Here is a 144,179-nt window from a genome sequence, read left to right on the forward strand (position 1 = left end):
AGCGAAAGCCTCATGTTAACCAATCTAATGGTCCAACGAGATCCATCCCAATTCTTTTGAACAGGGTCTCGATTAATGGTAGAGGGCGCAAAGGCACTTTTGGAATGGCCGCTGGATTTACTAATTGGCATTCGCGGCACGCCGTACACCACCTACGGACGTCACCGCGAATCCCTGGCCAATAGAACTGGGCCATTATTCGGGCTAGTGTTTTATCCTGCCCCAAGTGTCCAGCCATGGAATTAAAGTGAGCCACCTGGAATACCAATTCCCAGTGGCTCTTTGGGATCAAAAGTTGTGAGACCATCTCCTTAGTCTGAGTGTCCTGCGTCACTCGGTATAATCTATCCTTCATAATGGAGAAATAGGGGAAGGATGGGGTGGCGTTTGGCTGGAGCATTTGACCATCGATTACTCTCACTTGGTCAAAAGCATGCCGCAGAGTCTCGTCTCGCAATTGCTCTAACGGGAAATCCGCGAGGGATTCCCTGAGAGAGGGAGGAGGAGCCTGCTGCTCCTCACTCTGACGCGGTGATGACATAGATGGCTCTGTGACAGCTGCTCCCGCCAATGCCACACCGGGACCTCCCCCTGCTGAACTACGGCAGGACCCACTCTTCATTAAATGAGCCATTAACTCCCAAAATCCCGGCCAATCAGTCCCCAAAATTATCGAGTGGGTAAGGCGAGGATTAACCGCCACCTTTACACTAAATTTTTCCCCTCGAACTAGAATGCGGATCAACACTAAAGGGTAGTTTTGAACATCCCCGTGCACACACAACACCTTCACCACTTGTTCTCCCCCCAATGCCTCGTCTTGCACCAGGCTTTGGTGGATTGAGGTCTGATTACAGCCGGAGTCCACCAAAGCCTGATACGTATCCCCTTGGACACTCACCGGTATGCGATACGCTCCAGCCTGATCGAGGGCGGTTCCTGGCACGTCGGGGATCCGGACCACCGCGCCCACCTCCATTGCCGAGCACTGATGCTGGAGGTGCCCTGGCTCCCCGCAGCACCAGCAAACCGGCCCGGGCTTTTTCTCTGCACTGGCGCTCACTCACCTGAGGGAGGGGAGAGACAGACATGGAAGTGGGAAACGGGTGGGCACCGCGGGTGCGGCGGGCCGGCTGTGGGGGAGCTGGCCCCCACCTCCACGGTGGGGAAACGGGGCGAGGACGAGACACAGAAGGAGAGGGGGAGAGAGATAGAGAGGAGAGAGGAGAAGAGGAGATCTGTGATCCTGCTGTGGGAACAGCCGCCAAATGATCCTCCACCAACTCGATGGCCTGATCCAGCGACGCCAGGCAATGGCACTGGACCCACTCCACGGTCCCTTTGGGAAGTTGTGCGATGAACTGCTCCAGCGCCACCAGATCGACGATTCCCTCGGCATCACGGTTGTCAGCCCTCAGCCACTGCCGGCAGGCGTCCCGGAGTTGCTGGCCAAACGCGAATGGGCGGCCGACCTCCTCTAGGCGTAGAGCACGGAAGTGCTGGCGTTGTTGTTCTGGGGTGCACCCCACACGCTGGAGGATGGCCCAGCACAGGTCCACGTAGACCAGCCGGCTGTCGGCAGGGAGCTGTAGCGTGGCCAGCTGTGCCTTGCCTGTTAGCAGGAGAAGGATGCGCGCCGCGCGCTGTTCCACCGGCCAGCCCCAGGCCTCTGCTGCTTGCTCGAAGAGCGCGAGGAAGGCCTCAGGGTCATCGTGCGGGCCCATCTTCATTAGGGTGAGGTGGGGAGGGCCCGCGGCGGTGGAGGTGGTGGACCCCACTGACGTGAGGAGATGCCGGAACGCCTGATGATCTTCCTGTTGCGCCAACACCAGGGCCTCGAACCTTTGTGCTTGTTCCTTTCAGAGGGCGACCAGCGCCTGGTGCTGGCTCTGTTGGGCCGTGGCGAGGGCGTGGATCAGGTCCGCGAAGGGGGAGGACTCCATGGGGCTGTTCTCTTCTGTGCTCCTTCCTGGGTTTCGGCACCACTGTATGACTTTGAGCGGGTGGGTAGAGCACAGAAGTACGGCAGGACAGAACTGAATTGCAAAAACTCTTTATTGTGACACTTTTCAGCCGACACAATCTCCCAGCCACACAGACACGCACACACATATCACTCGTCTGGTTGGGGAGAGATCCCCCTTCCTCTGCTCTCTTTCTCCTTATATAGGGCGCGGTCACTGGGGAAGACACACAAATACAGGTTAATTGACATCAGGTGCAGTGATTCTGCCACTTACCTTCCCTGACTCCACCCTCCGGTCACAGACCGATGCTTGACCATGCCCCCGCTGCCACAGTAATATTGGATAATTTTCCTCAATAATTAAATGATCAAGTATAATATTTTTGTCTCATTTTTTAACTGGGTTCTCTTTATCTACTTTTAGGACTTGTGTGAAAATCTGATGACGTTTTAGGTCATATTTATGCAGAAATATAGAAAATTCTAAAGGGTTCACAAACTTCAAACACCACTGTAGGCAATGTAGTGAAAATTGCCTATGCATTGCACAGTTATGGTTTTGACTCATCTTGAAATAAAATCCTGAGTCCTCTATGTCTGAGACCAAGAAAAAATGCGGTCAATTCTGAGACAAGACCAAGACCTTTAAAAAATGGTCTTGAGACTGGTCTCGAGACCAAGAACAGTCTCAAATACTACAACACTAATAGACAGTACATCGCTAATAACAGTTAGCTGGCTAACTTATTCCTAACAAAAGATGAATATGGAGATATCCATGTTTTTGGTTTTTTGGTGTTGTTGTTTTTTTACTTTGGGTGTTGAATGTACCGATGTCGAAAATGATGACCTGTGAATTATCACTTATGAGGTAAGTCCAACATAGCAAAATACTTCGGAAGCACTAGACAGTTATACAGTAGAAGTGGAGGACATGAGTAAAGATGGGGCAGAGGAGGCCTGAGCTGGCTTGGTGGTTATGGATGGTGTCATAGAAACTGGACGGGGGGTGACACATGTGGACACTGTTCCATGTGGAACAAACAGGACATTGCTATGTACCACAGAGTTACTAAGTACTGATATTTAATATGCATAGATTTTGATAATCTGCTTTAACCTAATGCTTTTCAGTTTCTTTTTTAACCAAATGCTGTTATGTTAATTTAATATAGTGGAGTGGTTTTATAGAGACCTTCAGAGAACTGATAGAGAAATAATTTTTATATGCAATGTCTTACTAGAAACATTCAACATGGAAAACAGAAAATCAACACTGGCTAACTAAATATTGTAATTACATTGCTTAATGACAACTCTTGAACCACCAAAACTACTTAGACTCACAGGATTATAATAACCTAAAGTCAATATCACATAAGAAAGAGCTTTAAAAAACTAACAGAAATATATAAAAATAAAGGGAAAATAAACAGATTATAAGTACAGCTCTTAAAGGGGTTCCTCATCATCGCTTTCTTGATCAACCTCTTTTTTGTCCTCAGGGGGAGGTTTCAGAGATGAGAGCGATATAATGGGATGAGAGGAAGGAGTTTGAGGTGGGCTGCCATTGAGACTTTCTTCCTTGCTAATACTACTTCCTGTCTGAGGACTACTTCTTCCACTGCTGCTGCTTTCTGTAGTGGAGCTGCTGGTATTTACCACTATCTCCCGCGTTACTCCTTCAATCCACACTTCTGCCTCCTGCTGTTGGACAGGGGCCATGGGAACTGCGGGGACCACTGGGGATGAAAGCTGGTAGGAGTCGGGGGCAGAGGAAGACACTGGGGAAGCTGGGGCCGAGGAGGCCTGGGTTGGCTTGGAGTACTTACGAATGGTGTCACGGAAACTGGCCAGAGGGGGACGTAAACGGACACCACTCCGTGTTGAGCCCTCAATAGCTTTCTGAAGCTGACACAAGATGAAAAAAAATTTGAATATATGGATATGTGTACTGAATAGTATACATAGCTTAATGAGTGAACATATGCATACTTGAAGTATACACATTTATCTGTTTACCTCTTTTAGTGCTACAACTCCCACTAACTTGCCTATGCTTGTTACATAGGCATGACTAAGGCCCAGTAGGGAGAACAATGTATGAGTCTGTGTGAAAAAATAAAGTTAGTTGTCACCATACACCATCTTTACATACAGTCAGGAACTCAAGAAGTATCTGATGTAGAGTATGTTACTCAAATATTATCACGACTGCATTGGTTACCAGTTCATTTTTATCATTCAAGATACTTTTATTTGTTTTTAAACCTTTTAATAGGCAGGGACAAAGTGATATTTTAGACATGGTTTGGTTACATTCATCTCTCAGATCAGTCAATAATTTTATCGAAATGTCTTGCCACAAAAACAATTAGCAATAGACTAATTATCTGACAGGCCTTGAGTATGACATACTGTATTTATGAGGCAAACATCAGCCTAGTTTAAGCTCTTGTAGCTACAGAATTTAGGCAAGTCAAAATTAGTCAGGCATTTGACAGGAAATAATTATTTGGATTAATAACAGCCATACCAAGGTCATTTACTGGTTGATTGGCATGAACATATGCATAAAGATTAGTTTTGAAATTAAGATATTTTATTGATCCCAATTTCTATTGAAATAAATTTTTAATCCTATTTCTGAAGAGCTCTATTAAAATTTTGAATATATAGAAGTACAAGTCAAAAGTTTGTACACCCCTACTCATTCATAGTTTTTCTGTATTTTGACTATTTTCTCCATTGTAGAACAATACTAAAGACATCAAAACTATGATATAACATAAACAACATATTATGTTAAATATGTGGTAAACAAAAAAGTGTTAAAAACAAAATACGTTTGATAGTTTAGATTCTCCAGCATTTACCTTGATGACGCTTTGCATACTATTGTGCTCACTATAAGCTCAGCATTTAAGTCTAGGCTGAAAACGTATCTGTTTAGTCAAGCCTTTTGTTAATGGTGTTTATGAGGTAAAGGTGTAGATCTGGAGGGTCCTCAGACATCGAGTGTTTTGGTAAACTGGGATGTATGGATGCTGTCGGTCCCCACTCGCTTGCTCACTTGAGTTTGTTGATGGTGTAGTGGCTGGCTGCTTTATGTCCCGGAGCTCCCTCATGCCTGTGTTACCTTCTGGCTCTCTCCTTTTAGTTATGCTATCATAGTTAGTTTTGCCGGAGTCCCTGCTTGTACTCAGTGCAAAATGTATACTGTACCTACTTATTCAGGTGACACTGGGCATACCTAACAACCTGTGTTTTCTCTCTCTTCTCTCCCCCCCCCAATCTGTCCCTCTGAGTTACATGTCAATCCTGGGATCGAGGTGCTGACCTCTTCACCTCCTTGGACCTGCCTGATCCATCCTGATGCCCTATGTCTGGTTGGAGTCTCATCACATCGCTTCTGTGGAGGACGGCCCCATATGGACAGTTGAAAGTCACACTTGGAAGACACTCTGGATACTTACAGTAATGCTTTTATGGCTGAGGACTACAGTTGGCTTGCTAACTTTGGGACTGCGGTTGTCATGAGCAGTTTTGCACTCAAGTTTCCAGTAATGAAGTGTTATAACATCAACGAAACTGACTTCATGTTAAAACTGTTAATGTTGTCTGTTGTTGTCCAGGTGAGGATTGGTTCCCTTTTGGGTCTGGTTCCTCTCGAGGTTTCTTCCTTGTGTCGTCTGAGGGAGTTTTTCCTTGCCACCGTTGCCACAGGCTTGCTCATTGGGGATAGATTAGGGATAAAATTGGCTCATGTCTTGGGTCATTCAGATTCTGTAAAGCTGCTTTGGGACAATGTCTATTGTTAAAAGTGCTATACAAACAAACTTGACTTGACTATTGGCATTATCTTAACCAGCTTCATGAGGTCGTCACCTGGAATGCTTTTCAATTAACAGGTCTGCCTCATCAAAAGTTAATTAGTGGAATTTCTTGCCTTCTCAATGCATTTGAGATCAAACAGTAAATTGTAAATAATAAAGATACAGTAAGTAGCCATATTCCACAACTGTAGTAATCCATATTATATCAGGAACCGCTTAACTAAGTAAAGAGAAACAACGTCCATCATTGCTTTAAGACACGAAGTGACTTTTAATTAATAAAGACAAAACACTGAATCTGAAGGTGTGTCCAAACTTTTGACTGGTACTGTAAACTATGACAGAACTGACAGAGCTTAGAAGTAAAACTCCAACATGTGAAGAATCCAGGATGCTGGAAGATAAACTCACCTTGTGTAGTGATGTTCTCTCCACCAGCTGAAAAGGAGATGGGTCTATCTTCACCCGTTCAAATTCGAGTGGCTTATCTATCTCTGAATCCGCCCATGCTTTAACCTGTTTCAACAAATACCAGATAAGATCAAACACTGCAATAAAAGCAGGACATATTTTTCTGCCATGACAACTTTTTTTTTACACAAAGATATTTTCTCCAATATGTAACTAAAAGTTGTAACTAAAGTTTTTTTTTTATTGTGTCATGTCCAAGTACAAATAAATTTACAAATGGCTAGATTGGAAATCAAATTTTAAGTAGAATCACAACCTCTTCAGCTGTCATTGTATCAGTGAGGGGTGGAGGATCTGGCTCCTGGGGAAAAATAAAAATAAATATGCATGCACATGTATCATGATATGTGGTGGAAATAGTGGTGGAAAACTAGAAAAAAAAAAAAACTTTAATGTTTTAATTTTCTGCCTAAAGTATGGTATGCACCTTTGACTGCTCCTCTACTGGTCTTTCTGAAGAGGAGGAGAAAAGGTTGTGTAAAGTTCTCCTGAAAGACTGGAGGGGACCTTTAGCTGGAGTAAAAATGAATGAGACAAAGGGAGAACATATCTTACTGCAATGACTTACAACCCCGATTCCAAAAAAGTTGGGACAAAGTACAAATTGTAAATAAAAACGGAATGCAATGATGTGGAAGTTTCAAAATTCCATATTTTATTCAGAATAGAACATAGATGACATATCAAAAGTTTAAACTGAGAAAATGTATCATTTAAAGAGAAAAATTAGGTGATTTTAAATTTCATGACAACAACACATCTCAAAAAAGTTGGGACAAGGCCCAACTGTGAGACATCCCCTTTTCTCTTTACAATAGTCTGTAAACGTCTGGGGACTGAGGAGACAAGTTGCTCAAGTTTAGGGATAGGAATGTTAATCCATTCTTGTCTAATGTAGGATTCTAGTTGCTCAACTGTCTTAGGTCTTTTTTGTCGTATCTTCTGTTTTATGATGCGCCAAATGTTTTCTATGGGCGAAATATCTGGACTGCAGGCTGGCCAGTTCAGTACCCGGACCCTTCTTCTATGCAGCCATGATGCTGTAATTGATGCAGTATGTGGTTTGGCATTGTCATGTTGGAAAATGCAAGGTCTTCCCTGAAAGAGACGTCGTCTGGATGGGAGCATATGTTGCTCTAGAACCTGGATATACCTTTCAGCATTGATGGTGTCTTTCCAGATGTGTAAGCTGCCCATGCCACACGCACTAATGCAACTCCATACCATCAGAGATGCAGGCTTCTGAACTGAGCGCTGATAACAACTTGGGTCGTCCTTCTCCTCTTTAGTCCAAATGACACAGCGTCCCTGATTTCCATAAAGAACTTCAAATTTTGATTTGTCTGACCACAGAACATTTTTCCACTTTGCCACAGTCCATTTTAAATGAGCCTTGGCCCAGAGAAGACATCTGCGCTTCTGGATCATGTTTACATATGGCTTCTTCTTTGAACTATAGAGTTTTAGCTGGCAGCGGTGGATGGCACGGTGAATTGTGTTCACAGATAATGTTCTCTGGAAATATTCCTGAGCCCATTTTGTGATTTCCAATACAGAAGCATGCCTGTATGTGATGCAGTGCTGTCTAAGGGCCCGAAGATCACGGGCACCCAGTATGGTTTTCCGGCCTTGACCCTTACGCACAGAGATTCTTCCAGATTCTCTGAATCTTTTGATGATATTATGCACTGTAGATGATATGTTCAAACTCTTTGCAATTTTACGCTGTCGAACTCCTTTCTGATATTGCTCCACTATTTGTCGGCGCAGAATTAGGGGGATTGGTGATCCTCTTCCTATCTTTACTTCTGAGAGCCGCTGCCACTCCAAGATGCTCTTTTTATACCCAGTCATGTTAATGACCTATTGCCAATTGACCTAATGAGTTGCAATTTGGTCCTCCAGCTGTTCCTTTTTTGTACCTTTAACTTTTCCAGCCTCTTATTGGCCCTGTCCCAACTTTTTTGAGATGTGTTGCTGTCATGAAATTTCAAATGAGCCAATATTTGGCATGAAATTTCAAAATGTCTCACTTTCGACATTTGATATGTTGTCTATGTTCTATTGTGAATCCAATATCAGTTTCTGAGATTTGTAAATTATTGCATTCCATTTTTATTTACAGTTTGTACTTTATCCCAACTTTTTTGGAATCGGGGTTGTACAACAATAACTGTCATTTATAGAAATTGATTCTAATGTTACTTCTATCTGATGTTAACATTGTCACAATGTGATTTTTAATAAACAAAAAAGCAATATTACATCAGTATTTCTTGTTTTCATAATTTCCCCTTCTACAATATCAGCTCACCAGGAGGGGTATGATTTGTGGTGGGTTCTGGCTGTTTGGGTGAAGGTAAAGGGCCATTCCTTTCTTCCAGCACTGGTATGCTCTGAGATGTTGAAAGAGAAAGTGGTTTAAACCAAAAATGCCCAGCTCACAGTGACCATTTCCCCTTCTAAAAATATCAATTTATCCATTTCTTTTCTTTAAAACTCTAATTTTGTGATTTCTTCTTTTTATTCTCATTCTTATTTTGATTTTACAAACTCAGTTTTCATGATTTTACATATGATTATTTACTGTTATTCTTGTTGCCAACACTCTTGCTGTTTCTTCAAGACTTTTTTGTCATGTCAAAGCTGTTATCAGTGTTAGACTCCAACTTCCAGAGCTACAAACATGGCCAGAGAGGACTACACTTCCCAGCACAAGTAGATTTTGTCACATTCACACTCACCATCTTACTGATTACACACACCTGTACTCAATTACAACCACAGCCACACTCATAGTATATAAGCACACTCCACACAAATCCACTTTGCGAAGTATATGATCTGTGATTTTTCCAGTCGTTAACAGTTAATGGTTCCAGTGACTGTTTTTCTGGTTTTTATGTTGTTTCTGGTTTCATCGTCTTGCTCTTGCCTATCCTAGTTTATGGTTTTTTTTGCTAATCACCTGGGGCCTCATGTACAAAGACCTGCGTGGATTTCCCACTAAATATGTGCACACGTCAAAATCGGGAAATTTGCGTACGACCAAAAAAATCCGGATGTATCAATCAGTGCGTACGAAGGTTTCCATGCACTCTCCTGTTGTACATCCCAATCAACGTGGAATTCGGCGCACATGCACGAGCCCCGTTCCCCGCCCCGTCTCCTCCCTCAATTATTCCACACTGAATATGTTAATTAGTATAAATAGACCTGCAGTAAGGCCCGCGTTAGGTAAAAGACATGGCAACTTTTACTAATGCGTTAATGTTAATTAAATGTTAGAAATCTCGCGTTAATCAAATTAACATTTAACATTTATTATTAACATTTAACATTAACATTTATTCGCGTTAATCCCTGCCTTTAGCACAGTGTAATAGAATTCACATACATCACTTAATTGTTCTGTCACCTCCAATTAAAGTGATGTTCAAAGTGTATGCTATGAGACATGCAACGGTCACTGATTGTATGCCACTGAATGTGAATGTAGCCTATACCAAGATAACGGTATGATTCGCATCGTCCGCAGTGCCTGCGCCACACTGAGTGTCTATTTGAGTTACATGGGTTTTGAAAACAAAAAAACACCTTTAGTGCTCTAATGTGTACATTTTTTCGGGGACACCCTGTATTTGAGGAAATGTCTTCCTCTCTTAGTAGGCCCAATATTCCTAGCCACATGTAACCAGAAATAAAACGTGCACATATTTTCCACAATAGGATTTTAATGACAAATGTATTCTAGCAGGGTGCCAGGGAACAACAGGAGGCCCCCAGTCCATCCCACCCGAGCAGGAAGAGGACCCCCAGCCGAGCAGATCCAGCGTCACTGTCACCTGCCCCCCTTCTCCACCGCCTGCCCCTGTCGCCGGGTCCATAGGCCGGGTGCTGACGCGCGCGATCCTTGAGTCGCAGGGGGAAATTTTAAAGGGGATAGAGGCGATTAACGACAACTTCGAGGGAATCCGCGAGGAATTGAAGGAACTGAATAACACATTAAAAGAATATCTTAAAAAATGAATGGTGTCCTGTGTCCCGTCTGTCCTTACCTTTTCACATTGTGGCTATTAAGCGCTGCCGGGTTTGTATGCCATGTTGCTGTGGCACCTCGTTGTGAGGCCCAGGGTCTGGGTCCTCCGGCAGGTCTCACTCCATTATTGGCACGCCGTGCCGCTGCACCACATTGTGTAACACGCCACACACCGCGGTTGTGTCTGATTTGTACGCACTTGGAAATCGTTTCATATATTGATCTTGATAATTATGTGATAAGGCTACCCCATGCAACATCAACTAATAATATTTCAGTCTGACACCTTGCGGCAAATGCGCGAGGAAGATCTATGAAGCTAGCTGCAATGCATGGTCCTGCATGTGCATTCTTTAATTTAATTAATTAACCAATAGTCAATGGGAATAATATCGAAATGATATTGCTGGGGTTTCTCATTTCCCGTAATTACAATATGGAAGGGATGGTTGATGGATCTGTTGGCATTTACCCAACAGTCTCGCATTATGTGTCTCGACAATGTCGTATGACTGACATACATTTCAATTCACGCATCCTGATGTTCTGATGCATTTTTGGATGCCTCTTATCGCCATGTCATGACTCTTGACCGAGTAGGCCTAAATGTAGTTGCGTTGCTCTGCCTCTAAGTGTCGCCAAGTACCAAGATGCACCAGAAATGTGCATACGCCAGCCATAAGGTTTGCGTAGAGTACCGCACTTTTCCATGCCAAGTCAATCTTTGTACATACGAATGTTTGCGCAGAAAGTGATGTACGTAGCTTTTTTGTGCGTACGCAAGCTTTGTACATGAGGCCCCTGACCTTTGCCTGCATTGCAATTCTGATTTTGGATTATGTTTTAGTATTGACTGCCAAGTGTAATAATGTCTCGTATATCTGCACTTACATCCAAACCTGCATACCTGACAGAATACTTCGTCAACTCATGGATGTAGCAGGTACTGAGTGGTACCAAGTGCTCACGGCACAAGGCCATATCATCTGGGACCAACAACAGCAGATTGAGGTACTCACCTCCCAGATGGCCCAGTTCCAAGCATCCACACTATTCCCACTAGCAGCAACCCCTCCATCTGCCACCTCACTCATTGCCCATCTAGTGAAGTACTGTATGCTGGTGACCCAGCAGGCTGCAAAGAATTCATTCTGCAAAGTTTGCTCTACTTTGCTCATCAAGAGTGCACCAAGATAGCATATTTCATCAGTTTGCTGACTGACAAAGCTCTAACCTGGGCCATTGCTGTATGGTACCAAGGAGGTGAGCATGTTAACTCATATGAAGCTTCCTACAGCTTGTCCAAATAGTGTTTGACCATTCACCTGAAAGGCAAGGAGATTGGAGGGCAAGCCATATTAAAGCAAGAGACTCAGAGTGCTGCTGAATTCTGTCTCCACTTCTGCACGCTGGCAGCAGGCAGCAGCTGTAATGAAATAGCACTAAAAGCCACGTATTGTCAGGGGCTCAATACTGAACTGCCCGTGGAGCTAGCCTGCTATGATGACAAGGTTTCCCTCAGTATACTCATCAGTGTCCTGCTTTGGAATAGAGGAAATGTGAGAACACACATCCTTCCAGAAATGGTAACCACAGAACCCATGCAGTTGGGGAAGATCAAGTTAAATGGTGTGAACCGCCAACAGTGATGCCAAGAGATACTTTGTTTCTACTGTGGCAGTCCCCAACACCAAGTGGCACAGTGTCTAGCACAAGCCTGAGCTAAGACACCACAGTGCATATCTAAGCAAGCATGCTCCACACCTTGCTCCAACACAATGAATCCCTTCTGTTTCATCTCTCACCCAAATTTTGTACTGCCTTTACAGTATACACACTCAGGGAATGTCTTTTGCATTACAGTGCTAATTGACTCTGGAGAGACTTGAAGCTTCATAGACAACTCGTCTCGTCTCATCTTCTTCCGCTTTATCCGGGACCGGGACGCGGAGGCAGCAGTCTAAGCAGGGAAGCCCAAACTTCCCTTTCCCCAGACACCTCGGCCAGCTCCTCGGGAAGAACACCGAGGCGTTCCCAGGCCAGCCGAGAGACATAGTCCCTCCAGCGTGTCCTGGGTCTTCCCCGGGGCCTCCTCCCGGGGGGACATGCCTGGAACACCTCCCCAGGGAGGCATCCAGGAGGCATCCGAAAAAGATGCCCGAGCCACCTCAGCTGATTCCTCTCGATGTGGAGGAGCAGCGGCTCTACTCCGAGCTCCTCCCTAATGACTGTGCTTCTCACCCTATCTCTAAGGGAGCGCCCAGCCACCCTGCGAAGGAAACTCATTTCGGCCGCTTGTATCCGCGATCTTGTCCTTTCAGTCATTACCCAAAGCTCATGACCATAGGTGAGAGTCGGAACGTAGATCGACCGGTAAACTGAGAGCTTCACCTTTTGGCTCAGCTCCTTCTTCACCACGACGGACCGGTAAAGCGACCGCATCACTGCGGAGGCTGCACCGATCCACCTGTCGATCTCACGCTCCATCCTTCCCTCACTCGTGAACAAGATCCCGAGATACTTAAACTCCTCCACTTGAGGCAGAACTTCTCCACCAACCTGTAGAGGGCAAGCCACCCTTTTCCAGTCGAGAACCATGGCCTCGGACTTGGAGGTGCTGATTCTCATCCCAGCCGCTTCACACTCGACTGCAAACCGCCCCAGTGCATGCTGAAGGTCCTAGTTTGAAGAAGCCAACAGGACAACATCATCCGCAAAAAGCAGAGATGAAATCCTGTGGTTCCCAAACAGGATTCCTTCTGGCCCCTGGCTGCGCCTAGAAATTCTGTCCATAAAAATTATGAACAGAACCGGTGACAAAGGGCAGCCCTGCCGGAGTCCAACATGCACTGGGAACAGGTCTGACTTACTGTCGGCAATGCGAACCAGACTCCTGCTCCGTTCGTAGAGGGACCGGACAGCCCTTAGCAAAGAGCCCCGAACCCCATACTCCCGAAGCACCCCCCACAGAATACTACGGGGGACACGGTCGAATGCCTTCTCCAGATCCACAAAGCACATGTGGACTGGTTGGGCAAACTCCCATGAACCCTCGAGCACCCTATGAAGGGTATAGAGCTGGTCCAGTGTTCCGCGACCAGGACAAAAACTGCATTGTTCCTCCTGGATCCGAGGTTCGACTATTGGTCGAATTCTCCTCTCCAGTACCCTGGAGTAAACCTTCCCTGGGAGGCTGAGAAGTGTGATTCCCCTATAATTGGAGCACACTCTCCGGTCCCCTTTCTTATAAAGAGGGACCACCACCCCAGTCTGCCACTCCAGAGGCACTGTCCCTGACCGCCATGCGATGTTGCAGAGGCGTGTCAACCAAGACAGCCCCACAACATCCAGAGACTTGAGATACTCAGGGCGGATCTCATCCACCCCCGGTGCCTTGCCACCGAGGAGCTTGCAAACCACCTCAGTGACTTCGGCTTGGGTAATGGACGAGTCCACCTCTGAGTCATCAGCCTCAGTCTCCTCAGTGGAAGACATGACGGTGGGATTGAGGAGATCCTCAAAGTATTCCTTCCACCGCCCGACAATGTCCCCAGTCGAGGTCAACAGCTCCCCACCCGCACTGTAAACAGTGTTGGCAGAGTACTGCTTCCCCCTCCTGAGGCGCTGGATGGTTTGCCAGAATTTCTTCGAGGCCGACCAATAGTCCTCCTCCATGGCCTCCCTGAACTCCTCCCAGTTCCGAGTTTTTGCCTCCGCAACTGCCCGAGCTGCAGCACGCCTGGCCTGCCGATACCCGTCAGCTGCCTCGGGAGTCCTGGAGGTTAACATGGCCCGATAGGACTCCTTCTTCAGCTTGACGGCATCCCTTACTTCTGGTGTCCACCACCGGGTTCGGGGATTGCCGCCACGACAGGCACCGGAGACCTTGCGGCCACAGCTCCGAACAGCTGCATCCACAATGGAGGTAGAGAACATGGTCCACTCAGACTCCATGTCCCCCGCCTCCCTCGGAAGCTGGGAAAAGCTCTCCCGGAGGTGGGAGTTAAAGACCTCCCCAACAGAGTGCTCGGCCAGACGTTCCCAGCAGACCCTCACCATACGTTTGGGCCTGCCAGGTCTGTCCAGCTTCCTCCTCCGCCAGCGGATCCAACTCACCACCAGGTGGTGATCAGTTGACAGCTCAGCCCCTCTCTTCACCCGAGTGTCCAAGACATAGGGCCGGAGATCAGATGAAACGACTACAAAGTCTATCATTGACCTCCGACCTAAGGTGTCCTGGTGCCACGTGCACTTATGGACACCCCTATGCTCGAACATGGTGTTCGTTATGGACAAACCGTGACTAGCACAGAAGTCCAATCACAAAACACCACTCGGGTTCAGATCGGGGAGGCCGTTTCTCCCAACCACGCCCCTCCAGGTGTCACTGTCATCTCCCACGTGAGCATTGAAGTCCCCCAGTAACACAATGGAGTCCCCAGTCTCAGCACTCCTCAGTACCTCTCCCAGGGACTCCAAGAAGGCCGGATACTCTATACTGCTATTTGGGCCGTAGGCACAAACAACAGCAAGAGCCCTCTCCCCAATCCGAAGGCGCAGAGAGGCGACCCTCTCGTTCACTGGGGTAAACTCCAACACATGGCGGCTGAGCTGGGGAGCTATAAGCAAGCCCACACCAGCCCGCCGCCGCTCACCACGGGCGACTCCAGAGAAGTGGAGAGTCCAGCCCCTCTCAAGGAGCTGGGTTCCAGAGTCCAAGCTGTGCGTGGAGGTGAGCCCGACTATCTCTAGCCGGTACCTCTCAACCTCCCGCACAAGCTCAGGCTCTTTCCCCCCCAGCGAAGTGACATTCCATGTCCCAACAGCCAGCCGCTGTGTCCGGGGATCAGGTCGTCGAGGCCCCTGCCTTCGACTGCCACCCAATCCACATTGCACCAGTCCCCTACTGCTACCTCTGTGGGTGGTGAACCCACAGGAGGTCGGGCCCACGTCACCTCTTCGGGCTGAGCCCAGCCGGGCCCCATGGGCAAAGGCCCGGCCACCAAGCGCTCGCATACGAGCCCCAACCCCGGGCCTGGCTCCAGGGTGGGGCCCCGGCTGCGTCATCCCGGGCGACATCACGGTCCTCGGATTTTTCTCCATAGGGGTTTTGGTGAACTGCTCTTAGTCTGGCCTGTCACCTAGGACCTGTCTGCCTTGGGAAACCCTGACAGGGGCATAATGCCCCCGACAACATAGCTCCTAGGATCATTCAAGCACACAAACCCCTCCACCACAATAAGGTGGCAGTTCTAGGAGGGGTTCAAGCTCAACCTTTTCTGCCAGGGAGTTCATAGACAACTCCCTGGCAGAAAAGGTTGAGCTTGCCCTTGCAACTCCTGCAACATTCATTAAAGGTATAAACTCTGGAGGGCAGACCCATCGGAGGAGGGGCCATCACCCACTGAACCAATCCCATTACCCTCAAGGTTAGTACCATGCACTGAGAGAGCATTTCCCTTCTCATCATTGTAGCCACCAAGTTTCCAGTGCTACTCCATTTCCCTTGGATGCAAGACCCACAATCCTCAGATTTCCTGGAAAGAAAGAGAAATCATGTGCTGGTCAAAGCACTGCCATGCCCATTGTCTTCAACATCCTTTCAATCACAATAGAAAGTCCAGAAACCCAAGTTCATGTATAAATTCCACCCATGCACCAAGAGTTCAGGGGGATGTTCAGCAAAGCCAAAGCCAGTGGACTCATGCCCCTTCACAACTGAATTTACCCCATCTCCTCAAGAAACCCAAGCTATGGAAGACTGTATCAAGGAAACCCTCATATGGGGTACATATACCAATCCATTTCTCCAGCCTCTGCAGGGTTCTTCATTGTGAAGAAAAAGGGGTGGTCTTTGGCCATGCATAAACTACAGAGGATTAAACAAAAAAAGGATTGTTAACTCCTACCTCTGGTACTAGCAGCTCTGGAACAATTGTGTAAGTATATTGCCATATGAGTGATTTTCAGTGCGAGCAATTTTGCAATATCATATAAACCAGGTCTTGCAGGATCTCATCTCATCTCATTATCTCTAGCCGCTTTATCCTTCTACAGGGTCGCAGGCAAGCTGGAGCCTATCCCAGCTGACTACGGGCGAAAGGCGGGGTACACCCTGGACAAGTCGCCAGGTCATCACAGGGCTGACACATAGACACAGACAACCATTCACACTCACATTCACACCTACGGTCAATTTAGAGTCACCAGTTAACCTAACCTGCATGTCTTTGGACTGTGGGGGAAACCGGAGCACCCGGAGGAAACCCACGCGGACACGGGGAGAACATGCAAACTCCACACAGAAAGGCCCTCGCCGGCCCCGGGGCTCGAACCCAGGACCTTCTTGCTGTGAGGCGACAGCGCTAACCACTACACCACCGTGCCGCCCGGTCTTGCAGGATATGCTTGGGAAATTTAACATTGCATACAACCTTGATTCCAAAAATGTTGGAACACTGTGTAAAATGTCAATACAGTACTAGTCAAAAGTTTGGACACACCTTCTCATTCATAGATTTTTCTACTTTGACTATTGTCTACAAAGTAGAACTACACTAAAGACATCAAAACTATGAAATAACATATCACATATACAGTATGGAAGTATACAAAAATAGTGTGGAAAAAAACAAAATATGTTTCATATCTTAAATTCTTCAAAGTAGCGACCAAGATTCAAGATTAACTTTATTGTCTCACAAAGTGTAAAAGATGAAAATAAAAAATAAATAAAAATAAAAAATTGTTTTTGCTTAAAATATAAAGAGATGACTCATTCTCTTTATATTTTAAGCAAAAACAATTTATTTATTTTTTTTATTTTCATCTTTTACATTTTGGCAGCATGGTGGTGTAGTTGTTAGCGCTGTCGCCTCACAGCAAGAAGGTCCAGGTTCAAGCCCTGTGGCCGGCGAGGGCCTTTCTGTGCAGAGTTTGCATGTTCTCCCCGTGTCCGCGTGGGTTTCCTCCGGGTGCTCCGGTTTCCCCCACAGTCCAAAGACATGCAGGTTAGGTTAACTGGTGACTCTAAATTGACCGTAGGTGTGAGTGTGAATGGTTGTCTGTGTCTATGTGTCAACCCTGTGATGACCTGGCGACTTGTCCATGGTGTACCCCGCCTTTCGCCTGTAGTCAGCTGGGATAGGCTCCAGCTTGCCTGCGACCGTAGAACAGGATAAAGCGGCTAGAGATAATGAGATGAGATATATAAAATATACACATTCACTGCATATGAGCAATTGCATGCTCTTATTGGCTACTCTACTACTAGGATATCAGCTCATATACCATGAGTAGAGATATATCACTTTATCAAGTATCTAAAAGAAACATAAATAGCTAAATAAAAGAATATCGTATTTTCCCCCCAATAGCTCCTGTTCCACACTCCAGCCCAGTTGGTGGCAGTAATGCACCTTTAAGTTGGTTTGCCAACCGCCAAAAAAAGAAGAAAAGAAAATGGCAGAGTGTGTTACTGAACCAACCAAGGATGAAATAAAAACTCTACTCAAAAACAAAGCCCCCCAAAAAAGCAACAAAGTGTCAAATATAAGTATTTGATGAGAAGTTGAGAAGCATACATTTTGTGAAGTATGTCAGTCTGATTTCTCGATCAATTTTCTTCAAATATGGCACTCAGAATGTTGGAGAATGCACCATTTTCACTTTTTTTCCCAAAATTTTCCAGGGGCGCATGCCCCCAAATCCCCCTAGAAGGACGTGACTGCACAGTACACTCTGATCTTCCACTTTTCATTCTCTAGGGATTGGCAAGTATTTTGTTGTTGTGATATACTTCCACTCTTTAGCTATTTACAAATTACTCATAACCAAACAATTTCAGCAAAAATAAATATTCAATACCAGACAATTTTTTTCCACTTACCAATTTAATGTCTAAATTATTTCAGGCTCATCAGAGTAATGAAGTTAAAACATCTAGTGTTTACCCTCTTTTTACCTGACACGTAGGAACTACCCTGTACTTCAGAGATTTGTACCACACACTAACCTAGCTTTTAGGGGACTGTAAAATAAAGTTTTACCAAAATAAGAACAAACCGCATTCTGAATCACAATTCCAAACAGATGGCTACAAAATATACTAATTTCTGAGCAAAATCTAGAATACATTTCTCCCCTGTTCATACACCTTTTCACCACCGCTGTCTTCTCCTTCTTCATCCACAAAGGCAATGGATTCCCAGCTGGCATATAACCCTTGGCCTTGCAAACCCTCTCCCTGTGTCAGGATCCGTCGCTCTGCTGATAGCCACCAATCACAGAGGGCAAGAAGCTCAGACCGCTCAATGCTTCCCAAGAGGATCATTGATTCTTAGGTTGAAAAACAGGTGATGAAATGTTAATTAGATCATTTTAACTTACTTTTTCCAAGTAATTCGAGCCTAAGGTTGATCAATGCATATTAAATAGAGAAAATGAGGAAAAAGCATACAAATCTTAATATCCAAGTTTAAAATGTGTAAAAAAAAATTATATATATATATATATATATATATATATATATATATATATATATGATCATATAAGCCATTCTATGTTTCTATAAGATCTCACCTTTTGAATCCACCAGAGGGAAATTTTTGAGGGAAGTGGAGTCAAGTAGATGTAGCACTTCTCGGTACGTGGACTGTGAGCACAGATATTTCACTTTTCTCACCATGATATCTTCAACAAAGATGTTATATTGACTGTGACAAGAGAAATTGGACAATATCACTGATTAAAAAAATTGGCAAATACAGTCAACTCCACAACTATTAGCACCCATCATGAAAATGAGCAAAAATAAATAAATTAAATGCCACAAGTAGTTAATGATATATTGAGCTTAAACAACAGACACAGTTTTATCTGAGCATGATACTTTTTCAAGATGTTAGGTGTGCTGCTGCAATATCCAAACAAAATAGCTCCTCTTAATCATTTTAGGAACAGAGGATGTACAGTGCAGCACAGTTACATTTTTGTAATAATATATGGTTATATTTCACTAATAAATTTCATATCAATTTTAAATATAGAAAGAACTTCCTGCAACTACAGTATAATTTATGTTTACTCAAACTCACCAACATAGAAACTTGGGTACAAGTGTGCATTTTTATTTTTCATAGTTTTGCATTTCTCAAAAAACAGTTTATGATCAAGACTGTATGCCTTGCACAATAAAAGCACAATAAAAAATAAAAAACAAAATAATTAAAAAAATAAGAAAGTAAATAAGTGCAGAGATCAAAATACATTAAAGAGAAGATTTAAAGAGAAGATATACAGAAGGTCAGTGATGAATATAGATAGCATTAACTCAGGAACATACTGCAGTCACAGAAATTTTCTGTGACAAATGTGAACTATGAACAGATGTGAGAAGAAGAATTATCCCGTGCATAATGCTAGCAGCTCAGTCTCATTGGGATTTAGTTTCTGGAATTTAACTGCCATCCATGAAAAGATCCCTGCCAGACATGCTGAAATCCAAGGAGACGTGAGTACCTAAGTGAGGAAAGAAGATGAGGATTTGACTGGCAGCATAGCAATGGTATGAAAACCCATGTGAGTATATGATCTCACTAAGAGAGTGGGTACAGAGGGAGAACAGAAGAGGACCCAGAAATGAGCCTTGTGGGAAACCAGCTGAGCAGATCAACTACACTCCACTTCCCCTCCATGTCACTTGATATGAGCATCCCTCCAGGTAAGAAGCAAACCCCTGCCATGCTTTGCTACAAATTCCAACAATTATGAGGATGGACATGTGAGTCTTGCAATTGATCATGTTGAAAGGTCAAGGAGGATGAGGACTGATGAGAGTTTGGCTGGGCAGTAGCTGCTGATGTCAGAGGTATCGAGAATGGACTTCTTCAAGATGGGAATAACCATTGCTGTTTTAAAGTACATGACCAGATATTTTGGAGTTGTTTATAATGGAAGTCATGAAGGGGAGAAGGTCTTGTGAGATGGTGGGTTTGCTGGACAAGATGATCTGCAGGATCTGTTCTGTAGAATGAGGAGAAAAATGTAACAAGGAAAGTCAAGTCAAGTTTATTTGTATAGCGCTTTTAATAATAAACATTGGCACAAAGCAGCTCTACAGCATTTGAATGACTTAAAACATGAGCTATTTTTATCCCTAATCTATCCCCAATGAGCAAGCCTGTGGCAAGGAAAATCTCCCTCAGATGACATGAGGAAGAAACCTCGAGAGGAACCAGACTCAAAAGGGAACCCATCCTCATTTGGGCAACAACAGACAATATGACTATAACATTAACAGTTTTAACATGAAGTCAGTTTCGTTGAAGTTATAAACTCTTCATTGATGGAAACTTGAGTGCAAAACTGCTCATGACAACTGCAGTCCTAAAGTTAAGTCAGCTGTAGTTCTCAGCCATAAAAGCATGACTGTAAGTGTCTAGAGCATCTTCCAAGTGTGACTTTCAACTGTCCATATGGGGCCATCCTCCACAGGAGTGATGCGATGAGACTCCAACCAGACACAGGGCACCAGGATGGATGAGGCAGGTCCAAGGAGCAGAAGAGGTCAGCATCTTGATCCCAGGACCAACATGTAACTCAGAGGGAAGGGGGGAGAAAACACAGGTTGTTAGGTATGCCCAATGTCACCTGAATAAATAGGAACAGTATACATATAGCACTGAGTACAAGCAGGGACTCCGGCAAAACTAACTATGACAGCATAACTAAAAGGGGAGAGCCAGAAGGTAACAGGCATGAGTGAGCCCTGGGACATAAAGCAGCCAGCCACTACACCATCAACAAACTCGAGTGAGCAAGCGAATGGGGGACTGACAGCGTCCATACATCCCAGTTTACCAAAACACTCTATGTCTGAGGATCCTCCAGATCTACTCCTTTACCTCATAAACATCATTAACAAAAGGCTTGACTAAATAGATATGTTTTCAGCCTAGACTTAAACACTGAGACTGTGTCTGATTCCCAAACATTACTTGGAAGGCTGTTCCATAACTGTGGGCTTTGTAAGAAAAGGCTCTGCCCCCTGATGTAGCCTTCACTATACGAGGTACCAGCAGATAGCCTGCACCTTTTGATCTAAGTAGGCGTGGGGGGTCATAGAGGACCAGAAGTTCACTCAGGTACTGTGGTGAGAGACCATTCAGTGCTTTGAAGGTCAATAGTAGTATTTTATAATCAATACAAAATTTGATTGGGAGCCAATGCAGTGTGAATAAGACAAGGGTGATGTGGTCATATTTTCTAGTTCTACTAAGGACTCTTGCTGCTGCATTTTGAACTAACTGGAGCTTGTCTATGCACTTATTGGAACATCCAGACAATAATGCATTACAATAATCCAACCTGGAGGTAACAAAAGCATGAACTAGTTTTTCCGCATCATGTAGTGACATTAAATTTCTTATCTTAGCTTTCTTTCATCTCAGAAATATTGCTATCCAGGTAATATTATCAATGTGAGTTTCAAATGAAAGACTGGAGTCAATAATCACTCCAATGTCTTTTACTGCTGCACATGAAGAAACAGAAAGGCCATCCAGAGTTACTGTGTAATCAGAAAACTTACTTCTAGCTGCATGTGGTCTGAGTACAAGTACTTCAGTCTTGTCAGAGTTAAGTAGAAGGAAGTTAATAAGCATCTAGTGTCTAATGTCCTTTACACATTCCTCAATTCTATAAAGCTGGTGTCTCTCATCAGGTTTTGCAGAAACATACAACTGTGTGTCATCAGCATAACAGTGGAAACTAATACAATGTTTATGAATAATATCACCCAGAGGTAACATATATAAAGAAAAAAGCAGTGGACCCAAGACAGAACCTTGTGGAACACCAAACTTTACCTCAGTATGTCTAGAAAAATCACCATTTACATCAACATACTGACAGTGATCAGTTAAATAAGACCTGAGCCAGGAGAGGGCTGTTCCCTGAACTCCCACAATACTTTCTAGTCTATCCAGAAGAATAGAATGATCAATGGTATCAAATGCTGTGCTAAGGTCAAGCAACACAAGCAGCGAGACACAGCCCTGATCAGACGCCAACAGTAGGTCGTTTACTACTTTAACCAGAGCTGTCTCTGTGCTATGATGAGGTCTAAATCCTGACTGATACATTTCATGGATGTTATTCCTATGTAAATATGAGCATAACTGCTATGCCACAGCTTTTTCAAGGATCTTGGAGATAAAGGGGAGGTTTGATATTGGCTAATAATTGGACAGCTGACAGGGATCAAGGTCAGGTTTTTTTAATCAGGGGTTTGATAACTGCTAGTTTAAAGGATTTGGGTACATAGCCAATCGTAAGAGAAGAATTTATTATTTTTAGAAGCGGTTCAATTACTTCAGGTATTATCTGTTTGAATAGACGTGTAGGTAAGGGATCTAGTACACAAGTTGAGGGTTTTGATGTGGAGATTAGTGAAAGTAATTCAATTTCTCTAAGGGGAGCAAAACATTCTAACTGCTGATCTGATACAGTTATATTGTTAACTACAGGGTCACTTATATTGTCTGACCTTAAATTAGTATGTGGCAGCGGGGGCATGGTCAAGCTCTGGTCTGTGACAGGAGGGCGGAGTCAGGGAAGGTAAGTGGCAGAATCACTACACCTGATGTCAATTAACCTGTGTTTGTGTGTCTTCCCAGTGACTGCGCCCTACTTAAGGAGGGAGAGCGAGAACAGAGGAGCTCATCCCCGAACCAGACGCCAGTTGTGTGTGTGTGTCTGTGCTAGTTGTTCACTGAAAAGTGTGGCAATAAAAGCCCCAGTTTACGAACCTGATCTCTGTCCTGCCGTCCTCTGTGCTCCGCCTTTCGTTAGAACCATTACATAGTAGTTTAAAGTTTTGTCGGATATTCTCAATTTTGTCGTTAAAAAAATTCATGAAGTCGTTGCTCCTACATACCACAGGTGTGCATGTGTCTATAGTGGACTTATTCCTGGTTAATTTTGCTACAGTATTAAATAGGAATCTAGGATTATTTTTATAATCTTCTATTAGGGAGGAGAGATATGTTGATCTTGCAGCTCTAAGAGCTTTTCTATACTTCAGGATGCTCTCCTTCCACACTAATTTGAATGCTACCAATTTTGTTTGCCACCATTTATGTTCCAATTTTTGAGTGGTCTGTTTTAAAGTGTGAGTGTCATCATTATACCAGGGTGCTAATTTTTTGTCTCTGACCATTTTCCTTTGAAGAGGAGCTACATTATCTAAAGTATAGCAGAATGTTGACTCTAAGCATTCAGTTGCCTGATCAAGTTCTGCAGGGGCTGACAGTGACCCTATCAAAGTTGATAACTCTGGGAGATCATTTATAAAGCTCTGTGCAGTAGTTGACGTGAATGTACATTTAATACAGTAGTGTGGTGAGGTGCATATATTATTACTCAGACATATTTTGAATGAGATGAGATAATGATCTGAGATAACTTCAGACTGTGGAAGTATGACTATATTTTCTGTTAGGACTTGGACTGTTTTGGCTTCTAGAGGCCGCTGTTATTTCCTTTTCGTGTCATATTTATTTTGGCCTCTAGAGGCCGCCACTGTTCCTGTGTTTTGTGGTTTTTTTTGTTAATTGCCTGTTAGTCCTAATTATCTTCACCTGTGTCCTTAATTAGTTTGTGTATTTATACCCCTGAGTTCAGTCCTCTTGTCACGGAGTCTTGGTGCTGTTATGTTTATCTCCAGTTTCCTTTGTACTGTGTTTTGTGGATCTTCTGAGCTTTTGCATTTTTGCCTTTTTCTTTTTGAATTATACTCTTTGTTTTTTGTTTTTTTTGTTTTGCCTTGGATTGTATATAGTGTACATAGTATAAATAAACCTTTTGTTACTTTTTCTACTTCCGCCTCACGCCTCTGCATTTGAGTCATTCCCCTGGTGGCCTAGTGGGGGTTTGCTGGATCATCACACCAACGAACCAGGTTCGAATCCCAGCAAAACCCTAACAGAAAGACTCCGTCATGACCGACTCAGCAGAGGCTGCTTCAACTGTCTACCCGGCCAACCTTCAGGGAATTATGGCAGCTTTGACACGCTTCGGAGCGACCATGGACGCTCATGGACGTACGCTCACCAGCCAACGTGAGGCCCTTGCTCGCCACGAGGAACTGCTTCAGCAAATTGGGAAAACCCTGGCACAGCTGACATCTCTGCCTGCATCTCCTGCTCCTGATCCAGTTCCTGCTCCTGATCCAGCTCCCACTCCTGCCCCAGTGCCTCCTGCCATGCTGCCTTCTTCACCTCGCGAACCCAGCCTTCCTGCACCACAGAAGTATGACGGCAAGCACAGTGAGTGCCGAGAGTTCCTTACCCAGTGTCAACTCACCTTTGAGCTTCAGCCTACCACCTACACTACGGATCGCCGCAAGATTGCCTTTGTGATCACCTTATTAGCTGGTAAGGCGCGAGCCTGGGCTACTGCTATCTGGCAAAGACAGGGACCTGAGTGCTTTGATTTCCAGCTGTTTTCTGAAGAGATGCTTCGGGTCTTCGATCAGGCAGACATCAGTACCGACGCAGCCCAAAAGCTCATGTCCATCCGGCAAGGAGGAAGCGTCGCAGATTACACCATCTCGTTCCGAACACTCGCAGCAGTAAGTGGATGGAACGAGACTGCCCTGGTGTCAGCCTTCCACCATGGTCTGTCTGACCCCATCAAGGACGGTCTGGCCTCTATTGGATGCCCAAGTGACCTCGAAACCCTCATCTCACATGCTATTCGTCTGGACAACAGGATGAGAGAATGCCACCAAGCCTTGAGCCCCCCCAGCCTCCCTACCTCTACCTGGAGACCGTCTACCTCCTTCAGTGACTGTCCAGAACCCATGCAAGTGGGTCGTACTCGCCTCTCCGCATCTGAGAGGGAGCGCAGAAGGAGGGACAAGTGCTGCATCTACTGTGGCAAGCCTGGTCACTTCCGAGCATCATGTCCTGAACTCTTGGGAAAAGGACCGCCCCGTCCAGCCGAGGGAGGGTTGTGACGGGGCCTACCCTCTCTCCCGGACTCCCTGGCCAAGGAATCTACATCCCGGTCTCCATCTCCTGGGGTGAGTCTGTCCACTCTTGTCAAGCTTTGATAGACTCAGGGGCGGCTGGGAACTTTATGGATATTCACTTCGCCCAAAGCATCAATATACCTACTGCACCTCTTGAAGTCCCTCTGTCTGTGTCTGCCCTCGATGGCCAAGCGTTAGGTGATGGAAGAGTCACTCAAGTTACTTCTCCAGTCTTCCTCCAGTCTCAAGGTCACAAGGAAGAAATATCCCTGCACCTGATTCCTTCACCTGAGTTCCCAGTTATTCTAGGCCTTCCTTGGCTTACTTGCCACAACCCTCACATAGACTGGGTAACTAGCCAGGTTGTGGAATGGGGCCCTGCATGCCATGCCTCTTGTCTGCTCTCTAGCTCTCCTGTGTCTCCTGCCGAGCCCCCTGATCTCACCGAGTTATCTCAAGTTCCCACAGAGTACTGGGATCTCAAGGAGGTATTCAGCAAGAGCAGGGCCGCCGTTCTTCCTCCGCACCGGGCCTACGACTGTGCCATCGACTTGCTCCCTGGGACTACCCCTCCTCGTGGCAGACTGTTTTCCCTCTCTCAGCCAGAACGCAAGGCTATGGAGGAATACCTCAAAGACGCCCTGGTCTCTGGGTTCATTCGACCCTCCACCTCACCTGCTGGTGCCGGCTTCTTCTTTGTCGGCAAGAAGGATGGGGGGCTTCGACCATGTATTGACTACAGGGGCCTGAACAAGATCACTGTGCGCAACCGATATCCCCTTCCGCTGATGTCCACTGCTTTCGACCTGCTCCAAGGCGCCACCGTCTTCACCAAGTTGGACCTACGGAACGCATACCACCTCATCCGTATCCGACAGGGAGACGAGTGGAAGACTGCCTTTAACACCCCGTCTGGGCACTACGAATACCAGGTGATGCCCTTCGGACTCACCAACGCACCAGCTGTTTTTCAGGCCCTAATCAACGACGTCTTAAGGGACATGATTAACCTGTACGTCTTTGTCTACCTCGATGACATCCTTATCTTTTCCAAGACCATGCAGGAGCACCGCCACCATGTCCGCCAGGTTCTCCAGAGGCTGCTACAGAACAATCTGTTCGCCAAGGCCCAGAAATGCGAATTTCATGTTCCCGAGGTCTCCTTTCTGGGATTTATTGTACGGACAGGCCAACTCCAAATGGACCCTGCCAAGACCCTGGCCGTCCGGGACTGGCCTACTCCCAAGTCCGTTAAGGAGGTTCAGCGGTTCTTAGGATTCGCTAACTTCTACCGCAAGTTCATCAGGAACTTCAGTTCTGTGGCAGCACCCATGTCAGACCTCACCAAAGGGACAGGTGGATCTTATGGCTGGTCTCCTCAGGCAGAAAAGGCGTTCAAAGACCTCAAGGCCCGCTTCTGCACGGCACCCATTCTGGTCCTCCCGGACACCTCCCAACCATTCATCGTGGAGGTGGACGCCTCGGACAGTGGTGTCGGCGCGGTACTCTCTCAACATTCGGAAGGAAAGCTGCACCCCTGCGCTTACTTCTCCCACCGCCTGAGTCCTGCAGAGTCCCGGTACGATGTGGGGGATCGAGAACTGCTAGCGGTCAAACTGGCCCTTGAGGAGTGGAGGCACTGGCTGGAGGGAGCGCAACATCCATTCCTGGTTTGGACTGACCACAAGAACCTGGAGTACCTCCAGCAAGCCAAGAGACTGAACCCTCGACAGGCTAGGTGGGCCCTGTTTTTCAGTCGGTTTGACTTCACCCTCTCGTACCGTCCCGGCTCCAAAAACACCAAACCTGACGCACTGTCCAGGCTGTTCTCTGCCACTAACAGGGAGAATGAAGTCGGGCCTATTATCCCGGTGTCCCGGATTGTGGCCCCTGTCCGCTGGGGTATTGAGGAGGCTGTTCGACGAGCCCAATGCCAGGACCCCGGTCCTGGGACGGGGCCACCGGGCCTCTTGTACGTCCCACATCAAGCCCGGGCCAAGGTTCTCCAGTGGGGTCACTCTTCCCCTCTCACCGCCCACCCGGGAGCTCGGAGGACCCTGGACTTCCTGAAAAGACGCTTCTGGTGGCCTAACATGGAGCAGGAAGTAAGGTCATTTGTCCTGTCCTGTGAGGTTTGCACCAGAACCAAGAACCCACGACAGCGTCCCCAGGGTCTCCTGCATCCTCTGACCATTCCCCGGCATCCCTGGTCCCACGTGGCAGTCGACTTCATCACGGGTCTCCCTGAGTCACAAGGTAACATGGTCATTTTGGTCATTGTTGACAGATTCTCCAAGGCCTGCCGCTTCATACCTCTGTGCAAACTCCCCTCTGCTCTTGAAACAGCGAAACTTATATTTAATCATGTCTTCCGAGTCTTTGGTCTTCCACAGGACATCATCTCAGACCGAGGGCCCCAGTTCTCCTCCCGAGTGTGGCACGGGTTCTGCAAGGTCATCGGAGCCACTGCCAGCCTCTCCTCTGGGTTTCACCCACAGTCCAATGGTCAGACGGAGAGGCTCAACCAGGACCTGGAAACCACCCTGCGAGGCCTGGCTATGGATAACCCGACATCATGGAGCACCTGGCTGCCATGGGCAGAGTACGCCCACAACACCCTGCAGTCATCGGCCACCAAGCTGTCGCCATTCCAGTGCCAATTCGGGTTCCAGCCACCTCTGTTCCCAGACCAGGAGGAGGACGCGGGGGTGCCCTCGGTCAACCAATATGTGAGACGGTGTTGCAAGACCTGGAGCAAGGTCAGGAAGACCCTCATACAGACCTCCAGAACCAACCAGACTCAGGCCAACCACCATAGAAGACCTGCACACACTTTCCGCCCTGGGCAGCGGGTTTGGCTGTCCACTAAGGACCTTCCGCTGCGGGTGGAGAACCGCAAGCTGGCTCCTCGCTACATTGGCCCCTTCAAGGTGGTGCGCAGGGTGAACCCTGTCTCCTACCGGCTCCAGTTGCCCCGGACTCTGAGGATCAACCCCACTTTCCATGTTTCCCTGTTGCGGCCTGTACTGACGTCTACGTATGCCCCTGCCCCTAGGAACCCCCCACCCCCCCCGCATCTTCCAGGGGCAGACTGTGTTCACTGTGCATCGCCTGCTTGACTCCCGCCGGGTCCGCGGCGGGTTGCAATATCTGGTGGACTGGGAGGGCTATGGTCCTGAGGAGCGCTGCTGGGTTCCTGCTCGGGATATCCTGGATAAAGAACTGTGTCGGGACTTCCATTCGGCCCATCCGGATCGCCCTGGGAACGTCAGGAGACGCTCCTAGAGGGGGGGGTCCTGTTAGGACTTGGACTGTTTTGGCCTCTAGAGGCCGCTGTTATTTCCTTTTCGTGTCATATTTATTTTGGCCTCTAGAGGCCGCCACTGTTCCTGTGTTTTGTGTTTTTTTTGTTAATTGCCTGTTAGTCCTAATTATCTTCACCTGTGTCCTTAATTAGTTTGTGTATTTATACCCCTGAGTTCAGTCCTCTTGTCACGGAGTCTTGGTGCTGTTATGTTTATCTCCAGTTTCCTTTGTACTGTGTTTTGTGGATCTTCTGAGCTTTTGCATTTTTGCCTTTTTCTTTTTGAATTATACTCTTTGTTTTTGTTTTTTTTTTGTTTTGCCTTGGATTGTATATAGTGTACATAGTATAAATAAACCTTTTGTTACTTTTTCTACTTCCGCCTCACACCTCTGCATTTGAGTCATTCCCCTGGTGGCCTAGTGGGGGTTTGCTGGATCATCACACCACCGAACCAGGTTCGAATCCCAGCAAAACCCTAACAATTTTCTATGTTTAACCCGAATGTTAGTATTAGATAGAGGGTGTGACCACCATTATGGGTCGGTCCTATGACATTCTATATTAACCCCTACTGAATCTAAAATGGACACAAATGCTGTTTTCAAAGGGTCTTCTGGGTTATTGAAGTGAATGCTGCAGGAAATGAGAGCAGCACCTTCCTGAGTGGGACGGATACTGTCCCACCCTAACAGGCCAGCAGTGCCCTCAAAATTAGCCCATTTATCTATAAAGCCCACACTGTTTTCAGAGCACCACCTGGACAACCAGCAGTTCAATGACCATAACCTGCTGTAAGCTACATCGCCACGCCACATTGGGATGGGGCCAGAGCATACTACAGCATCGGACATCGCCTTCACTAATTAATCTCATCTCATCTCATTATCTCTAGCCACTTTATCCTTCTACAGGGTCGCAGGCAAGCTGGAGCCTATCCCAGCTGACTACGGGTGAAAGGCGGGGTACACCCTGGGCAAGTCGCCAGGTCATCACAGGGCTGACACATTGACACAGACAACCATTCACACTCACATTCACACCTACGGTCAATTTAGAGTCACCAGTTAACCTAACCTGCATGTCTTTGGACTGTGGGGGAAACCGGAGCACCCGGAGGAAACCCACGCGGACACGGGGAGAACATGCAAACTCCGCACAGAAAGGCCCTCGCCGGCCACGGGGCTCGAACCCAGACCTTCTTGCTGTGAGGCGACAGTGCTAACCACTACACCACCGTGCCGCCTACTAATTAATCTAATTCACAAAGTTAATCTTATTAACCTCAGACTAACACAGGCGTATATCATTCGCTCCTGCATGGATAACTATCTTTGAGAACCTGTGCTTGCCTAGGACCCTAAGATTACCTGCTATGTCCGGCACCCTGTCTCCCAGTATACACCTGACTAAAGCTGCTGGTGCCCCTAAAGGCTGAGCTAATTTCACATGCCGTGTGATAGAGTCCCCTATAACCAGAGCTCTTTCAGGTTTCTCAGTGCGTGCCTCACTAAGGAGAGCAAACCTGTTCGACACGTGAAGCGGAGAGGAGTGGTGCTCCTGTGGGCGAGCCTCAGTAGTAGCTTTGGTTCTACGCTTATGCCACCGAGCCGTCACCCATTCACCCCGCTGTAAGGGCTCTAATGCCAGAGTAGGGCATCCAAACTTTCCCCTACAGAAACTACACTGTTCTCATTCTCACTGGCCTTTTCTAAAGCCTGGATATGCACTTCTAACACTGTAATCTTCTCCGTCAGAGAGATAACTAATCTGCACTTTTCACAAATAAAGCTATCGCTAGCGACGGAGGAAGAATGACTAAACATCCTGCACTCTGCACACTGAACAGGCTGAAGGTGTGCCATGATGAAAGGATTCACGTACCTTAATTGAAGATCTGTTGATATTAAAGCAGATCCGATGTGGATGGCCTCCACTTGTGGTCTTTAAGCAGGAGGAGAAAAAAAGAAAGCTTCCAGTTTTGGCGTTCTTCCAAAAAAAAGAGAAAAAAACAGGAAAAGGAAAATGAAAGTGGAAACTACAAAAAGGAAAGCGAAAGTACAATAAAAAAATGAAGAGGATACTGGAAAATTGTTTGTAGAAAAAATAAAAAAGATTAGAAAAGGAAAAGGAAGGGAAGGGTGATTGTGAAGCATAAAAACTAGGGTAGAAAGGAATGATTGACAGATATTGTTAATCTTCTCTTCAAAGAAGATGGCAAAGTCATAAGCAATCACTGAATGATGAAAGAGGATGCAGAGGATTAGGAAGTAAAGAAAAATATTGTGGAGTTTGCATGCATCAGATGAGGCTGCTTCCAGGTTTCTCTTGCAGGTCTCTTGCAAGACAGTGGTATAAGAGAACTTGAGGGGAACCATGTCATGCTGCTGCATTCTTGATCAGTTGCTGGGGAAAACCTACCAGGAGTAAATTGCAGTAATCCACTTTCAAGATGACAAGGGACCGAACAAGCACCTGAATTGCCTCCCTGGAGAGAAATGGGCAGATGTTCTCAAGGAGAAATCTGCATACTGAGTCAGGTTAATAATATGAATGGAGGATAGTTGGTTGTCCACTTAAACTCACTACCTGTTGTCCAATACTGAGCCCCATAGTTTGTTGTTGTTGGTGGTGTTTTAATACAACTAAGTGAGACAATTGGGATGCCATGTCACCAGAAATAGCCAATATATGATCAAATATAGTCATAAAACAGCATTTAATCAGAAAACCTACTGTGGACACACCCACTATGTGCTAGCTGACCAAGATGACACAACTGACCAAAAATTGACCTAAAAATTGATTAATCAGAAGCATGGATGGATTATGAAATCAAAGACCCCTGCGCACAAAAGCATCCTGCACCCCCCCGGCAGTGGGTGCATGTACACAGCAAGAAATGACTTACAGTCAGCCACTCTGTGCTTACATCATATCTTCTTGGTTGTCCGTCAGTCCGACGATGACATTGTCCTCTTATGGTTGACTACTTCTGCTGTGGGCTTGGAGGTGGCTCAGCAGCCCAATCCTCAAGCAGCAGGTGTGGGGACAGTGAGGGCAGGGGAACTGTCCAGGGTCATTCAGCTTCACAATTGAGGCCTTCTATCTTCTTGTTCTTGCGTTGGTGATGTCTGCCTGTCTTTTTTCTTCAAAGTTGAGCTGGGCTCGCCGTGTTAGTGTGCGCCAGTTTGATCTGTCTAGCGCTTGTTATTCTAGCTGTTTTGGGGTGATTCCAGTGTGTGCAAGGTTGTCCTTTACACAGTCTTTGTAGAGTTTTTGTGGCCTGCCTTGGTTTCGCTTGCCTGAGCACAGTTCTCCGAACAGCAGCTGTTTGGGTAGCCGATGATCTTCCATTCGAACAACATGTCCTACCCATCAGAGTTGGTTTTTCAAGATCATGGCTTCGATGCTGGTGGACTCGGCTCGGTCAAGGACTTCGAGCTTTGTAACCCGGTCCTGCCAGCGAATGTTCAGAATGGACCTGAGGCTGTGCATGTGGAAACACTCTAGCTGCTTAAGGTGTCGTCTGTACAGGGTCCACGACTCACATCCGTAGAGGAGGCTGGTGAGGACCACGGCCCTATATACCTTGAGCTTGGTGGAGAGCTTGATGCTGTGCTGGTTCAGGACGCGTGCACGGAGGCGACCAAGTGCTTGGCTGGCCTTGCAGATCCTAGCGCTGATCTCTTTATCCAGGCTGCCATCATTGCTGATGGTACTGCCAAGATACTTGAACTCATCCACCATCTTCAGTTGGGTTCCCTCGATGGAGATGGAAAGGAGGTGGGAGGTGGAGGCAGGTGCTGGTTGGAACAGGACCTCCGTCTTGCCAAGGCTGATGGTGAGACCAAAGAGATGGGAGGCTTCTGCAAACTTGTTTATGATGAGCTGGAAGTCAGGCTTCTTGTGGGCCATGAGGGCACAGTCATCAGCAAACAGAGCTTCCAGGACAATCTTCTTCACAGTCTTGGTCTTAGCGCTCAGTCGGTGGAGGTTGAACATGGATCCGTCGAGCCTGTATCGCAGGTACACCCCAAGGTCCAGGTCCCTGATGGCATGGCTGAGTACGCAGGTGAAAAACAGGTTGAAGAGGACTGGGTCCAGCATGCACCCCTGCTTGATGCCATTGCTGATGTCAAACGGCTCAGATACCTCTCCACCTGAGAGAACCTGCCCGGTCATGTCGTCATGGAACTGGTGTATGAGGTTCACAAACTTGTCCGGGCATCCGAGCTTGGACAGGATGATCCAGAGGGCCTCCCTTTTCACTGTGTCAAAGGTCTTCATCAGGTCTATAAAGACTGCATACAGGTCCATATTCTGCTCGAGGCATTTCTCCTGTACCTGACGGACGGTGAATATCATGTCTGTGGTGCTGTGGTTTGGGTGGAATCCATACTGCGTCTCAGGCAGGTTTCCTTCTGAGATGTTGGTGATCAGGCGATTGAGGATGACCCGAGCCAGGACCTTCCTAGCAATGGAGAGGAGGGAGATGCCCCGGTAGTTGCCGCAATCAGTCTTGCTGCCCTTATTCTTAAACAGGGAGATGACCGTGGCATCCCTAAAATCTTTGGGCAGGTCTTCTTCTTCCCAGATGCTGGTGAGGAGTGAGTGGAAGGTTTCTAGGGCCACGGGACTGGCAGATTTGAAGATCTCTGCTGGGATTCTGTCCATCCCGAGCGCTTTACCCGAGCTGGTCTGTCCGATTGCCTTCAAGACTTCATCCATAGTAGGGGGGAGGTCGAGGTCATGGACAGTGGGTTTTCATGGGATCAGATCAAGGGCAGAGGGGTCTACAGTGGAAGGCCTGTTGAGCAGGTGACTGAAATGCTCTCTCCATCGTGAGTTGATGCTGCTCTTCTCCTGCAGCAAGGTTGAGCCGTCTGCCGACAGGAGTGGGGTGGTACATGGCTTGGTAGGTCCGTAGACTTCCTTGATGGTGCTGAAGAACATTTTAGAGTTCTGCGTGTTGCCGTATCTTTGGACTTCATCTGCCTTCTTCTCCCACCACTCATCCTGCATTTTACGCAGTGCTGCTTGGGCCTGCTTCTAGAGGTGCTTGAAGCGATCACGCTTCAAGATGGAGGAGGTGTCGTTCTGCCACTCAAGGAAGGCCTTCTGCTTGTCAGCTCAGAGTTTTCTGATGTCTTCGTCATTCTCATCAAACCAGTCCTGGTGCACTCATTTCCTGGGGCTGATGGTGGTCTTTGCTGACTGTCACCAGTGATCTGAACTGCTCCCACTTTTGTGTTGGGCAGCCGGTCAAAGGTCCATGGGCAGTCAGTTGGTCATCCAGGTCATCCGCAAACTCATTGCGTCACCACGGTTGTTTGAGCTTGGCAACGTTGAACGCTGGCCTGATGACTTTTGGCATTTTGCGGTGTGTCGAGGCAATGTGTAGGGACAGGATAGACCTGACTAGACAATGGTCCATCCAGCACTAAGTTCTGCACATGGTCTTGGTGATCCTGACATCACAGATGTCTCTCTGGCGGCAGATGGCAAAGTCTATCAGATGCCATTGCTTGGATCTTGGGTGCATCCATGTTGTCTTGTGTTTATCTGCTTGCCGGAACAGTGTGTTTGTGATGGTCAGGTGGTACTCTACACAAAGACTGAGGAGCATCAGACCGTTGGAGTTTAGTTTTCCTGTGCCGTTTGGTCCTAGCATGCCTTTCCAATTTCTGCAGTCTGCTCCGACTCTGGCGTTGAAGTCGCCTAACAGGATGAGTTTGTCGCTAGAAGGGGTGTCCTTCACAAGGCACTGAGGTCTTCATAGAAGGCTTCCTTCACTTCATCACTGCTGGTAAGACTGGGGACGTATGCGCTGATGATGGTAATGTGCAGGGTACGGTTGAGGGGGAAATGAAGTTTCATCAGACGTTCATTCACTGATGTTGGTAGGTCAGGTAATTGCTTGAGGAGCGATGTTTTGATGGCCAGTCCTACTTCATGAATTCTTTCTTCATCTTTGGCCTTGCCTTTCCAGAAAAAGGTGTAGCCACCTTTTAGTTCAGCAACAGATCCTTCTTTGGCTAGTCTAGTTTCGCTGAGGGCCATGATGTCAATGCGGTAGCGGGCCAGTTCCCTTGCAATGAGGGCTGTTCTTCTCTCGGGCCTTGAAGAGGCCTCTCTATCCATGAGAGTGCATATGTTCCACGCACCGAGAATCAGTTTCTTCTTTCTTTGGTTTCAACCGCTTGAGGGGTAGAAGCCACGGTTTGCTGGCCAGTTGGATGGGACAAGCATTTGGTTGGGACACCTTTTCTAGTCCACTCTGTGCAACCACTCTGTGCTTACATCATATATTTACAGTAATACCTGAAGATAGCCTACAGGATTTACACAAAATCAACATGTGATGTAATAAGCTACATTAATGTATTGGAATGGTCAAAAAATAGCACATTAAGAGCAGTGGGGCTTACTTGGTGTGGGTTTTAGGGGCCCTGTAGCCTCTGGGTCCCTGGACCTGTGCCCGATAGGGCTATTGCAATAATCCAGGCTTTAACAGAGGTTCTCTGTAATGCTCTTAAGCATATTACATGTACATGGTGAGCCATGCCACAATAAAAAAAAGGATGCACAATTTTTCATTGGTATGGGGTTCTGCACACAGATGTTCTCACCTGATATGACCAAAGCCTAGCTCTGGGAGGTAGGGCAACTTCTTGACCTGGATGATGGAGTCATAGAGTGAGGGTTGAAGTCCTTGTGCCACCATGTTGGCCAGGATAACTGCTACCATCATGGGCAGAATATGGGAGATCTGACCAGTCAGCTCGAAACAAATAACAGCAGTAGAGACTGTATGAGTGACAGCCCCTGTCAATGCTGCAGCACCTGCCAAAAAGAATTTTACTGAGCAAGAAATGGAATTTTACTGCGGAATACACCATACACTTCTATGTGTTACAGATTGATGTTTACATTGTGTCACTGGTGATTTCCTCACTGGTACCAAGCTCAGATGTATTCAGACATAAAGTGCCCTCCATGATTATTGGCACCTCTTGTAAAATTAGCAAAAAGGGTTAGAAAAAATCCACTTTCTGGTAATGTTGCTTCATCTCACAAAGAAAAGATGAGAAAATCCAACCTTTAACTGACAAATTTATTCAGAGAAAAACAAATCCCTTCTCTAGAAATAATTATGTTCAATAAAAACACATGTGCTACTATTATTGGCACAATATGCTGCCCAAGCATCAGACACACTGATACATGGAAGTCTGGTGAGATGTTATGTTAACATTGCCACACATATGGCATATTCAGTCAATTCATTAACCATTTTGCCTCTTGCATTGTTATGAACAATCCAGTCTGCAGTTATTGATCTTTCTGTGATCAAAAGCTGGTTCTAGGCAGTGGGAAACCAAGGCCAGGATGCAGGGTGAAACTAGCAAAGCCAAAATGGCCTGGCTATGTGTTGCCCTCAAATATCCACATACTGGCTCATTGGCCCATGGTTCATCAGCATTGCGCAAGACCTAAACAGATAGACACTCTCTCAAGTCCATAGCAGGTCCATAGCAAGGGCCCTTGCATGCACATTGTGAGTCAGGATAGTGCTCTCTAATATCAAAGCGGGCTACATGAATTCTAGGTGTGAAAGTACTGTAGATTCATTGTGAATGTTAGCCAACCTGCCAGTGGGGTGTTTTACAGATCAGAACAGAGCTACAATGGTGCTTGAAAGCACGGGCGATTGCTCTAAGACAACGAGGGAGGCTCAGCCTACTCTAAAAATGACGAACATCGTGTAGGATGAATTGTGCTAGGCTTATGTTATAGCCGACCTTATAACATTGCTATTTCAGATCCAGAATCATAGAAATACAGTGGTGCTTGAAAGTTTGTGAACCCTTTAGAATTTTCTATATTTCTGCATAAATATGATCTAAAACATCATCAGATTTTCACACAAGTCCTAAAAGTAGATAAAGAGAACCCAGTTAAACAAATGAGACAAAAATATTATACTTGGTCATTTATTTATTGAGGAAAATGATCCAATATTGCATATCTGTGAGTGGCAAAAGTATGTGAACCTTTGCTTTCAGTATCTGGTGTGACCCCCTTGTACAGCAATAACTGCAACTAAACGTTTCCGGTAACTGTTGATCAGTCCTGCACACCGGCTTGGAGGAATTTTAGCCCATTCCTCCATACAGTACAGCTTCAACTCTAGGATATTGGTGGGTTTCCTCACATGAACTGCTCGCTTCAGGTCCTTCCACAACATTTCCATTGGATTAAGGTCAGGACTTTGACTTGGCCATTCCAAAACATTAACTTTATTCTTCTTTAACCATTCTTTGGTAGAACGACTTCTGTGCTTAGGGTCATTGTCTTGATGCATGATCCACCTTCTCTTGAGATTTAGTTAATGGACAGGTGTCCTGACATTTTCCTTTAGAATTCGCTGGTATAATTCAGAATTCATTGTTCCATCAATGATGGCGAGCCATCCTGGCCCAGATGCAGCAACACAGGCCCAAACCATGATACTACCACCACCATGTTTCACAGATGGGATAAGGTTCTTATGCTGGAATGCAGCGGTTTCCTTTCTCAAAACATAATGCTTCTCATTTACACCAAAAAGTTCTATTTTGGTCTCATCCGTCCACAAAACATCTTTCCAATAACCTTCTGGCTTGTCCACATGATCTTTAGCAAACTGCAGATGAGCAGCAATGTTGTTTTTGGAGAGCAGTGGCTTTCTCCTTGCAACCCTGCCATGCACACCATTGTTGTTCAGTGTTCTCCTGATGGTGGACTCATGAACATTAACATAAGCCAATGTGAGAGAGGCCTTCAGTTGCTTAGAAGTTACCCTGGGGTCCTTTGTGACCTCGCCGACTATTACACGCCTTGCTCTTGGAGTGATATTTGTTGATCGACCACTCCTGGGGAGGGTAACAATCACGGGCGATTGCTCTAAGACAACGAGGGAGGCTCAGCCTCCTCTAGAAATGATGAACATCGTGTAGGATGAATTGCGCTAGGCTTATGTTATAGCCGACCTTATAACATTGCTATTTCAGATCCAGAATCATAGAAATATATGTGCTCAACCCACTACAGTGTGAAATCATTCCCTTATAACTTTCCCCAGTTCGCCTAATGCGTGCGTGAGTTTTTCCCCCTCGTGACAGCGAGATGCAGCGCAGCCTCAGTGGATTGGGAGCTATGTGCTTGTCAATCTCAAAATGCAAGACGATTATTGGACAAATACTGCGAAAACGCCCGCCCACGGAGTCTCACGGACTCCCAGCCTCAGTGGACTTCAATGGCATTTGGGAGCTATGCGCTTTTCAATCTCAAAATGCAAGACGGTTATTGGACAAATACTGCAAAAATGCCCACCCACGGACTCCGAGCCTCACATGGGAGGGACATGGCAGTTTCTGCGAGGAGACTGGTGATTGGTGAAAGCGGCCGGATATTTTCTTTGATTGACAGCTCGTTTCAACTATAGACAGGCAGCGGTTACAGTGTTGCCAGATTGGGCGGTTTTAAATGCATTTTGGCGGGTTTTGAACATATTTTGGGATGGATAACATCAGCAGTATCTGGCAACATCAGTTCAGTCCCATGCGGATTCGCAAGTGCTGTGGTGTATTGTAAGAGATCAGCTTACATTTCGATTTCATTCATTACATACGGTTTCTACCAGCTTTTTTAGTTTGTATATATTTTCATTGTAAATAAAGTGTAAATATAGTGTTGTCAAGTTTGCTATCTTAGTTCCAGAAATTTCGTTTATTTGAGTGACTGAACTTGAACTTGAGGGGGCTAGTCAGCTAGCAAGAAAGCTGCGCACGGATGCCAAGCATTGCTGATTTAATTTTGGCGAAGCCATTTGCCAGTCTTCCTTTCGAAGAAAAAATTAAAATTAAAGAGCAGGGTAGGCCAATGCCTCAAATTGACTTGGTGAAAAAGGTAGGGAATAATACTCGTTCCTTTCAGCTCTCCTGTTACGAGAAAGTGACCTAACAAGTGACCCACATCAACAACAGTAAATAGGCTACTTTAGTAATATGTCACGGATGGACCAAAAATATAGAATCTATTTAAAATGTTTATGCTGAGTATATTATATTGGAATATATATTTTTCTGGATATGAATTAAACACAGCTACAATTTGGAAAACATTTTTAAACAAAAACACAGCCGAGGTCAATTTTTAAACAACATGGCACAATTTTAAAATATAAAATGTTAAAATATACCCCCCCCAACACCACCATCATGTATATTGGACAGTAGTCTAATGGGCCAAAAGAACCTGTTATTTCACAGTTTGACTCTAAATTGACCGTAGGTGTGAATGTGAGTGTGAATGGTTGTCTGTGTCTATGTGTCAGCCCTGTGATGACCTGGTGACTTGTCCAGGGTGTACCCCACCTTTCGCCCGTAGTCAGCTGGGATAGGCTCCAGCTTGCCTGCGACCCTGTAGAACAGGATAAAGCGGCTAGAGATAATGAGATGTGATGAGATGAGATTTCACAGTTTGTGACGCTGCCAACAATCAGCCAGATCAGAGGCAAGAGTATGGGCAAAATTGATGTGTTTTTTCTTTTAAAATCTGGAAATATCGTAACTGACCAGCCTCCCCTGTTTGAAAGACTACCAGCCACCACTGGTAACAATGGTCTTGAATTTCTTCCATTTGTACACAACCTGTCTGACTGTGGATTGGTGGAGTCGAAACTCTTTAGAGATGGTTTTGTAACCTTTTCCAGCTTGATGAGCATCAACAACGCTTTTTCTGAGGTCCTCAGAAATCTCCTTTGTCTGTGCCATGATCCACTTCCACAAACATGTGTTGTGAACATCAGACTTTGATAGATCCCTGTTCTTTAAATAAAACAGGGTGCCCACTCACACCTGATTGTCATCCCATTGAATGAAAACACCTGACTCTAATTTCACCTTCAAATTAACTGCTAATCCTAGAGGTTCACATACTTTTGCCACTCACAGATATGTAATATTGGATCATTTTCCACAATAAATAAATGACCAAGTATAATATTTTTGTCTCATTTGTTTAACTGGGTTCTCTTGATCTACTTTTAGGACTTGTGTGAAAATCCGATGATGTTTTAGATCATATTTATGCAGAAATATAGAAAATTCTAAAGGGTTCACAAACTTTCAAGCACCACTGTATATGTGCTCAACCCAACTACAGTGCGAAATCATTCCGTTATAACTTTAATGTGTGCATGAATTTTTCCCCCTCGTGACAGCGCGATGCAGTGCAGCCTCAGTGGATTGGGAGCTATGTGCTTGTCAATCTCAAAATGCAAGACGATTATTGGACAAATACTGCGAAAACGCCCGCCCACGGAGTCTCACGGACTCCCAGCCTCAGTGGACTTCAATGGCATTTGGGAGCTATGCACTTTTCAATCTCAAAATGCAAGACGGTTATTGGACAAATACTGCGAAAATGCCTGCCCACGGACTCCGAGCCTCACATGGGAGGGACATGGCAGTTTCCGCGAGGAGACTAGTGATTGGTGAAAGCGGCCGGATATTTTCTTTGATTGACAGCTCGTTTCAACTATAGACAGGCAACGGTTGCAGTGTTGCCAGATTGGGCGATTTTAAATGCATTTTGGCGGGTTTTGAACATATTTTGGGCTGGATAACGTCAGCAGTATCTGGCAACATCAGTTCAGTCCCATGCGGATTCGCAAGTGCTGTGGTGTATTGTAAGAGATCAGCTTACATTTCGATTTCATTCATTACATACGGTTTCTACCAGCTTTTTTAGTTTGTATATATTTTCATTGTAAATAAAGTGTAAATATAGTGTTGTCAAGTTTGCTATCTTAGTTCCAGAAATTTCGTTTATTTGAGTGACTGAACTTGAACTTGAGGGGGCTAGTCAGCTAGCAAGAAAGCTGCGCACGGATGCCAAGCATTGCTGATTTAATTTTGGCGAAGCCATTTGCCAGTCTTCCTTTCGAGGAAAAAATTAAAATTAAAGAGCAGGGTAGACCAACGCCTCAAATTGACTTGGTGAAAAAGGTAGGGAATAATACTTGTTCTTTTCAGCTCTCCTTGTACGAGAAAGTGAATTGGCTAACAGCAAGTGACCCACATCAACAACAGTAAATAGGCTACTTTAGTAATATGTCATGGATGGACCAAAAATATAGAATCTATTTAAAATGTTTATGCTGAGAATATTATATTGGAATATATATTTTTCTGGATATGAATTAAACACAGCTACAATTTGGAAAACATTTTTAAACAAAAACACAGCCGAGAACATTTCACACTACAGACCTGGATTAAAAGTGAAGGGTTATCAAAATTGTCAATAAAACATTTCTCAGTCAAAATAAGTAAAATATAGAGAAAGTGTCATTGAATGAAATGTGTGGCACCCAGCTCTACTGCTGAGGTTCCTGACAAAGAGCTGCTTTCAATAATGATCAATTTTTAAACAACATGCCACAATTTTAAAATATAAAATGTTAAAATATACCCCTCCCCCCAACACCACCATCATGTATATTGGACAGTAGGCTAATGGGCCAAAAGAACCTGTTATTTCACAGTTTGTGACCCTGCCAACAATCAGCCAGATCAGAGGCAAGAGTATGGGCAAAATTGATGTTTTTTCTTTTAAAATCTGGAAATATCGTAACCGACCAGCCTCCCCTGTTTGAAAGACTACCAGCCGCCACTGCTTGAAAGTTTGTGAACCCTTTAGAATTTTCTATATTTCTGCATAAATATGACCTAAAACATTATCAGATTTTCACACAAGTCCTAAGAGTAGATAAAGAGAACCCAGTTAAACAAATTAGACAAAAATATTATACTTGTTCATTTATTTATTGAGGAAATGATCCAATACAACAGATCTGTGAGTGGCAAAAGTATGTGAACCTCGAGGATTAGCAGTTAATTTGAAGGTGAAATTAGAGTCAGGTGTTTTCAATCAATGGGATGACAATCAGGTGTGAGTGGGCACCCTGTTTTATTTAAAGAACAGGGATCTATCAAAGTCTGATGTTCACAACACATGTTTGTGGAAGTGTATCATGGCACAGACAAAGGAGATTTCTGAGGACCTCAGAAAAATCGTTGGTGATGCTCATCAGGCTGGAAAAGGTAACAAAACCATCTCTAAAGAGTTTGGACTCCACCAATCCACAGTCAGACAAATTGTGTACAAATGAAGGAAATTCAAGACCATTGTTACCCTCTCCAGGAGTGGTTGACCAACAAAGATCACTCCAAGAGCAAGGCATGTAATAGTCGGCAAGGTCACAAAGGACCCCAGGATAACTTCTAAGCAACTGAAGGCCTCTCTCACATTGGCTAATGTTAATGTTCATGAGTCCACCATCAGGAGAACACTGAACAACAATGGTGTGCATGGCAGGGTTGCAAGGAGAAAGCCACTGCTCTCCAAAAAGAACATCTGCAATTTGCTAAAGATCATGTGGACAAGCCAGAAGGCTATTGGAAAGATGTTTTGTGGATGGATGAGACCAAAATAGAACTTTTTGGCTTCAATGAGAAGCGTTATGTTTGGAGAAAGGAAAACACTGCATTCCAGCATAAGAACCTTATTCCATCTGTGAAACATGATGGTGGTAGTGTCATGGTTTGGGCCTGTTTTGCTGCATCTGGGCCAGGACGGCTTGCCATCATTGATGGAACAATGAATTCTAAATTATACCAGTGAATTCTAAAGGAAAATATGGGGACATCTGTCCATGAACTGAATCTCAAGAGAAGGTGGGTCATGCAGCAAGACAACAACCCTAAGCACACAAGTCGTTCTACCAAAGAATGGTTAAAGAAGAATAAAGTTAATATTTTGGAATGGCCAATTCAAAGTCCTGATCTTAATCCAATCAAAATATTGTGGAAGGACCTGAAGTAAGCAGTTCATGTGAGGAAACCCCCCAACATCCCAAAGTTGAAGCTGTTCTGTATGGAGGAATGGGCTAAAATTCCTCCAAGTCGGTGTGCAGGACTGATCAAGTTAAAGAAAACTTTTAGTTGCAGTTATTGCTGCACAAGAGGGTCATACCAGATACTGAAAGCAAATGTTCACATACTTTTGCCACTCACAGATGTGTAATATTGGATCATTTTCCTCAATAAATAAATGACCAAGTATAATATTTTTGTCTCATTTGTTTAACTGAGTTCTCTTTATCTACTTTTAGGACTTGTGTGAAAATCTGATGTTGTTTTAGGTCATATTTATGCAGAAATATTGAAAATCCTAAAGGGTTCACAAACTTTCAAGCACCACTGGAATTGGACAGCAACCCTGGGACCTAATGGTAATGTTGCAGGGGAAAAAAACATTTGATCCACCAGCCTTGTTGGGGCTCAGGCTTCATCAATTTCAGTTTTGTTGTTCTGGTCCAAGGAGTTTGTTCTCTCTTGGACAGATGCAATGGGTTCTACTCACCGTTCATTCAGAAGAAGGATATGGTTTTCTTCCAATTCTGTATTGGAAGTCCAGAATTGGAAGAAAACCATATCCTGACCTTAATCCAATCAAAATATTGTGGAAGGACCTGAAGTATGTAAAAGTCCTCCTGTTTTGCATGTTAAGGATATCAGATGTTACTTGTGCCATCTAGCCACAACACTGGTTCAATTAATATTTTCATGTTCCCACTGCTCTGGAGCACAGACACATTTTGAAGTTTCTCATTCAAGGATGCTTCCTAATACTGAATCAGACAGCACAATCCATTAGCATAAATTATAAGTTGATCAAAATGCAACCAACACTGTCATCCCAATTTTTGACAAACATTAACACAATTGCCAGTCAAAATTGTGCAGGTCTCTATGCACAGCATCAGTTTTTGTTGAGTATGATGTTAGGATTGCTAACCACAGTCTTCAGCTTGTTCTTACTAGTTCAGAGACATATTGCCACTTTCTGGTATATTTAGATAATATTGCAATGTCAGATCCATCAATCAACACACAACTGTACTTGCTGGGACAAGACCATGGTGCTGCATGTATCTGGGAGAGTGGTATCTGCACCCAGAAAGTATGTCCCAAATCTGGGAAAGGTTTGTCAGGGCAAAGGTGGATCTCTTTGATGATAACAAATTGAATCACTGGTTTTTCCTGGTGGAGTTGGACAGTCCATTAAGTCATGATGCACTTGGTACACAGCTAGCCTGACTGTCTACTGTATGCATTTCCACCTCTACTACTGATTTTTTCCACATTTTTGATTTCCCCTGTTTTCATCACTCAGGGATGGAAAGCCCAGGCAGCTGCCCTTAGAATATTGTCCCAAATGAGTGGAATGATTTGGCATATTTGGAGTGAAGAACAGGTTTAGGATTGTGACTGGGCAGTGCAAGAGACACTGTTGAGCACAATAGCTCCTAGTATGCAGGCCTTGTATGCTCCCTGGAGGAAAGTAGTCTTTTGAAGGTGTATTTGGGATCTCCTGTCATGATCCAGCCTGGAACTTCCAAATCCTGACCTGCGCCTTTGTGTTCCACTTCGTGTTTTCCCCATTCTCCCTGCGCTGCACTAGCACACCTGCTACACATTTGCTGTTAGCCACTCGATATAAACACACTGAGGAGAATTACACAACATGGATAAATACTCGCCATTATGTTAAGTTCACATTCACATTTGGTTTCCTGACTTGGATTACATTTTTTGGACTAAGACTTTTTCCTGCCAATTTTTAGGATTTTTGACTGGGACTTTGATTCAGGACTCTGTTTGTTTTTTCCAGCTCTGTTTTTCCCCTGGAATTATTGCCATCTGTTACTCTGCCTTCGCTCTGTCTTCCTGGGATTTTGCTAAGAGATTTTCAGACTGTGCTGCTGTGCCTGCTTCCTGCCTGTTCACCTCACGAGCCTACTCATCAGGTACACCTCAGTTCATTTTTAGTAGTTGCTCATTGGGTCCAATCTGTTCCCATGGCCTCCAGGTCATGACAGAATTTATCCACCTCACCATGGACCCAGCAGACTATGATGCTCTCAAATCTGTATTGGCTAAGCAGGGCTCTGTTCTTGGATCTCATCAGCAAGAGATCATAGCTGTTTGAACAAGCATGTCCTCCATCACTGATACCCTAGAAAGACTCTCCTCACAGATGGAGATGGAGGGGTTGGAGGTGGAGCCAAAGGGTCAAACCCAGGACCATCACCTCTCCATTGGAGAGTGCCACCCCCAGTGAGCCAGAGTCCATGCATTTAGGCAGGACCCAGGTAACCCCATTGGAAAAAAGAAGCCATCAAGAAACTAGTTCCTGTTTTTACTGTGGACAGTCTGGACATTTCATCTCCCACTGCCCAGTAAAAGGGTCTGCCCACCAGTAGATGTGGGGATATAGGTGGGTGTGTCTACACACACTTCTCCTGCTGCTAGGTCAACATTGGCCATTAAGATTTCATTCTAAAACAAGGTCCAGTCTGTTCAAGCCCTCATTGATTCTGGTGTGGACCAGAGTTTTATCAGGACCTCCTGGGTGGAAGAATTGGTCATCCCCTTGTGTCAGCTAGATTGCCTCCATGTGACCAGAGCTCTGAATGGGGCTCTGAACTCAGTCCCATTTCCCATGCCTCTGACCCAGTTACTTTGAATGTTTCAGGTTAATCATGTTGAATCAATTTCATTCTACATCATGAACGACTCCCTTGAGTTTATTGTCCTTGGCCTTCCCTGGTTACACCTCCACAACCCCCACATTAACTGGAGCAATGGGACCATTCTTTCTTGGAGTACTCACTGCCTGGCCTCCTGCCTATCTTCTGCTCAGATTCCTCTGGCCCCTCTTGCCACCAGTTCTGATGAAACACCTTTCCAATGTGCCCCCCAAATATCTGGACCTTCGTTTGGTGTTCAATAAGGCTCGCACCACCCCTTTTCCTCCACATCAACCTTACGATTGCACCATAAAGCTGTTACCTGGAACCACACCTCCCAGGGGTCATATCTATTCTCTTTTCCCCATGGAGCATGGACAAATACATCTCAGAGTCTCTAGCAGTTGGCATTATTCATCCATGATCCTCTCCAGCTGGAGCAGGGTTCTTTTTTGTGGAGAAGAAAGACAAGTCCCTCAGGCCTTGCAATAACTATTGGGGACTTAATGCTATCACTGTCAAGAACCGTTGTCCCCTATCATTCATGTCCACTGCCTTCAAGTTACTTCAGGGGTTCAGTTTTTTTTACCAAGGTGGACCTCCGCAATGCCTACCACCTGGTGTAAATAAGAAAAAGAGAGAAGTGGAAGATAGCGTTTAACACTCCTACGGGCCACTACAAATATCTAGTTTTTTGTTTGGGCTCACTAACGCCCCCTCTGTCTTTCAAGCCCTGATCAATGATGTCTTATGATATTTCATTAACCAGTTCACCTTTGTTTATCTTGATGATATCCTCATCTTCTCTCCCACATTGGAGGTCCATCAGTTCCACGTCAGACAGGTCCTGCAATGACTCATAGAGAATCAACTCTTTGCAAAAGCAGAGAAGTGCAAGTTTCACAAATGCACCATGTCCTTCTTGGGCTTTGTAATTTCCCCAGTGGTGGTCCAAATGGACCCAAAGAAGGTCAAAGTGGTCTCTGAGTGGCCTATTTCCTCTTCCCGTAAGGAACTGCAGTGCTTTTGGGGGTTTGCTAACTTTTATCAGAGGTTTATCAGGAACACCATCGCTGCTCCCCTGACCAAACTCACATCTTCCAAGCACCCCTTCTCATGGACCAATCATGCTGAGAGTGCCTTCTCTTAAGATCAGATTCACCATGGTGACAATTCTCATCATCCCTGACCTTGCCATTCAGTTCATCCTCAAAGTGGATGCCTCAGACATGAGCACTGGGGCTGTCCTGTCCCAGAGGTCAGCCAGGGATAACAAGGTGCACCCATGTGCATTTTTTCTCATCACATGACTCCAGCAGAATGCAACTACGGCATTGGTGATTGAGAACTACTTGCTTTCAAGCTGGCCCTGGAAGAGTGGAAGCATTGGTTGGAGGGGACTGAGATTCCATACATCATACAGTATGGACAGATCATAAGAACCCCAAATACCTCAGGTCTGCTAAATGCCTTAAAGCACTTCAAGCCAGGTGGTCATTGTTTTTTTCCCACTTCAACTTTGTGCTGTCCTTTAGACCAGGCTCTAAGAATGTCAAGCCAGATGCCATTTCCAGGCAGTTTGCTCTGGACTGTCAGCAAAGTACCACCAAGCCCATCCTCCTTGCCCATTGTCTCGTGGCCACCACCCAGCTCGTCATAGAAACTACTGTCCAAATTGCCCTGCCCAGTGATCCAGGACCAGGTAATGGCCCACCCAACTGTGCCTCCTTGCATGTGCTCCCAGATGCTTCAGTGTGGGCACAGCTCCTTCTTACCCTGTCACCCTGGGGTAGCCCAGACCCTTGCCTTCCTCAGGCAATGCTTGTGGTGGCTGACCATGTGGTGAGACATTAGGACCTTTGTGGCAGCCTGTGACGTCTGCTCCAGAAACAAGACAAGCAACCAACCTGCTGCTGGACTATTAACACCCTTACCTTTACCTCACCGTCTTTGGTCCCACACTGCGGTGGATTTCATCATTGGCCTCCCCAGCTCCAAGGGTAATGCATGCATCACGATGATCATTGATCACTCCTCTAAGGCTGATCACTTCGTTCCCCTCCCTAAACTGCCTTCAGCTAAAGAGATGGCAACCATGTGTTCCAGATTCACAGTCTGCCTACAGACATTGTGTCTGACAGAGGTCCCCAGTTCTCCACTCACTTCTGATAGGAGTTCTGCAAGCTGATTGGGGCCACTCTCAGCCTCTCCTCAGGTTACCAGCCCCAGACTAATGGACAGATGGAATGTACCCATCAGAAGCTAGAGGTTGCTCTATGATGCCGAACATCTGGTGATTCTTCCTCCTAAAGCCAGGCACTTCCTTGGATTGAATACACCCACAACAGCCTTCCCTCATCATCCACTGGGCTGACTCCTTTCCAGTGTTGCCTCGGTTACCATCCCCCTCTTTTCCCCAAACAGGAGGAGGCATCTGTTCCTTAGGCCCAAGCCTTTATCAGACCCTGTCACAGAGTTTGGGCGTGTGCCAGACGTCAACTGTTATGCGCCAATCATGCATACAAAAGGATGGCAGATTGACATTGCAGGCCAGCTCCTGTCTACTGCCTGGGACAAAGAGTCATGTTGTCCACAGCCAATCTCCTTCTCAGGATTACCTCATGTAAGCTGGCCCCCAGGTTTGTTGGCCCTTTTCCTATTTCTAAGGTCATTCACCCCATGACTGTAAGATTGGCATTGCCCAAGTCTATGCGGTGCCTCCACCCATCCTTTCATGCCTCCCAACTGAGACACCTGGTCTCCAGTTCCTTCTTCCCTCCTTCCAAGGCTCCTCCCCCTCCTAAGAGCATCGATGGAGGGGAGGTCTACACAGTCAGGAAACTACTAAAGGTCCAGTGATGAGGTTGGGGGTTACAGTATCTGGTTGACTGGGAGGGTTATGGCCCAGAGGAGAGGTATTGGGTGCCAGCGCATTTCATCCTCAATCTTGTGCTCATCAGGGATTTCCACCACAATAACCTGGGAGCTCTGTCTGGGATGCCCAGAGGCATCCATAAAGGGGGGGTTCTGTCATGATCCAATCTGGAACTTCCAAATCCTGACCTGCGCCTTTGCGCTCCACTCCACGTTTTCCCCATTATCCCCATGCTGCACTAGCACACCTGCTATGCAGCCACTCTATATATACACACTGAGGAGAATTACACAACATGGATAAATACTCACCATTAAGTCTTGTTAAGTTCACGTTTGGTTTCCCAACTTGGATTATGTTTCTTGGACTAAGATATTTGCCTGCTGATTTTTGGGATTTTTGACCGGGACTCTGTTTTTTATGGCTCTGTTTTTCCCATGGAATTTTTTTCATCTGTTAGTCTGCCTTTGCGCTGTCTTCCTGGGATTTCACTAAAAGATTTTCAAACTGTGCTGCTGAGTCTGCTTCCTGCCTGTTCTCCTCATGAACCTACTAATCAGGTACCCCTCAATTCATTTCTAGTAGTTGCTCATTGGGTCCAATCTGTTTCCATGGCCTCCGGGTCATGACATCTCCATGTGCTGCAATCTGGTAAAACATTACCTTATGAACACTTGCAGGGTGCAGAACTGAAATGGGTGACTTTATAGGCTGCCTTTTTGCTGGCAATCACTTTACTAAAAACATAGGAGAATGTCATGCCATGGCAATAAGCTAGCTTGTCTGTGTTGTCTCTGTATTGACTTCATGGTTATACCTGAGGTTTCTAGCTACAGTCATACCATACGTTTGTTAACCAATAGACTGACATCATCTGATGAAATAGAATGTTATTTACTTATGTAACTGTGATTACTTGAACACCTGGGTCATTTGGAACCAGTGTCAATCAAGTGGGAACTCAGCTAGATGGTTTCAGGGAATGATTGTTGGATGACAACAGTATTTATATGAAATATTGCATCATAGGGTTGTTTTCTGACTTTGTTGAAGGTCTCTGCATGCACCCATATGTACACAAGTAGGAATACAGGCAAACCTCAATGAATATAATGAAAGGTTTCTTTATACAGTGCAAGAACACAAACTAATGCACTTAATCATAGCATTTGCTGCCATATCAGATGGACTTGAGATGGAGAGTTGACTGTTGTAATGATTTTTCAGTGAATTATATGGTTTTTGATGAAGAGAGAGAAATAGGAAGAGAGAAGAGAAGAGAAGAGAAGAGAAGAGAAGAGAAGAGAAATTTGAAGTAAGACTGACCAATGACAGCATACCCTCCAGGAATGATCCGGTAGAGGATGCCATCAAACAGAATGCCATGAGGAAATAGGGTGGCCATGATTTCCCCCACTAGACGACCAAATGCTGCACCTAGAGAGGCAAGAGTTATCCTTTGATTACTTAATTAACAACAGAAAGGTAACATATTAGTGAATGACAAATGGCTAGCTTTCTGTATTAGTCATAAATAAAATTCTTACGTTTTTATTATTGCTTATTATCATTACCTTACCAAGTACAAACACAGGCATGAAGGCTCCAGAGGGGATGGGCATTGTTGTTGAAACCGCTGACATCCAAAACTGCAAAATACAATGCAATATGACTCATTACTTTCAATATTTCAAACTAGTTTACTCAATAAAAACAAAAGTCTTAAGACTCTTCAAAGGATCCCATTTGCATTCTTTATGTTAAAGCTAGTTGCTAATATAAAGTATATGATGACATTTCCATTTTTTGCACTTTTAAATCCTGAAGACATTAGTAGAGGTGATGTAAATGTTTAGTTAACATTATAAACACGCTATCCATGCTTGAGTGTTTGCATTATAGAAAGAACTTTTACATATTGAAATGGCTTATATTTTGTTCAGAAGTGCCAAATATAGTGCCAAATATAGTATAGTAGCAAAGGTAAGTTTCACTGGTTGTGTCACTCTGCTTGTGTGTGTTCACTACATAAAATTCTAATTTAAGTGATAGTGACACTGAAACAATTACTACTTTACTACAGGCTGTCAGTCAGCCTGTGCATTGCATGGCAATGTGCAACACTCTATCCAGCTGTGGCATCTTTGGGTACTATTTTTGTTGACTGATCTGTTTTATTTGAAGCAGTGGCATTTCTATTATTTCAATAACAACAACAACAACCATTCAGGGTGGGGTCTTTTTTTCTTACATTATCAGATTTACACCCTGCTTTTTAGCTTTTGAAATCACCATCCCACATTCTTCATTAGATTAAGCTATCATACAGTTATTTTCTACTGCATAAAATGGACAAAGGTTATCGCCAATGTCAATAGTCAGATGTCTTACTGCATTGCAAAACAATACCTCAGCCGACAAAGATCATAGCATATATAGAGTCTCCAACAGACTTAAGCATTTATCTCATGGATGGTCTTCTGTTGGGACATGTCTACACATTGCATGTTGACCTGGAGACAAGAAGAGCTATAACCATAATAATTCCAGCTTGCAGAGAGTATAGCTAGAAAGTCAGTGAATTGAAAGATGGTCCATGACCTGTATTGTATTATATTAGCTTCCTAATAATGCATTCACCATATCTATTGTATCAAGATAAACAAACCCTTTCATGTGTAGTGCATTTTGAATATAGTGGGCAATTTATTTAGATTCTCTAATCTTGTATAAAATTCAATTCTATCACTGGATTATCACCAGGGGCAGTGAATACCACCTGGATGGCTTCTTTTGTGTAGAAAATCTCAAAGTGATGTATCATGCAGTATTCACAAAAAATACTTTTATCATTCAACCATGTAACCTTCAGGTTGGATTGGGGCTTGTTCCAAATGACAGGGAACCCTGGCGTTTATGATCTATGGACTACACCTTCTTACATAACTAATGTTCCATGGGGAATTGGAACACTTTAGGATAGACTGTGGACTGTGTTTAGCCACAAGCTCACTCCCAAGTCAGCTGGCCACCAAGGCATTCAGTTCTTCTACACTTTTTTCTTAAGTGATTGCTAACAAATAGGCAGCATTAAAGACACTCATTGCAGTTCATGAGGAGAGGTCTTAAGGGGAGCTTCCACTCTAGGCTCTTGGGGGAATGTGGTTGATGATCACAGATTGCTCCTTTCAGAAAGGTTATAATAGGTTTATGAACCTCAGTGAGAATCACTTGGTCTGGCACACTCCAATGGCCATAACACATATAGGGAGAACCACAGTTGACGGTGAATTGTTGGTCAGCAGCAGGCCAAAAAATGGCCCTGGCATGTGTCCAGCAATGTTTCTGGCAATGTAGATTGTGCCCAACCACATCTGCCATCATGCATAACCCAGATTGACAGAGAACATCCCCATGTCCTGGCCCAGGTGTCCCACTGCTAGGAGTGAGGCCTCGACCAGCTCCCCCTACAGAGGGTGCAAAATCTGTAGAGTGCTCCAAAACAAGGTGTAAAAGAGTACACTAATAGTCATTCTGTGCCTTTCATGAGGCAATATTATAAGATCTCACAAGAATACCATTTTTCCATCAGTCTTTGCACTGTGACACAATGAATTCCCTCATGACTGGCACTGTATGAAAGAATGCATCCAGTGCTTTGGGCTGCATGTAACATACAACCCCGATTCCAAAAAAGTTGGGACAAAGTACAAATTGTAAATAAAAACGGAATGCAATGATGTGGAAGTTTCAAAATTCCATATTTTATTCAGAATAGAACATAGATGACATATCAAATGTTTAAACTGAGAAAATGTATCATTTAAAGAGAAAAATTAGGTGATTTTAAATTTCATGACAACACCACATCTCAAAAAAGTTGGGACAAGGCCATGTTTACCGCTGTGAGACATCCCCTTTTCTCTTTACAACAGTCTGTAAACGTCTGGGGACTGAGGAGACAAGTTGCTCAAGTTTAGGGATAGGAATGTTAATCCATTCTTGTCTAATGTAGAATTCTAGTTGCTCAACTGTCTTAGGTCTTTTTGTCGTATCTTCCGTTTTATGATGCGCCAAATGTTTTCTATGGGTGAAAGATCTGGACTGCAGGCTGGCCAGTTCAGTACCCGGACCCTTCTTCTACGCAGTCATGATGCTGTAGTTGATACAGTATGTGGTTTGGCATTGTCTTGTTGGAAAATGCAAGGTCTTCCCTGAAAGAGACGTCGTCTGGATGGGAGCATATGTTGCTCTAGAACCTGGATATACCTTTCAGCATGGTGTCTTTCCAGATGTGTAAGCTGCCCATGCCACATGCACTAATGCAACCCCATACCATCAGAGATGCAGGCTTCTGAACTGAGCGCTGATAACAACTTGGGTCCTCCTTCTCCTCTTTAGTCCGAATGACACGGCGTCCCTGATTTCCATAAAGAGCTTCAAATTTTGATTTGTCTGACCACAGAACAGTTTTCCACTTTGCCACAGTCCATTTTAAATGAGCCTTGGCCCAGAGAAGACGTCTGCGCTTCTGGATCATGTTTACATACGGCTTCTTCTTTGAACTAGAGTTTTAGCTGGCCACGGCGGATGGCACGGTGAATTTTATGCTTTTATGGAATTCCCACTGTACAGGAGCACGAAGGCGAGCAAACAAAGAAACTCAGCATACAAAGGAGAAATCTATGGCTTGCGAGAATCAACCACAAGGATTATCAGCCTTCCAAACACAGCAAAGTCTGCTCCGATCATTTTATAAGTGGTAAGTTGTTTAAATAAACAATCAATTGTGTTTAAGTTTGTTTTTGGAAACCAAAACATCATGTGAACAATCTCTGGAAAATGCCTAACTGGAACCGCTGAGTGTACGTTTACATTGTAATGTACACTTAATATCGCTCATTTGTCACGTTTCTATTTGAAACTTGTCACTTCACTCACGCAAGGGTCATTTTTGAAAAACATTTTAGGTCTATTCTGTATGATTTGATTTGTGTTTGGGATGCAAACAGCGCGCCTTTTGGCGGATGCCGCCTGAATCACGCAGATCCGATTTTTTTTTTGGGGGGGGGGCGTCGGAGTGTCTGATTATAATTTCAAAGTAAATTCTGTATTAAAATTACTAAATAAGCAAATCCATTACAGTCCATGAAACAGGAAGTATAAGGATGAGAAAAAAACCAGTTTAAATCGGAAAGCTGCGCACATTTGCGCAGCCCGAGCGGTGTGCAGGACTGCGCAAATGTGCGCAGCTTTCCGATTTAAACTGTTTTTTTTCTCATCCTTATACTTCCTGTTTCATGGACTGTAACGGATTTGCTTATTTAGTAATTTTAATACAGAATTTACTTTGAAATTATAATCAGACACTCCAACGCCCCCCCTAAAAAAAATCAGATCTGCATGATTCAGCCGTGAAAAAGGTGGCATCCGACAAAAGGCGCGCTGTGAATATATAAAGTTGTATATATCAGACAGCCTTTAAAGTTTGATGAAGTCAGTTTCAGGCTTTGGAGCAGGCTTTGGCAGTTTCAGGCTTTCGCAGCCCTGCATAGTCACTTGAAAATGCATCTTTGTCCACTTCATAGGGGTCAATTCCCCCAATCAAGGCCAGTTTGGCTGCATACCGTTGTCGTGAGATGTCGTCTAATGTATCTATATACTTCTGTTTGCTTGATTTTGCCGACATTGATCTTTATTTTAGAAAACTGACTATATAACTTCATAAATTCGTCCGAGATAACGTAGCCGGTAATGGCGATGGTCCGTTTTGTTTGCCCCACAAGATGGCGCCTGGAGGGCGTTCCCCGGAATGCCGTGACGTCAGTGAAAACTATCTATAGTGCAAATAAATATAGCTCATTTTATACTGTGTGTCACCATGACTCGTGTTGTTTCAAGCCAAATAATTTTAATCATAGAAACATTATTGTGTGCACAACACAGTAGTTTGTTTTCTAATTCTCACTGGCTTTTGCTTATCAATGCTCTTCTTACTTGCTATAGAGGTGCTGACACTATGCAAGATGTAATTTCAAACATGTGTGTAAATATTGGAGCATCTGCAACAGCTTGCAGACTGAGAAAATGGTATTGCTGATCCACTCACACTAGACAAACTGTCACCATGGAGGGCACACAGAGATTTGTCACTGAGAAGGTGAAAAATCCCCAGCATTAGTCTGGGAGAGACAAATTAGAGCTAAAATCATGTTGTGTGCATTCTGCATTAGTCAAGGTTTTACCCTCATTTATCCAAAAAACACCTTTCAGGGGTCAGCTAGAAACTGGAAGCATATGTGTTCAATTTTTGTTTCTGCCTTATACCACATCACACAGCTAAATGTGCTTGATGTATTACTGAATAATAAGTAATACAGAGTAAGTTTTTGTATTACTTTTGATAAAGAATGAAATAATCGTCATCCAAAACATTTTAAATAAATCAGAATTTTTAAAATGCTTCACCATACACCCAGAAATGAAGTGATCTCGATCACTGTAGTTGCTGCCAATCATTTATGATAGGCAATAGATACTGCACACTATAATCCACAGCATGCAAGTCTAAGCAGTTCTCCTGAAGCATGATATCTGCTTCAAGCCAAGGATCATATAAGCCAACACCTGATCTCTCACACAGGACTGTGTCTGTCAAGGCAACTTTTAAAGTCTTTTATTATTTAAGTTAAACAAAGACCAAAAAAAAAGGTTTTTATATATATATATATATATATATATATATATATATATATATATATAAACCTTATATATATATATATATATATATATATATATATATATGGGGCGGCACGGTGGTGTAGTGGTTAGCGCTGTCGCCTCACACAATAAGAAGGTACAGGTTCGAGCCCCGTGGCCGGCAAGGGCCTTTCTGTGTGGAGTTTGCATGTTCTCCCCATGTCCGCATGGGTTTCCTCCGGGTGCTCCGGTTTCCCCCACAGTCCAAAGACATGCAGGTTAGGTTAACTGGTGACTCTAAATTGACCGTGAGTGTGAATGGTTGTCTGTGTCTATGTGTCAGCCCTGTGATGACCTGGCGACTTGTCCAGGGTGTACCCCGCCTTTCGCCTGTAGTCACTGGGATAGGCTCCAGCTTGCCTGCGACCCTGTAGAAGGATAAAGCGGCTAGAGATAATGAGATGAGAGATGATATATATACATATATATATATATATATATATATATATATATATATAGTATATATAAACCTTTACCTTCATGATGAAGAAGAGACCTAGTATGATAAATACATTGACATCCGGATGAAGCCAGGCAGAAGATCGTCCCAGACCAGGTGGAACAGGAGCACCCCAGATTTTGGTCCAGGTGAAGTTATCAAAGAAAGAGTTTATAGCCTCTCTGGGCATTAGCTGCATCAAAATATAATTAATATACAATTAAGAGACTGAAAGATTCTGACAGGAAATAACACCAAGCGATCTCAGATATAAAATTCGTATTGCAAGATGAAATGCTATGCTTAGTCAATGTTGCACTGTCTTTGTCTCACCTCTCCTGCCATGAACTGTCCAAAACCTGGAGGGAATGTCAGTGTTGTGATCACAAAAGTTACAACACCTGGGTAAATTAGACGGCTGTGGGGGAAAAGTGGTTTCACTGTCAACATTGTGAATAAATTGTAGATGCTAGTCAACTGCAAATCAACCAACATAGAAAAACTAAGTCACTGGATAACTATGTCACTAGAAATCTTTTAAGAATCCTTGCTTTTGGTTTAAAAAATGAAAATGTATTAAAATCAATATTTTTGGTTTTCATCATCAAGAACGGCCAACCACGTTCTTCACATCAATTTGGAAAATGTTTCTCAAAAATCTTAAAGCTGGAAGGTATTGTCTATGTTCCATGCTCTACATGTTCTATGTTCCCTCTGTAAATACATGTCTGTCTTACTGTTTGGTAAGAAACCGTGTTAGCAGATTGGGTCTTCTCATGAACAGGACAACCTGCCGGTTCAAGTAGACGAAGAAAGCTCCAAGAAACCCACAAAAAATGCTGTATAGCAGAGCAACAGAAACAAACAAAAGATCAAATTTGATCTATTGTCCCACAAGCCCAAGAACCAGCACCAGCTCACAAAAGTGTGACTAGAATGAATTATTCATCAAACCTATAACACTTATAAGAGATGAAAATACTTCTTGCTTTCAGTTTTCCGGTGTTTATCAAATTTTCAAATTTCACAATGCTTTTTGAATGTTTTAACTACTTTTTAAAAATTGTTTAAAAAAAGGTAATTCAGCTGATATTTGATTATTTTAATGATATGCTTTATTTTTCAAAAGAACTCAGATAAGTAGCCTCTTGTTATTGTCCTAGTACAGCTGTGTTAATGTCACTTCAATTGGCTCAACTGACATGCAAGGCAAAATGTGTTAATACCAGTAATTGCCATGCCATGCGCCAATTCTAAAAATGAGCTTTCAAAGTCTGCAAATGTTTACAATGGAACTTAACTAAAACTGGGATGTTATGATGCACCAAAATCATGTTGTGTGCTCTCAAAATAGTTCTGTGAAATTGCAATGGTTGCGGTACAGCAAACACAGCTCCAGGATTGTGCCCTCACCACGAACAGCACGCTCTTGCCCCACGCTCTCACCCAATGATGGCGAATGCTGGCAGCTCCTGCAGGTCAAAGGGGAAGTCCATGCGGAACTTGGTGCGGAACAGAGCAGTGATGGTTACTGGAACACAGAAGAAGAATGGGGGTTTGGAGAAATTATACAAGAAGTTATTAATTAGAGATTTTTTCATGTCACTGCACTGTTTTTCAAGGCTTAATGGAAACATGTTAATTATATAGGTGCCGTATAAAATAGGTTCCTGTATAAAGTAACTGGGACCATGAGCTAGCCTAGTAGTTAGCGTGTCCATCTCTTGACTGGGAGATCATGAGTTCTACCTGCAGTCGGGTCATACAAAAGACCATTATAAAAATGGTACCTACTGCCATCTGGCAATGCACACTGCAATTCAGATGCAAGTAGGGAGTCAAACTCTCACGTTTACCAGAGAACCAGCCACCCATTGTAACCCTAGCTATGTAATAGGCAAGAGGCTGAGAGCTATAAAAACGGAGACTGGCACCACCCAATGGGACGGGAGACTGCCTGGGAAGACTAGGTCCTGGCACGGAGGGGACTTTGACTTCCATCCATCCATCATCTGTAGCCGCTTATCCTGTCCTACAGGGTCACAAGCAAGCTGGAGCCTATCCCAGTTGACTATGGGCGAGAGGCGGGGTACACCCTGGACAAGTCGCCAGATCATCGCAGGGCTAACACAGAGACACAGACAACTGTTCATGCTCACATTCACACCTACGGTCAATTTAGAGCCACCAATTAGCCTAACCTGCATGCCTTTGGACTGTGGGGGAAACTGGAGCACCCAGAGGAAACCCACATGGACAGCATGCAAACTCCACACAGAAAGGCCCTCGCCGGCTGCTAGGCTCGAACCCAGGACCTTCTTGCTATGAGGTGACAGTGCTAACCACTACACCACTGTGCCGCCCGGGACTTTGACTTTGATATAGTAATTGGATACTGTACGGTATGTATTCTGTGGTCATATACTTCATACTACTGTGAATAATATTTATGGCCTTATTGGACATACACTGATAACACTTTGCACTAATGGTTTAAATGTTATGAGTTCAAATCTGCCAAAAAAAAATTAAATCTCACCTGAATCTTTATTGAATACTGAAAGCACCCTGAATATGAAGGCACTAAATGTGGCAGCAAAGTACCCCCTCCAATAGTTCCTCACTGCAAAGAAAGTTGATGTTACCTCAATGCTGAACAGCACTCCTAGAGAAGAATCAAAAGAAAGAATAAAACATCAAAAAGATATTAGTAGTAAGAGGCATAAATATTAGAGACATAGTGTCTAAATTTGGCTATAAATTGTCACATTTTACCTCCAAGTGGGGTGCCAAAGCAACAGCCTACCCCCACAGCACAACCGACTGTGAGAATATCTGTGTAGCAATATGGGCTCTACTGACACAGAGGAACAGAAGGAAGAGTTATGTATAAATAATATGGGGGTGAGGAAAGCTGAGTGTATATAGAATTAGATATAGAAATAAGCCATTTTCCAATTAACAGAAAAATAAATGATCAATCTACCTTTTTACTCTTTAAATATCAATATGATGTTGATTCACTGTCTCAATACAGTCTTTGACAGGGGTTGATTTGGCTGTGCCAACCCATTATTTTATATTGAAAACTGAATTATCCAGTTATTAAATTGCATCATAGCATTGCACTGCAACCACTTTGACATTTCTATTATGCAGTTTGGGTTTGGGATATGCATTTGGAACAGAGCCTTTTGACAGATCATCAATACAACATACACTATATGGATGAAAGTTTGTGGAGACCTGATCGTCACACCCATACATGCTTGTTGAACTTCCCATTCTGGATTTAGTTTCCCTTTGCTGTTATAATAAGCTCCACTCTTCTGGGAAGACTTTCTACTAGATTTTGGAGTGTGGCTGTGGAGATTTGGTCATTTATCCATAAGAGCATTGAGGTCAGGTACTGATGTAGGGCAAGGAGGCATCCCAGCATCCCAAAGGTGTTCAGTGGGGTTGAGGTCAGGGTTCTATGCAGGACAATGGAGTTCTTCCACTCCAACCTTGCCACACCATGTCTTCATGGAACTCGCTTTGTGCACAGGAGGTGGATGTTACCTATACTTGTATGCTGCAAAGAGTCTTAAACATATCCTAGCATGATTGCTGGTCTAACGATCAGCTTTAGAGCAATTTAGCCTGCCTCTCCTGTATCATCATCATGAAACAATGTTTTGCTCTTTGCGGTCACGTTATGTGGCACAACTAACCTGCAGCGCAAGTGTTGCTATGGGAGCCTGACACAAGGCACAAGGTTGGCCAGGCATGTAACACTCTGAAGATGGCACTTGATAGGGACAAAGGCCTACCACGTGACCAGCTCAAGGCAGCTATGGCCATCAGGCAAGTCTAGGCAAAGTTTCTGCAAGTCACCGGCCTGCAGGATGTCAGATGATGATGATGATGATGATGATGCACAAGAGCATTGTCATGCTGGAACAGGTTTGGGCCTCTTAGTTCCAGTAAAGGGAACTTGTAATGCTACATTGTACAACAACATTCAATTTAATAAAATTTTATTTGTATAGCACTTTTAACAATGGATGTTGTCGCAAAGCAGCTTTACAAAAATATATTAATTATAATGAAAATATGAATTTATACATTCATCGCTAAAGAGCAAGCCTGAGGTGACTGTGGCAAGGAAAAACTCCCTGAGAGAACACGAGGAAGAAACCTTGAGAGGAACCAGACTGAAAAGGGAACCCTTCTCCTCATTTGGGTGATAATAAACAGCATAATTATAAAGCATAAATAATTCACTTCTATAACTATCACAAAGTGCAGCTGTGTAACCAGGAAATTCAGTATAGTTTTAACAAGTTATCAGCATGTTTACTGATGGAGACAAAACTGTTTATAGCAACTGCAGTCCTAAAGTTAAAACAGGTGTGCACAAAGAGAGGAAGTGATACGAACAAAATATATTAATTATAATGAAAATATAAATTTATACATTCATCGCTAAAGAGCGATGAATGTATAAATATATTCTTACATCTTTTCTCCACCTCTATGTGGAGTCATTGTGGAGGCAATGTTGATCGGCTGAGCTGCTAGGTTTAAGGATCCTTAGTGGCAGCTTGGTGGTGCGGCTCAAACCCCCAACCCTCCAATTAGTAATCCAGAGCCTTAACCCATTGGGCCACCACTGCTTGACAGCCTATACAATTGTGTGCTTCAAAATCTGCGGCAGCAGTTTGGGGAAAAATTACATATGGGTGTGACGGTCAAGTGTCCACATACTTTTGGCCATATAGTGCATCTCTGTTAAAAGTCACTTCTATTAACTTTTGCTTACCTGATAGACCCCAGAAAAAATGGACATAAACTTGCTGAGCACAGCAGCACAAATGCTGGCTATGTGTACAAAAGGACCCTGAGTAACACAGAAAGAAATATGACTGATATGTTACAGCTAGTAAGTTGCATAAGGAAAGTTGAGATATCTGAGTGCTTTACCTCTTTGCCTACTGGCATTCCACTTCCTAGTCCAGCAGTAAGGCCAACTGCTTTTGCTGCAAAAGCTTTAACTGTCAGGTACTCTTTCAACACAACACCTCTAAGGATCGTTTTCATCTCAGGGATACCAGAACCTATGGAAACAAGAGGACGAGTTGGGGTGGGGGGCAGGGGGCAGGGTAGGAAGGAATGTATGTAAAGGGAGAAGTTGTAACAACAGGTAGAATAACTGAAGATAAACGATGATGAAGTAATTAAAACATCACTCATATCTTTCCATTGTATCTTGGCAGAAGTTGCAAAGAATGTGACACTCATAGGGCAGAATGTATCAAGGCTAATGCTGTTCCAACTGCTTATCATTAACCAGGACTATCCATAAAGTCCCTTCCTCAGGCATGCACATCAGATTGTGATTTTATTCTAACTTATGCGCGCATAAAACAAAACATATTTGTGGAAAGATTTCTGATCCTTGAGGATCCTTTTGTTGCCTCTTTAGTAGTTAGTATACTGTGACACAAAGAATGATAGAAGAAATGAACAGTATAAGTAATGAACAGAATATGGCTGGTATAAATGCAGGGCTAAAAATGCTGTCAGGCCTAAAAAAATATGTTACAGGTCAGAATTGTAGGTAAGGTGGAATTTTTCAACCTAGGTTAGAATTTTTAACCCAGTTTATAATTTGCTACTTGTATTAGGGAGACTTACTATGTTTAGGGTTAGGATTTGGGAAGACTTTGGATTTTATAATAAAACATACAGTACCTTGGAGCTAGGTTTAGGATTTGGGAAGACTTTTATATATATATATATATATATATATATATATATATATATATATATATATATATATATAAAACTTCTTCTTTCTCAATCTAGTGCTTAAGGCTCTGAGTTAGAATTCCGGTGAAGTATGAAAAAAGATATGTTAAAAATGCTAATTCAGTAGACAGGAATAGGTAGACAGCCAGACGAGGAAATACCAGGTACAGTAGGTGTAGGCAGAGAGGAAGTGGATGGAAGAAAAAGACAAAAGAAGTGATGTAAAATCCCTTTTAAGAATCTTAGATAATCCAAAATTTTACCTAGGTTGGGTTGGAAATTATGAACGAAGTTAAAAATTTTTTAACCCAGGTCAAAAAGAAATCACCTAGGTTGAAATTTTTTTACCTGTAACATATACAAAAACATATATACATGTTTTTGTATACCCAGGAAACCCATTGGGGCAGTACAGAATTCTCATCTCATCTCATCTCATTATCTCTAGCCGCTTTATCCTTCTACAGGGTCGCAGGCAAGCTGGAGCCTATCCCAGCTGACTACGGGCAAAAGGCAGGGTACACCCTGGACAAGTTGCCAGGTCATCACAGGGCTGACACATAGACACAGACAACCATTCACACTCACATTCACACCTATGGTCAATTTAGAGTCACCAGTTAACCTAACCTGCATGTCTTTGGACTGTGGGGGAAACCGGAGCACCCGGAGGAAACCCACGCGGACACGGGGAGAACATGCAAACTCCACACAGAAAGACCCTCGTCGGCCACGGGGCTCGAACCCAGGACCTTCTTGCTGTGAGGCAACAGCGCTAACCACTACACCACCGTGCCGCCCTATTATTATTATTATTATTATTTCATTGATGATGCCTTATAATGCATTGCTCAACCCCAATAGTTTCATCATCAAGTTATTGATAGATGTTAGATGTTGACAGATTTTAGCCCTCCCATCTAATTACATGATCAAGTATCACTGGAACAAATGGACTACTAGAATTCATATCAGTTATAGGAGCATGCAGCATGCAGTGATGTGGTACATTTTCGAGGTTAAGTGCATTTAGAGCTTTAAAAGGTTGAAAGAGCAGCAGAAGTAGATAGAATGAAAGACCTACAAGAAAGCTGAGGGTGTACAGATGTTAATGGCTCAGGGAACAGCAAAGAGTACATACCGATGGCTTGTGGAGCAACCAGGTTGCAGAAGAAGGAGGCGAACAAGATGAGCATCATTGGATAGATGACCCAAACCAAGTACTGCAGTGGGACATTACCCCTCAGCTTTTCATATATCCACTTATATGCTGAATACGAGGGGTAGTAACAGCAATGGAGGAGAAAAGTGATAGAAGAAGAGGAAAAAGTGAGGAAAGTGAAAATGTGCAAGGAAGATGGGCAATCATATTTGAGCATTAGAAAATGAAAAATAGTTGCATCGTGTAGAAAAAATGATGCAGAGAATAGAATAAAAGGGACAGACAAATCCGGGAAGAGAAGGAAACAAAATAGTTAGCAAAAATTAAGAAAATGAAAACAATTAAAGCAGCTAAAACATGATTTCTGACCAATGGATATCTCCGACAAGGTATTTGGTTAACTAATGCAAGAGTGTAGAGACAGCCATCCATTAAAGTTACTTATGTATGTCGTGTTTAACAGAGCTCTAATACTCAGTATGAATCTGGATGGATGAAATAGCCATTCATTAACTCTAAGTGTTATGGTACCTTGGAGGCCCTTGGCACTGGTATAGTCCATGGTCCAACTGACTAATGCCATGGAGATACCCAGGAGCACTAGAAAGATCCAGTCTTCTCCCAGTTTATTTACTATGAACTTCTGTACACGTATCACACAGTCTGCATGAACAAGAGCATACACCACAAGTGCTTAGCCAACCAGAGATATTTGTTGAGATATTCCAAATAGCATAGCAATGGAAATTAAATTTGCTTGAGTGTTCAGGCTATAAAAATTTCTTCACAGCAGCATATAAAGACCCACCTTGTCCATTTGATTTAACATTGCTCTAACATTTTTTTAGGACACCTCTCTAAGAGCTACTGATTGGGCAAATACAACTGCAACACTGCTACATAACATTCATACCATGCTTTTAATAAATGTTTATAGACACAACCTCCCTCATATCTGGGCCTTCAGCAGAGATTATTCATGTTAAAAAAAATAAAGCTTTGAACGGCACCTTTACACTTGGAGTAGGAGGGTTGTTTCTTCAGGGAGGATGTGTGCCTCTTCTCTGATTCTTCTCTATCATGTCCTGAGTCCGGGTCCATGTGGTGTCGGCTGCGGTGGCTGTGACTGCGCCGATGGTGTCCATGATGACTATGGTGCTGGCGTCCATAATGATGATGTTTCCTTGTCTGTTTCTCTGTCAGTAGGCGACCAGCCTCTCGTTGACAGGACCCTCCGGGGTGTTCCCTGTACTCCCCATACAGCTAGGCAGATTAATATATGTTTTTGTAATATATGTTTTTTAACATATATGAGTATTATAATCAATCAGTCAATCAATCTAAGGTTTGTTTCTCTTATTTTGAGAACCCCACCACACCAGACATGCTTTATCATACCACCCTCACTCTCAACACACATTTTAATTACTCCCATAAATCTACCACTTTAAAGTCTCCCTGCCTAAACAGTTATAAAAATATATCCTGACTGGTATTACTATTACAAATAAAGAATGAAGGACAATCACTTCATAAATGTTTTGTTATATTGATCACTGCTATTTACAAAAATATGGACTTTTACCACATTTTTGAAACCTTGCTCATTATGTGTCTGTTTATCGTCTATGGTGTTTTATCTAGACAGTATAGTTTTCAGAATATTCAAACCCATTAAACATTAGTTATATACACCAATCAACCATAACATAAAAACCATTAACAGGAGTCATGAATAACATTTACCTATTATCTCATTACAATGGCACCAAACAAGGGGTGGGATATATTAGACATCAAGTGAACAGTCAGTTCTTGAAGTTGATGTGTTGGAAGCAAGAAAAATGGGCAGGTGTAAGGATCTGAGTGACTTTGACAAGGGCCAAATTGTGATGGCTAGATGACTGGGTCAGAGCATCTCCAAGTGGGGTGTTCACGGTATGCAGTGGTTAGTACCTACCAAAAGTGCTCCAGGGAAGGGCAACTAGTGAACTGGTGACAGGGTTATGCCTAAGGCTCACTGATGCACATAGCAAGAGCTACTGTAGCACACATTGATGAAAATATTAATATTGGCTCTGTGTCAGAATGCACAGTGCATCACAGTTTGCTGTGTAAGGCTGCATAGTTACAGACCAGGCAGAGTGTCTATGTTGACCCCTGTCCATCATCGAAAGCATCTACAATGGGCACTTGTGCATCAGAACTGGACTATGGAGCAATGGAAGATGGTGGTCTGGTCTGATGAATAATGTTTTCTTTCTTACCTGGGGAAGAGATGGCACCAGAATGCACTATGGTCAGAAGGCAAGATGGTGGAGACAGTGTGATGCTTTGAGCAATGTTCTGCTGGGAAACCTTGGAACCTGGTATTCATGTGGAAGTTACTTTGACACATACCACCTACCTAAACATTGTTTCAGACCAAGTACACCCCTTCATGGCAATGGTATTCCCTAATAGTAGTGGCCACTTTCAACAGGATAATGCACTGCTACACTACAAAAATTGTTCAGGAATGGTTTGAGGGGCATGACAATGAGTTCAAGGTGTTGACTTGTCCTCCAATTTCCCCAGATCTAAATCTGCTAGAGCATTTGTGGGATGTGCTGGACAAACAAGTCTGATCCATGGAGGCTCCACTTCACAACCAACAGGATCTGCTGCTAATGTCTTGGTGCCAGATACCACATCATAACTTGAGAGGTCTTCTGGAGGCAATACCTTGATGGGTCAGAGCTGTTTTGGCAGCACAACATGGACCTACACAATATTAGGCAGATGGTTTTAATGTTATGGCTGATAAGTTGGTATATTATCTGATAATTAATGAGAAATCTCAGATTCAGTTTATTAGCATATTTGTATATTTATTTTCAATGTCTAGAAATAGACAGAAAGCAGCTTTCTAGAAATATGCATCCCTCCTGATCAAGCCAGAGGCGACAGTGGCAATGAAAACTTTCTGACATGACCTCATTTTTCAAGCTGATATGAACACATTTATTCATAATTGTTCATTGGAATATTAACACAAGAAATTTTGTATTCGTGAAATCTTAGTTCAGGAAAACATTAATATCCTGAGAATTCCTGAGAGTAAAACTAATGTAAACTTTATTTAAACTTACTTAGCTTATTAAGCATATTACTCAGTATTTCCCTTAACTGGAAATTGTAATACTGCAGGATACAAAGGCATTCTATACAATTGTGTACAACCCCGATTCCAAAAAAGTTGGGACAAAGTACAAATTGTAAATAAAAATGGAATGCAATGATGTGGAAGTTTCAAAATTCCATATTTTATTCAGAATAGAACATAGATGACATATCAAATGTTTAAACTGAGAAAATGTATCATTTAAAGAGAAAAATTAGGTGATTTTAAATTTCATGACAATAACACATCTCAAAAAAGTTGGGACAAGGCCATGTTTTCCACTGTGAGACATCCCCTTTTCTCTTTACAACAGTCTGTAAACGTCTGGGGACTGAGGAGACAAGTTGCTCAAGTTTAGGGATAGGAATGTTAACCCATTCTTGTCTAATGTAGGATTCTAGTTGTTCACTGTCTTAGGTCTTTTTTGTCGTATCTTCCGTTTTATGATGTGCTAAATGTTTTCTATGGGTGAAAGATCTGGACTGCAGGCTGGCCAGTTCAGTACCCAGACCCTTCTTCTACACAGCCATGATGCTGTAATTGATGCAGTATGTGGTTTGGCATTGTCATGTTGGAAAATGCAAGGACTTCCCTGAAAGAGACGTCGTCTGGATGGGAGCATATGTTGCTCTAGAACCTGGATATACCTTTCAGCATTGATGGTGTCTTTCCAGATGTGTAAGCTGCCCATGCCACATGCACTAATGCAACCCCATACCATCAGAGATGCAGGCTTCTGAACTGAGCGCTGATAACAACTTGGGTCGTCCTTCTCCTCTTTAGTCCGAATGACACGGCGTCCCTGATTTCCATAAAGAACTTCAAATTTTGATTCGTCTGACCACAGAACAGTTTTCCACTTTGCCACAGTCCATTTTAAATAAGCCTTGGCCCAGAGAAGACGTCTGCGCTTCTGGATCATGTTTAGATATGGCTTCTTCTTTGAACTATAGAGTTTTGGCTGGCAACGGTGGATGGCACGGTGAATTGTGTTCACAGATAATGTTCTCTGGAAATATTCCTGAGCCCATTTTGTGATTTCCAATACAGAAGCATGCCTGTATGTGATGCAGTGCCGTCTAAGTGCCCGAAGATCATGGGCACCCAGTATGGTTTTCCGGCCTTGACCCTTACGCACAGAGATTCTTCCAGATTCTCTGAATCTTTTGATGATATTATGCACTATAGATGATGATATGTTCAAACTCTTTGCAATTTTACACTGTTGAACTCCTTTCTGATATTGCTCCACTATTTGTCGGTGCAGAATTAGGGGGATTGGTGATCCTCTTCCCATCTTTACTTCTGAGAGCCGCTGCCACTCCAAGATGCTCTTTTTATACCCAGTCATGTTAATGACCTATTGCCAATTGACCTAATGAGTTGCAATTTGGTCCTCCAACTGTTCCTTTTTTGTACCTTTAACTTTTCCAGCCTCTTATTGGCCCTGTCCCAACTTTTTTGAGATGTGTTGCTGTCATGAAATTTCAAATGAGCCAATATTTGGCATGAAATTTCAAAATGTCTCGCTTTCGACATTTGATATGTTGTCTATCTTCTATTGTGAATACAATATCAGTTTTTGAGATTTGTAAATTATTGCATTCCGTTTTTATTTACAATTTGTACTTTGTCCCAACTTTTTTGGAATCGGGGTTGTACTTCATACCTTGTAGAAACAGTTTGGTGAAGGCCCACATAAGGGTGTGATGGTCAGGTGTCCATATACTTTTGGCTATATAGTGTATAATTGGTGTAAGTAATTGCAAATGTATATATACACTATGAGGACAACTTTAAATAGCTTTTATTTTAATTTAAATTAATTTATTTCAGTTGCATCAAAAAGTCTATCAAAACAAAGAGCATTTCAACCTAGACTTAAAGACTGCCTGAGATCTGAGCATTTAACTGGAAGGTTTTTGATTGAAGCATGTCAGATTATCACGCATTCAGTTGGCCTGTCAGTTGCCAGCCTCTTATGAGATTGTCTGCTTCTATCTTGAGCATGCTTCATCCACTGCCAGCTTGCTGGGCCTGTCACAGCTTCACCAGACAAACAACTATTCACACCCATGGACAATTTAGAGTAGTCAGTGGGAGGACCATGGAAGGAAACCGGAGCACCCGGAGGAAACCCACGTAGGCACGGGGAGAACATGCAAACTCCATACAAAAAGATCCCAGTAAGCCATGAGGTTTGAACCTGGAACCTTCTTGCTGTGAGGCAATAGTGCTAACCACTGCACCATCATGCCACCATGTCAGATTATAATAGACTAAAAATTCTGGCAGTTACTGTGGGGTGAAACTTTTGTGGGGTGAATGATTCATTAGTCATTAGTAGTATTTTATTTTATAATAAATGCAAAATGTTCCTAGACACTCACTATTCCCAGACACATACAAACTACAGGTACAGGCTGCATTTGATCCACAGCTCTGGGAAGCTGTAAACCTACACAAAATCTACGGCCTTCGACAACAACAATATAATAATAATAATAATAATAATAATAATAATAATAACATATACTGTATCATATATTTATATTTCAAATTAGGATATATTGTACATTAAATATCCATATGGAAATAACATACATTCTATATTATATGTTCACAATGTATAAAATATCACACACATCATTAGCCCAGAAAAAAAGACTAGGACTGTGTACACTCCTGGGGTTGCCCCCCCAAGGTTTATATAGTCTTCTAATGGGAAATAACTAAATTTCAGCAATTATTTTTATCTTAATTAGTTTTATTTATTTGACAAATCAATATACTTTATACACCTAATTGATGTAATAGCATAGGAATTTGTGTATTTTTTTAAACAATTCATTGTAGTTTATCACCATATGACACGAAATTAGTGTCTTCACATGTAGCAGTGATCTTAGCAACCTCTATATGTTGTTTTAAAATATGAAATATGAAAAAAATTAATCATAGTCCATTTCACTGACACAATGATCTCGTGTAAATAATTGAGCTGTGTCTGTTTCTGGCCTCATATGGTGCTGCCTCAGTTATTTCTTGTTAGCAGTATCAGTGGTGAATATGTTCACATTTTGTAGCTGATTTCTTAAGATAAAACTAAAGAACAAGAAGAAGAAGCCTTTAAAACCTGCATTTATCACACGTACACTGAAGCACAGTGAAACGTCTCTTCTTCATTTAACCCATCTGAATCAGTGAACACACACACGCACACACAAGTGAGCAATAAGCACAGACACATACTCAGAGCAGTTGGCAGCTATGCTACAACACCCAGGGAGCAGTTGTGGGTTAGGTGCCTTGCCCAAGGGCACTTCAGCCCAACCTTCAGGCCATGGCTGCCCCATTTTAACCTAACCGCATTTCTTTGAACAATACTGTTGAAATACTGTATGTACATCACCATAGTAACACACATGCAGTACATTGTCAAAGCACCTTTAAATCTAGTAGCATAATGAAGTATGTCATTAATAAATACTATTGTATTTACACCTTGTGTTTAATACAACTAGCAATAAGCAAGATATCAGATTCTTATTGGTGACATAAAAATGTGCAAGCATATATAGTCATGACTTGATTATAAAAAATTGTACATGTATAATTATTTCATGTTATATTTGGTTAACATGCTTAGGTGTTTCTTGAATTGTAATTGGGCTGCTGATAGATTTATCAGGTATCTCCCTCCCTCATTACACATTTGTCTGGCTCCATTCCATTAGTCTATCCGATTACTCTTGCCATTCCCACAGTACATATAATCCCTGTCTTCTCTATATTTCACCCCTCCTCTTTCTCCTTCCCCGATCTGCCTCATACCTCCATATGGACAGTCCCTTTAAGACACCCCCTCCACCCCCTTATTGGATTAGAGCTACCCCTTTTCCCTCTCTTTCTGTAACACAACCCGACAGGCTATTTTTAAACTGAGTGACCAGGATTCACTTCCCCACCTTTCTCTCTCTCTCTCTCTCTCTCTAGCTTTCTTTTATTTCTTATTATATGGTAAGTTTATTTTTATTTTTGTTAGTCATAATTGATTGGTTCCTTTCATGGTTATTCTCAAACTATCTGAATGAAATGGATCAAATTACTAAAATGTATGTTTGTTATTTCCAAAGTTAAGCAAGGTGTTAATGTTACATGACCTTACCCATGGCATCATACACAAGTATCTGGAATTCATGACCACACAGGATAGACTGGATACTCTATTACATGTCACTGCTGATGGGCATTTACTGCATGGACAGCCAGGCACATAAGTTGTCATCACATCACATGACACATAAGCTGTGATGACAATCATCAAATGTAATTTATTATTATTATTATTATTATTATTTAAAGGTACTCTAAGGGTGTTTTCACACTTGGTCCCTTTCAGCCATCTAACCGAACTCAGATCGATGACTCAGCATTTTTTGCGCATATGTGAACACTCCAACCGTACCCAGACCCCTTTAAAGCGAACCGAACTGAGACCACCTCAGGAGGTGGTCTCAGTACGGTTCGCTAAAAATCAACGGTACGGTTCGCCTAATCTGCGCATTGTGAACAAAAAGCGCACCGGGTTCACTTCGCCTTTTTCACTGTAGTTTAACCTTCTTCGTTTGCCGTAGTTGGTCACGTGACTGTAGCAGGGAACCTCAACTTCCTTTTGGAACTTTTTTTTTTTTTTTGCTTTTTTTTTTATTGGAAGTTTCAAAGGTTTACAGAGCATTAAGGCAAATGTATGTCTTTTTTACAGAACCTTGTAGGAACATAGCACACATAGTACACATATCAAGAAATTATAAAACATAAGAGGAAAAAAATAAATAAAATGATAAAAAGAAAGAAAGAAAGAAAGAAAGAAAGAAAGAAAGAAAGAAAGAAAGGAAAAAAAGACACTCGAAAGAAAGTAATGGAGGGGGGGTACATTATAACAAATTGAAGCTGTCTATTATTGATATAAGTTCGTTACTCCTCTTAGTTTTTAAATATCTGACGGATTTACTGTACAAACATAACTCGTTTTTAAAGGAAGGGAAAATGGGGATTGTCTTTATGCATTTGCATTTGTGAATATAATATTTTCCTAAACACGTCACCACACTTATTAAAAGCTCTATGTTTTTGTCTTCGTGTATACACCCATATTTGAGTAGATTCAAGTTTAAAAAAGGAACGGTAGGAATGTTTTCACAGAGCCAGTCACATACATCGTCCCAAAAGGTGTTACTGTATAAACATAAGAAAAATAAATGATCTGTAGTTTCAACATTTTCACAACAAAATATGCAATTCTTCAGCTCTATATTAAATCTGTAGTTAATAAGCTCCCCTGAGGGATATATGTCATTAAATATTTTAAAGTGGAGTTCCTTTGTCTTGGGAGGGATAGGTAGGTTTAAAGTGAGAGTGCGTAGTTTTTTGATAGTGTGTGAATCAATATTTTTAGGATTAAAGTTTTTATATTGGTGATAAGGAAAGAGATAAGAAGTGAACAATCCTCGGATTACTTGGTTAGGTATATCTTTCTTTATGAAGTCGTCCTCACCTACTCTTAAGGCACTAGGAAGGCTAGGGGCAGAAGTGAATTGTTTTGAGTTTTTGGCCATTAATAAAAAGGCAGGAGGGATACATTTCATGAGCCTGTTGTATTGTTGTCGATCACATTGAAAGCCGTGTTTTAAACAGAAGTTATCAAATGATAAGACACTGCCATCCTCATCTAGCAGGTGCATTATCGACCACACGTCCCTCTCCATCCATTCGCTAAAATATATCGATTTGTTTTTGTGAAGAATATATCTGCAGTTCCAGATAGGTGTGTTGTGTGGAGTGAAGTTGTGTTTGTACAGAAGGTTCCAGTAGAGGAGGACTTGAGAATGGAAAGGGGATAGTTTTAAAGGCAACTTCTTTGGGATGAAATCACAGTGCAAGAGAAAAAGAATACCACCAAGTTTTCTAAAGATTTCCCTAGGGACACAATACCAAAAACTGTTGTTGTTAACAAGGAATGATCTTAGCCACTTTATTTTTAATGTGCCGTTGATGCAATCAAAGTCAATTGCCTGCAGTCCACCATCTTCATAACTTTTTACCATGGATGCCTTTCTTAGATAGTGGACTTTCCTTCTCCAAATATAGTCAAAATTTAATTTATTTATGGTTTTAATTACTTTGTCAGAAAAGGATAGAGAACTAGCAGGGTAAATACATCTAGAAATACTTTCCATTTTGGTTATGTAGATTCGACCTAATAGAGATAAGTCCCTATTTAACCACCTATCCAATCTAGATTTACATTCTTCTAATTTGCTCCATAAGTTAAGAGAATCACTTAGAGTTGCATCCTTTGTAATATGCACTCCTAGATATTTAACTGAGGATTTGATGGGAATGCCATAAACCGATGAGAGGAGGGAGTTGTGTATAGCTAGAAGTTCACATTTGTTAAGGTTTAAGTGTAAACCTGAAGCATTTGAAAATAATTTTATAGAGTCTATGGCTTTTGGGACTTGTTCAGGGTTTCTCAGGAATAAAGTGGTGTCGTCGGCTAGCTGGCTTATTTGAAGTTTAGTATTGAAAACATTAATGTGTTCAATTTCTCATCTCATCTCATTATCTCTAGCCACTTTATCCTTCTACAGGGTCGCAGGCAAGCTGGAGCCTATCCCAGCTGACTATGGGCGAAAGGCGGGGTACACCCTGGACAAGTCGCCAGGTCATCACAGGGCTGACACATAGACACAGACAACCATTCACACTCACATTCACACCTACGGTCAATTTAGAGTCACCAGTTAACCTAACCTGCATGTCTTTGGACTGTGGGGGAAACCGGAGCACCCGGAGGAAACCCACGCGGACACGGGGAGAACATGCAAACTCCACACAGAAAGGCCCTCGCCGGCCCTGGGGCTCGAACCCAGGACCTTCTTGCTGTGAGGCGACAGCGCTAACCACTACACCACCGTGCCGCCCGTGTTCAATTTCTGAGTTTTTAATTAGGATGGAAAGCATTTCTGCTGCAATTAGGAATAGATAAGGTGAGATGGGGCACCCTTGTTTTATACCTCTTCTGATAGCGAAACGGGGGGATGTACCTTTTGAAAGAGAAACAGAACTGTTAGTGTCATGGTAGATGCATCTGATTATGTTCCTGAAAAAATCTCCAAACCCACATCTTTTAAGAGCCTGAAAAATGAAAGAGTGTTCGACTGTGTCAAATGCTTTATAGAAATCAAGGAAGAGAATAAAACCATCATCCTGTAGGTAGTTGTTATATTCTAGTAGGTCTAATACTAGACGTACATTGTTGTGTATTGATCTGCCTTTCATAAACCCCGATTGTGTTTCACTGATTATTTGGTGAAGACCATTTTTTAGTCTGTTCGAGAAGATGTGTGTTAATAATTTATAGTCGTTGTTAAGCAGAGTAATTGGTCGCCAGTTTTCAAGGTATTTTCCATCTTTACCAGGTTTGGGAATAAGTACTATTACACCTTGTTTCATGGTGTGTGGGAGTGACAAGTTAGCAATAACTTCATTCAGAGTATAAAACAAAATGTGTTTGATATCCTCCCAGAAGTGTTTGTAGAAGTTTGCTGTGAGGCCGTCTGAACCTGGTGAACGGTCTGGTATTAAACATTGCATAGCCTTTTCTAATTCTTCACGTGATAGAGGTGCATCGCAACTTAATTTGAAATCTTCTGAGATAAGTGGGATGTATTCTTTTATTTTGTCAAAAAAAGTGTTGGCTGCCTCTGGTGAAAAATTGCTGGAGTATAATGAGTTAAAGAAGGTGAAGACCTCTTTTGCTATAGTTTTGGGGTCAGAACATTCAGTGCCATTTATTAACAATGTTTCTAAATTGTTTTTTTCTTGTCGTGCCTGTTCTAACCTGCAAAAATAAGCAGAGTTCCTCTCCCCTTCCTCTATCCATTTAGCTCTTGATCTGATATAAGCCCCTTTGGCTTTTTTGGTGTAGAAGTCATCAAGTTTAGTTTGCAAGTTAAGTAGTTTCCTTTTGTCAGAATCAGAGATAGTGGGTTTGTTGCAGCATAGATAAATTTCCCTTAACAGTTCGTTCTCCACTAGCTGAGTGGAGTGTTTTAGTTGTTTGCTGAATGATATAGAGAAGTTTCTTATCTTGAATTTGATATATTCCCATTTTGATGTAAAAGAAGAAAAGCTATCATCCTCAGAGATGTCTTTGATAATACTCCTTATCCCCATGCAAAATACTTCAGAATTCAAAAGATCAGCATTGAATTTCCAGTAACCCCTGTTGCGTTTGGCAGTGTTGGAAGGTTTCAATAGTAAACTTATGAGACAATGGTCTGATAGAGGAGCAGCAGAGATTGAGCAATCACTAACAAGTTCTTTTAAGCAGTCAGAGATGAGCCAGAAATCAATTCTGGATCTGCTTGACCCGTCTGGCTTAAACCAAGAAAAGTCTTTTTGATCTTGATGTAAGATACGCCAAGGATCGATCAAATTGTGAAGGTTGCAGAAATTATACAGATGAGGATTATAATGGTGGTTAACAAATTTGGTGGGACAGCGATCTAACCATTCATTACATACCATGTTAAAGTCACCCCCCAGCAGTACATTGTCTGTTGGGTAAGTAAGTTTCAGTTCCTTAATAATATCGTTGATATCAGAGAGTAGTTCCTTGTTTTGTGTTAAGTTGTTGTGACCATAGATGTTTCCCAAAATAATAAAGGAATGTTTGATAGACAAAACACAAACGATCCAGTGTCCATCTGAGCCTTTTCTGGTGGTGAGAATTTTCCCAGGGAAGTTGTGCAGGAGGATAGCTGTACCAGCAGAGCGATTGGTACCATGTCCAAAAATTATTTTATCTCCCCATTGGTTGGACCAGAATTTTTCATCAGTCTTTATAGAGTGAGTCTCTTGTAGTAAAACAATGTGTGATTTCTTATTTTTACAAAAAAGAAAGACAGCTTTTCTTTTGACACTGTCTCTTAGTCCCCTTGCATTAAAAGAAATTAACTTAAAATCTTCTTTGATAGAAAACATTAATTGGACGGAAAAAAAAGAACAGAACAGTACTAAAGAGAGAGAGAGTGAAACTCTGAACTTTGAAGAAAACTTCAGGGAGTAACAGGAATAAACCTCGCCTGTAGGTTCCTAGGCAATAATGAACTGAACCCCTTACAAGTGGTCAATTTAAACATGTCCCTCTATACGTTACCAACTTCGGTGACCTCAATGGCACTCCCGTTTATGTAGCCAATCGGACCTTTGTAGTAGGCTCGCTGACCAGCTTCTCTTGCTGCCTTGATCTTTGGCCACACAGCCTCTCTCGCCTCCTTGTCCTCCGGGAGAAGGTGTTCAGCGAACGCGATGCTGAGCTTCGAGCACACTGCAGAGCCTTTTGAGAGGCGCCACAGCTCATCCCTGAAGTGTCGCATTGTGAATTGTATGATGATGTGCCTGTTTTTGTTCTTCTGCTTTTGGCCCAAGCGGTGCACCGAGTCGATGACAAAGTTGATTTTTTCCTTCCATTCTGGAATGATCTGCATGATGATGTGGGACACCTGTTCACGAGTGTCTTCGTTGTCCTTTTCCTTTAGCCCGCGTAGTTTCAGATTCCAACGACGCTTATAACGCGCCAACTCCAAAACCCTCTCTCGGAGGTCGGCGTTTTCTTTTGCCAAATTTGTAATCTGTTTTTGAACAGCAACGTTTTCTGCTTTGCATATTTCGATTTCTTTAGCATTAAATTCAACACTTTTAGTTACTTCTGATATCATTGTGGTGTTTTCTTTCAGTTGCAAGTTCATTTCTTTTAGCATGGCATAGAGGTTGTTTACTGCAGCCAGTATGGTAGCATTGGATACCTCGGTTTCAGTATCAACTGTGGACTCACGTATTTTCATTTTCTTCGCGTCAACTGCAGGCTTGGTTGGTGTCTCGGGTAAAGGACGGGAGTTCTTCGTGGCTGCAGACTCCATGTCTTCCACAGGTGCAGTCACGTTGCCGCAGTAGTCGTGCAGGGCTAGTGCTGAGGCACCTGCCGCCTCGGTCTTCTCAGACGTGATTTCCATGGTCAGAATGACAGCAAATAGGATAAAAGAGGAAAAAAATATGATGGGCTAAACCTTAAAGCTCAGTGGGTCTAATTTCCGTAACTAGAGGGACTTGTTTTGCTTAGGTTTGGGGCATGAATCACTCCGTGTTCGGAGTGAAGTGTGTGCTTAGTTCGCCATCTTCTTCCTTTTGGAACTTACCACAGCCGCTTTACAGTTCTCTGAACTTACTGACTGACGAGTCGGCCACAATAATATAACTATATTATAAATAAATATTTATTAATAAATATATAATATAATAAATTTATTTTCCTTAATCTGCACTATTTTGATCAAAGAATACAGCAGGGCAAGCATGGCAGCAGACATTTTGATTCAAGAGAAAATTACCCAGAATTCCGTGCACTGGGGGTCTGAGGGCTCTAGAGGACCTGGTGTGAACAGAAAGAGGACTGAGGCCCCATCAAAGCTTAACTGGACCAGAAAGAGAACCCAGTCCTCTTTGTAATAAATTCACAGTGTGAACACAAAAAGAACTGAGTTCTTTTTCTGTTGGTCCACTTTTTGGTCCACTTAAAGAGGACTGAGTCTGGTTCCTTTAAAGGGGACCAGGTGTGAAAACACCCTAAAACAGTCTGAAAAGGTCCTCAACATTTAAGTTGAAGTTGTTTGCCAATTATATATATATATATATATATATATATATATATATATATATATATATTTTTTTTTTTTTAGTTATATGCACTTACCGGCCACTTTATTAGGTATACCCATCCACCTGATGTTATATTATGGCAGTTTTCTAATCAGCCAATCTGTTGACAGCAGCACAATGCATAAAATCATGCAGACACAAATCAAGAGCTTCAGTTAATGTTCACTTCAAACATCAGAATAGGAAAACTTGTCATCTCTGTGACTTTCACTGCAATGTGGGTGTTGGTGCCAGATGGACTGGTTTGAGTATTTCAGAAACTGCTGATCTCCTGGGGTTTTCACACAATGGTCTCTAGAGTTTACACAGAATGGTGCAAAAAAAACAAAAACAGTGAGTAGGCAACAGTTCTGTGGGTGGAAATGCCTTGTTGATAAGAGAGGTCAGAGGAAAATGGTCAGATTGGTTTGACCTGCCCGGAAGGATATAGTAACTCATAGAATCACTCTTTACAACCATGGTGAGCAGAAAAACACATCTCAGCGTGCAACAGCAGAAGACCACGTTAGGTTCCACTCCTGCCAGCCATATATACCTCTGGGTGATAAACCAGCCAGCCCAGGGAAGATGATCAGTTGAATAGTTTCCAAACACACACACACATGGTAAACTCATACTATTGCAGATCTCTTTCTCTCTCTCTCTCTCTGTCTCTCTCTCTCTCTCTCTCTCACACACACACACACACACACACACACACACACACACACACACACACACACACACACATCAAAAGAGTCCCAGATGTTCTGGAATACTCAGAGCCAAGTGCATCACCCTCGTGACTAAGTGATCAGGTTCACCCTTCACACAACAGCATATGTTTATATTTGTCTGTGCATATAAAGTAACATGTCAGTGTAGATTCAAGCATTTTACAGCTAGATCGAACAACATGCAACATTTAAAACACTCAAATACTGTAAAAAAAATTAAATGGCAGATTATTACATATGTGAATAGAAAGGTAAGCAATGGGGCTGATCACAGACCAATTTGGATGAATAATAAACAGAGAACTCAAGTACAGCACATAATGTTACCATAAAGATCTACTCAACACAGTCACCTGTTGATAGACCAATGCTATGCTTTTCAGCGTTGAACTCACTGGCTTAGTCAAGGTTTCACTGCAGCTAAAGAAATGTGCCATGTCATGCAGAAATTCATTATGTCACCTCAAACCATGATTTCCAAAGAGTGAAAAAGAATAAACCATAGTACAGCAAAGAATATCAGTACAAGACAGCAAACCACACACCAAACTACCATGTAAGAGAGGCTGGTTAAAGTTTGAGAGGATAAAGGACATGGAGAATGAGCAAAGAGAGTGAGAAGTTGCGACAAACCAGGGTCTGTTGGTATCTCAGAGCCTTCCTTTGCGATGCATCTGCGGCCATTGACACACTGTCACTGGCCCAAAAATAAACTGTGCGTCTGTCTCAGCATTCCCACCCTGGAGTGGTGTAGTCTCAGGGAGAGTGAGTGCACTTTTACAAAGACACTGTCTCACATGTACACACACCATGTATATAGCCATCAAACTTTCAAATACACAACTTCTCAAATGACAAAAACAGAGCTAGGTGTTTGTGCATAAGGATATAAGACAGACATTAGTATATTGATTAAGATGCATTACATGGATTTGAGACACAACTTCAATCCCTGCTTCTTCCTGGGTGTTAATACTGGCTTATACAGTTGCCCCAAACAATACATAAAAATTTTGATCACCTGTTAATTTGGTGGCCTTGTAAACACTCCACCTCTGAACTGCTTGGAAGAAGTAGCCAAGACATAAAACAGCCACTTCTAAAACTACTATGGGAAACAACTATTGTTACACAAGATTTGGTAAGAATAAGCAACAGAATCCAAATCTTTCTATTAACTATGTACATGTCTCATGGGTATGGTTAAATGGTACTGTGTGATTGATGTCAAAAGTGTGACATTTGAAGGATTTGTAAGACTCATGCCATGGGGAAGAAGCTGGTTATGCGATTAGTTGGAGTCTTACATTTTGCTGAAAGAGAAGCAGTGAAAACAAGAGTGAGGGGAAAAGCATGAGGGGTTGGCTATAATTTGTGCTTATGTTAAAAAGAACAGGTCTTTGAGGGGTAGAAGCCTACAAGAAGTCATCATTGCACATTACAATATTAAGGTTAGGGTACCTCCAAATTGGTCACTGTCACACTGGTGGAGAAAGTAACTTTATCTTGGTTAATGGACTGTGAGCTGGTTAGCTTTGCAGATTTGTTGCTTGTTGGTAAACAGAAGAAATGCAAATGCCTGCCTTCAAATATGAATGGTACTTGATTTACTGCATGAGGTTAGGCTCCCATCACCACCTCCAGAAAGACATGAATATAACTTCAGCACCACGGCCAGCAACGACATGCGCACGTGGATAGCCACCATAACAATAACAAATGCACGTGTTGCTGAGGCGGAGTTGGTTTCATGGCTGGAGGGTGATCAACTCATTGTCTGTCTGTCTGCTCTCTACTAAAAGAGACAACTTGCACTGTGAAAGCTAGTGTGTCCCTCTCTCTCAATCTGTCTCCTTTCATAGATTTTCATGAGGATGAACACCCTCCATCCTGGCACTGAACCTGTGACCTCAATGCACCTTATGCACAAGGCACAAGAGAGCCTGGAGGAATAAACTAGCCTAGTGTCTGATTAAGCACTGCCTCCCTGCACCCTAGTGCCCTGGTGAATGTGCCAATATTAGGTGTCAAAGGGTGGGAAGTCCCTAAAAGCCAGATAAGTAATTCTTCTGGCCTTCATGGTTGGTGATGGCAGTAGAGAAGGCCAAGTATTCTTGAAGACATCACTAAAGCTAATACACACTACCCTAAAGCATTTGCTCCATTGTTTTTTCTTGAGAACTGTGACAAAATAGGCTTTGAATTTATGACAACAAAATAAGTATTTTTTTCAGAGATCCAGGGTCCCTGGTTGGATCCCAATTTCTGTTTACTGCCTTTGAGGGGTTTTGCATGTTCTGCCTGTGTTTGTGTGGGTTTCCTTAAGGTTTTCTTGCTTTCTTCCATGCCCAAAAACATGTCAGTAGGAGGATTGACTGTTCTAAATTTCCCCAGGGTGTGTGTGTGTGAGTGAGTGAGTGCATGTGTGCCCTCCTAGGGTGTCCTCCTGCCTGGCATCCATGGTCTGGCTCAACCAACCAACCTTGGTTAACCTTTACTGAAGATGAGTGAATGAACAAATGAGTGTATAATATTGTTGAATTGATGCTGCAATATTTTTTTAAATGTGTATAGTGCTTTAAGCAATAGACCTTGTGAAAAACATCTTTAGCTCTAGGTTTATATCTAGTGCCCTCATGAACAAGCCAGAGGCAAGAGAGGCAAGAAAATACTACCCCTGTGTAACAACTTTCGAACTTATGGGGGAACAAAGGAACTGGAAACAGGCTTCAGAACAGGTGAGTTATTTTTTATTGGCACACTTTTCAGTGACTTTCCACAACACAAACACACTAAACACACATGTGATGGGGAGACGCTGCTCTCTCTCTCTCTCTCTCTCTCTCTCTCTCTCTCTCTCTCTCTCTCTCTCGTAACTGACTGTCTGAAAGACACACAGAGACACAGGTTAATAGACAGCCAGTAACTTGACACAGGTGCACCTCATCACATATCATCTGCTGGTTCAACCTGCCTCCTCATCATTCACAGCTGGCGCTTGACCATGCCCCCGCTGCCACATACCCCTAGCACCTGATTCAGGCCTGGGAGCTGTCTGGCCTGCCGCTGACTCCCACCCCCTGGCAGAAGAGGTAATTTACCACCACCATCTGTGCCCCCAGCCTGTGGACCACCTCGAATTTAAAGGGCTGAAGGGCCACATACCAATGAGTGATCCATGTGTTGGCATCCTTCATACGGTGGAGCCATTGGAGCAGGGCATGGTCGGAACAGAGGGTGAATGGGCGTCCTAGCAGGTAGTAGCGGAGAGTGAGGACTGCCCACTTGATGGCCAGACACTCCTTCTCTATTGTGCTGTTCTCTGACTTTCGCATGGAGAGCTTGCAGCTTACAAGCATCAGATGCTCCTCCACCACCACCTGGGACAAAATGGCCCCCAGCCCTCTGTCCAATGTGTCGGTCTGTAAAACAAAAGGGAGAGAAAAGTCAGGAGAATGCAATAGCGGGCCCCCACACAAAGCCACCTTTACCTGAGCAAAAGCCCATTCATATGGTTCCGTCCACTGGACCAGATCTGGCACCCCCTTTTTAGTCAGGTCAGTCAGCGGGCTGGTGATGTCCAAAAAGTTAGGCACGAACCACCTATAATAGCCAGCCAGCCCCAGCAACTGCCTCACCCCACTTTTGGTCTTAGGTCACGGGCAGGCCACAATCACTGAAATCTTATCAATTTGGGGATGCACCTGCCCATGACCCAAGTGGAAGCCCAGATATCATACTTCCACACAACCAATTGCACACTTCTTTGGGTTTGCTGTGAGCCCAGCACACCTCAGCAACTTCAGAACCACCCTCAGATGTTGTAGGTGCCGCTCCCAATCATTACTATAAATGATTATATCATCTAAGTAGGCTGCTGCAAATGCATTGTGAGGATGGAGAATTCAGTCCATGAGATGCTGAAACATCCCTGGAGCCCCAAACAACCCAAAAGGAAAGGTGACAAATTGGTGTAAACCAAACAGAGTGGAAAAGGACATTTTCTTGTGGGATAATGGAGTCAAGGGAATCTGCCAATATCCCTTTGTCAAATCTAGTGTAGAGTAAAAGTGACCCGCATCTAACTGATCAAGTAGTTCATCAATGCGATGCATCGGATATGCGTCAAATTTAGACACTGCGTTGACTTTTCCACATAGAACCGGACCAACCTGTTGGTCTTGGGACCCAAAACCACCAGGCTGCTCCAGTTGCTGTGCGACTCCCATCTTAAGCATAGCCTGAAGTTCATCCCAAACCACATTTTTCTTGTGTTTGGGGAGCCGATATGGGCAGTTGCGCACCACCACCCCTGGGGGAGTCTCAATGTAATGTTCTATGAGGTTAGTGCAACCAGGGAGGGACAAGAACACATTGGAGAATTTCTCCTGCAACCTAATTACCTGTACTCTCTGGGACGGTGAGAGGTGGTCTCCACAGGGGACCGGAGTGAATTGGGCCACACTTTTTGAACTTACCTTCGGTCCCAGCTCTGCCCTTTCTGGAACTACTGTGGCCAGAGCCACAGGAACCTCCTCTCTACATGGTTTCAGGAGATTGAGGTGGTAAATTTGACGTGTCGCCCCTATCTGACCATTTGACCTCATAGTTGACCTCCTCAATTCACCGTGTGACCTCAAAGGGCCCTTGCCACTTGGTGAGCAATTTGGAACTTGAGGTGGGCAGTAAAATGAGGACTTTGTCTCCCAGTGCAAATTCCCTTAGCCCTGCCCCTCTGTTGTATAGGTGAGATTGATGTTCTTGGGCCTGTAGCAAATTCTCCAGCATTATGTGACTCAGTGCATGGAGTTTTGCTCTCAGGTCAAGAATGTACTGAATTTCATTTTTACTTTGAGAAGGTCCCTCCTCCCAATTTTCTTTAATGATGTCTAAAGGCCTCTGCATGCTCGTGCGACAAGGCTTTCGCAGATAGCTTTTCGCAGACAGTTGTAATTGATTGTTGAGCGGGGATAATAGGCGTGCACGATGTTATTCACCGGCACAACGCAAGGGGGCGCGAAGTCGCTAGGAGTAGTTGGTGGGTGTGGTTAGTGGAGTGTTTATCCTCCGGTTACTTATAATGACTAGAACTTTTTTTTTTTATAATGACTAGAACTGGAGTCGTATAGATGTACGTACTTCCTCAATCAACCGCTCTTCGTGCTGCTCCATCTTCGCTCGTGTTTTTAAAAATGCCGGTCGTGAAAACAAACCAAACCGGGAAAGTAGGGAAGCAGAAGTGCGTGTACAGCAGATGTAGAGTGGACCAATCAGAGCCCTCTTGTCTGTGGCACTGTCTGCGAGGCTTCTGTGGTGGTCACAATTTTTGGGAGGTGCGCGCAGAGCGTCTGCGAAGGTGGGGGGGGCTACGCAGACACTGTCTGCGACGCTATCCACAAGGACTGGGTTGTCAGCATAAATTGGCCTTAAGACACCACAGGGCTTGCGTCCATACAGCAATTCAAAAGGGGAAAACCTGGTGGAGGCTTGTGGGACCTCACACACTGCAAACAACAGAGGGTCGAGCCACCTGTCCCAATTTTTAGGATCCCTGTGAACAAACTTACAAATCATGTTCTTAAGTATTTGGTTAAATCGTTTGACCAGTTCATCCGTTTGTGGATGATAAACACTAGTACTAATCGATTTAATCCCCAATAATTCATATAATTCGCGAAGTGTGTGTGACATGAAAGTAGTGCCTTGATCAGTCAGGATTTCTTTTAGAATCCCAATTCAGGAGATAATGTGGAAGAGTGCCTCCGCAACACTGTGGGCTGAGATAATGCAGAGAGGCACTGCTTCCGGGTATTGCGTTGCATAATCCACAATGACTAATACAAAGCAATACCTGCATGCAGATCGATCTAATGGCCTGATGAGATCCATGTCAATTATTTCGAAGGGGATCTCGATCAATGGGAGGGGGCACAATGGTGCTTTTGGTGTGGCCACTGGATTCACCACCTGGCATTCACTACATGCTGCATACCACCTGCGGACATTGGCGTGAATCCCTGGCCAATAGAAACAGGCCATGAGACTATTCAGTGTTTTATCCTGCCCCAAATGCCCAGCCATAGGATTAAGATGAGCCGCATGGAATAAAAGTTCCCTATGGCTCTTTGGGACCAACAACTGTGCTATCTTTTATTTTGTTTGAGTGTCCTGCGTCACTCTATACAACCTATCCTTAATACTCAAAAAGTATGGGAAGGAAAGTGCAATGTTAGGCTGGAGGATTTGACCATCAATTACTTTCACTTGATCAAAGGCATGTCTCAAAGACTCATCATGTACCTGCTCCAATGGGAAGTCCCCTAAGGGATTCCCCAAAGAGAGAGGAGAGCTCTCCTCACTCTTTGTGTCATCATGATGCGGAGCTGACACAGACGTGCCCAAGACCGCCTCCCCACCCAACGTTGCAGCGGGATTCCCCCGTGATGTGCTACTGCAGGACTCACCCACTACTATCTGTTTCATTAATATTTTAAACCCTGGCCAATCAGTTCCTGAGATCAGTGGATAGGCTTGGCTTGGACTAACCGCCACCTCTACATTATGCTTTTCTCCCCGGAAATGAATCGTGATGAGCATTAATGGATATTTGTGTATATCTCCATGCAAACATTTAACCTTAACCAAACGTGCATTTCCCAGTGCCCCGCACTGAGTCAGGCTTTGATGTATGGAGGTCTGATTACAACCTGAATCCACCAAAGCCTGATGTGTACCCACTTGAATACTCACAGCTATCCTGTACACCCCCACTCAATCAGGGGAAGCCTGAAGCACATCAGCGATGCGAACCAGTAACCCTGCCTCCTTGTGGAAGTGCTGATTCCCCACCTTCCCTCTGCACTTACAGTTGGACTGCCTCCTCCAACAATATTGGTGGGTGACACCAGATCAACGCTGACGTTCCACTCGGCAACAAACTGCTCCAGTGTCATTTGCTCAATGACGGCTTTGACATCGCCCTCACTGGCCAACAGCCACTGCCAGCAGGGATCTCTGAGCTGTTGCGCAAACGCGAACAGCCGGCCCACTTTGCCATAATCCAGCAAGAGGAAGCGCTGGCATTGCGCCTCATGGTCACAGCTGACCCGCTGTAGGATGGCTCACTTCAGGTGGGGGTACTCCAGCATGTTAGTGGCCAGGAGTTGTTGAGCTGTGAGCTGGGCTTCCCCCGAAAGGAGCGGCAGTAGGCTAGCCACCCACTGAGAGGTTGGCCACGAGCTTGCCTCTGCGACACACTCAAACAGCTTGAGGAAGGCATTGGGGTCATCCTGCGGCCCCATCTTCACCAGCTGGATGGCCACGCTGGCTGCAGGAATGACTGCTGGAGCACCTGCAGACCAGATCCAGCTCCTTATTGCCTGCCAGTCCTCTGCCTGGGCTTCGAGCAGAGCCTGGACGCGCCGGCCCTGATCTACTGTCAGTGTAATGAGGGCATGCTGCTGGTGCTGGATGTCGTCAGCGAGCTTTTGGAGGAGCGCTGTGACTGGTTCAGATCCCATGGCGGCATACATTCCTCAGTCTCAGGTTTCGGCACCAGTGTAACAACTCTCAAACTTATGGAGTAGCAGAGGAACTGGAAACAGGTTTCAGAACAGGTGAGTTCTTTTTTTATTGGTACACTTTTCAATGACTTTCCATGACAAACACACTAAATACACATGCGACGGGGAGACGCTGCTCTCTCTCTCTCGTACCTGACTGTCTGAAAGACACACAGAGACACAGGTTAATAGACAGCCAGTAATTTGACACAGGTGCACCTCATCACATGTTACCTGCTGGTTCAACCTGCCTCCTCACTGTTCACAGCTGATGCTCCACCATGCCCCCGCTGCCACACCCTGGGACAGGGAAACCCTGGCTAGTGGCATTTCGATAAATAACATCATACAGTGAAAAGGCAAACAATATGTCAAAATATATTGGATATTAGATTTGAGCATATTGTGAATATGACAGCTTATCATTTGTAGTGGTTTACAGCTTCACAGTATCCAGGTGAGTGCAGAAGGAGAGAAGTGCTAGTGTCTAGGGTTTGATGTTTCCAGATATGATGATACAGAGCAACTGGAAGGTAAATCAAAAGTTCAAATAACTCTAAGATGAAGACACAGGAGGACCAGAAGCAGTGCTGTCTTAGTCCAGAGGGCGAAAAAACCTACAGCATGTCTCAGACAAGCCTGGAAGAATGACATCAGAAGAAATTTACCAGAAACTTGCATTGGCATCACAATGGGCAGTTGAAATCACAGTATAATCAGGATTTTTGGCAGATCTTGTGATGGCAGCAAAAATAAAAGGGAAAGCCAGTAGGTAGTACAAGCATTAAGGAGGCCTTGGACATCAAAGACTTACAATGCCACCAACAACAAACCTGTGCTGTTATATTAGGTACATAGCGCAACAACACTAACATCCCAGTTTACCATTACTCTCTATACCCATGAACCCTCAGATCTGTACCTTTATCTAAAATAGGAGCTCATAGCAGAATGCCTGACTAAAACAGTAGGGTTTTCATCAAGACTTAAAAATTGAAATGTGTCTGAGTCTAAAAGATTATTCGATAGATGGGGAGGCATTGTAGGCTTGTGCTCTTTATTACACCAGGTACTGATGGGGGACCTGCAACTTTTGATCAAAGCATATTATAATAGACCAAAAGTTCTATTTCAACCCACCTATTCTCCATGGGTGGTGAGAATCACCTGGATAATGTATGCCACAAAGTCATGAGGTAACAACACAGATTAGGAAATCTTCCTTTCCATTAGAAGAGGCCATGTTAACCCTGAAGAGCCTGGAGAGAAAGGTAATTGAATTCAAGGTAGTGCAGAAGTGCATACTTACTGGAGTAGTTTCCAGTATTGTGGGTTGTGGTGTAGCTCCAGACCCAGTTTTGGGCGTCAGTTCCCTCCAGGCCTTGGTTCACCGTGGGTGATGCCTATGCTCCTAGCTATGGACTGCAGTGAGCTTGTTGCTTATTTTAACATTGTGGTTGTCCAGCAATCTGTGCAGCAGTGCTTTAGTGCTTGGCGTGATGTTCTGAGCAATATTGCTCGGTGGCATTGCAGCAGCTGTGCAGGCAGTTTGGGACATACCAGCGCTCTGCGTGATGGTGCATTTGTGCTTGCTTTGTGGATCCATGGCGTGGTGTTCCGAGTGATGTTGCCTGGCAGCGTCACGGCGGCTGTGCTGCCCATGTGGGACTTGTTTTCATGTGCCTTTTGGTGGGACCGTGGCTGCTACACCATTGGAATGACATCCTGACCTCTATTTGGTAGACTTTTTTCCCCCTATAATTGTACGTAAAGCAACCTTGGGTTTTGAGAAAGACGCTATATAAATTAAACTTATTATTATTATTATGCCATTAAATGATGCCCATAAGGAGAAGACACTTCTCACCGAGTTGCATGTTGCAGTAGGGGCTGGGCCTTCAGCCCACCTATAGGCTATGGTGATGACATCCATTCTGTCCATTCTCTCACTAACATATGAAAAGTTTATCAAGTAGCCACTGTTCAGACCAAACAGTACAGGAGGGAACATACTGGACATCACAAAGAATTCTCTGCAAGGTGTGAGGTCAGTCAATTAGGTCGCTAATTTTCAATCCTGTTCATGACCCACACGTTCCTCATGTTTTCTATCTTTCCCTGTTCTACCTACCTGACTGAACTCATCAGTGACACTTCTGATTAGCTTACCACACCTGATTTAATCAAGAGCAGATCAGATCAGATTTCCTTTATTGTCATTTTTATGCTGCACATAAAAACAAAATTGTGTTTCACACATCCATCAGTCAGTAATTCAGTGCAAAAAGTCTGTAAAATGTTCAGTTAATAAATAAAAGCACTAATAAATAAACTAGACTATACTAAAATACAGGCGGCACAGTGGTGTAGCGGTTAGCACTGTTGCCTCACAGCGAGAAGGTCCGGGTTCGAGTCCCGTGGCCGGCGAGGGCCTTTCTGTGCGGAGTTTGCATGTTCTCCCCATGTCCGCGTGGGTTTCCTCCGGGTGCTCCGGTTTCCCCCACAGTCCAAAGACATGCAGGTTAGGTTAACTGGTTACTCGAAATTGACCATGAGTGTGAATGGTTGTCTGTGTCTATGTGTCAGCCCTGTGATGACCTGGCGACTTGTCCAGGGTGTACCCCACCTTTTGCCCGTAGTCAGCTGGGATAGGCTTGTAGGTACATTCAGTCCGTCTCTTTAAGAAACTACATTTCCCATCAGCCAACTTCTGCGTTGACCTACGTCACGCATGGGCGGGATCATCTACGTCACATCCTCCAGGAAGGCATAAACCACCCGGAAACTCCTAGCTCCTCCTCTTTTGGCGCCATGATTTCAACACGGACACAGGAAGGAATCGCTCGCTCTGCAAGCAAACCCAAAAAGACGTCTTTTCTTTTCCTCAAGAATCAGAGTTTCGGACTTTCCTTTCACCTTTGGCCACGGTAGATTCTCGGATCACGCGATTTTAAACTCAACTTGAGTTACAACCGGTTTATTCATTATCAGTACGTACGGACTGCAGCCCAACAGTTCAATTAAAAATTAGGAGCGATGGAATTCCTCCTAATTAAACAGCTGTGCACATTATTCTGATCAGAGACTCTCTTCTCATCACGAGCGACCACGCGTCGAACCAAGGGATCCTCTGCTCCACGGAATCGATTCACGGAGACCTCCACAATGGTGAAACTCCAAAGTCTCGGAACATCTCTTCATAATCTTGCTAGAGGCAAGATACTAAGTAAGACTTGGCATTCGGGCAAAACCTAGTCTTACGAATTAGCTTTTATTGAAGTAGTGTGAATTTAAACTCGAACGGTTTAATTGTTTACACTGTTCGACACGCAGCATGTTGAATTGTTGATTGTTCTGTTTTGTTTTAATCTCTCAGTTGTTTAATAGATAGGCTGTGCATGCTTCTCTTTATTCCTGACTAACACTTTAATTTCCTTATCACACATTTTGACCTTATCAAGGTTTCAGTGGATTCAGTACTGTTATAAGCTAGTGAAATTAGCCTACAGCTAACTTCTTTTGTCCCATTAGCATCCAAAGCTAAGTGTATTGTCTTAGAAACACGTGGCGGTCCTCCCCCACTCACAAACACACCTTAGCTAGCATCCCTTTGTGTTAGCTTAGCCACACGAGGTTAATCTAGGTTTACACGAACACGTGGTCACCAGGCCTGACACACACAAACACATGGTCACAGGCCTCACCTGGCCTCACAAATACACCTCAGTTAGCATCCCACGCTAGCTTCTTTCTTTTGCTAGGCCATAGGCCTTACCACGTGGTCAACTCCTCCCCCACAAACACACATGGAGTTAGCTACCAGAGCTAATCCTTTTTGTAGGCCACACACAAGGCCTCTCTCTCCCCACACACAAACACACCTTAGCTAGCATTCCTTTGTCTTAGCTAAACACAAGGCTAATCTAGGCCTCCACACGTGGCCACATGTCTCACAAACCCACCTTAGCTAGCTTCCCTTTGTCTTAGCTTAGCCACACAAGGCTAATTCCTTTGTTCTCCTCAAATCCCACATGGTGATCCCTACACCACGTGGACACAAACATACCTAGCTAGCATCCCACGCTAGCCTTCTGCTCAGGCCATAGGGCCTTTCACTCACACACACACATCTCACTGTTTGTATATATTTCAACTGCCATTATCCATTTTTTAAAATCTTTTTTATAATAAATTCATTTATTATTGAAACTGTGTGTTTATTTGTGTTCCAATATATTTGAAGTCCCCAATCTCCAAAGAATTCTAAAAAGTGCATATGATTTATGTAATATGGTAAGCGATCATAATAATTTGGAATATACCATAATTTAGCTGTTTGGTAATTTATTATTAAGCACCAAAATTAATGGTATTAATTAATGAGACTGATTCCATGAGTGATTTAATGATAACATGAGACTGATTCAATGAAACTGATTCACTGAAAAGGATTCAAATGAGACTGATTCAATTTTAATTATTAACCTTCAGATTTAATGAGATTGATCACTCAATTACCCAAATGCACCTACAGGCTCCAGTTTGCCTGCGACCCTGTAGAACAGGATAAAGCGGCTAAAGATAACAAGATGAGATGGGATACTAAAATACAATAAGAAAGTTAATAAATAAGAGCACTGATAGATAAACTAGATTATACTAAAATAGAATTTTTAAAAAGTGGTTTAATAAAATATTTGTTTTTAGAGGAACAGCCTCTTGTATGTAGTTCATGTTCTCTGGTTTAGTAGTCTGATTGCTGTGGGAAAGAAACTGTTTAACAGCCAAGCAGTCCTTGATCTGATGCTTCTGTATCTTTTCCCAGACTGCATGAGTGTGAACATGCCATGAGAAGGATGAGTGGGATCCTTTATGATGCGATTTGCCCTCTGCATGCAGCGCTCCGTGTAGATGTCCTGCAGATGCAGCAGTGAGACACCCATGATTTTTTCAGCAGTTCTCACTATCCTGTTCAGTGTCTCTCCTCTGTTGTGCTATTGCCAAACCCGGAAGAGATGCAGTAGGTGAGAATGCTCTCAATGGTGCCTCTGTAAAACATGGTCATGGCCAGGATGGGAAGGTCCATCCTCTTCAGGCTGTGGAGGGCGTGAAGGCACTGTTGGGTCCTCTTGATGACAGCTGTGGTGTTGTCCTTGGAGGTCAGCTCATCTGTCAGCTGGATCCCCAGGAACTTGGTGCTTTGAACCCTCTCCACCTCAGAACTGCTGATGGTTAATGGGAGATGATGCTGGTGACCAGTCCTCCTGAAGTCAATTACCATCTCCTTGGTCTTATTGGTGTTGAGGGCAAGATTGTGTTTTGTGCACCAGACTGTCAGCTACTCCACCTCTTTTCTGTAGGCCACAGAAATCATCATCATTGGTGATGAGGCCGACAACTGTAGTGTCATCTGTGAACTTTATGATGTGGTTGGTGTTGAAACTAGCAGAACAGTCATGCGTCAGCAGCATAAACAGTAATAGGCTCAGTATACACCCTTGTGGTGATCCTGTGCTTACTGTGGTTGTTTTAGTTGTAATGCTACCCACTCTGACTGTCTGTTCTCTCTCAATCAAAAAGTCCCTGATCCAACTGCACAAGCATGTTCATTAAATTAATTTCAATGAGATGTGTTTGGAGCAAAGATTGATAGAAGATATGCAGGACATGGAGGGGCTCCAGGAGTAGGATTGAGAAACACTGGATTAGGTAATATGACTGCATCAGAAACTCTGTGTTTATCCAGAATTTAATTCCAGAGTCTTTTTGCCAATGCATGAATCTTCAAGGCATGCACTTCTCCCACTCTTTTGCTGAAGTGACTGCCAGTTTTTAAGGATACCCATTTCAGTAGCATTCTGCAATGGTTAATAAAGAGAGGCCAGAAGGGACTCCAGCACAAGGGAAGGAACCCATGCCAGACTCATGGGGGAGCATGGCAGATGAATGATCCTTGTTCTTTTCAGAGAGGTTCTAATAAAGTTATGAGCCCCCAGAGAGACACCATCCAAAATGCTGTGGTACACTACAACTGCCATCACATACAGGGCCAGAACCACAGTTAACAACAAGTTATTTAGTCATGAGCAAAGGAGTCCACTGGCACCTGTCACGCTTCCAGGCTCACCCTTCGTCTGCCTTAACCCTCAGGACTCCATTTCCCATAATCCCCCTCATACACCAGTTACTATCACATGTACTCCATCAACCAATCCAGAACCACCTCTTAGAAGTGCATCGCCCGAATTCTAATTACAATCACCTGTACCTTTTTGTCTGTGTTAGTATTTATACCCCTTTGTCTGTCATGTCCATTGCAAAGTATTGCCTTTCGATCTTTGTAAGCATACTGAGTGCTCTTGTATGGTTTGTTTCTCTGTGTATGACTTATTTTTTGCCTTCCGTTTTTTTCCTATTGCCTAGCCCTTTTGTTTTGGTCACCTGTGTCTCTTGATTCCTGTTTTTTCGATTACTGCCTGTTTTTGACACCAATTTGCCTTGCCCAAGTTTCTGTTTTGGTTATTCTCGGTTTTGACCTGGCTTGACTTTTGTACATTGACTTTGGATTACCCTTCTCACATTAAAGCCTTGATTTGATTGAAAATCCACGAGTGTCTGGTTAGTCACAGCCACGGTACAGAATACTTCGCCATCATGCAGACGGCGGATTACACTGATCTACAGGTAGTGATTAGCAGCCAAGGACAGATGCTTGGACGACATCACCAGCGTTTTGATTCCGTGACTCAGTCCATCAATACTCTCACACAACAGCAAGGTGAGCAGCAGAAACAGTTAGCACAAATTGCTGAAAGCATGAGAGAAATTGCCACCCAACTCCAACTACTTAGCTCCTCTGGCTCTCCTGTTATTTCTACCCAAGCTGCTCCCTCCACGGCTGTTACCAGTATGTTTGTTGTAAGTAAGCTGGATAAATTTGATGGCACGCCTAATCAGTGTACAGGGTTTTTATTACAGTGTTCTATATTTTTCGCTAATTCCCTTCCGAGCTCAGACAAGGCTCGTATTTCCTTTTTGATATCTCGTCTTACGGGCAAGGCATTAGATTGGGCTACAGCGGTTTGGCCAACAGTCCAATCCAATACATATGATCAATTCATTAGAGAATTCAAAGCAGTGTTTGATCACACCAATAAGGGCCGCTCTCAGGGGGAATTACTCACCTGACTGCGTCAGGGTAATCACTCGGTTTCCGATTACGCCTTGGAATTTCGCACTCTCATGGCTGGGAGTGGTTGGAATGAGCCTGCATTATTCGTGACATTTCGCAACGGACTGAACTCTGACCTCCTATCTGAAATGGCTTGTAAGGATGATGGTCTTTCACTAGAGGAGCTGATTTCATTGGCCATTTACCTAGACCAACTGAAACACGGGAGAGGTCCAAGTAAATCTCCTACTGCTCCATCTGCTGCATTAACCCCTTGCTGCTCGAATCCACAAACGACCCAGACTCATGAGGATCCAGAACCCCCGGAACCTATGCAGTGTGACACATTTATTCTGTCTGTGGAACAAAGGCACCGATGTCTCCATAGTGGCGTGCGTCTTTATTGCGGAGCTGCCAGTCATGTCAAATCTGTCGACACAGAACTCTGGCGCCAACCCTGGGAAAGCACATGGAGTTTACTCCACGTGCTAATGTGGTGAGTACACCCACTAAGGGGTTGGTCTCAAAGTGCTTTCTCCTACCCGTGACTCTTAACTGCCTGCAGTCTGTCTCTGTGTTTTCAGCTAATTGATTCTGGAGCAGAAGGAAATTCTATTCACATCGAGTTGGTGGAGCAAATTCAGATTCCTGTGGAGCCAGTGGAAACACCGCAGAGACTGACTGCTGTCGATGGGGATCCTGTTGGAGAGGGAGTTATTAACCGGGTCATGAAACCTATCAGTATGACTGTTTGTGCCTTACATTTAGAGGAGATCAGTAGTTGTTGTTGTTGTTTTTTGGATTAAACTCTTCAGAGTATGCTATCATCTTAGGTTTGCTGTGGCTTAGAAAACATAATCCAGTTATATCTTGGTCTGATAATGAAATACTCTCTTGGTCTAGTTACTGCTATGACACCTGTCAAGCATTCCCCACTGTAATGGTATCTTCAACAACTATTGAAAGCCCCAATGCTTTCAATAGTAACTTTTGTTGCAGTCTTCATTCCCCCCGAATACAGGGATCTGCTAGAAATGTTTAGCAAGAAAAGTGCAACTACACTTCTTCCTGACAGACAATATGACTGTTCCATTGAATTGATAGACGATGCTATTCCACCTAAAGCCAGAATTTATCCACTCACACAAGCAGAGGAGAAAGCGATGGAAGAGTATATTCAGGAAGCTGTAGAACAGGGTTTCATCCATCTTCCTACATCTCCCGCAGCTGCAGGGTTCTCATCTCATTATCTATAGCCGCTTTATCCTGTTCTTCAGGGTGGCAGACAAGCTGGAGCCTATCCCAGCTGACTATGGGCAAAGGCGGGGTTCACCCTGGACAAGTCGCCAGGTCATCACAGGGCTGACACATAGACACAGACAACCATTCACACCTACGGTCAATTTAGAGTCACCAGTTAACCTAACCTGCATGTCTTTGGACTGTGGGGGAAACCAGAGCACCTGGAGGAAACCCACATGGACACGGGGAGAACATGCAAACTCCACACAGAAAGGCCCTCGCTGGCCAAGGGGCTCGAACCCGGACCTTCTTGCTGTGAGGCAACAGCGCTAACCACTACACCACCGTGCCGCCCAGCTGCAGGGTTCTTTTGTATAAATAAGAAGGATGGGGGGGCTTAGGCCCTGCATTGATTATCGTGGTCTTAATCAAATCACTAAGCCCTACTCTTACCCCTTGCCTTTGGTCCCTGTAGTGCTAGAACAACTTCATGGAGCATCCATTTTCACTAAACTAGACTTAAGAAGCACATACAATCTAGTTCAAATAAAGGAAGGTGATGAGTGGAAAACTGCATTCCTTACCACTAGGGGGCACTATGAGTATTTACTAATGCCTTTTGGGTTGTGTAATGCTACGTCAGTGTTCCAAGCATTCATTAATTATGTCCTAAGGGATATGCTTGATCATTATGTTATTGCCTACATTGATGATATCCTGATTTATTCCCCCAATCTCGAAGCCCACATTCAACATGTTCGTTCTGTCCTTACTCATCTGCTTGAGAATCAGTTATATGTGAAGGGGAAAAGTGTGAATTTCATCTCCCATCTACTTCTTTCTTAGGTTACGTAATCAGTCTGGAGGGTGTTGTTATGGATGATAGGAAGGTAGAAGCTGTAGCTAACTGGCCCATCCCTACTTCCATAAAGGAACTCGAGTGATTTCTTGGGTTTGCTAACTTCTATCGCCAGTTCATTCATAATTTCAGTAGCATAGTGGCCCCTCTTACAACCTTGTTGAAAGGAAATGCCAGAAAACTAACATGGAACAGGAGGCATTCGAAACCCTCAAAATAGCTTTCACCTCAGCCCCCATTCTGAAGCATCCCGATCCCACTCAGCCTTTCGTAGTAGAGGTGGACGCCTCTGAGGTAGGCACTGGACCTGTGTTGTCCCAGCGCATAGGTAATCCCTGTAAATTACATCTGATAGCCTTCTACTCCCATAAACTAACCCCTGCTGAATGCAATTATAGTATAGGAGATAGAGAATTGCTGGCCATGAAGCTGGCTTTTGAAGAATGGCACCACTGGCTAGAGGGAGCTACACATCCATTCCTAGTTTTAACGGATCACAAAAACCTTGAATATTTATGGTCAGCTAAACAGCTCAACCCCCATCAGGCTCGGTGGTCCTTATTTTTCTCACGTTTCAATTTTTCCATGACATATCGTCCCAGTTCCCATAATACTAAAACAGATGCCCTTTCACATATATATCCCAGTCCCAAGTCCTCTACTGAGGTTGACAATGTGTTACCTCCGTCAGTTGTGGTCACCCCCATTAGATGGGAAATAGATGAAGAAATTGATCAGGAATTAACTGCCCTTGAAATTGATCAGGAATTCCTGCCCCTGAACTGTGCCCCATGGGAAAGAAGTATGTGCCTATCAAATGCAGGGACAAATTAATTACGTGGGCTCACTCCTCTTTAACTTCTGGCCACCCGGGGGAGACACATACCCACCAGTTATTGTCTGGCAGATATTGGTGGGAGAATATGCTGTCAGATATTCATAGGTTTGTTTCCTTATGTACCACTTGTTCTAAATGCAAAACACCCAAGACTCTCGCTGCTGGTAAACTAATGCCCTTGTCTGTCCCTTCTCTACATGGTCACATTTAGCTATATACTTTGTCACTGGTTTGCCACCCTCACAGACCTACACAGTCATTCTGACCATTGTTGATAGGTTCTCACGAGGAGTTAGATTTATTCCCTTCATTAGCCTACCTACAGCTTTTGAGACAGCTGAAGCTATTTTCAACTGTGTGTTCCCAGTTCCTGAGGATATAGTATCAGATTGAGGGCCTCAATTTACCTCTCGTGTGTGGACAGCATTCTTTGAGAGACTGGGAGTTAATGTAAGTCTCACGTCCGATTAAGTCAAGTTTATTTGTATAGTGCTTTTAACAATAAACATTGTCGCAAAGCAGCTTTACAGAATTTAAATGACTTAAAACATGAGCTAATTTTATCCCTAATCTATCCCCAATGAGCAAGCCTGTGGCGACGGTGGCAAGGAAAAACTCCCTCACATGATTGAAGAAGAAACCTCGAGAGGAACCAGACTCAAAAGGGAACCCATCCTCATTTGGGCAACGACAACATGACTATAACATTAACAGTTTTAACATGAAGTCAGTTTCGTTGATGTTATATCTCTTCATTGATGGAAACTTAAGTGCAAAACTGTTCATGACAACTGCAGTCCTGGACTGGGTTGTTCATGACAACCCAGTCCAGTTAGCAAGTCAACTGTAGTCCTCAGCCATAAAAGCATTACTATAAGAGTCCAGAGCGTCTTCCAAGTATGACTTTCAACTGTCCAAATGGGGCCATCCTCCACAGGAGCGATGTGATGAGACTCCAACCAGGCATAGGGCATCAGGATGGATCAGGAAGGTCTGAGGAGCAGAAGAGGTCAGCATCTTGAGCTCAGGATTGACATGTAACTCAGAGGGACAGATTTGGGGGGGAGAGAGAGAGAGAGAGAGACAGCACAGGTTGTTAGGTATGCCCAATGTCACCTGAATAAGTAGGAACGGTATACATTTTGTGCTGAGTACAAGCAGGGACTCTGGTAAAACTAACTATGACAGCATAACTAAAAGGGGAGAGCCAGAAGGTAACAGAGGTATGAGGGAGCCCCGGGACATAAAGCAGCCAGCCACTACACCATCAACAAACTCGAGTGAGCAAGCGAGTGGGGGACTGACAGCATCCATACATCCCAGTTTACCAAAACACTATGTCTGAGGACCCTCCAGATCTACTCCTTTACCTCAAACACCATTAACAAAAGGCTTGACTAAACAGATATGTTTTCAGCCTAGACTTAAATGCTAAGACTGTGTCTGATTCCCAAACACTACTTGGAAGGCTGTTCTATAACTGTGGGGCTTTGTAAGAAAAGGCTCTGCCCCCTGATGTAGCCTTCACTATTACCATCCTCAGTCAAATGGTCAATGCAAAAGAGTGAACCAAGAACTAGGAACATTTTTGAGAATTTATTGTCACGATAATCAAGCTAATTGTTCAAAATATTTACCCTGGGCAGAAATGGCTTAAAATTCATTAATTAGCTCTGCTATTGGTTTAATGTGTTTTCAATGTATGCTGGGTTTTCAACCCCCATTAATGCCATGGTCTGCCACACCCTCTGACAATCCTGCCATTGACAGTTGGATGCAGTGGAGTGAGCAGGTCTGGGAACAGATGCACCAGCGGATTGAGAATGTCCTCCGCCGACGCAAGAGGCTGGCAGATCATCACAGAGGTGACACACTTACCTACCTCCCTGGGGACTGAGTGTGGCTGTTGACCCGGGACTTAAGGTTTCCTGAGGGAAGTAGAAAATTATTGCCCAAGTACATTGGTCCATTTAAGATTCTCCAGAGAATCAATGAGGTTACTTACAAAGTAGATATGCCTGTGCATTACCGTGTTTCTAACTCGTTTCATGTATCTCTCCTGAAACCTGCTGTCTCAGGTCCGTTGGACAAGGCCACACCCGATGTTGTGCCCCCACCTCTGGTGTACATGGAAGGCGTCCCAGTGTATGCTGTCCATCAGTTGCTGGACTCCAGGAGGAGAGGAGGGACTCTGCAGTATCTAGTGGACTGGGAGGGCTATGGGCCCGAGGAGCATTTCTGGGATGTCCTGGATCTGGGGTTGGTGGAGGATTTCCATCAGCATCATTCAGGGAAGACTGCGCCTCGGCCTAGGGACCGTCCCAGGCGCCGTGTGTCCAGCCCTCCCGGTAGTCTGTGCGACAGTGGTTCCAGAGGTCATCCGTGGTGACAGCCCTCTGTCCAGCACCGCAGCAGTTCTGGTGGCTCACTCAGGAGTGTTCCCGGCAGCGTGGGTGGTGGTCGTTGTGGTCGTCCTCATCCCTCAGCCTCCTTAGACTCCTTGGGGGGGTACTGTCACGCTTCTGGGCTCACCCTCCATCTGCCTTAACCCTCAGGACTCCATTTCCCATAATCCCCCTTACACACCAGTTACTATCACATGTACTCTCTCAACCAAGCCAGAACCACTTCTTAGAAGTGCATCGCCCGAATTCTAGTTACAATCACCTGTACCTTTTTGTCTGTGTTTGTATTTATACCCCTTTGTCTGTCATGTCCATTGCGAAGTATTGCCTTTCGATCCTTGTAAGCATACTGAGGGTTCTTGTATGGTTTGTTTCTCTGTGTATGACTTATTTTTTGCCTTCTGTTTTTTTTCCAATTGCCTAGCCCTTTTGTTTTGGTCACCTGTATCTCTTGATTCCTGTTTTTTTTTTTTTTTTTTACTACTGCCTGTTTTTGACACCAATTTGTCTTGCCCATGTTTCTGTTTTGGTTATTCTTGGTTTTGACCTGGCTTGACTTTTGTACATTGACTTTGGATTACCCTTCTCACATTAAAGCCTTGATTTGATTGAAAATCCGTGAGCATCTGGTTAGTCACAGCCGCATTACAGCACCTCACCAAACCTTTCCCAGATCTGGAAAACAACTTCTGGCTGTAGACAGCACTATCCCAGGCATAGAGCTGCTGACTGGAGAAAATATATCTCTGTAAGCAGCACAATGCGGGTTGTGCTCAGGCAGCACATGGAGTCTGGGCGAAGTTCTTTGTCTGGTGAGACCATCAGTGACATGATACAATTCTCAACACCAAGAATGTGGCTGGGAGACTCCAGTCCAGGTTCTTTTCTGGATGGTGCTGAAGCTGGACTTGAACACTTCTGATCAACTGTTGTTACATTGTTAGTTTGGAAAAACCTCCCAGGTGCAGCCAGAGACATAGCATTCTCTTGCTCCTTAGACAAGGAACAGAAAGGAGCACTTTCTGGACTATAGGACAGACTCTTTTCATGAATCTTCCAGCTCGGATTCAGTTTGAGAATAACTAACTGTGCCACGTCTGATGCCAGGTTGTCCCTAAGTGTACAGTGGTGCTTGAAAGTTTGTGAACCCTTTAGAATTTTCTATATTTCTGCATAAATATGACCTAAAACATCATCAGGTTTTCACACAAGTCCTACAAGTAGATAAAGAAGAACGCAGTTAAACAAACAAGGCAAAAATATTATACTTGGTCATTTATTTATTGAGTAAAATGATCCAATATTACATATCTGTGAGTGGCAAAAGTATATGAACTTTTGCTTTCAGTATCTGGTGTAAACCCCTTGTGCAGCAATAACTGCAAGTAAACATTTACAGTAACCGTTGATCAGTCCTGCACACCAGCTTGGAGGAATTTTAGCCCATTCCTCTGTACAGAACAGCTTCAACTCTGGGATGTTGGTGGGTTTCCTCACATGAACTGCTCACTTCAGGTCCTTCCACAACAATTTGATTGGATTAAGGTCAGGACTTTGACTTGGCCATTCAAAAACATTAACTTTATTCTTCTTTAACCATTCTTTGGTAGAACAATTTGTGTGCTTAGGGTCGTTGTCTTGCTTGAGATTCAGTTCATGGACAGATGTCCTGACATTTTCCTTTAGAATTTGCTGGTATAATTCAGAATTCATTGTTCCATCAATGATGGCAAGCCGTCCTGGCCCAGATGCAGCAAAACAGGAGCAAATCATGATACAGGCATGAAAATGGGTCAGGGGTTGAAAAGGTGAGAAGGGTGCGCACGCGCGGGGGTGGGGTATTGTCGGGCGACGGGCGTTGGTGGTGCGGAGGAAATCCTTCCGGTACACTGATGTATCGCAGTTTGGACGTGAGCAATCAAAGCATGGCTGCCCTTGTTTGCATAATTTATGTCCTTGTGGCAGAGGACACACCTGGCCAATCCCTCTCTGTCAATTTTCTTAAAGAAATCCCCAACATGAAAGGACACCTCTTGTTCCTTCACAGATACCTTGCCCTCCAGCTTAAGCCAGGCCCACTTCCAGCTGCATTTAATGCCTGCATCCAGCTTAACAGCTGCAGCATCCTCTTCCCCTAACACACTCATTCTAAGGATAATGTTTGTATTAGTGCAAGTGGTACATCAGTATCAACTGTAAACCACTCTCTACTGTTAGTCCGTGACCTAGAGGGGTTGGTCGTTACCGAAAAAGTGGCATAGGCTACCATACCTTTTCTGAAAGCTTGGAGTCTCAGCTTTTCAATGATGTATGATAGCCATCTGACAGGAGTAGCTGTTTTGAGTTATCACACATAATGTAAACTAAGGTTGAGAAAATATTGTGTATAAATCAAGCAGAACACTGATATTGCCGAAATCTATATTGGACATATTGGAATATTTTATTTTGTTATGTTTGGCATCATTTTAATCTGAGCTTTCATTTAAATCCTTTTGTGAGCATTTTAGATGAGTACAGCCAACCCTGGAGCTCTTCAAACTTTTAATCACACACATTTTCCTTCCATTTCTGCCTAAGTCATCCTTTGTCTTTTAATTCTGTGGCACCAGGGAGCACCAGAAAAACAAAATCCAAACACTGAAATACTGGCATGACCCTGAGGATTCAGAAAATGTACCATTTACCCATATTATCTGATTTGGAGGGGGGATTTTCAGTCTGATAACAGACATGGCGTTTTTTCAAAGACAAAACAGTAGTGTACGATTCTAATTTGCTGACATGTCGAGTTGAAAGTCTGAGATAAAACATTTTTAGAAAAAGTTGTTATTCAGCATTTTGAGATATTTCAAAGGGTCCTTAATACATGTCCACCACATATAATTTATATCAGGTCCCAACTTTCATGGAATTTACATTACAAAATGAATACAGTGTTCTGCTTGATTTATACGCAATATTTTCTCAACCTTAGTTTACATTATGTGTGATAACTCAGAACAGCTACTCTTGTCAGATGGCCATCATACATCACTGAAAAGCTGAGAATCCAAGCTTTCAGAAAAGGTATGGTAGCCTTTTCCACTTTTTCAGTAACTGTTTCCATATTTTGAGGCCCTGGCTCACGGTCTATGTGTTCACACCAGAAACTACTAAAGCTTTAATGGCCAGGAGTAGGCTACCTGACTTAGAATGGTGACAAAAGCTACAGCAGCGACTAAAAATAATATCAACATAACGATTTACACAACAGCTTTAGTGGCTTTTGGTCTAAACACACGGCAAGCCTTTCGTGACACACTCTTCCCTGTTGTCTTCTCTCTAATTTCGCGCTGAAAAAAATTGACGCCCCGTCGTCATTGGATGGAGCCCGGGCAGTAAATGCGAGACGCCCGCTTTCTCTATTTTAGATGGCTCAAAACCATTACGTTTTAATGAATCAATAAATAACAGTGTAAAACAGTGGAGTGTAAAAATGACCAGGGTTCACAAGTTTTTATTTTGTCACAAAAGGCTTCAAGCATGGGCCAAAGCATAGGCTAACAAGTTTTAGAGTTTACCACTTCACCTTCAGCCTTTTCAGCCCCTCACGTGAATATTATCCTCACACGTCCCTGAAATACCAATTACAGAGATAATAGAAAGAAGTTTGTGTTTCTTCTTTTATGTTACCGTTAACTACACAAGCTTTAAGCTAACTTAATATCTGGCAAACGGGAGCTATTATTTTCACCAGAGCTTCGGCTAGCTCTGGCAGTGTTCAACGCAAGCTGTAGCGAATGGCAGTAACTTTGTTATACCGCACAAAATATGAAAACGATTGAAACCATTACTCATCAAATTCAATCCGCTGGTAAATGCAGGTAAATGTGTAAGTTACGCTCTGGTCTGCCTTGTCCCAGGCCATCCTTAAAAAAAAAATCCATTTCCTGTCCACCGGGTGAGCAAAAAAATTTTCAGTCGGGAGGGAGGGATTTTTATTTTTTATTTTTTTTTTATTATATATGGATGGATAAGAAATCGCAATGCTGTGTTTGCTTTTTCTTTCAGTACTTTTTTATTACAAAAGCAGACACATTTAATAAAATGACAGTTTAATCAACTGAAACTTGTACAAAAACTTTAAGTTAGCATTTTAAATGCTGACTGCAACATTTGCAAAACTTTTACAAAGGGACTTAAAATGTCCAACACATGGACTTTTTGTAGTTCTAAATCGACCGTTAGGCCTAGTTCAGATGAAATTACACTATTAAAATGATCACTGAATTATTTGTTTTTCTGAATCTTTACTATTTTGTTGTTCGATAGAATACCATTTTGCGATTTCACACTTAAGCAAATGTTTGAAAACTCCGGATCTCCTTCCTTCATGGTGGCTGCCATTTTTTTTGTGCCGCACGGCGCATGCGCAGAGCTGATTCGACAGGGCTTTCCACAAGCACCGGCTGCGGCTACACAATTAAGTCCAGCCGGCTACTTTAATGACTATTTTTGTAGCCCACAGGCTCTAAATATTAACTTTCGATTTTAATAAAATTAAATGTTTATCTAACGGACTAACAATAATGTCAAACTGAACCACACTCATTTAAGTTGTGATTCGCGCTGTTTGTACCGATAATAACCACAAATTCCCCGCAGACTTCGTTGATCAGGGGAGAGGAACTCATCCGCGGCCCCGACATGCGGTGTGTGCGCGCGCGCACTCGGCGGAGGCAGTATGAGCTTTAGTGGAAAGCCCTGGGAATGCGTAAATGTCAAGTTCGAGTTTAGATTTACGAACCCGAAAAAAATGTCAAAAAACCGGCGTTAAAAAAAAAATTTCACCCGCACAAACGGCACTCACCCGGCCGGTGGACCGGAAACAGAACATTTTTTAATAATGGCCCCAGGTGGATATGTCCTGCTTCTCGTTCTCGCAGCTTTGCAATTCAACCACAGGCTCTCTCCATGCACTCCAAGTACACGTGAAGAGTGTGCACATGATTGGAATAATGGAACGCAGTTTGGCATATGATTGGTTCTCGGCAGCGAAGCAACCAGGAGGATTTACTGACCGTCCAAGTGTCATTTAAAGGGCCGATTTATGAAGTGCTCAGTTTGCGTATTAAGTCAATCATATGAAAATTTCAAAAAAAAACTCCTGACCCCGACCCCCCCCCCCAAAAAAAATCTCCTCGGATCTACACGATTCGCGTAGGTCACCCTTTTTGACTTCAAAACGGCGAATTTCGCCGAAAGGTGAGAGATTTTCATGCCTGATGATACTACCATCACCATGTTCCACAGATGGAATAAGGTTCTTATGCTGGAATGCAGTGTTTTCCTTTCTCCAAACATAACACTTCTCATTTAAACCAAAAAGTTCTATTTTGGTCTCATCCATCCACAAAAAATTTTTCCAATAGCCTTCTGGCTTGTCCACGTGATCTTTAGCAAACTGCAGACGAGCAGCAATGTTCTTTTTGGAGAGCAGTGGCATGTACACCATTGTTGTTCAGTGTTCTCTCCTGATGGTGGACTCATGAACATTAACATTAGCCAATGTGAGAGAGGCCTTCAGTTGCTTAGAAGTTACCCTGGGGTCCTTTGTGACCTCGCCGACTTTTACATGCCTTGCTCTTTGAGTGATCTTTGTTGGTCAACCACTCCTGGGGAGGGTAACAATGGTCTTGAGTTTCCTCCATTTGTACACAATCTGTCTGACTGTGGATTGGTGGAGTCCAAAGTCTTTAGAGATGGGTTTGTAACCTTTTCCAGCCCGATGAGTATCAACAACGCTTTTTCTGAGGTCTTCAGAAATCTCCTTTGTTCATCCCATGATACACTTCCACAAACATGTGTTGTGATGATCAGACTTTGATAGATCCCTGTTCTTTAAATAAAACAGGGTGCCCACTCACACCTGATTGTCATACCATTGATTGAAAACACCTGACTCTAATTTCACCTTCAAATTAACTGCTAATCCTCGAGGTTCACATACTTTTGCCACTCACAGATATGTAATATTGGATCATTTTCCTCAATAAATAAATGACCAAGTATAATATTTTTGTCTAATTTGTTTAACTGGGTTCTCTTTATCTATTTTTAGGACTTGTGTGAAAATCTGATGATGTTTTAGGTCATATTTATGCAGAAATATACAGTGGTGCTTGAAAGTTTGTGAACCCTTTAGAATTTTCTATATTTCTGCATAAATATGACCTAAAACATCATCAGATTTTCACACAAGTCCTAAAAGTAGATAAAGAGAACCCAGTTAAACAAATGAGACAAAAACATTATACTTGGTCATTTATTTATTGAGGAAAATGATCCAATATTACATATCTGTGAGTGGCAAAAGTATGTGAACCTCTAGGATTAGCAATTAATTTGAAGGTGAAATTAGAGTCAGGTGTTTTCATTCAATGGGATGAAAATCAGGTGTGAGTGGGCACCCTGTTTTATTTAAAGAACAGGGGTCTATCAAAGTCTGATCTTCACAACACATGTTTGTGGAAGTGTATCATAGCACAAACAAAATTGATTTCTGAGGACCTCAGAAAAAGCATTGATGCTCATCAGGCTTGAAAATGTTACAAAACTATCTCTAAAGAGTTTGGTTTCCACCAATCCACAGTCAGACAGATTGTGTACAAATGGAGGAAATTCAAGACCATTGTTACCCTCCCTGGGAGTGGTCGACCAACAAAGATCACTCCAAGAGCAAGGCGTGTAATAGTCGGTGAGGTCACAAAGGACCCCAGGGTAACTTCTAAGCAACTGAAGGCTTCTCTCACATTGGCTAATGTTAAATGTTCATGAGTCCACCATCAGGAGAACATTGAACAACAATGGTGTGCATGGCAGGGTTGCAAGGAGAAAGTCACTGCTCTCCAAAAAGAACACGGCTGCTCGTCTGCAGTTTGTTAAAGATCATGTGGACAAGCCAGAAGGCTACTGGAAAAATGTTTTGTGGATGGATGAGACCTAAATATAACTTTTTGGTTTAAATGAGAAGTGTTATGTTTGGAGAAAGGAAAACACTGCATTCCAGCATAAGAACCTTATCCCATCTGTGAAACATGGTGGTGGTAGTATCATGGTTTGGGCCTGTTTTGCTGCATCTGGGCCAGGACGGCTTGCCATCATTGATGGAACAATGAATTCTGAATTATACCAGCAAATTCTAAAGGAAAATGTCAGGACATCTGTCCATGAACTGAATCTCAAGAGAAGGTGGGTCATGCAGCAAGACAACGACCCTAAGCACACAAGTCATTCTACCAAAGAATGGTTAAAGAAAAATAATGTTTTGGAATGGCCAAGTCAAAGTCCTGACCTTAATCCAATTGAAATGTTGTGGAAGGACCTGAAGCGAGCAGTTCATATGAGGAAACCCACCAACATCCCAGAGTTGAAGCTGTTCTGTACGGAGGAATAGGCTAAAATTCCTCCAAGCCGGTGTTCAGGACTGATCAACAGTTACTGCAAATGTTTACTTGCAGTTATTGCTGCACAAGGGGGTCACAGCAGATACTGAAAGCAAACTTTTGCCACTCACAGATATGTAATATTGGATCATTTTCCTCAATAAGTAAATGACCAAGTATAATATTTTTGTCTCATTTGTTTAACTGGGTTCTCTTTATCTACAACCCCGATTCCAAAAAAGTTGGAACAAAGTACAAATTGTAAATAAAAACGGAATGCAATGACGTGGAAGTTTCAAAATTCCATATTTTATTCAGAATAGAACATAGATGACATATCAAATGTTTAAACTGAGAAAATGTATCATTTAAAGAGAAAAATTAGGTGATTTTAAATTTCATGACAACACATTTCAAAAAAGTTGGGACAAGGCCATGTTTACCACTGTGAGACATCCCCTTTTCTCTTTACAACAGTCTGTAAACATCTGGGGACTGAGGAGACAAGTTGCTCAAGTTTAGGGATAGGAATGTTAACCCATTCTTGTCTAATGTAGGATTCTAGTTGCTCAACTGTCTTAGGTCTTTTTTGCCGTGTCTTCCGTTTTATGATGCACCAAATGTTTTCTATGGGTGAAAGATCTGGACTGCAGGCTGGCCAGTTCAGTACCCGGACCCTTCTTCTATGCAGCCATGATGCTGTAATTGATGCAGTATGTGGTTTGGCCTTGTCATGTTGGAAAATGCAAGGTCTTCCCTGAAAGAGACGTCGTCTGGATGGGAGCATATGTTGCTCTAGAACCTGGATATACCTTTCAGCATTGATGGTGTCTTTCCAGATGTGTAAGCTGCCCATGCCACACGCACTAATGCAACCCCATACCATCAGAGATGCAGGCTTCTGAACTGAGCGCTGATAACAACTTGGGTCGTCCTTCTCCTCTTTAGTCCGAATGACACGGCGTCCCTGATTTCCATAAAGAACTTCAAATTTTGATTTGAAGTGACCACAGAACAGTTTTTCCACTTTGCCACAGTCAATTTTAAATGATCCTTGGCCCAGAGAAGACGTCTGCGCTTCTGGATCATGTTTAGATACGGCTTCTTCTTTGAACTATAGAGTTTTAGCTGGCAACGGCGGATGGCACGGTGAATTGCATTCACAGATAATGTTCTCTGGAAATATTCCTGAGCCCATTTTGTGATTTCCAATACAGAAGCATGCCTGTATGTGATGCAGTGCCGTCTAAGTGCCCGAAGATCACGGGCACCCAGTATGGCTTTCCGGCCTTGACCCTTACGCACAGAGATTCTTCCAGATTCTCTGAATCTTTTGATGATATTATGCACTGTAGATGATGATATGTTCAAACTCTTTGCAATTTTACACTGTCAAACTCCTTTCTGATATTGCTCCACTATTTGTCGGTGCAGAATTAGGGAGATTGGTGATCCTCTTCCCATCTTTACTTCTGAGAGCCGCTGCCACTCCAAGATGCTCTTTTTATACCCAATCATGTTAATGACCTATTGCCAATTGACCTAATGAGTTGCAATTTGGTCCTCCAGCTGTTCCTTTTTTGTACCTTTAACTTTTCCAGCCTCTTATTGCCCCTGTCCCAACTTTTTTGAGATGTGTTGCTGTCATGAAATTTCAAATGAGCCAATATTTGGCATGAAATATCAAAATGTCTCACTTTCGACATTTGATATGTTGTCTATGTTCTATTGTGAATACAATATCAGTTTTTGAGATTTGTAAATTATTGCATTCCATTTCTATTTACAATCTGTACTTTGTCCCAACTTTTTTGGAATCGGGGTTGTACTTGTAGGACTTATGTGAAAACCCTATGATGTTTTAGGTCATATTTATGCAGAAATATAGAAAATTCTAAAGGGTTCACAAACTTTCAAGCACCACTGTAGATTGCGATAGCTTTCTGGGCTTCTTACTCTGCAACTAGTAAGTTGTTTATGCTGCAATGCTTGGGTCAGATTCAACTCAGAATCAGGGCCTAAATCTGTCAATTGGAGGGCCTTGTTCAGATTGGTGTTACCAAGCAGTCAGCCCAGGGCTTGTTGAACCAAGATTCAAGACTACTTCATGAGATAGTCAAAATATAGACATTGGTGCTTGTCTTTGGTTTCCCGGGTGTTCAGAAGAAAGAGGGAATAAAAGGTAAAAGGGAGAATGTTCCAATGGGGAGAATTCATGGGCTGATGGATTCCAACCCCAGTGTTGTTGCAGGAGCAATTCAGCTAAATCAGTGGTCATTGATCACTGCCATGACTATGCTAGCAGCATAGTCCTACGTATCAACTGATCACCAGGGTTTATGGCTATACTGGAATTGTAGGTATCTACTTACATATCTAATAGGTACCTAATATACAGTTAGATTATATCAGCATTGTTACCAGTAATATGTTGAAATTTGATGCTTTGCTACCAATAATTGTGAGATATTTTGCTAAATGACTAAACTGTCCAGTCTCACTCTCTTGGCACTTAGTATTTTATCATAGCTAATACATACGTATTAGCTATGATAAAATACTAAGTGCCAAGAGAGTGAGACTGGACAGTTTCGGCTGCAGCCAGGAGATAGATTGAATCCTGCCTGATCCAACACCACTCAGTGGGGCTATACTGCTCAAATCCACATCCAGTGGAGAAGGCAGCAAAGTAAGTGAACCATGAAATGAGTCAATGTCTAGCAAATACAATAATGAAGAAATATAACAAATTCAGGCAGATTCCTACTGTAAGGTATCAGGGTTTTTTTTTCATTGACTAAATAAACCTAAACTTTTTAACTTAACTAGTAACTGAGAAGGATTCTGTATTGGACATTCATACAGCAGTTTCAGACAGATTCTATGAGAATAGTGTGGCTGGTAAAATCAGAATAAACTGGAAAGGGGTTAACCATTCACCCACTCACCCTGGTGATTGTGATTCTGGATTTCTTCATAACAATTTCATTATTCCTGATGCAAATTGAGGTACACTTATCATTATGCATTTGTGATAGTGTATCTGAAAAGAACTGAACCCATCTGGGATTCACACGATTGATCATTTTAATGGTTTTTATGTATTCAAGCCTGTGGTAGACAGTGGGAACCAGCAAGGGATTTTGCACTCCAGCTGGCCAGTTCTTGCTTTCTCCCAAGGACATTCTGCCTGCAAGAAGTTCTCCATTTCCAATGTAGCAATTGTGCTTGGCAGGTGAGAAGTACCTCTCAGGCTGTTGCTCTTTTGACTCTCACCAAGAAAACCAGAAAGAACATAATGTGGCAGTAGCCCAATGCATAAAATCATGTAGTTAATGAGTTTCAGGTAATGTTCACATCAAATATCAGAATTAAGAAAACGTGTGATCTCTGAGACTTTGATTGTGGTATGGATATTAGTACTAGAAGGGCTGTTTTAAAGGGCTGTTTGCTGTAGTTTTGAGAGTGAAATGTTGTCCCATTCTTGCCTGATACAGGATTTCAGCTGCTCAATAGTTTGTGGTCTCCTTTGTCGTATTTTGCGCTTCATAATGCACCAAATGCTTTCAATAGGAGACAGGTCTGGACTGCAGGCAGGCCAGTTTAGCACCCAGACTCTTGTACTATGGAGCCATGCTGTTTTAATATGTGCAGAATGCAGTTTGGTATTGTCTTGCTGAAATAAGCAAGACCTTCCCTGAAAAAAAAAATGCTGTCTGAATGGCAGTATGTGGCTCCAAAACCTGTATATATTATTCAGCAATGATTAATGACTTCCCAGATGCGCAGGCTACCCATACAATGTGCAATAATGCCCTCCAGACCATCACAGATATGGCTTTTGAACTGTGCGCTGATAACAAGCCGGATGGTTCCTCTCCTCTTTAACCTGGAGGACACGGTGTCCATGATTTCCAAAATGAATTTCAGATTTTCATCTCATCTCATCTCATTATCTCTAGCCGCTTTATCCTTCTACAGGGTCGCAGGCAAGCTGGAGCCTATCCCAGCTGACTATGGGCGAAAGGCGGGGTACACCCTGGACAAGTCGCCAGGTCATCACAGGGCTGACACATAGACACAGACAACCATTCACACTCACATTCACACCTACGGTCAATTTAGAGTCACCAGTTAACCTAACCTGCATGTCTTTGGACTGTGGGGGAAACCGGAGCACCCGGAGGAAACCCACGCGGACACGGGGAGAACATGCAAACTCCACACAGAAAGGCCCTCGCCGGCCCCGGGGCTCGAACCCAGGACCTTCTTGCTGTGAGGTGACAGCGCTAACCATTACACCACCGTGCCGCCCAATTTCAGATTTTGATTTGTCAAAAATGTGTCAGTTTTCCACTTCACCTCAGTCCATCATAAATGAGCTCAGGTCCAGAGAAGGTGGCGGTGTTTCTGGATATTGTTTATATATATGTTTTTAACTTGCATTTGTGGATGCAGTAATGAACTGTTTTCACAGACGATGGTTTTCTGAAGTGTTCCTGAGCCCATGCAGTAATTTCCACTATAGAGTCGTGTCTGCTTTTAATGCAATATCGCCTGAGGGCCTGAAGATCACAGCCATCCAATGCTGGTTTTCAGCCTTGCATACAGAGATTTCTCCAGATTCTCTGAATCTTTTAATGATATTATATAACATAGATGAAGTGATTCCCAAATGCTTTGCAATTTTACACTGAAGAACGTTATGCTTAAATTTTTACACTATTTTCCCATGCAGTCTTTCACAGAGCAGTGAACCCTTCCCCATCTTTATTTCTGCAACACTCTGCCTCTCTGAGATGCTCTTTTTATACCCAATCATGTTACTGACCTGTTGCAATTGAACTATCCATCCATCCATTATCGGTAACCACTTATCCTGTACAGGGTCGCGGGCAAGCTGGAGCATATCTCAGCTGACTATGGGCGAGAGACAGGGTACACCCTGGACAAGTCACCAGATCATCGCAGGGCTGACACACATAGAGACAAACAACCATTCACACTCACATTCACACCTACAGTCAATTTAGAGCCACCAATTAGCCTAACCTGCATGTCTATGGACTGTGGGGGAATTCAGAGCACCTGGAGGAAACCCATGCAGACACAGGGAGAACATGCAAACTCCACACAGAAAGGCCCCCATCGGCCACTGGGCTCAAACCCAGAACCTTCTTGCTGTGAGGCAACAGTGCTAACCACTATACCACCGTGCCACCTCACTTGAACTAATTAGGGTTTTGGTTTTTTTGTTTTGTTTTTTTAACATGACACAACTTTTTCATTCTTTTGTTGCCCCTGTCCCAACTTTTTTTGAAATGTGTTGCTGGCACTAAATTAAAAATGAGCATATATTTTTCAAAAAACAATAAAATTTCTCAGTTTTAACATTTGATATGTTGTCACTGTACTATTTGCAATGAAATATTGGGTTTCCATGATTTGCAAACCATCACATTCTCTTTTTATTTACATTTTACACAGTGTCCCAATTTTTTGGGAAATGGGGTTATATTTCAGAAGCTGACAGATGGCCTACAACAGCAGAATACCACATCAAGTTCTACTCCTGACAGAATAAGAATCTGAGGCTATCATGGGCACAGACTTACCAAAACTGGACGATTGAAGATTAGGGGAACAAAATCACAGTCTTCAGCTATTCAGTTTGGGTAAGCCAGTACCAATAATAGCCTCAGATTCCTGTTCTTGGCTGATAGGAGTGGAACCTGCTGTTGTAGCTCATCCACCTCAAGGGTTGATGCGTTGTGCATGCTGAGATGCTGAGATGATTTTCTGCTCACCATGGATGTAAAGAGTGCTTATTTGAGTTACTATAGACTTCCTATCAGCTCCGACCAATCTCATAATTTTTCCTCTGATTTCTCTCATCAACAGAGTGTTTCAGGCTACAGACCCTTTGTTGTTGTTTGCACAATTCTGTAAAAACTCTCGAGAGTGTTCTGTGTGAAAATCCCAGGAGATCATCAGTTTCTGAAATACTCAAACCAGCCCATCTGGTCCCAACACCCATGCTACAGTTAATACAGTCGTGCAAATGGGTGTGCCACATGCCCTGACCTGTTGCAATACTTAAATATGCACTCAGTGTCCACTTCATTAGGAACACCTATACACCTGCGTATTCATGCAATTACCTAATCAGCAAATCATGTGGCAGCTTCAGTTAATGTTCATATCAAACATAAATAATGTTCATATCAAATGTTAAGAGCTTCAGTTAATGTTCATATCAAACATCAGAATGGTGAAAAAATTGTGATCTCAGTGTCTTTAATGAACTCTCTCTCTCTCTCTCTCTCTGCACTTGTTTCAGTCCCCATTTTTAACCATTTTTGTGCAAGCATATCTATTTAGATAAATGGAGCAGTGAACAAACTGCTCTATGATTGGCAGGACTTTATGAAGATGTCTGTTAAAAGAGCTAACTTTCTAGATATGCTAGGGTTCTGCCCCACCCACCCCTTGAAATGAGCTGATACTAATTATTATCTTAACCTTAGTGTTACTCCCTCGCCAAAATATATTTCTGGCAAGATAAATCTGAGTGTTGAAATGAGGAAATACCGGTTAGGGTAGGGCATACCTTTGGGGTGAGTTGACCATGTAAGACAACAAGAAAAGCAAAACATACAATTTGGTTACTCTCAGTAAGACAGACAGACAGTGCAGAAGGTAGAAACAGTGAAGGATATCAATATCACCCAGCCAAATAGTACACCATGATTAACATATTGGATTGAACCATTATCATCAACATTTATCACAAGGGAAAAAAAAAGATTATGACAGGATAAGAAGACAAACCACCACTGTCGTGCTTTGCTACACGTCTCGGCATGTAAGTTTACTTACTCACTGTAGTCTCTGTAATTAACTGGTATTCAAATCATATAAGCACAATGTTCTGATTTTCAAAACTTATTTATTGTATATAATAAATAAGTATATTGTATATAATAAATAAATTGACAATACAGCATTTAATAATATTATTAGTAAACATATTTCTCAGTAGGGCGGCACGGTGGTGTAGTGGTTAGCACTGTCACCTCACAGCAAGAAGGTCCGGGTTCGAGCCCCGTGGCCGGCGAGGGCTTTTCTGTGCGGAGTTTGCATGTTCTCCCCATGTCCGCGTGAGTTTCCTCCGGGTGCTCCGGTTTCCCCCACAGTCCAAAGACATGCAGGTTAGGTTAACTGGTGACTCTAAATTGACCGTAGGTGTGAATGCAAGTGTGAATGGTTGTCTGTGTCTATGTGTCAGCCCTGTGATGACCTGGCGACTTGTCCAGGGTGTACCCTGCCTTTCGCCCATAGTCAGCTGGGATAGGCTCCAGCTTGCCTGCAACCCTGTAGAACAGGATAAAGCGGCTAGAGATAATGAGATGAGATGAGATATTTCTCAGTAATGTCATATATGACAGTAATGTAAATTAAAAGATGTATATATAAAAGGTTAGATATAGTGTACATTTTGAACTGTTCAATTGTCTTGTCTTATGTAGTGCTTGAGGAGCAGTATACAGTAGTTTGAAGACCATTTCTGTTTTAGTAAGTTATCTGTGTGGGCATATAATGCATCATGCATGCTATCTAAGTTTCATAGAGCAATGTAGATGAACAGGTTGAGTAACAGGTAAAAAGAATGTGAGAAATGAACAGATTGCCTCCTAGCTGTATATCTCTAGTATGTTCAACGTAACATGTGATGTTTGACAAGCTAGACCCAATGTTGCTTATGCCCTTTAGTTGTATCTATACTCATCGGCCACTTTAAGAGGAACACCTGCTGATTCATGCAGTTATCCAGTCAGTCAATTATACTGACTGGTGTCAATGCACTGCAAAAAATTGAAAACGGAATTTGAGGAGAAAATTACTTAATACTAGTGAAGTTATCTTGCTGCATGGACAGATACTTTTACTTGACAAGACATCTTGGAATAAGTTGGTTGCAATCTAGAACTAGGTTTAATAATCTCAGAATTGGTGTCTTGTATTCTTCTAATAGGAAATGCTAGATCATTTCAACTATTTTCAAGATATTTTTACTTATAATTTTTACTTATATAATTTTTTGCAGTGTGGCAGTTGAAGCCTGGAAAAAGTCTAGATGGCACATTTCCAATCTTCAACTACGTATCTACTTACAGTGAACCTGTGCCCACCATGCTTACCATGTTTGAGTTTTTTTTTTCCTCATTGTAGACTTCCTATCAGCCCAGTCTGGCCATTCTCCTCATAGAACTGGCACTGACCGGATGTTAATTACCTCTGCCAACTTTGTTGGAGACAGTTATGGTTTCACTTCTGTTGTTTTGTTTTTTTGTGTGATTGTTGCCAATGTAACTTAAAAAGTAGTGAACGGCTTTAGATGAAGCTTTGAGGAAAGGTGGGCCATGGGCCAAGGAACAATTGATTAGATTTTGATGCAAATCTGGATCTGTGGCTTGGCGGAAGTATGCACTCTACTGAGTGCCCTTCTAGTTTTTTTTTTTTTTTTAAGAATAGCTTTATTGATTTTTCCCTTGAACAACACAGCACACAAACAGCTCGGACATCATATGGCAGATAAAAAGACTAGGCAGGAACATAAGTTCCAGGAAACATAAATAAATAAATACTTGACATGGTAATAGTGGGTATCATAACCTACTCCTGCCTCCGAAATAGAAAAATGCTGCAACGTGTACATCTGCGAGTAACAAGGTTAGAAAGTTGTCAGCAAACTCAAGTCCAATTTAGAGAGCACAAGCTCAGTCTAAGATGTTCTTGCAAATCCTTGTAATAAAGAAGATGATAAAGTAGAACCAATATATTTTAAGTAAGGGTCCCAGACCTTGTGAAAGGAGTCCACTGTGGAGTGGAGCAGACAGGAGATATATTCACTAGGGATGCACTCCATAATGATATTGTGCCAGGACTTTTTGGATGGAGCAGCATCCTTAGTCCAAAAGAGCAGGATGTTCTTCTTGGCAGCAAAAGTCAACAGGTTAAATAGTCTTTTGTGCTTTGTGTTTACAACGTGACCATCTGGGAAGCCAAGCAGGAGACACTTGGGATTAAACTGAATTGGGACACCAAATATGACAGACAGTTCTTTAACAATACCAGATACAAAGTTACAAAAACAATACAAAGTTACTGAACTTTGTAACTTAACACATGACCAGAGACAGTGAAAGTAATGACCAGTTTCAGAGTTACACTTCCAGCAGAGCAAAGACACATTAGAATCCATTTTATTTTTCAAAATAGGTGTTATATGAATGCGATGCAGAATTCTGAATTGAGTGGATTTGGTGCAATTGCAGGCAGCACGGTGATGCTTAGCGCTGTCACCTGTGCTGTCACCAGTGCTTAGCGCTGTCGCCTAGTGCTGTGCTTAGCTGCTTAGCGCTGACAGGTTAGCGCTGTCGCCTCACAGCAAGAAGGTCCAGGTTCGAGCCCCGTGGCCGGCGAAGGCCTTTCCGTGCGGAGTTTGCATGTTCTCCCCGTGTCCGCATGGGTTTCCTCCAGGTGCTCCGGTTTCCCCCACAGTCCAAAGACATGCAGGTTAGGTTAACTGGTGACTCTAAATTGACCGTAGGTGTGAGTGTGAATGGTTGTCTGTGTCTATGTGTCAGCCCTGTGATGACCTGGCGACTTGTCCAGGGTGTACCCCGCCTTTCGCCCGTAGTCAGCTGGGATAGGCTCCAGCTTGCCTGCGACCCTGTAGAACAGGATAAAGCGGCTAGAGATAATGAGATGAGATGAGATCTTAAAGCCTCAATCTAGATGACCAGGCATAAAGTCAGGGTTATAAAAAATCGGAGTGAGGGATGATGTTAGATGGTCATGGCCCCCTCAAGCATGTATGGCTTTCCAGGCTTTGGCTGTATTTAGGGTGATCAGATTGGTACAGAGGTCTGTAACAGATTTAAGATTATTCACAAACAGGTTCCATAGGGAACATACAGACTGAGAAGATTCAATGTCAAGCCAAATCGAAGCAGGGTCGTGTTTAAGCCAATCCACAATCACCCAAAGATGAGTGGCAAGTTGGTAAAGTCTCAAGTTTGGCATATCTAATCCCCCATCGGAGACAGTCGTCTGCAATTTTGCCATTTTAAGTCGGGGCTTCTTTTTGCTCCAAATGAAGGAGCTCAGCCATCCTTCAATCACCCTGATGACCCTGTTTGACATTAAAATAGGGATCATTTGCAGGGGGTAGAGCAGCCTGGGTAAAATATTCATTTTTATAAGAGCAATCCTACCCAGCCAAGATAGAGGAAGAGGGGCCCAGTGGTCTAAGTCTGCCTTTATATTGTCCAGGAGAAGAGGAAAGTTAGCACAAAACATCTTATCAAAAGAGGGTGTTATGGACACACCTAGATACTTAAAACCTGAAGGGGACCAGCGAAAGGGGAAGGGCTCTGACAATATTGGGAGAGCTGTTAAAGTCCCTAGCGGCATAGACTCTGACTTAGCAAAATTAATTTTATATCCTGAGAAAATGCCAAATGTAGTAATGGTCTGAATCAGGCTAGGAATAGAGGTCTGTGGTCTGGAAAGAAATATCAATACATCGTCCACGTACAATGTTATTTTGTACTCCCTCCCACCAATAACACCAGATATTTGAGCACTCTGCCGAATTACTTGGGCCAATGGTTCTATAGCAATATCGAAAAGCAGTGGGCTTAGTGGATCACCCTGCCTATTTCTTCAGTAAAGTGGGAAATTGCCACAGTTGGATTATTGTAAAGAACCCTGACCCAGCTAATAAAGCTATTACCTCAGCCAAACTTTTCTAACGTGTAAAATTAATACAACCACTCGACCTGGTCAAATGCCTTCTCGGCATCGAGAGAAAGCACGAGGGCAGGGTCCGTAGAGTGCTGTGAGAAACTGATTACATTAAGGAGCCTTCTAACATTATCACTAGAGTTACGACCTTTAATAAAACCGGTCTGGTCCCCACTGATACGGTAGGGGAGCACTTTTTCCAGACACATAGCTAACATTTTTGAAAGCAATTTTTGGTCCAAATTAAGTAGGGCTATAGGCCTGTAGGAGGCACAATTGTCAGGGCATTTTCCCCTTTTAAGAATAAGGGAGATGTTAGTTTCCCTGAGTGACTGAGGCAGGATCCCATGAAACGAATGATTGAACATAGCCAACAAGAGGTCCAAGAGAATGGTGCTGAACTCCTTATAAAACTCACACCCAAATCCATCTGGCCCAGGGGCCTTCCCTGAAGGCATAGACTTTAAAGCAAGAAGAGCTTCCTCTTTTGTGATTGGGGCATTCAGTAGCAATCTGTGAGCCTCTGTAGCCTGTGGGAGCCTCAAGTCAGAGAAAAACAAATGCATGAGTTCTGGGGCATTGTCAGGCTGTTCAGACATATATAAATTTGAGTAAAATAAGGCAAATTCCTTGTTAATGGTTTTAGTGTCAAATGATCTGACACCCCCTGAATTTGTAATTGAAACAATTGTTTGTGAGTCTGCCCTTCTTTTAACGAGATTGGCAAGATATTGCCAGGCTTATCACCAAATTCATACAGCCTCTGTCTGGTGAATTTAAGGGTATGTTCAGAGTCCTGAATTAACAGGGTCTTAAATGCTGTACATGAGGCTGTCAATTCCTTCAGTAAATTTAGTCTGGGGTTTGATATGTAGTTTTTCTCCAGGTCAGCCAACTTACATTCAAGGAGTTTAAGTCTTTCAGATTTGCAGCACCTTTTAGAAGTTATAAATGATATAATCATGCCCCAAGAATAGGCTTTACATGTCTCCCATAAAACAGAAGGGTTGTCTATAGACTGCAAATTGATTGAATAAAATATCTTAAACTCCGATGTAAAGCAGGAGACAAATTTGTCATCTTTAAGAAGGGATGACTGAAATCTCTAATGTTGTGACAATGCCCAAGCCTGAGAAAGTGAATAAACCATAAACAAAGGGGCATGGTCAGATAATAATATATTGCCAATGTTGCAGGAGGTAATCAGAAACATTTTTGATGAGGGGAGAAAGAAATAATTGATTCTAGTATGAATTTTGTGGGGGCAGAGAAGAAAGTAAATTCTGAATTTGTGGGGTGAAGCTCTCTCCACACATCTGAATAGCCAAAATCATGATATATAGATGTAACCATCTGAGCTTGTCTGGATGGAAGGGAAGTATCGGGTGGAAGTTTATCTACAGAGGGATTCAGATGGCAATTAAAATCCCCACCCATAAATGAGTGGTCTGAGGCCAATGTTGCAAACTCAGCAAATGTCTTAGAGAGAAAATCAGGGGAATAGCCTGGAGGGCAATAGAGATTCATAAGTGTCACCTCCATATCTGAAAGGACCCCTTTAACAATTACATAGCAGCCCTGATTATCTTTGACACAATGAAGTGCCCTAAGTGCCAAATTTTTATTGACCAGAATGGCTACACCTCTGCTAAAGGAAGAATAAGATGTTGCAAAAACTTGTCCAATCCAACTTTTTTGTAATTTCTTAATATTATCTCCCTTTATATGAGTCTCCTGAAGAAAAGCTATAGAGACCTCTTTTGTTTTCAGAAATGATAATACAGCCATCCTCTTTGCTGGCTTATGGAGACCCCAAACATTCCAGGAGCAAAATTTAACTGGACTTAAATTAGACAAAGTCATAAGATTTGAATGAATTTACAAGCTGATAAGGAGATTTATATGTTAGGAATTGCAACCAAATTGTCAGCCTAGACCCAGGGGCCAAATTGAGTTTTTCCATTTTAAGTATCAAGTAATCTGTTTCATAAGAAACCCACATCAGTAAGAGGCTGAAGAAACAACACACACAAAAAGAAAACCCACCAATAAACCTATCATTTTTGTACAACCCCGATTCCAAAAAAGTTGGGACAAAGTACAAATTGCAATAAAAATGGAATGCAATGATTTACAAATCTCAAAAACTGATATTGTATTCACAATAGAACATAGACAACATATCAAATGTCGAAAGTGAGACATTTTGATATTTCATGCCAAATATTGGCTCATTTGAAATTTCATGACAGCAACACATCTCAAAAAAGTTGGGACAGGGGCAATAAGAGGCTGGAAAAGTTAAAGGTACAAAAAAGGAACAGCTGGAGGACCAAATTGCAACTCAATTGAAACTGTGGCAATTAAAATTTGAGGTCAATTGGCAATAGGTCATTAACATGACTGGGTATAAAAAGAGCATCTTGGAGTGGCAGCGGCTCTCCGAAGTAAAGATGGGAAGAGGATCACCAATCCCCCTAATTCTGCGCCGACAAATAGTGGAGCAATATCAGAAAAGAGTTCGACAGTGTAAAATTGCAAAGAGTTTGAACATATCATCTCCAGTGCATAATATTGTAGGTGCATTTGGGTAATTGAGTGATCAAGCTCATTAAATCTGAAGGTTGATAATTAAAATTGAATCAGTCTCATTTGAATTGTTTCAGTGAATCATTTTCATTGAATCAGTCTCATATTATCATTAAATCACTCATGGAATCAGTCTCATTAATCAGTCTCATTAATTAATACCATTAATTTTGGTGCTTAATAATAAATTACCAAACAGCTAAATTATGGTATATTCCAAATTATTATGATCACTTACCATATTACATAAATCATATGCACCTTTTAGAATTCTTTGGAGATTGGGGACTTCAAAGATATTGGAACACAAATAAACACAGTTTCAATAATAAATGAATTTATTATTAAAAAAATATTTAAAAAATGGATAATGGCAGTTGAAATATATACAAACAGTGAGGTGTGTGTGTGTGAAGACAAAAGATGAGCTTTGTGTGTGTGTGTGTGTGTGTGAGAAAGACCCTATGGCCTGAGCAGAAGGCTAGCGTGGGATGCTAGCTAGGTATGTTCGTGTGTGTCCACGTGGTGTAGGGATCACCACGTGGGATTTGAGGAGAACAAAGGAATTAGCCTTGTGTGGCTAAGCTAAGACAAAGGGAAGTTAGCTAAGGTGGGTTTGTGAGACATGTGGCCACGTGTGGAGGCCTAGATTAGCCTTGTGGTTAGCTAAGACAAAGGAATGCTAGCTAAGGTGTGTTTGTGTGTGGGGAGAGAGAGAGGTCTTGTGTGTGGCCTACAAAAAGGATTAGCTCTGGTAGCTAACTCCATGTGTGTTTGTGGGGGAGGAGTTGACCACGTGGTAAGGCCTATGGCCTAGCAAAAGAAAGAAGCTAGCGTGGGATGCTAACTGAGGTGTATTTGTGAGGCCAGGTGAGGCCTGTGACCATGTGTTTGTGTGTGTCAGGCCTGGTGACCACGTGTTCGTGTAAACCTAGATTAACCTCGTGTGGCTAAGCTAACACAAAGGGAAGCTAACTAAAGTGTGTTTGTGAGTGGGGGAGGACCGCCACATGTTTCTAAGACAATACACTTAGCTTTGGATGCTAATGGGACAAAAGAAATTAGTCGTAGGCTAATTCCACTAGCTTATAACAGTACTGAATCCACTGAAACCTTGATAAGGTCAAAATGTGTGATAAGGAAATTAAAGTGTTAGTCAGGAATAAAGAGAAGCATGCACAGCCTATCTATTAAAACAACTGAGAGATTAAAACAAAACAATAAATCAATTCAACACGCTGCATGTTTACAGTGTAACAAACCGTTCCTGAGGTAAATTCACACTACTTTAATAAAAGCTAAATTCCTAAGACTAGGTTTTTTATTATGCCCAAAAATGCCAGTCTTACACGAGCTTATGAGAAGATGTCCCGAGACTTTTGGAGTTTTTCACCATGGTGGAGATCTCCGTGAAGCACAGGGGATTTCTTGGAAGAGGTTGAGTTCACAGGAGCCCGTAGAGACTTCTGTAGAAAAACAAAGAATTCTTAATCCGACGCTTCGTAGCTGGTGGGAAGAAAATCTTTGTAGAACAATGTGCACAGAGCTTCAGTTAAAAAAGGGTCCAGCCGCTCTCTTAACTTTGAATTAAACTGCTTTTGGGCGGCAGTTGTGACGTTACTTCTAATACGAATAAAACTGGTTGTAACTCAAGCTGAGTTTAAAAATCGCCCGACTCTGGAGTCTATCTTGGCCAAGGGTAAGAAAGAAATCGCGCTAAATCGTGGATCTTGCAAGAAAGAGTTTTTTTCTGGTTTGCTCAGGTGGAGCGAGCAATTCCTCCTTGTGTCCAGGCGGCTGCTCCAGACGGAAAGAGGAGGAAGCGGAAGCGTGTTCCATTACTTATGCTTTCCTGTAGGATGTGACGTTGGTGATCCTGCCCCCGCGTGACACAGGTCAACGCGGAAGTTGGCTGATGGGAAATGTAGTTTCTTAAAAGGGACTGTACCTACAATATCATCAAAAGATTCAGAGAATCTGGAAGAATCTCTGTGCGTAAGGGTCAAGGCTGGAAAACCATACTGGGTGCCCGTGATCTTCGGGCCCTTAGATGGCACTGCATCACATACAGGCATGCTTCTGTATTGGAAATCACAAAATGGGCTCAGGAATATTTCCAGAGAACATTATCTGTGAACACAATTCACCGTGCCATCCGCCGTTGCCAGCTAAAACTCTATAGTTCAAAGAAGAAGCCGTATCTAAACATGATCCAGGAGCGCAGACATCTTCTCTGGGCCAAGGCTCATTTAAAATTGACTGTGGCAAAGTGGAAAACTGTTCTGTGGTCAGACAAATCAAAATTTGAAGTTCTTTATGGAAATTAGGGACGCCGTGTCATTTGGACTAAAGAGGAGAAGGATGACCCAAGTTGTTATCAGCGCTCAGTTCAGAAGCCTGCATCTCTGATGATATGGGGTTGCATTAGTGCGTGTGGCATGGGCAGCTTACACATCTGGAAAGACGCCATCAATGCTGAAAGGTATATCCAGGTTCTAGAGCAACATATGCTCCCATCCAGACGACGTCTCTTTCAGGGAAAACCTTGCATTTTCCAACATGACAATGCCAAACCACATACTGCATCAATTACAGCATCATGGCTGCATAGAAGAAGGGTCCGGGTACTGAACTGGCCAGCCTGCAGTCCAGATCTTTCACCCACAGAAAACATTTGGAGCATCATAAAACGGAAGACCTAACAAAACAAAGACAAAGACATAACAAAAAAAAAGACCTAAGACAGTTTAGCAACTAGAATCCTACATTAGACAAGAATGGGTTAACATTCCTATCCCTAAACTTGAGCAACTTGTCTCCTCAATCCCCAGACGTTTACAGACTGTTGTAAAGAGAAAAGGGGATGTCTCACAGTGGTAAACATGACCTTGTCCCAACTTTTTTGAGATGTGTTGTTGTCATGAAATTTAAAATTACCTAATTTTTCTCTTTAAATGATACATTTTCTCAGTTTAAACATTTGATATGTCATCTATGTTCTATTCTGAATAAAATATGGAATTTTGAAACTTCCACATCATTGCATTCCATTTTTATTTACAATTTGTACTTTGTCCCAACTTTTTTGGAATCGGGGTTGTACCTTATACATATGTGTCCCGAGCAAAACACAGAACCACAACAAAACAGACCTATCAGTGTCTGGAGTGCCCTTCTAGTTGTTTTTTTGAACCATTCTCCATAAACTCTACAGACTGTTGTGAGAAAAAAAAAATTCCCAAGAGGTCAGCAATTTCTGAAATACTCAAGCCAGCAACCATGCCACAATCAAAGTTACTGAGCTCACTTTTTCTCCATTTTGATATGAACATTAACTGAAGCTTATGATCTATATTTTGATGATTTTATGTATTTTGCTTCTGCTGCACGACTTGCTGATTGGATAACTGATTGAAAGAACAGGGGTACAGATGTTCCTATTAAAGTAGCCAGTGAGCAGATATTATGGATTTGAAAAAGAAACCTGTGTAATAGTACATTCCCTAAAATATCCACAGATCTGACTGAGAATAAGAATTCTTCCCTCCTCTACTAGGATATGAGGATTTTTTTTGCCTTAAAACTAATACATTTGAATGCAATTGTGAAGTGTGCCTTTATCATTTGATACAACTGAAGATTTTTTTTTAGAGATTTGTATGCTTAATGAATAGCTTTGTTTAAAAGAAAATGCAAAAATAATTACATAAATGTCATTACGGTATGTCTTCAGGCATTTAACACATTGTTATTAGAGACACTTGCATACTACAGAAGGCAAAATTCAAAGTGAGAAAGAGGGAAACAGCTTGTTCCCTTTGGGGGAATTATTAGGGAGACTATGCAATGGGAAAGAGATATTTTTCCACAGATTCTAAAATTCAGTCAGCACATCAGGCTAAGGCCACAACCAGTCAGAAAGGGCATCAAGAACAGTTAAGACGGTTATCTTTGATCTTCATTATTTTAGGCCTGGTATAATTCTCTGGCTGAGGGAGAGAATGTTTCCAGACCAATGATCTGTGTTAAAACCAGAGATCTAAAGCAGACATTTATGAGCTCAGGTCATAGATAAGGACCTATAGCATATATGTATAACCTATAGCATAGAACAGACAGGATGGTATGTGTTGTAAAAGATGGTACAGTGTGTGTGTGTGTGTGTGTGTGTGTGTGTGTGTGTGTGTGTGTGTGTGTGTGTTCGAAGCTTCAAAGGCCCATGATAATATCCTGATCTTTTTTATGACTTTGGGGTGAAGAACCTAAGTACAGTGTAAATGTTTTTTGAGAGAGAAGCCTGAAAGTAGGGATAGTGTGAGGAGTGAACTAGTGCTCAGAGGGGCAACACATGGGTATGAACCTGAAGCTTCAATAAAACCTTCTTCTCTCCTCCAAGTTTGTGCCTGCTTGCATCTTTATTAAAGCAGAAAACAGAAAATTTACTTCATAATCCAACAGACACCAAGACAGCTCTGTGAAGTTGGCAGAACTTGATCAGAAATGATCAGGAAGCAAATACAACAAAGGATAAGCAAAGTGTATTGACACTGTAATTGTAGTGACATTTAGAAAGAGCCATTTTACGCTTAAAGTAAAATATCTCATCATTTTCCAGACTATTTGCAGGTGGTAATAGTGATTGTTTTCTTTTGACAGCATGTTGAATTCGACTAATGCTACAAGCCAGTGTCAGTCAGACGACAGGCTATGCAGTAAGTAGCACAGTTTTTTGTATCACTATCATTGAGTTGGGTCACAAAAAAGTAATGGGTGCACATAATTTGCTAGGTCGAGTTCTTGAATTAGAGTGTCACAGTGGTGCACTGGGCAGCATTGCTCCCTCACACTTTCAGGGTTCTAGGTTCTATCCTGAGCTTAGGTTACTGTTTGTGTGGAGTTTCACGTGCTCTCTCAGTGGTCACATCAGTTTTCTCTGGTTTCTTCCCATTGTCCAAAAACATGTAGATTGCCGTCATCGTCGTTGTTGTCATCACTGCCAAACCCAATCTGGGCTTGAAGTGAACCATGTTTGAGTGATGTGGCGCCACTTCTCTTGATTTCTAGCAGTGCTCCAGAGCACACTTGCACTTTTGAAGTTGGATTGGAAGTTGTGCAAGTAAAGTCTTCTTTGACTACCTTGGGTTTCTTTCCATCAGTTCTTCCTCCAAGGCACAATTCTAGTCATCCTCTCCTTATGTAATGTCCAATAAACTTGAGTTGGCATTGTTCAACTGTTCAGGGGCGCAGATAGGATTTTTGAACTGGGGGTGACTGAGCTGTCAGCAAATGATATATATATATATATACTGAAGCTTCAATATACATTAGAATTGTGAGTTTTCTAACTGAATGAACAATGGTAGACAAAGGCCTACCTGGTCAACACTAGCCATACATGATCAAATTGTTATTTGTCTGGTATGTTAATCACGCTCCAAAACTTCATGTCTTCTGCATGTTTTATTTAAACATTTGCTGATCTCAGCAGGATGAAGAATCTCATCACAGAACTTCTAACAAAAAGGGAATGTCCAAAAATTAATAACAAAATAAAATTGAAATGATTCACGCGTGCCTTCATGTAAATGATTAGAAACATAAAATGTGTATGAAAACAGAAGTATAAACACTTGAACAAGATTCACACAAATAAAAATAAAAAGTATTTTTTCCAATAAACAAAATTGATAGAAAAAAAAAATTCCCTCTGCAGCCAAACAAATTTACCATCTAGAAGCAGACTCAATAGGTCCCAAAAACATCTCTCTGCCGCTTCCCAGTTTAAAAACTGGGACATCATGGAACATGGAATTTGAAAAAAATGGACAGTTAATGAAATGAAATGAAAACCCCAATGTTTATGCTGGTAGAGGCTAGATTTCAATACTTTTCTGACTTCAAACTTCCAACTTACGAGTACTACTGAACGCACCATTAGTCATAGCAGAAACACCGTTGCGATCAAATGGATCAGCTGTGCAGTGTTATTAACCGAATTACGTGGAAAATTGAACACCTTGCTTTCTCAACTCTCCAAGGATCTGCTCCAGCCTTTCCCCTTCTTGAATCGGTGTAATGTGGATTGATCACAGACAAGGCTACTGCTGCTGCCATTTCAACTTTGTGCTGTAGTGTAAGTTAGTCTAACTAACGGAACATTAATCCTCACTTTTTCTACCTATGTTTGGCGCCTTACGTAGGGATGGTGGGTGGGGGGGACAGATAGGGGTCACTATAAATCTGGGGGGGGGACATGTCCCCCCCGTCCCCAGTGCCATCTGCGCCCTTGCAACTGTTGTCAAGCATTGTCTTTTTTGGCCTACACATCAGAGGACTTGTTCATTTGTAATTCTATCCTTGTATGAGATCTTGAGCAGACAGCAATAAAACCATATCTCCACAACTGCAATGTTCCACCGCGCTTCTGCTGTGAAGGCTCATGACTCGCATCCGTATAACAAAACGGACCATACAAAGGTTTTGAGAAGGCGTATTTTTAGCATAGTTGATAGTTTTCTATCTGTGAACAAGTTCTTCATTTTGTTGAAAGCGTCCTTAGCTAATGCAATTCTTCTGTGTATTTCAATTGTATGCAGATTGTATATGTTATGATTGTATATGTTAAATTACCCCATGTGTGATCTCTGCTATGAAAATAGATTAATTGCTAGATTTAATCAAAGCATACTATTTTTCACTGGGGTGTGTTTACCTAGCATTTTCCTCGCATTGTGAGCAACAGTGAATAAAGTGAAAAACGTACAACAAGGGTATTAAGGATGCATGGACTTTACTGGCATCATGACAGTAATTTAGATCAAATCAATTTATGATTTGGTCACAATGGGAGATAACACAACTATGGTCGGATGTACACAAAATGGGAAGCGGGCATGTTGAGAAGAGTACTGTGGTATGTTGAGCGGGTGGGTGGAGGCCAGAAATGATTTTGCAAAAGCTCTTTATTCAGATTTTCAGCTTCCAATAATACTTCCAGTCACACACACACACACACACACACACACACACACACACAACAGTTGCCTGGTAGGGGAGAGAGCTCTCTTCCTCTAGCCTGGGCCCGCCCATCCTAAGCGTGACGCAACACGAGGGCCTGTTGCGAGCTTAGTCTGGCCAGGCAAGCTATCTACAGCTCTTCCAAGCTCCTGAAAAATCAGGAGCCAATCACCTTTGAGCATCTCCAACGGCCCTGGGTAGAGGCGTGTTCAAGGCAGTGACGTAGTAGAACTGCGACCGGAAGCCATAGATTGTTTACAGAATCTATGCCGGAAGCGCTTCATTCACTAGAAACATTACGAACATGGAGCAAGTTCTCATTGAAAACGGAGCAAAGAGCAGCCCTGGAGGTATTTATTGAAAGGAAGGACGTTTTTGCCTTGCTCCCGACCGGCTTCGGTAAGAGTTTAATCTACCAGTTAGCCCTGTCACGTCACATATGTCAGAGGAAAGAGTGATGTGATTGGTTTAAGCTTCGTCACAGCCTTTTCTGGCTTCAACCAGTAGCAAACTGAGGCATTTCAGGGAGGCGGGTCAACCACGCACTTTGGGAAACGGTTGGGCTTAATATCTTTGCCAGAACAAATGCTCACAGAGCTTTGAAGTCGCGTTAGCCAGACTACTCTTCCTCTGCTCTCTCTCTCCTTATATAGGGTGCGGTCCCTGGGGAAGACACACAAACACAGATTAACCAACATCAGGTGCAGTGATTCTGCCACTTACCTTCCCTGACTCCGCCCTCTGGTCAAAGACCAACGCTTGACCACGCCCCCGCTGCCACATACCCCCACCGCCCAACTCAGGCCGGGCAGCCATCCGGCCCGCAGCCGACTCCCCCCCCCCCTTGACGGGAGAGGAAGTCCGCCACGACCATCTGCACCCCCGGCCTGTGGACCACCTTGAAATTAAAGGGCTGGAGTGCCAGATACCAACGGGTGATCTGCACATTGACATCCTTCATGCTGTGGAGCCACTGGAGGGGTGCGTGGTCTGAACAGAGGGTGAAAGGGCGTCCCAGGATGTAGTAGCGGAGGGCAAGGACCGCCCACTTGATCACCAGGCACTCCTTCTCAATGGTGCTGTAGTGCCCCTCATGCACCGACAGCTTCCTGCTTATGTACAGCACGGGGCGGTCCTCCCCCTCCACCTCCTGGGACAGAACAGCCCCCAGCCCTCTGTCTGACGTGTCTGTCTGCAACATAAAGGGAAAAGTCAGGGGAATGTAACAGTGGCCCCCCGCACAGTGCAGCCTTCACCTCAGAGAAAGCCCGCTGGCATTGCTCCGTCCACTGGACTGGATCTGGTGCCCCCTTTTTAGTGAGATCAGTCAGCGGGCTGGTGACGTCCAAATAATTAGGTATAAACCTATGATAGTAGCCAGCCAGCCCCAGGAACTGTCTCACCCCCCTTTTGGTCTTGGGCCTCGGGCAGGCCGCAATCACTGCTGTCTTATTAATTTAGGGATGCACCTGCCCATTGCCCAAGTGGAAGCCCAGATACCATACTTCCAGCCACCCAATCGCACACTTCTTCGGGTTGGCTGTGAGACCCGCTCACCTCAGTGACCTAAGGATGGCTCTCAGGTGTTGCAGGTGCCATGGCCAGTCGTTACTGTAAATTATGATATCATCCAAGTACGCGGCTGCATAGGTGGTGTGGGGGCGGAGGACCCTGTCCATAAGCCGCTGGAATGTAGGTGGCACCCCAGACAACCCAAAAGGAAGTGTGACAAATTGGTGTAAGCCAAATGGTGTGGAAAAGGCCATTTTTTCTTGGGATAGTGGAGTCAAGGGGATCTGCCAATAACCCTTTGTCAAATCCAGTGTCAAATAAAAGCGAGCCGTGCCTAGTCGATCAAGCAACTCATCAATACGAGGCATTGGGTATGCATCAAATTTAGACACCGCGTTGACTTTTCTGTAGTCCACACAGAACCGGACCGACCCGTTGGCCTTGGGAACCAAGACCACTGGGCTGCTTCAGTCACTGTGGGACTCCTCGACGATGCCCATTTTGAGCATGGCCTTGAGTTCTTCCCAAACCACCTTTTTCTTGTGTTCGGGCAGCCTGTAAGGGCAGCTGCACACTACCACCCCCGGGGGCATCTCAATGTGGTGTTCTATGAGGCGGGTGCGGCTGGGCAGGGGTGAGAACACGTCCGAAAATTCAGTCTGCAACTGGGCAACCTCCGTGAGTTGGATCTGGGAATGGTGGTCTCCACAGGGGACCGGAGAGGTACGCGATGCCAATGTTCCCTTTGGGACCTCTGGCCCCAGCTCTGCCTTCTCCGGAACCACCGACACCAACGCCATGGGGACCACCTCGTTCCAGAGTTTGAGCAGATTGAGGTGGTAAATCTGTAGCGCCCCGCCCCTGTCCGTCTGCCTCACCTCATAGTCAACGTCCCCGACTCGCCATGTGACCTCAAAGGGTCCTTGCCACTTGGCGATCAATTTGGAGCTCGATGTGGGCAACAGTACGAGTGCTTTATCTCCCAGTGCGAACTCCCTAAGGCGCGTACCCCTGTCGTACAGGCGGATTTGCCGTTCTTAGGCCTGCTGCAAATTCTCCTGGGTTAGGTGAGTGAGTGTGTGGAGTTTTGCGTGCAGATCGATAACATATTGAATTTCGTTTTTACTCGGTGAAGGTCCTTCCTCCCAATTTTCCCGCAGTACATCTAGGATGCCGCGCGGCTTATGCCCATATAATAATTCAAACGGGGAGAACCCTGTGGAGGCTTGTGGGACCTCTCGCACTGCGAATAACAGGGGTTCGAGCCATTTATCCCAATTGTGTGCGTCCTCGCTTACGAACTTTTTAATTATATTCTTGAGGGTGCGGTTGAACCGTTCAACTAAACTGTCCCTTCATGGGTGATAAACGCTGGTGCAGATCAGCTTAATTCCCAATAACCCATACAGTTTGTGCAGTGTGCATGACAAACCAAGTGCCTTGATTAGTTAGAATCTCTTTGGGGATTCTGACTCGGGAGATGACGTGGAAGAGCGCTTCTGCAATACTGCGTGCTGAGATATTGTGAAGAGGCACTGCTTCCGGGTATCGCGTTGCATAATCCACCAGAACTAAAATAGAGCGATATCCTCGTGTTGACCGATCTAATGGCCCAACGAGATCCATCCCAATTCTTTCGAACGGGGTCTTGATTAATGGCAGGCGCAAAGGCGCTTTTGGAATGGCTGCTGGATTTACTAACTGGCATTCGCGGCACGCTGTACACCACCTACGGACATCGCCGTGAATCCCTGGCCAATAGAATCGGGCCATTATTCGGGCTAGTGTCTTATCCTGCCCCAAGTGTTCAGCCATGGGATTAAAGTGAGCCGCCTGGAATACCAATTCCCGGCAGCTCTTTGGGATCAAAAGCTGCGCGATTGGCTCCTTAGTCTGAGTGTCCTGCGTCACTCGGTATAATCTATCTTTTATAATGGAGAAATAGGGGAAGGACGGGGTGGCATTTGGCTGGAGCGTTTGACCATCGATTACTCTCACTTGGTCAAATGCATGCTGCAGAGTCTCGTCTAGCGACTGCTCTAATGAAAAATCCGCGAGGGATTCCCTGAGAGAGGGAGGAGGAGCCTGCGGCTCCTCACTCTGACGCGGAGATGACATAGACGGCTCTGTGACAGCTGCTCCCACCAATGCCACACTAGGACCTCCCCCTGCTAAACTACGGCAGGACCCACTCTTCACTAAATGCGCTATTAACTCCCGAAATCCTGGCCAATCAGTCCCAAAAATTACACTAAATTTCTCCCCTCGAAATAGAATGTGGACCGACACTAAAGGGTAGTTGTGAACCTCCCCATGCACACACAACACCTTCACCAATTGTGCTCTCCCCAATGCCTCGTCTTGCACCAGGCTTTGGTGGGTTGAGGTCTGATTACAGCCAGAGTCCACTAAAGCCTGATACGTATCCCCTTGGACACTCACCAGTATGCGATACGCTCCGGCCCAATCGAGGGCGGTTCCTGGCACATCGGGGATCCAGACCACCCCACCCACCTCCATTGCCGAGCACTGATGCTGGAGGTGCCCCAGTTCCCCGCAGCGCCAGCAAACCGCCCTGGGCTCTCTCTCTGCACCGGCTCTCTGGGGCTCACTCACCTGGTGTGGGGGGGGGGGGGGAGAGAGACAGACACAGAAACGGGAGGGCACCACGGGTGCAGCGGGCCGGCTGGAGTGGAGCCGGCCCCCGCCTTCGCGGTGGGGGAACAGGGCGAGAATGAGACAGAGGAGGGGGCATAGAGAGAGAGAAGGAGAGAGAGAAAAAGAGGAGATCTGTGATCCTGCCATGGGAACAGCCACCAAATGATCCTCCGCCAACTCAATGGCCTGATCCAGTGACACTGGGCGATGGCACTGGACCCACTCCGCGGTTCCATCGGGGAGTCGTGCGATGAACTGTTCCAGTACCACCCGATCGACGATTCCCTCAGCGTCGCGGTTGTCAGCCCTTAGCCACTGCCGGCAGGCATCCTGGAGTTGCTGGCCAGTCGCGAACGGCCGGCCGGCCTCCTCTAGGCTTAGAGCGCGGAAGCACTGGCGGTGTTGTTCAGAGGTGCGCCCCACATGCTGGAGGACAGCCCGGCGCAGGTCCGCATAGACCAGCTGGCTGTCGGTGGGGAGCTGTAGTGCGGCCAGCTGCGCCTCACCCATTAGCAGGGGGAGGAGGCGCACCACGCGCTGTTCCACCGGCCAGCCCCAGGCCTCTGCTGCTTGCTCGAAGAGCACTAGGAAGCCCTTGGGGTAGTCATGCGGGCCCATCTTCATTAGGGTGAAGGGGGGAGGGCCCGCGGTGTTGGAGGTGGTGGACCCCGCCAACGCGAGGAGGTGCCGGAACGCCTGACGATCTTCCTGCTGCACCAGCACCAGGGCCTCGAACCATTGCGCTTGCTCCTTTCGGAGGGCGACCAGCGCCTGGTGCTGGCTCTGTTGGGCCGTGGCGAGGGTGTGGATCAGGTCCGCGAAGGGGGAGGACTCCATGGGGCTGTTCTCCTCTGTGCTCCCGTCCCGGGTTTCGGCACCACTGTAGTATGTTGAGCGGGTGGGTGGAGCACAGAAGTACGGCAGGCCAGAACTGATTTTGCAAAAGCTCTTTATTCAGCTTTTCAGCTTCCAATAATACTCCCAGTCACACAGGCACGCACACACACATCACTTGCCTGGTAAGGGAGAGAGCTCTCTTCCTCTGCTCTCTCTCTCCTTATATAGGGTGCGGTCCCTGGGGAAGACACACAAACACAGATTAACCAACATCAGGTGCAGTGATTCTGCCACTTACCTTCCCTGACTCCGCCATCTGGTCACAGACCAACACTTGACCGTGCCCCCGCTGCCACAAGTACAAATTAACCAAAACCTGGACAATATTTTAATACTGTAATAATTAATGGAACAATGTAAATAAAATCATTTTCAAAAAGTATATGTATAAAATAAATTGTGCACAAGCATAATGATTTCGGGGCGGCACGGTGGTGTAGTGGTTAGCGCTGTCGCCTCACAGCAAGAAGGTCCGGTTTTGAGCCCCGTGGCCGGCGAGGGCCTTTCTGTGTGGAGTTTGCATGTTCTCCCCGTGTCCGCGTGGGTTTCCTCTGGGTGCTCCGGTTTCCCCCACAGTCCAAAGACATGCAGGTTAGATTAACTGGTGACTCTAAATTGACCGTAGGTGTGAATGTGAGTGTGAATGGTTGTCTGTGTCTATGTGTCAGCCCTGTGATGACCTGGCGACTTGTCCAGGGTGTACCCCGCCTTTTGCCCGTAGTCAGCTGGGATAGGCTCCAGCTTGCCTGCGACCCTGTAGAACAGGATAAAGCGGCTAGAGATAATGAGATGAGATGAGATAATGATTTCATGAACTGAGTTTAACATCTTATGACCATGCTATATACAATTGAGTACATCATGCACACAAAATAAAAAGTATCTTTTCATGGCCTGTCCATGGATTCATACAGTTGCCCTATGAAAAAAAAAAATCAGCAAGAAATAATTTCAATTAAAATGGACAAATAAAGCTATAGGATGTCAGGTTTTGGAAAACGTCATGGCAGACAATGTCCATATGCAGATACAGAAGCATCTTCTGCACTCTGTCAGAGGTACTGACCACCAACTGGACAAGTAAAACCTACTGTTTGCCAGTGTTGTAGTCAAGACCACTTAAACCGAGACCAAGACAAGACCAAGACCACAGTGTATCAAGACCAAGACAAGACCAAGACTTTGAGGGGTCGAGACTGAGACAAGACCAAGACCGAGGCAGGGCGAGACCGGGTCAAGACCAGACCAGTGTCCCACACTGCATGACACACTTATGATAAAATGTGGAACATGCAAACCATAGGCACCCCTCAAATAGACCTGTAAGTAATCCACATTCCCATAAAAACATCCACAGAAAACAAATGAAGATTCCTGTTCATTCACCTCTTTTGTTGACCTATATTATATGTCTGTATAATGAAATGTCTTGATAAAATAATCAAAAGGCACTGCAGAGATGAATTTCATGTGTGGGAATTTTCCTTTGTTTTCTATAAGCAAACACTAAGGAGCTGAAATCAACTTTACCATCTTTATTTAACACTGTACTGAATGATTTACCATCCATCTAATACAGTACAATTTTTTTGTGCAAGCAGTTTCAAAAATGATGACATCATATGCCAAACCAGAACAAACTGCAGCGCTGAAACATTTAAGTCCATGCGCACCACGAATGATAAACACATGACATGGACATTGTGAAAGACCACAAAAACGTGGACTTTAAAGTAGAGTTTGGTTGCATTTTAGAAATATCAGAGACTGCAACATTCTGTGACCTAAACGTGCACGATGGGGTCTCATTATAATGCCCCCTCTTCTAAAAACCCTCTCCATTGGTGCTGAGGAGGCAGGGACTGACAGCACCTTCAGTGCCAACTTGTGGAGTTGTGGGAATCGGTCATGGTTTTTGGCCCAGAAGATGAGTGCATTGTCAGTGTCAGAGTCATTGATGGCATCGAAGTATTTGCTTATCTGTGTAATAACACTTGAATCCTGGGCTGAGTTGCGCTTCTTGTGAGCCTTGTAGCGGGACAGAAGGCGTGGGCATTTGACTGGTGGCCAATCACTGGATGAATCCACATTCATGGCCCCAGAGTCAGTTGCATCTCCTTCACTGTCAATCATGTTTTCCACCTCTGACAATAAAGTGTCTGAAAAACACAAACAAATACACAATGACAGGATTAAAACCATAATTCAACTTTGACTATGTAAGGACTTTTTTTTTTTTTCCTATTTCTTTCCCTGGGTAATACTAACCTGTCAGTGTCCTCTTCAGCTCATCTCTGATCTTCTTCACTGATGTTGCATTTCCTCCATTTGTGACGTCCAGATCCACCCAGCTTAGGCCAAACTGTGGATCCAGCATGGTAGCCAAGAAGTACACATTGTGGTTAAAAGGTTCATCTGTTCAAATAGTTAGCTTTCAAATAGTTAAACAACGATATGATTGACATGGTACAATATGGCCAAACCAGTCAATTTTCTTACCATAACACTGAAATAACAATCACTTTTAATGTGAATAAACTTCCATGGAAAAGGGATAAAAGGGACAGATGTGTATTTTTCTAAACACCCATCTAACACACAGTGTGAGAAAATCTGAGTGATTGAGCGAGCCAGACTTACTCACTTACACACACAAGCTCTCGTGTTTGACTACATAAAGTTATACTAGTGCATCTCAAAAAATTAGAATATTGTGAAAAAGTTCAATATTTTCCATCAGTTATTTAAGAAAGTGAAAATGTTATATATATATATATATATATATATATATATATATATATATATATATATATATAATTACACATAAACTAAAATGTTTCAAGCATTTTTCTATTTTAATTTTAATCAGTATGGCATACAGTAAAAAAACATTAAAAAAACATCTCAAAATATTAGAATATTTCATTTCGAGTTTGAATAAAACAGTATGAACACAGTGTATCTCTCGGTCTAGTTCAGTACACACAACCACAATCACATGGATTAAAGCAAAAAAAAAAATCATCTGACTGAAAAAAAAAAAAAGCTCCATGTCGTTGGCCCCTACCACGTCAGCGATGCGTCAAATTTTAAACGCCGTGTTGTCCATTATCCCCTCAGCCCCTACTTATAGTACATTTACATAATTTTAACAATGACTAAAGCTAAGGCAAGACTTTACCATTGTCATTACTGGCTATAAATGAAACATCAAGTTTTCAGCGCAAAGTGCAAATTTATTTCAACAATACTTCAGTAATGCACAACAGTGGTTCAGAGAAAAGTGCAAGTGCAGTCAAACTTGAACCATGCTTTCAAAAGAGTGGAACAGAAAGAAAAATAAGAAAATCTGTTGACATAAAACCAGGAAACAAGAAAAGTAAAGTGAAAGTTCACTTTTTCTGCTTCTTCACAGTGAAGCCAAAGGCATCTAGTTTTTTGCCATTGCTTCCATAGACTTTTTTTATGGCAAACTACACAAAAGCACACCTGCCATTTTCATCTTTTTGCACCATGAACTAAATGGCTTGCCATTATCGCCCATTTCATTTAGCCAAGCCCATCTCCACTTATTCTTTACCGTTTTGTCAATGTCTGACACATCTGTGCCTTCATTTAAAAGAAGCACGTCCATGCTGGCAAAACCGAAAGTAATTTGACGCGCTCTAGTGATGGAGCTCGAAGGGCCTATGTCCGGTGGCCTTATACGCAGTACTCGAGTTGAGGGGGGAGTGGGGGGAGGCATCCCCCTTCTGAAATAAAAATCTCAAATCATCCCCCTTATAAAACGGCCATTCCCCCATCACATCCCTTGTGCCATTTTACCAATTATTGTGGAAATTAGCCTACTATTATTTTAACAAATATTACTACCATTTCAACATTATAGGCTTTGCGCAGTGATAGCCTACATGTAGCCGGATAAAAAAGATGCATATTTATTTATTCGGTTGCACCTCTTGTTCACACCTATACGGAGGTTTCAGTCACTGAAAACAGCTACTTTTGCAAACTCTGGGCAGAGTGGAGATTTCTGAAAACTCCATCTTCAGACACGCGTGTAAATCGGGAAAACGAAGCGACAGTGGGCGAGAGGGCACGCGCGAATATAATGAGTCATAGGTGTGAATCTTTCACCGAATGCCAATTGTCCCGGTTCTTCATGAAATCACACATGCACGCACAAATTCATTAGGTTAACTTTCAAATAACTGTTCTCGTGCACTTGCGACACCGGAGCCACTTTCCTGAATTTTGAGCTTCGGAGTATTGGCTTCTTTATCTATTTAATCAATGAATTTAATTACTAATGTAAAACATTAGTAGCCTATTTAAGCAATCGCTGTTTTCTCCACTGTTTTCCGACCTTTTGTGCTTAGTGAATGAGACACTTCATTACACTCCACTGACCGACTTCCAATTCCGGACTTTTTTGAAAATGTAAAATATAGGCCTACGAGATGTTTTTTTTGGCACTTAATTCGCGTTGGTCCTTCACTATTAATTTGAGACTGACGAGGCACTAAATACTGTGGAATTATTTTCTCCTTACTGTGAAGTTTGGCATCTTAAACAAGTGTCGGGAAATCTTGCAGCCCGACTCTGCAGCCTCCAATGTTTAAGCGAACTGCTGAAACCATAATGTTTAAAGATTAAATTGTAGGCTAATCAAACCAAAGAAAAACACAGCCTTTCCAGAACGTTGTCTGCCGAAGCCTGTTTAACCTACAAAACGCTTAATAGCAAAGGTTGGCAAAGGTTTTAGAAAAGGCCTAGCATTAGTAGTAGACAAGTAACCTAGTAGTAGGACAGCCAAATAGTTTCATCAGTGGCCTAGGCCGAGCCTCCCCGGGACTAGACAGTAGCGTAGGCTGTATTTATTTATTTATGCCTGTCTCGCGCAACAACGTATTCCTTTACATATACTCAAACATAGCACAAGAAAGGGCTCAACAACAGGCAATCACAGCAGCTTGGTGAAGTTCTAAATCACATCGGTGTCAGACCTATGGGCCTACCCCCCACCCCTTTTTTTTTTCCTTGGATCTGCATCAATCTCATTATTGACCTTTAGCGCTCCCAGTTGACGGAAATCCATCGTAGCAACGGAAAACTTTAATCCATGCAATCATGGGGAAGACTGCTGACTTGACTGTTGTCCAGAAGATGATCACTGATGCCCTCCACAAGAAGGGTAAGCCACAAAAGGTCATTGCTGAAAAGGGTGGCTGGAAAAGGTGCACAAGCAACAGGGATGGCCGCAGTCTTGAGAGGATTGTCAAGAAAAGTTGATTCAAGAACTTGGGAGAGCTTCATAAGGAGTGGACTGAGGCTGGTGTCAGTGTATCAAGACCCATCATGAACAGACATCTTCAAGAAAGGGGATACAACTTTCGCATTCCTAATATCAAGCTACTCCTGAGCCAGAGACAATGTCAGAAGTGTCTTATCTGGGTTAAGGAGAGAAAGAAATGGACTGTTGCTCAGTGGTCCAAAGTCCTCTTTTCAGATGAAAGTACATTTTGCATTTAATTTGGAATCACGGTTCTAGAGTCTGGAGGAAGAGTGGAGAGGCACAGAATCCAAGGTGTTTGAAGCCCAATGTGAAGTTTCCACAGTCTGTGATGATTTGGGGTGCCATGTCATCTGCTGGTGTTGGTCCACTGTATTTTATCAAGTCCAAAGTCAACACAGCCATCTACCAGGAGATTTTAGAGCACTTCATGCTTCCATCTGCTGACGAGCTTTTTGGAGATGCTGATTTCCTTTTCCAGCAGGACTTAGCACCTACCCACAGTGCCAAAACTACTACCAAATGGTTTGCTGACCATGATATTACTGTGTTTGATTGGCCAGCCAACTTGCCTGACCTGAACCCCATAGAGAATCTATGGGGTATTGTCAAGAGGAAGATGAGAAACACCCGACCCAAAAATACAGATACGCTGAAGGCCACTATCAAAGCAACCTGGGCTTCAATAACACCTCAGCAGTGCCACAGACTGATCACCTCCATGCCACACCGCATTGATACAGTAATTCATGTTAAAGGAGCCCCAACCAAGTACTGAGTGTATAAATGAATATACTTTTCAGAAGTTGGACATTTCTGTATTGTAAATCCTTTTTTTGATTGATCTTAGGGAATATTCTAATAATTTGAGATTCTGGATTTCTGATTTTCATGAGCTATAAGCCATAATCAACATTAAAACAAAAAAAAAGGCTTTAAATATTTCACTTTACATGTAATGAATATAGAATATATGAAAGTTTACCTTTTTGAATTAAATTATGAAAAAAGGAACTTTTTCATGGTATTCTAATTTTTTGAGATGCACTAATATATTTGTTTGTGTATTTAACCCCCAAATTAGCACTCTTTAAGTATGTGATGTATGCTTATAGCCAGGCAAAGCATATTTAATGTGTAACTTCATAGAAGTGGAGCATTAATGTTACTCTGTCTCCACTCTGGAGACCGCTGACTCTAGCTCTCTCACCCAGGAGAGGGAGCATGACGTGCATTGTTTACGTCAGAGTTGACGTTGATGTAACATAACTATATACACATTAGCTACATAGCTTTACATCACCTGTCTCGTCATTTTTATCACATGAAAAAATGTAACGTAGGAGTAAGACACATGTCCTGATCCCTCACTCTCACACAAAGTTAACACTACATAAGCTAACTTAATGTTTCATCCATTGTAACATTAAGTTATCTGATGCAGTGAGGTAATGTGCTAATCTGCTTGTGTGCCTAGCTAGGGGTAAATAACCGGCAAGCCAATGAAACCGGTGTCCTGAAACATACTGTATACACATGGTTAGCAAACGTGTTTCGCTCGTATTCACTAAATCTCACTTACACTTAGCTTACCTTTCTTTATGCTTCCTCTCCAAGGGCCGGTAAAAGTTGGCCATGGTCCCAGCCGTCTCCGTTAGCATTGCTTTACAAAATTTACATGTTGCGCTGTTTGCTTTTGGTTGTAGTTGTGCACATAAACTCTTTGTGGTTTAGGTAACCAAGTTTTATTGCAGACGAGTTGGCTGACATCTTCACACGGCCTCTTCTCCTGTCACTCACACGCATGTTTGTGGGGGGCGGTGAAAGGGGGCGGGAGGGGTGACAGCCGTTAACGGTGACAATTTCAAATGATAAATGAGTGAAGTTATTGGTTGTACTCGAAGCAATACGATTTATGCAAAATCAAAGCAATGATATTAACAAGTAAATCCAAAAATGCACAGGCAATTTATTGATATCCCCACAGTTGTGGTCTTGACTGGTCTTGAAATAAAATCCCGAGTCCGCTTTGTCTGAGACCAAGACAAGACCGAGTAAAAATGCAGTCGATTCCGAGACGAGACCGAGACCTTCAAAAAGTGGTCTCGAGTACTACAACACTGACGTTTGCACATCTGCGAATGTGGGTTAGGTCAGGTGATGGCAGTGGCGGCTCCTGAATTTTTTTTCAGGGGGGGCAATTTTCCCCCGTTATGTCTACACGGACCATAAATGTCCACAGGACTGAAGTAAATTGACCTAGGTAGCAAGTCAATAGTCAACCAAACCCAGAAAAACACCACGGTGACTGGAGCCCGCAGTTTCGTCTTTGCCTCGTAGAGCTAACTCGAACACTCCACAAAATTTCACGCACTGGATGAGCCGGTTTAATCATAGACATATAAACATAGACGCCGCATTGAGCTGGTGGCCCCGTTGCTGGGATACGTCAGAGTGTCCGCCATATTGGATGTGGCAAATCTTCCCTGTAAACCAATGCACGTAAATGGACTGAACTTCATAAAGCCCCTTTCTACAATAATATTTAACTCGATGCCTTTTATTCACCCATTAAGACACACACGTATATATTTGGGAAACAAACAGGCATCAAAACAACACATAACTTTTAATGTGATGGTTATAAATAGTGTGCGAAATACCCTGTACACTGCAAACTAGCGACAGATACGCGATAGATAGCTCAGGTAAGCTAATCAGTCAGCATACCGTAGCAAGCTACCAAAACCTGAGGCCACAATAACCAACCTACAAGACTGAATATGATAAATGATGGAAATAGTGGAAAAACTGGAAATAGTGAATGAAAATAAAAATTTTATGTTTTATTTATTGAGTCACCACACAGAGCTACTGTACTCTCGTTGAATAAAGTGAGCTGAATGACCGCCAAACTGAGTTCGGCCAGGTTCTAACGTCATACCAAAACAAAATACATCACTGATTCCTTCACATTCAGAAAGGTTAAAAACATTCATCATATGTTCAAAAACGTTCATCATAGTGTGGCACTGTATTATCTAATTCTCACTGCTTATAACTATACACCTACCCGGTGGAGATGAGCTGGGAAACTGAAGACTGAAGGAACAGTATTGAAAAGTATTTTTCCAGTCTCACCTGTGAAAGGTAATCCCATGTGATCTCGTTTGGATGGTAAACCTGTTGGTACAGTTAAACGCAGCACATGAATGAGGCATCTTTATTCTCGGCTACTGTCTAGACACTATACCAGAGACGGTTGAAGAATCTCCACTTTGCCACATCCAATATGGCGGCGAGGATGACGTATGATTCTATGCAGAATGCGGCGTCTATGTTTATATGTCTATGGGATCGAACGCAACTTTGCCAAGCTGCGCAGTGACGTAAGCACATTAGTGCAAGCCCTCCCGGAACCCATAGAGATTGCATTGAAGTGTCAGTCAGGAGAAAAAAAATATATTAACATGGGACTCTATCAGTGAACTCTTGTGCGATTTTCAGCGTGACTGAAATCGCCCCAAAAGGGGCGGTACTCTAGAAGCAAGACCACCCTGATTGGACAATGATACCCAGAGACAGATTAAAACGGCCTCGAGCAGTGCTGGTGAAAGTTTGTTTTAAAAAAAGAAAAAAAACCTTTTTTTTTTTCGTTTTGGGAGTGCGTCGCCCAATCGCCCTTATGCACCAGCCGCCCTTATAACTCTATATTACCTATCTAAGATACATGTAGTGTTAGACATTTTCCGCAGCAGTCTATCATGTGTACAGTCACCACAGTGGCTAACTAGCAGCAGCTAGCTATTCACGGGAGAAAATAACTGACACACCGTTGTCTCTTTGGCCTCTGACACTCACTAACTCACCGGCCTTTTATTCTGTGCATGCTCAATATATACATCCCGGTGCACGCAGGCACTCACGTTCAGCATGACATCACTGTGTAAGCTATTTAACATGACTTTGCCACTATTTATCAAATATGCTTAACACTTCCACTCAAAGACATGTCTCGGTCTCGTCTCGTCTCGGTCTCATCTTCTTCCACTTATCCAGGACCGGGTCGCAGAGGCAGCAGTCTAAGCATGGAAGCCCAAACTTCCCTTTCCCCAGACACCTCGGCCAGCTCCTCGGGAAGAACACTGAGGCGTTCCCAGGCCAGCCGAGAGACATAGTCCCTCCAGTGTGTCCTGGGTCTTCCCCGGGGCCTCCTCCCGGGGGGACATGCCTGGAACACCTCCCCAGGGAGGCGTAAAGGAGGCATCCGAAAAAGATGCCCGAGCCACCTCAGCTGGTTCCTCTCGATGTGGAGGAGCAGCGGCTCTACTCCGAGCTCCTCCTGAGTGACTGTGCTTCTCACCCTATCTCTAAGGGAGCGCCCAGCCACCCTGCGAAGGAAACTCATTTCAGCCGCTTGTATCCGCGATCTTGTTCTTTCTGTCATTACCCAAAGGTCATGACCATAGGTGAGAGTCGGAACGTAGATCGACCGGTAAATTGAGAGCTTTGCCTTTTGGCTTAGCTCCTTCTTCACCACGACGGACCGGTAAAGCGACCGCATCACTGCGGAGGCTGCACCGATCCGCCTGTCGATCTCACGCTCCATCCTTCCCTCACTCTTGAACAAGATCCCGAGATACTTAAACTCCTCCACTTGAGGCAGGACTTCTCCACCAACCTGAAGAGGGCAAGCCACCCTTTTCCGGTCGAGAACCATGGCCTCAGACTTGGAGGTGTTGATTCTCATCCCAGCCGCTTCACACTCGACTGCAAACTGCCCCAGTGCATGCTGAAGGTCCTGGTTTGAAGAAGCCAACAGGACAACATCATCCGCAAAAAGCAGAGATGAAATCCTGTGGTTCCCAAACAGGATTCCTTCCGGCCCCTGGCTGCGCCTAGAAATTCTGTCCATAAAAATTATGAACAGAACCGGTGACAAAGGGCAGCCCTGCCGGAGTCCAACATGCACTGGGAACAGGTCTGACTTACTGCCGGCAATGCGAACCAGACTCCTGCTCCGTTCGTACAGGGACCAGACAGCCCTTAGCAAAGAGCCCCGAACCCCATACTCCCGAAGCACCCCCCACAGAATACCACGGGGGACACAGTCAAATGCCTTCTCCAGATCCACAAAGCACATGTGGACTGGTTGGGCAAACTCCCATGAACCCTCGAGCACCCTATGAAGGGTATAGAGCTGGTCCAGTGTTCTGCGACCAGGACGAAAACCGCATTGTTCCTCCTGGATCCGAGGTTCGACTATTGGTCGAATTCTCCTCTCCAGTACCCTGGAGTAAACTTTCCCTGGGAGGCTGAGAAGTGTGATTCCCCTATAATTGGAGCACACTCTCCGGTCCCCTTTCTTCAAAAGAGGGACCACCACCCCAGTCTGCCACTCCAGAGGCACTGTCCCCGACCGCCACGCAATGTTGCAGAGGCATGTCAACCAAGACAGCCCCACAACATCCAGAGACTTGAGATACTCAGGGCGGATCTCATCCACCCCCGGTGCCTTGCCACCGAGGAGCTTGCAAACCACCTCAGTGACTTCGGCTTGGGTAATGGACGAGTCCACCTCTGAGTCATCAGCCTCAGTCTCCTCAGTGGAAGACATGACGGTGGGATTGAGGAGATCCTCAAAGTATTCCTTCCACTGCCCGACAATGTCCCCAGTCGAGGTCAACAGCTCCCCACCCGCACTGTAAACAGTGTTGGCAGAGTACTGCTTCCCCCTCCTGAGGCGCCGGATGGTTTGCCAGAATTTCTTCGAGGCTGACCAATAGTCCTTCTCCATGGCCTCACCGAACTCCTCCCAGTTCTGAGTTTTTGCCTCCGCAACTGCCTGAGCTGCAGCACACCTGGCCTGCCGATACCCGTCGGCTGCCTCAGGAGTCCCGGAAGTCAACATGGCCCGATAGGACTCCTTCTTCAGCTTGACGGCATCCCTTACTTCCGGTGTCCACCACTGGGTTCGGGGATTGCCACCACGACAGGCACCGGAGACCTTGCGGCCACAGCTCCGAACAGCTGCATCCACAATGGAGGTAGAGAACATGGTCCACTCAGACTCAAATGTCCCCCGCCTCCCTCGGAAGCTGGGAAAAGCTCTCCCGGAGGTGGGAGTTAAAGACCTCCCCAACAGAGTGCTCGGCCAGACGTTCCCAGCAAACCCTCACCATACGTTTGGGCCTGCCAGGTCTGTCCAGCTTCCTCCTCTGCCAGCGGATCCAACTCACCACCAGGTGGTGATCAGTTGACAGCTCAGCCCCTCTCTTCACCCGAGTGTCCAAGACATAGGGCCAGAGATCAGATGAAACGACTACAAAGTCGATCATCGACCTCCGACCTAAGGTGTCCTGGTGTCACGTGCACTTATGGACACCCCTATGCTCGAACATGGTGTTTGTTATGGACAAACCGTGACTAGCACAGAAGTCCAATAACAAAACACCACTCGGGTTCAGATCGGGGAGGCCGTTCCTCCCAACCACGCCCCTCCAGGTGTCACTGTCGTCGCCCATGTGAGCATTGAAGTCCCCCAGTAGCACAATGGAGTCCCCAGTCTGAGCACCCCTCAGTACCTCTCCCAGGGACTCCAAGAAGGCTGGATACTCTATACTGCTATTTGGCCCGTAGGCACAAACAACAGCAAGAGCCCTCTCCCCAATCCGAAGGCGCAGAGAGGCGACCCTCTCGTTCACTGGGGTAAACTCCAACACATGGCGGCTGAGCTGGGGAGCTATAAGCAAGCCCACACCAGCCCGCCGCCGCTCACCACGGGCGACTCCAGAGAAGTGGAAAGTCCAGCCCCTCTCGAGGAGCTGGGTTCCAGAGCCCAAGCTGTGCGTGGAGGTGAGCCCGACTATTTCTAGCCGGTACCTCTCAACCTCCCGCACAAGCTCAGGCTCTTTCCCCCCCAGAGAAGTGACATTCCATGTCCCAACAGCCAGCCGTCGTCTAGGCCCCTGCCTTCGACTGCCACCCAATCCACACTGCACCAAACCCCTACTGCTACCTCTGTGGGTGGTGAACCCACAGGAGGTCGGGCCCATGTCACCTCTTCGGGCTGAGCCCAGCCAGGCCCCATGGGCAAAGGCCTGGCCACCAAGCGCTCGCATACGAGCCCCAACCCCGGGCCTGGCTCCAGGGTGGGGCCCCGGCTGCGTCATACCGGGCGATGTCACGGTCCTGGATTTTTTCTCCATAGGGGTTTTTGGTGAACTGCTCTTGGTCTGGCCTGTCACCTAGGACCTGTCTGCCTTGGGAAACCCTAACAGGGGCATAATGCCCCCGACAACATAGCTCCTAGGATCATTCAAGCACACAAACCCCTCCACCACAATAAGGTGGCAGTTCTAGGAGGGGTCAAAGACATGTTTGAGCTATAAACCTCTAGTTGTAAACAAAACCAAAAATACATAACTCCAAAACTCAAAATAAAACCTTTGGCATACAGTACTGGCAGTGTTCTGAAAACTTCAAATAAAACTTATTACAGAACTTAACAGTTCACATTTCTCTCCAAAAACATTTACACCTGTCAGCTCTCATTCCTCTCCAAACAAATATCCCTTGAACTTCTCAAATTTAGCCTCTGTCAATGGCTTGGTAAGAACATCAGCTACCATGTTTGCAGTAGGGCAGTATTTTATTAATATCTTCCCTTCTGTGTGTGCAGAACGTACAAAGTGATACTTAATATCCACGTTTGCTTCTCTGTCTGCATACTGGGTTCTTAGACAACGCTATTGCCCCCTGATTGAATACATGTCAACCTTTGGTCAATCAAACCTGTATAACCAACCTCCAAAATCCGTATTTCCCTTATAAAATCCGTATAAGATGCAAATTAAAATAATTTACCTAAAATTTGAATGATAATTAACAATGATATATCCAAGTTACTTTTTATTCAATATTAATAACAATAAACCTTCAGAATGAATACAAAGCTCCAATGTTTGACAAAAACACAAAGTGTCACTCTAATGTTCTGAATTGTACTCCATGACAGCTTTTTTAGCGCTCTGCACAAATACCTCACTAGGCTGCATGTCACAGCAAGTGTCTGTGTTGATCTTGCCGGAGTGCCCATTCAGAATCTTTTCAGTCGCTAGTGAAAGTCGCTCAGGTGGAAATACGCGTTTCAAACAAAATGTTACTTCCCGGTTGGCGGGATTCTCGCAATGCGGTGTGCGTATGATCAAATGTGGAACGAAGTCTCGCTACCACAAGATAACGCACGATTTCATAAGACTCTTTACTGGCTGTTTGTGCTTTCTGTGGTGTACAGTACGTTTGTAAATGTTATGCGCTCTTTTATTATCGTGGGAATTGATTATAGCTCTAAATAAATATTGAAGTTTTTTTAAAGAATCCGTATAACTTTATTTGTACGCCCGTATACTACGTTTATTGAATCAAATCCGTATAAAATACGGACATTCCGTATAGGTTGACATGTATGTGATTGTCCTCATATATCTTGACTGGTACATGCTGGTTACTACCATCCATTCCTTTAAGTAGTTGTACTAGGTACATACTCTCGTGAGTAGTGGCTGCTAGCGCTATATACTCCGCCTCGCAGGTAGATAGTGCCACTGTTAGCTACTTTCTACTCTTCCATGATATAACTGGACCACTCTCAGTTAAGCTGAAACAGTATCCAGTTGTGCTCCTCCTATCATTTTTGTCAGTTGCCCAATCAGCGTCACTATATCCCTCAAGTTGTAGGCTTTCCTCACATTTTTGATAGTGTAATTCTTGATCTATCATACCCTTTAGGTATCTCAGTAGGTGTTTTGCTGCAACCCAATGCTGTTGCTTTGGTTCAGCTAAATGTTATGAAAGCTTACTAACAACCCAGCTCAAGTCAGGTCTGGTACATGTCCACGGGCGATTGCT

The 144,179-nt window shown here is 43.7% G+C and overlaps 2 protein-coding genes across 5 annotated transcripts in view; one reads left to right on the top strand and one right to left on the bottom strand.

Moving 5' to 3' along the window:
- Positions 1 to 3,418: 3,418 nt before the first annotated feature.
- On the bottom strand, positions 3,419 to 75,568 carry clcn1a (chloride channel, voltage-sensitive 1a). Its single transcript, XM_060903949.1, has 23 exons — positions 74,717 to 75,568; positions 63,334 to 63,586; positions 62,855 to 62,986; positions 62,303 to 62,431; positions 60,334 to 60,467; positions 60,173 to 60,250; positions 58,144 to 58,222; positions 57,908 to 58,033; positions 56,815 to 56,899; positions 56,106 to 56,207; positions 55,702 to 55,786; positions 55,406 to 55,561; positions 49,750 to 49,819; positions 49,497 to 49,607; positions 35,283 to 35,496; positions 18,893 to 19,026; positions 18,468 to 18,649; positions 8,588 to 8,669; positions 6,701 to 6,786; positions 6,530 to 6,574; positions 6,214 to 6,318; positions 3,989 to 4,075; positions 3,419 to 3,877 (listed from the first exon to the last, which is right to left on the bottom strand). The coding sequence occupies exons 1-23, from the start codon at positions 75,566 to 75,568 to the stop codon at positions 3,419 to 3,421; spliced, it is 3,786 nt and encodes a 1,261-aa protein (XP_060759932.1).
- Positions 75,569 to 111,127: 35,559 nt separating this feature from the next.
- The window catches only part of styk1a (serine/threonine/tyrosine kinase 1a), a 639,066-nt gene continuing 606,014 nt past the window's right edge, over positions 111,128 to 144,179 (top strand). For 2 of the 4 annotated variants that reach the window (XM_060904071.1, XM_060904072.1), the window contains exons 1-2: positions 111,128 to 111,356; positions 122,549 to 122,604. In XM_060904071.1, coding sequence (XP_060760054.1) covers positions 122,550 to 122,604 — 55 coding nt within the window. In that variant the 5' untranslated portion in view covers positions 111,128 to 111,356; position 122,549. The remainder of the gene's footprint in view (positions 111,357 to 122,548; positions 122,605 to 144,179) is intronic. The other 2 variants (XM_060904070.1, XM_060904073.1) reach the window with 1 other exon arrangement.

Source organism: Neoarius graeffei, chromosome 22 (genome assembly GCF_027579695.1).
Source record: "Neoarius graeffei isolate fNeoGra1 chromosome 22, fNeoGra1.pri, whole genome shotgun sequence".
Taxonomy (NCBI): domain Eukaryota; kingdom Metazoa; phylum Chordata; class Actinopteri; order Siluriformes; family Ariidae; genus Neoarius; species Neoarius graeffei.

Excerpts from the sequence above, each read along its gene's own strand:
- clcn1a (XM_060903949.1), bottom strand. The coding sequence starts at position 75,568 with ATGGAAATCACGTCTGAGAAGACCGAGGCGGCAGGTGCCTCAGCACTA. Across the intron at positions 18,650-18,892 it reads CCCTCTGGTGGATTCAAAAG|AATCAATGATCCTCTTGGGA; the intron begins GTGAGATCTTAT and ends TTTCAACCTAAG. Across the intron at positions 6,787-8,587 it reads CACAAATCATACCCCTCCTG|CTAAAGGTCCCCTCCAGTCT; the intron begins GTGAGCTGATAT and ends TTTTTACTCCAG.